We start from the raw sequence: 144,179 nt of genomic DNA on the forward strand, positions 1-144,179 counted from the left end.
TCTTCTCAACTTAGTAGATCTTGTTCTTGTTACCTTTCAAGGTAACTCATATGATATTCAAACTGTGAAATTTCACTGCTAGTATTTGGCATGCCTTTCAGAGTTATCAGATCTTGTGTCTCTGAGCAAGATAAAGGAAGTCTATACAAATGTACCAGAAATCCACATCTCAGGGTTGCATGAAGGAGTAGAAGGAAATTCAAATTCATAAAAATGTTAATGACTCCCAAATAAGTATCAGCTGAGCTTCAGACATTTCTGGTTGACTAGCTCAAAGATTTAACATCTTCAAAGCTTAATTAGTCATATTTATCCTCATACTATTTTCTCTTCCTGTACTCCTATCACTACTGTCGTCAATTTAATTCCTCCATTTTGACTTCTTCCTCCATCAGGCCCTTTTGCCAATGAATCATAAAAACCTATTGATTCCATTCTAAATATTGCAGAAATCCATTTCCACTGACTTGCTCTAGACCACCATCACGTCTTTCCTGGATGCCTGCACAACTTGCTCTTCTTTTACTCTTCTTTACCTTTGGTACATTTCCTGCACTAAGATCACAAAAATTAGCTGGAAAACATACGCCTTATCAGGCCATTCTTTTACTTGGAAATTTTCAGATTAACCTCCCCATCAATTCAAAACTGGTTAATGTGGCATGCAATGTTCTTCATGATCCAATTCTTTTTTTTCTTTTTTTTTTTGAGATGGAATCTCACTCTGTTGCCTAGGGTGTAGTGCAGTGGCACGACCTTGGGTCACCACAATCTCTACCTCCCGGGTTTAAGAGATTCTCCTGCAACAGCCTCCTGAGTAACTGGGACTACAAGCGCACGCCACCAAGCCCGGCTAATTTTTTTTTTTTTTTTTTTTTTTTAGTAGAGACAGGGTTTCTGTATGTTGGCCAGGCTGGTCTCAAACTCCTGACCTCATGATCTGCCTGCCTTGGCCTCCCAAAGTGCTGGGATTACAGGCGTGAGCCACCACACCCGGCCTGATGCAATTCTTGCTCACCTCACCAACTTTAGTTTTTTTCTACTTGAAACTGCTCTCTGTCCCCAACTTCAAAACACTCTAAATTCCATTCCTACCTAAGGACTTGCAGTTCTGTAAACATATTATGCACTTGGTCACGTCTAAGTTGGGATGTCCATTAAGCCGTCAAGGTCACTGTTTCACCATTTTTGTCCTGGGTTAGTAAATGCTGTTTACCCTTTGGTAAATGCCATTTCTCCCCCACCTTGAACCCTTCCCAGAGTAGGATTCCTCTACAAAGACCTTCCATAGCATGTAAGTCTATCACAGGCAGCACTTATATCCTAGAAGCACTCTAATTGTCTTTTTATTTGTCTCTCTTTGAGCTCCTTTGATTTAGGTGGCTTGCCTAAGAAAACAAAGTCAGTAAGCAGCAAAATCAAAATTCAAATCTATTTCTGCTCTCTCTCCATTGGGCCGCACTGTCTGAATTTAATCTCATGGTGTTCAACAATCCAACATGCTTACTTCCTCATAACTTTTATTACAGAATAAGAATGGAGAAATTTTCATGCACGTTCCTTCCACTTACATCAAACATGTTTTCATTACCATGATTACCAAAACGAGTTCAGTAGTTACTCCATGGTATTCTGTTGGTTTCTCCCCATCTGAACTAATACATATATACTTAAAATCTTTAGATTTAAAGGGATGTTAGAACACTGGTTTTCAAACCTGACTGCATACTGAAGTTACCTGGGGAGTTTCAAGAAATATTGATGATTGAATTCCACGCCCCAGAAATTCTGATTTACTTGTTAAAGGGTATTACCTTGGCACTAGGTTTTGTTTTGTTTTGTTTTGTTTTTAAACCTGTAAGATCATTCTACCATGCAGCAATGTTTGAGGACCACTACATCAAAGAAGATCTAGCTCACAGTTTCTTTTCAAAGATGAGACAAGTGAAGTGCAGAAAGATTAGGTGATTTGCCTGAGGTTAAATGATACAGTTCATGTGAGTAATTAGTCACATGTAATTAATTCCCGAATTGGAGACTGGCTGGCTGTGGAGGTGAAAATAGGTAGGGCTTCAGGATTCTATCCTGACTGCAATGCTGCTACAGCAAAATAAAAGAGAAAACCCATTCATTTCCTTCGATATTACAGCTCTCTCCTGCTGCTCAACAAAATAGCAATATTCTCCATTTACATCATGCTTATGGTAAACACTTTCAGGTCTACTTTAATAAGTATGTTTATGAAGTGCTTCTGTTACATACTTTCATATCCATTGTATAATTTTTCTACAATTTTGAAATAGCATATTTATTAATGTAACTTTTTAAAAAGTATAACCTGTAGCAAGTAGTGAGTTAGAATTTTAGGCTGATAAATTCTGTTAAGAAAAATATATAGAAAAATTTAGTGTAGACATGTATATAGTGCATGCTATTAAGAGGAGGGGCTTTGGGCTGGGCACAGTGGCTCACACCTGTAATCCCAGCATTTTTGGAGGCCACGGCAGGTGGATCACCTGAGGTTAGGAGTTTGAGACCAGCCTAGCCAACATGGTGAAACCCCGTCTTTACTAAAAATACAAAAATTAGCCAGGTGTGGTGGCAGGCGCCTGTAATTCTAGCTACTCTGGAGGCTGAGGCAGAAGAATCCCTTGAACGTGGGAGGCGGAGGTTGCAGTGAGTCAAGGTCGTGCCACTGCACTCCAGCCTGGGCAACAAGAGCAAAACTGTCTCAAAAAAACAAACAAAAACAAAAGCCCAAAAAAATAAAAAGGAGAAGGGGCTTTGAATCAGCCAATGTTAAATTTAAGTATTTATCCATTCAAACATGAGCTGTGTGACACTGAGTGTCACTTGAGTTTTCTGAATGTCAGTTTCCATAGAGAGAATAATAGTCATGCTATCTATCCTGATAAATATTAGCCCTTACAAATGTACGATCCATATGCAAATATTGGTGATACAAAGGTAGGAATGGCCATTACTATGTACTTAGAAAATGTTTTTTGGAGGAGGAAAAAAATGTGGGTTGAGTTTTAAGACAGGAACTGATATTCATGGGGTTTGGATTTCCATACTTTTTAAGTGAAGATGAGGTACAGAAAAACTAAGTCTTATGAACAAAATCAACGTATTCACAGTTTCACAGTGGAGCTCTAATTAGACTTAGTCTTCTCTCTGTAATGCCCTTGCTTATTTAGACTTAACACTCAGAATGTGGTGAAGATTTCACATCCAATCTCCCACTAACTTTAAAATTATTAGATAGGCTGGGCACCGTGCCTCATGCCTGAAATCTCAACACTTTGGGAGGCTGAGGCAAGAAGATTGTTTATGGCCAGAAGTTCAAGACCAGCCTGAGCATTGTAGGTAGACTCCCATTACTACAAAAAAAAAAATTATCTGGGCACAGTGGTGCATACCCATAGTCCCAGCTACTCAGGTGGTTGAGGTTGGAAGATTGCTTGTGCCCAGGATCTCATGACTGCTGTGAGCTAGGACACAACACTGCACTCCAGCCTGGGTGACAGAGTGAGACCCTGTCTCTAATATATAATATGTATAATAATATATATAATAATATATATATATAAGAGACATATATTATATATAGCTAATATAATATAATATATATATATTATATTAGCTACAAAATAGTCTTTTTGCATCTGGGTGGAAAATTTTCACGAACCAAAGCGACCACCTCTACCTCCAAATGGTGTCAAGTCTCCTGGTCAAAACTTCCAGCCCAGAAATGGGGCTCCTAGGAATTGGCATCATCTTCTGGAAACAGAGCAGAGATAAGATTTCAATATCATTTAATAAAAGATACACTTCATAATTCCTTCTAGGAAAGGAATCAAGTGCAGTTTACCCTAGGCACTTGCTTTTAAACTCTAAGAAGAAGTCAACCATTGTCCTCTCCAAAGTCTAAGAGAGAGTGTCTGCGGCCTGCATGGTAAAGAGAACGTTGCTAGGTGTGTGTGCTCTCCAGTAGATAACCATGGACAATTCTCATAAATCTTCCAGCCATCATTTTTTTAATTGGCAAAATGGATGAATGTCATTGATTTTGTAGGGCCTACATGAGGAATGAATACAACAAAGCATGGAAAAGTATTTTGCAAACTACATAGTTCTGGGTTAATGTCCGTGATCCTGATCTCAGCCAAAGCACAATGACTGATCATTCCAGGAAAGACTGAGGGCCATAATGTTTCTTCAGGGTGAACATTTCTGCTGCAGTGAAACCCAATGATGTTGCATTCTTTTCCATTTTTCACGCTACCATGGTATTGGAAGTAATGATAAATCCTTAGTTGCATGAGGTGATGGATGATTACCTAATTAAAAATTCATTCTCTTTTTTTCCTTCTAAGCTATCTGAAAAAAAATTATCTGCCTGGTTTTATGAGTAAATTCATTGTTTCAGGTTAAATGGGAAGCTAGAAAAAAAAGAAAAACACAGCAGATGGAAAGCAGTGAGGGGGCCAACCAAAAGCATTTTGGAAATCTTTAAAAAGATCTAGGAAGTAGAAGAGATTTCTAATGGGATCTCAAGCTCCACTTTTCTGTTCTCAATTAGTTAATGCATTTCATTCTTTCATCAATTACAATCCATAAAACGTCTGCTTTTGTTTCCCATCAGGCCTGCTGTTCCTCTCATGACGTAAGATCCCAGAGGGGAGAATAAAACAAACAAACAAAAAAATACTTCTCAGAATCATAGGATAGACGTGCTCTGAGAGAAACTACTGGCAGCAAACCTTCCTTTTCATGAGAGGAAAAAGGATTTTTCCTACATTTTTGGAAGTTGAGAACAACTTATTAATCACATGACAGCTGAAGGCCTCATGGCAGGCCAAGTATCTTCATCATTCGTTGCCATTTTTTTGGTAGTGTCCATCTCACCACACAGCTCATGATTCCTATTCTTATTCTGATTTTTGGAAACAGTTAAGTTTACAAATAAGAAATCAAAATATGCAACTCCATGTGAAAAAAGAGTAAAGCACCAGGGAATGTTTTTTTTGAGAAATGGCCTTTCCTGTCTTTTTTTTTTTTTAAGTCAATACTTCTTAATTTATTTACCTATTTTTTTTTTTGAAAAGTCCATACTTTATTTGAATTTCCTTAGGATTTTCTTTTAAACTTTTATTTTTAGTTCAGGGTTAAAAATGCAGGTTTTTCACATGGTAAACTTGTGTTATGGGGGTTTGTGGTACAGATTATTTTCTCACCCAGGTATTAAGCCTAGTACCCAATAGTTACTTTTCCTGATCCTCTCCCGCTTCCATGAAGAAGATGCCAAAAGCAATTGCAGCAAAAGCAAAAATTGACAAATGGGACCTAATTAAACTACGGAGCTTCTGCACAGCAAAAGTAACTATTAACAGAGTAAACAGACAACCTACAGAATGGGAGAAAATATTTGCAAGCTGTGCATCCGACAAAGGTCTAATATCCGGCCTCTGTAAGAAGCATAAACAAATTCACAAGATAAAAACAAACAGCTCCATAAAAAAGTGGCAAAACGACATGAATAGACACTTTTCAAAAGAAGCCGTATGTATGGCAAACAATCATATAAAAAAAAAGCCCAACATCAATGACCAATAGAGGAATTCAAATCAAAACCAGAATGAGATACCATCTAACACCAGTCAGAATGGCTATTATTAAAAAGTCAGAAAATAAGAGATGTTGGTGAAACTGTAGAATAAAAAAAAGGCTTTTTCTATCTTAATATCCATGTCTTAGGCCAAATACCAGTGGGCAACTAAATATGGACCACTTGAGTCCTTTTATGTTAAGGGCTCACTAGGGAGCTGGGTGTTTTGAGGAATCTAAATGTGTAAATTGTCATAATTTTCCTTGCCTTCATCAATGAAATACACCTCAGAAATTCCTTGCACCTAAATGGAACCAATTCCCTGTGCTGAACAGAAATTCCCTGTGCCTAATAGAACCTAAGAATGCAAAGGATGTTATTATCTTTTTTATTAATAGATGAGAAACCTCAGTTCAAATTAAGTGATCTATCTTGTCTTAAATGACCAGTTAGAGATATTTATTTTGTATTATAGTGATTTTCTTTTGGCTTTTCATCATTTGCATGTCAAATAACTAAAAGATGCTACACTACTTTGTTTTAGTGCTTTAAACCTGATCCGCAAAAATCATTTGGAACAAAAGAAAAGGAAAGTGATTCCCATTATTGACACAATTCAGTATTTCTTAATTAAGATTCAGATTCTAAAAATGCACAGAAGGGAACAATTGGGATATAAAGGAAATAACAGACTCCAAAATGTAATTATAGATGGATTGTTGGAAGGTTTTTGCTTTTCCATCTCCACCATTTTTGATTCTAGACTAAACATATTTATGATCAGGTCACACATGCCCATTGGTAACAATACTTTCTAAACCCAGATGACAGGTATTCTTTTCTATTTCCAGCCCAACTGGAGCCTAACTACTGGCCTAAAAATATTAAAGTTCATTCTCTTGATACATATTTCAAGATAATTAACCTTTGGTCTACCATTTTAAATGGTAAATGGCTTAATTATATTAAATGAATGGGATGAGAGGGAGAGGACCAACTGGGCATTTTTTTCGAGTTGGGCAATGACTCAAGATGAGGGATTCCTTCAAGATATGCCACTTACAAACTTACAACAGATTGTTGTAGATTAGTCAAAAGATCTATTAATAGATTAGTCAAAATATCTATTGAAACATCTCATGTGACTGTGATTAGTTATTTGTCTTTTACATCCAAGGAGGGGACCCAGATCTGTGTATAGAATGTACATAGAAATTTCGAAAAATATTCTTTACAGTACACGTCACCTGCATGGTTTTCAAATCTACAATGCCTGAGCATTATTTCTCCCCCACTGTCTTCTCTGCCCACACTCCACGCCCCAGTAGGTTCTTCTCACCTTTTAAGCTCTCAATCTCATCACACGATGCCTTTTTCAGGAGCCACATAGGGCCTCAAGTTCTAATCCTTTAAGTCTCCACCCGGCCTATTTTCTCCCAGCAGAGACAGGAAGGATGAAAGATTTACGGTTTTTTAAAATTTCACTTTATACCATTGCAAATGTTAAATTTCCCAATTTGTTAATATTTTATGTTTCTAACCACATTTCTTCCTCTCTTCTTCTGGGCACTTGTAGTAGGTTCTATTTCTTCTTACCTCAGATTATAATTAGCAGGGTCCATATTTCTATATAATCTCTTTATGTATTGCTCTGTCTTCTTATAATATAACATTCTATTTTTCAGATTTAATCTTCTAGGCTCTGTCACTTTAATTACTTGGTTTTCTATGTTGTCTGGTTCTGTTATAATTTTGCTAGGAAATTTTAGACAAGTCATTTAACAAGTATGTTTTCATATTGTTTCTTTCATATACAGGTCTTAATGCATATAAAAGTGCTTTACACATATCAGTTTAGCTTTATAAATGCTAGCTCTGAATCTTCTTACACTCTTTTCTTCTCTTTCTAAGGCAATCTTTCTAAGCTCTGGCCCTTTTTGCAGGGCAGATATAAACTGCCATACTTTTATAAATGGCACATCCTTTCTGGCCAGAGGTAAGTGGACTGAAGATAGGACATCTAGGGCTTGACCAGTGGCCTATGAGATGGTCTGGAGAATAAAGCTCTATCAAAACAGTGAAGATTTGGTTCAAAGAGATTCTTCAACTTAGAAAGCAGAATTGGGAAATTGTAAAAAAATCAGGAAGTTGTTTACAGGAAATGAAGCAAAATAATCAATCATAAAGTGAACATAACAGAATTCACCATGAATCATGAGTGAGCCAAATAATTAGTAAACCAAAAGTATGAATACATAGACATTATCAAGAAGTACATGGTAAGAAAGTCAACTAAAATTGAGAACATTTAAAAGACATAAAAATGGATCAAGACAGTAGCTCATTTAAATTCTGGTATTGTGCTGTTAGTTTCTATTTGTCCTTTCAAACACACTTTTCAAACTTAGCTGGTCTGCTTTATCCCCAGGTAAACATCCATGGCTTGCTTCATACAGGCTGCCTTGCCTTGTGGCTACTAATTGAGTTTATGATGGCAGGTGCTGGTAGGAGATGGGAAGAAATGAGGAGAGATATTGCAGCAATTGCTGCAAGGGCCATAACACCAGATGGGTAGCACACTACTCTAGCCCCAGAACTTGCAGGACTTCAGCAGTCACACCCTCCCCTTACCCCTTTAGGCCTAAGCCTGGCCATGGCTTCCTCTCTTCTAACCCTGGGATGTGTTCACTATCCTTTGCCAGTTTTCTTAACTTTGTGTAAATGGCCCCTTCAAAAAAATTCTTAACTTTTCCTTTTAAAGATATCATCACTTCCTCCCTGAAACTTGATTGAACCAATAATGACAGAATAGATTTTCATACTCTTGCTACTAAGGCACCTTGGATCTAGAATGACTATTCAGTTCCAGACTTTGAATACAAATCAAATCTGACTTACCTCCTTTTACAACCACTCATAATTACATGGCAGTGTGGCTTCAGCCTGCACCTCTCCAATGACTAGTGTCTTGTGTAGGTCTCCATGAAAATGTGTTGCCAAGTTCAATGAACAGTTTGCTGTCCTCGTATTATTCAACGTCTCAGCAGGCTCACATACCACCACTTATTTTTTAATTATCTTTCCCACTCCCAGATAGTTCCGTGTTATTACTGTCATCACAACAACAATAGTGACACATGTCAAATGATTTTATAAGGTTTACATATATAGTAGTCTCCTAAAATTATCTTTCCTCTCCCTTAATTCTCATTTTTCTAAAAACGACAGCTTGCACTTCTTTCAAATTGCTCTCCCTGATGCTACACCCTGGTATTTGCCTCTTAATTTCTAAATAATATATCTTACGCTTTTGCATGGCTATTTCAGTTTTGGGGAAATCTACTGATTTCCTATTAAAGGAGCTGAGACTACCATGTCTGTTACATTGTCCCCACATAACTTCACACATAGATTATCTTTTTTCCTTCCTGTTGTTAGAGTTGTATCACAATTTTTAGTAGAACACTATGATGTGTTTCTATTATTGTGATTAGGTAAACACTCATAAGTAATTCATGCACTGTATGGGTTTTTTTGTTATTTTCCTAAACTTTCTTTTTATTCACTTATTTTTCTCTCTGGAACCATCCCTAGTGTACTATCATAAGTAAAATTTTCTCTCACTAATTTTAAGCATTTTTTTATGGTAATACCCTTTTTGAAGATCCGTTGTTTCCTTCGATATGGCTGTTGAAAGGACATTATCTTGGGATATTTCTGTTCCCTTCACCATGGAAATTCTTTTTCTTTCTTCCACATGTGAGATTTTCATTTTCCTAGACCCCATAATTTTTACTTTCTTGGCTTACTTCTCTATGTTAGTGGAGTATATTCTCCTGGAAAAGGGCATAAGTAAGGAAAATTTTCCTAGAACTTTCATATCTGAAAGCATCTTTAGTTATAAAATTCTGGGTTAGAAAGTATTTATTCTGGCCGGGTGCGGTGGCTCACGCCTGTAATCCCAGCACTTTGGGAGGCCGAGGCGGGTGGATCACGAGGTCAGGAGATCGAGACCATCCTGGCTAACACAGTGAAACCCCGTCTCTACTAAAAATACAAAAAATTAGCCGGGCGTGGTGATTGGCGCCTGTAGTCCCAGCTACTCGGGAGGCTGAGGCAGGAGAATGGCTTGAACCCAGGAGGCGGAGCTTGCAGTGAGCTGAGATTGCACCACTGCACTCCGGCCTGGGCAACACAGCAAGACTCCGTCTCAAAAAAAAAAAAAAAAAAAAAGAAAGTATTTATTCTCAGAGTTTTGATAGCCTTCCCCATTGTCTTCCAGCTTCCAGTGCTGCTATTGAGCAGTTTGATACCTTTTCTGATTACTTTGTATACAAGCCATTTCAGTCATCTCTGAAATTATTTAAGATTCTCATCTTGTCCCGTAGGTCTCATGATGGTGTATCATTGGGATGAGTCTTTTATCCACCATACTGGCATTTGGTTAGTAGGGTAACCAACTCTTCCCAGCATTCCTGGACCCCTTGTAATTTTAAAACTGAAAGTCCTTCATCCCAAGAATACCTAACCCCAGTCCCAGGCAAACCAGGGCAGATAGTCACTCTACTGAAGAATCGTGTAAGTTTGAAAAATCATGAACTTTAGTTGTGGGAAGTTTCCTTGAATTGTTTTTTTTTTCTTTATTTTAATTCCTTCTGACACAGTTATTTTTCAGATACTGAGTTGCTGAACAGAGAAGATTAATCATATTTTTAAATTATCATAATTTGATTTCTTTTATAGCTTTTATAAATTGTATTGCCACTACCACTTTTCTATTAAATTTTCATATCTGCTATCTGATTTTTATTTTGCAAGGACTTTTTAAAATCTCTGAATGTTGCATTTTGTAGAGCAACCCATTGCTGTTTAATGAATATGTCATTTTTCTCTCTGTCCATATGATTTTCTAATGCCTTTTGCATGATTTCTCCGGTATTTTAAATACTTACTGTTTGAGACCTTCTGCAAATATTTGGTAACCACTTGATGTTTGTCACATTTAAAAGTGATGCACTGAAAATCCATTAGGAAAGTGCAGGTTCTGCATCAAAGAAAATGATTTGGCTGGACTCTCTTGGAGTTCTCTAATTATTAGTGGCTAAAGGTCTTTTCTTATCAAGTGATTGGTAGTCCCAGAAGAATTTTCCAATATATTTCCCCAGGTAGTGTAAGCCTGGCATTCACATTCTTGAAGATGAGTAGAAAAATCTTAAGATTCTCACCATTTTGTATGTAGAAATTTACCTTAATCCCCTTCTTATGAGTGTAATTTCATCCCCTTTATTTGTGCCCTTGAGTTAGAATCTCTCAGGTTAACAAACCTTGGTAGAGAATAAATCTCTAATATTCTGTGATAGTGAAGGGAGTCCAATTACTTATCTGAGATTAGTGAGAAAGGAGACTTAGTAGTCTAAGTATTCTTATACAAACGTTCAAACATGCTCCTGTCTACACGACTCGCTATACTTTCATTTAAAGTACAAGTATCTTCAAATTTTGAGGATTCGTGGCATCTTTCAATCTAGCTACCTCAACAGCCTTCCACACAATTTCCTTGGTCCAGCTCGATTCAGCATCATTTCTCAAAAAAATGGCCAAAGTTATTTTTTGAATCAAATCACATCATATCTCATCTCAGAATCCTTCAGTGGCTTCCCAGAATAGTTGCAAGAAAATCCAAATTTATTGCATGACATAATAAATCCTTCATGACCTAGCCCTGGCTTAGGGCAAAACCTTACATAACCTCATTGTGTACAACTATTTTTATTACTCAGCCTGACCACATTATCATTTTGCCAAGCCTTCTCCTCATACAGGATCTTTGCATGTGGTATTCGTATTGGTTGGAAAACTCTTCACACACACACACACCACATACATATACACACACCACACATACACACACCCCACACATACCAACACCACACATACACACCACACACACACATATACACACCACACATACACACCGCACGTACACACCACACATACACACACACTACATACACACCCCACACATACACATACATACCCCACACATACACACACACACGCCACAGATACACACCCCCCACACATACACACATCACACATACACACACACCACACTTACACATACACACACCACAATACACACACACACCACACATACACCACACACTACACACACACACACCACACATATACACACACACCACACATACACATACATACACAACACATACACACACCACACATACACACACCACACACACACCCCACACATACACACACACCACATGCACACACACACCCCACACATACACACACACCACACATACACATACCCCACACACACACACACACACACACACACTCTTGCACTTTGCAGGCTGGGTCCTGCTCATCTTTCATGTTTTAGCTTTAGTGTCATCTCTTCAGCAAGACCTTCCCTGACCACTTGCTCTGTGTATTCCCCCATCCCTAATTCCTGCTTTATCCTTTTGTTTATTTCCTCTTTAGCACCAACCACCATTTGTAATTATTTTCTTTATTTCTCTCAGGAACACAGTAGAGGGACATTTGCATGACTAATTTAAATGTGCAATGTAATTTTGCATATCTATGCAAACCACATTTATCTTCCTGACCAATGTGTACACTAGATTATTTTCGGGAAATTGTGTTGGCTCATATTACTCAGATGCCGTTGTTTTCACAGGATATATTGCAGTGCATTTACTGGTTACTGGGAGGCATTTTTATAAATAAAAACTGAACCATACTTGTCAAAATAAAAGAACAAAGTGTGATGAGAGTTGACTGTTTAGATATTCTCTTCACTTGAGCAGTCAGAATCAGAATACTAACCTCAGGGGGTTAAAACTGGCACAGGAAGATAACTGATAGACATGAAACAATGAGAAGCAGGGTGAACAAAGTGCATTTACTGAATTCAAGTAATTTCAGATATATTTTCCATATACAAAATGAGAGAATGAAATTGATCTAAAATAAAAGGCAACATCAATGAACTAGAATAAAATAACATCAGGGTTTTTCTTGCAGAAGAAAGTTTGCACACTACAATTTAGTAATTGTAGTAATACACTGTGTTAGATGCTGTGATATCAACATGCCCAGGATGCTATAGAACTATCCAGGAGGAACACTCAAGCTAGGCTGCAGGTAGAGATGGCTGAGTCAGCAGGACATGAGATCATAGTGTTTTGTAATCTAGATTTACAAAGAAACTTAGAAACGATCATGTCTTTTTTCTTTCTTTTTAAATGAAGCGTATGAAGTGCAAAAAGGTGAAATGAGTTGCTCGATTTTTCGGCAGTTAACAGAATCATAAGTGGAAGGAGGACTTATAGCCTCAGTTATCTAATTTAGGACTCCATGCACCATGGATTAACCCTTCTATTGCAATATGTTGCAGGTTGAATTGTGTGTCCCCAAAACACATATTCAGGAGCTAATCCCTGGTGTCTGTGAATGCAACCTTATTTGGAATGGGGCCTTTGCAGACATAGTCAAGTTAAAAAGAGGTCATACCAGATAAGGGTGGACCCTAAATCCAGTCACTGGTAGCTTCATAAGAGAAAAGCAAGGAAAATTTGCATACAGACACAGAGAAGAAGGCTATGTGAAGAGGAAGGCAGAGATTGGAGTGAAGTTTCTAAAAAACAAGGACCACCTAGGATTGCTGGCAAACATCATTAGCTAGGAAGTGGTAAAAAAGAATTGTCTTCCCCTGGCGTCTTCAGAGAGAGTATGACATTGTGACATCGTGATTTTAGACTTCTAGGCTTTAGAACTGTGTGAGAATAAATTTCTGGGTTTTTTTTAAGCCACCGAGTTTGTTTAAATGTGTTACAGCAGCCCTAGGGGATGAATACACTGTCCATCAATAACAGACATATCTTCCCACCCTATCATGATGGCCTCTCTTACCACTTCCCAACAAGAAAGTGTCAGGTGACCCACTCATGCACGCACCCCCAGCAATCACTGAACTGCGATTTTCTGTTTATTTTTCTGACTATCCAGCCAGTTCATCGGCTCTATAAGAGCAAGAAGTCTGGGGAGTTTTAGTTAGTTTGTTTGTTTGTACCATATTTTTCCTAGATCCTGTTATGTTCATTATAGGCAATCAATAAACATTTGTTCAGTCAAAATAAAAATAAATGAGGGCAAAATATATGGATAGATAATTGAATAAGGAAGATATATATGTCATCAATAAGCCCAAAAAGAAGTGCTAAATATTGCTAGTTATTAGGAAAATTCAAATTAAAACCATACCTCTAATTATCTACCTGAACATGAACATTTAAAGAACCTGGCACCACTAAACATTGGCAAGAATATAGAGCATTTAGAAAGTCCTCTTCTTGGTGGGAGTGTAGAATGGTAAAACCACTTTGCGTGAAAAACGTCTGGCAGTTTCTTTTGAAACTAATTATTGACAATTGTGCTATACAATAATTTTATTTCAAAATATTTACTCCCTCCTCCACACAAAAGAAAACTATGTCTACTAAATGCTTGTACAAGAATCTTCACTGAAGCTTCACTAAGAAAAAAGCCAAAGTCTAGAAATAGACTAGGTGTTCATCAGTAAGAAAATGACAAGCAAACCACAATATATTCATTTATAAAATACTATTCAGCAATGAAAATGAATGAATTTTGAATATACACAAAAACATATATAAATCTCAAAAATATTATATTCAATAAAAGCAATTTAAAACTAAAGCAATACCATTTACATAAAGTTACAGCATAGACCAAACTATTCTGCGTTGAAATAAACCAAAAATATAGTTACTTCTGGGGACATCGGGCAAGAATTGCTAGAAAGGGATATGAGAGAAATTTCTGGGTTCCAAGAGAGAATTGGTTTGTACAAGTGTATATATTTGTTTAAATTCGATAGTGCATTTATGACGTGTGCTTTTCATTGTACATAAATTTTATACGAAGAATAAAGAAACTGTAAGTTGTAAATATTGTTGAAGTATTTAGATGTATAAAAAGTACTGATGTCTTTTTATTTATTTAATTATTTCTGAGATGAAGTCTTACTCTGTTGCCCAGGCTGGAGTGCAGTGGCACAATCTCAGCTCACTGCAACCTCCGTTTCCCAGGTTCAAGTGATTCTCCTCCTTCAAAACTCTGAGTAGCTGGGACTGCAGGCATGCATCACCATGCCTGGTTTATTTTTCCTTTTTTTTTTTTTTTTTTTTTTTGATAGAGACAAGGTTTCACCATGTAGGCCAGGCTGGTCTTGAACCCCTGACCTCAAGTAATCTTCCTGCCTCGGCCTTCCAAAGTGCTGGGACTACAGGTGTGAGCCACCGCACTCAGCCAAACTGTCTGAAACTTAATTTGAAAGATCCCTCCCACCAAAAAAAGAGATTAATTGATTAATGAATAAGAAGATAGGCAGATAGATAAATAATTTAAAATACAAATGTAGCAAATATAAATTGTTGAATTTAGAGAACATATATATGGATGTTCTTAGTTCTTTCAACTTTTCTGTAAATTTAAATATTTTTCATAAAATGTTAGAGAGGAATCCATATAACATGAAGGAGTTAAAAAATGAGTCAATCAATGAATTAAATCTTATTTTGGAGATTGGCAAAATAAAACTAAATATAAGATTTATGAAGTTCATTGATGTAAGAGTCGTAGAATCAGCCTTCTTAACTGGAAAGCCCCAGGCTGAACAAAAACCCAAGACAAACAACAGTTATCCTGGAGCTGCAGTGGTGGGGCTTGGGAGGAAAGATCCATGTAGGCTGACTTAAAAATCTTTGCTGGAACTTGAGCTATCTATCCATATTCCTCAGACAACATTCAAAACCAGCAGACAATAATAGATGGCTTTGCCTTAGCTTTGTTAGGTGAGAACAAATCCAGCCAGCAAACAAGATACATCTCTGCCCTGTTAGGCTTCCCTCAAACTCCTGCTGGGAAGAATTTGGCAGTGGTACAGGGAGAACAGTCCTGTGGTTTAAAAGTGTCTGACTGAATGGAAAGATCCCTCTGCCCTTGAAATGAAAATGCTTACTGCTGCCCCCTGCAACGTTAGAGTGAAAGAGGGGTAAAGGACTACTTTGTAAGGAGACAGAGTCTGTGTGAAAATCTGATCACCAGAGGAAAATTCGTGTTTTCTGAAATGCTGCTCACGTTGTTTTATGTTGGGCCTGCAGAGACAGATTATAGGACTAATGAGGGAGCCCTTATAGAGTCTAAGGTTTTAGCTGTTGAAGTTGGAAACAACAACCTGTTAGGTCACCAAATTATATTTCCTCTCCTACAAAGGGAAATAAGAAAAACAGCCTAATCCCCTACCCCCCAGAAGACACACTTACACACACCACTGCAGACTCACACCCACTCACACTCACACACACCATTACAGACCCACACCCGCTCACACTCACACACCACTGCAGATGCACACCTGCTCACTCACACACACCACTGCAGACGCACACCCGCTCACACTCACACACACCACTGCAGACCCACACCCACTCACACTCACACTGCTGCAGACCCACATCTGCTCACACTCACACACACCACTGCAGACTCACACCCACTCACACACACACACACCACTGCAGACTCACACCGGCTCACTCACACACCGCTGCAGATGCACACCTGCTCACTCACACACACCACTGCAGATGCACACCTGCTCACTCACACACACCGCTGCAGACCCACACCCACTCACACTCACACTGCTGCAGACCCACATCTGCTCACACTCACACACACCACTGCAGACTCACACCCACTCACACACACAACTGCAGACTCCCACTAAAAAAAACAAACAACAACAAAAGAACAAATAAAGATAAAATAGCCTTATCTAGTTGCTGTATTCATCTCTTCCTGGTGGTCAGAAAAATATATAATTTTTTGCAAAATTACTTAGCCACACAATAGAGAAATAACTCATGAACATTTGCAGGAAAAGTATTTTTAAAACAAACAGAAACTTCTCTCCGAGAGTGATAATAAATTTTCACTTTAATTTTTTTTTTAAACTCCAAGTATGCTGAGACAAGCAATCAGCCATGAGAGAGGGGTAATACAGCTTTAGGTTTAGACTCCAGAGTCATAAATAGAATTCCTGACTGTAATGTTTACTATTTTTGCTATCTTAGGCAGGTTGTTTCTACTGATGTCAGATTTTTTTAATTTGAAAAAGGCTCATTTTAAAAATTTTATGTCTGTATCATTTTGGATATTAAATTTGCAAATAATAAAACAACCAATACAAACTGACTTAAAAACAAGAGGAATTACTTTGCTATTAGTATTAAAAAGTCCACAGGGAGGGCTTCATCCAGCAACTCAGGTCATAGAAGACATTATTTTACTCTCTCTTTCTCTCTTACGTCTGCTTTTCCCCTTGGGTTTGGCTTCTTTCTCAGTAAAGTTTTACTATCTTCGTCTCTACTCTCTTGGTTTCTTGACAACATGGTTGTCAAGAAAATAATAGAATGAAAGAAAGAAAAAATGGCAATAATAACAACCATGTTACTATGGTAATGACACAATCAGAAAATCTAGAAGAAAACATGCAGAAAGTGCAATACCAAACATACTGTTCTCCTGGAGCTCTCTCTCTCTCTCTTTTTTTTTCTGAGACAGGGTCTTGCTCTGTCACCGAGGTTGGAGTGCAGTGGCATGATCATGACTCACTGCAGCCTCAACTTCCTGGGCTCAAACGATCCTTCCACCTCAGCCTCCCAAGTAGGTAGGACTACAGATGTATGCCATGAAGCCCTGCTAATTTTTATTTTCTGTAGAGAACACGTTTCACTATGTTGCCCAGGCTAAACTTTGATTTTTCTTTAACCATCTCCAACCTGGAAAAGCATCTCTTCAGGTAGTTCAGGAGAAAAGGAATGAAACTACTTTCCTATAACTCTCAGAAAACTTCTGCACGGATGTCATTGTCCCCCAATGAGCCACATGCAGTGGAGCCACCGGAATGGGACATTTTGACCACTCTGGGGCGTACGGTAGGATTAGCTTCCCCAAAATCAGAGTGACTGAATGTGAGGAGAAGCAATTCAGTACAAGAATTGAAGTATCACTACTAACAGCAAAGGATACCGGTGGCCCCAAAGAGTCAACATCGAGGACAAAGCCAAGTAGTGGTGAAGGTCATGAGATAGTAGGTTTGAACATATTTCATGAAATGAGAGCCATATATAAAGTAATGTGTCTCCAATCTTAAACAATACAACAAAACAATCTTAAACAAAACAAACAACATAATATATTAAGAACAATGGAAATTACTGGGTTCAAAAAACCCAACAGTTAGCTCCACAAACCTTACCACCCAGACCATCTATACTTAAATAACAATAGCAAATACTACAAAGATAGACATCATTTACTGGTTACCTGTTACGTGCGAATCTTGTGCTAGTGGTTTTTAAAGTCTTTATTTTAGAAATGGAGAAATCCATCTCTGGAAGGTGTATTGATTTGCAATGACGTGAGACTTGAGGAGTGAACGGGAATGTAGATACATAAAGTACTAGATACCAGAGATTAAAGAATCTGTGAACAGAACCCTTCTCCAGTAGTATAAAACTTTGAAATGCTTAAAAACACAACAGTGAAGTAAAAAGAAACACCTTAAATTAATGAATCTACGAACAAGTCTTGCTATCGTACAAAAGCAGTGTTCTTGGGGCCCCATTCTTTTTCTAATTAATGATGAAAATATTTAAGGCAATTAGAGCACTTGAGAGTGGATTAATTATGTTTGATCTACTTCAAGAGTGTTTTGCAGTTACGTAATGTTTAAAAAGTGTTCTGAGGTTTAGGTCGTAAATGATTTTCTAATATACATAAATTATAACACTTGCATAGAAAAAGTATTATTCAGACATATATTATTAAGAAGTATACCTTCAAAAATATTACACAGGATGGTAAAATTACCATAACACAGGAATACAGGAAAAATGTGCGTGGATAACAATGCTTTAATTCTGTAAGATTGTGTGAAATTTTCAAAGTTGTCTCTCTAGTTGGAAAAAATGAGTATTAATCTTAAAAATATGTTTAATGTTTACGGCTAGATGTAGGGCCTTTAGTTGGTTTTTACTTATGCTTTTCTGTATTTTATAAATTTTCTATAATGAGCTTATTTTATTATTACAATGAGACAACAAACTATCTTATTTAAAAGAGTTCAAATAATAAAATGAGCTCACGCAGGGTTAGCACAAATCACCATCTTCAAAGCACATCTCTTCCTTTTTGGAGCATTAAAACAGCTCCATATCCACAGCATAGTTTGACAGTAAGGATGGAGGCAGGACTGTAACTCAGAAATACAACTGTCAGCAAGGATGGCCCTTTTCCATGTCCCCATCATTTGATAGCTCTCACTTTGCCAAGCGCAAAGGTCTTAGATCACATGTGCCTTTCAAAGTCTGGAACAAATGTAATTTCCAAATGTTATCCCTCTTTTATCACCTACATCTGTAATGAACTTGAGATTTTTTTCATGTAAAATTAAAAGGAAGTAAAACTAGTGAGTAGACAAAAGCTTTAGATTATTCTGTATGTTAAATAAGTCTAATTTATTAACCTCATACTTCTTATAAGTATAAGGTCTATGAGGGATTCTACGTTGTCCTAAATTCCGCATTTAAAAATTTTCCAAACCCAGATTTCAAATGAATACTATGCTTCTTAAAGTGTGGAATCACACCGTTTTTATTCCTGTCCAAGCGATTTTAGTGCACACATTCTAAGAGTGAAAGCAGTCAATGGATGCTTTTTGAATTGAACAAATGTGTAAACTAATGAATAACATATCTCAATGAAAGTAGCTAAGACCTGTTTAGAGAAAATAAGTTTATTTACTTACTTTGGCTATTTAGTATGCATCATAAAATATTTTCTTTAATTTATGAAAGTTTAAACATAATTATGTTAAAATTATCTATTCAAATTTCTAACATAAAAATATATTTTAGGAAGCTATGCTTTGTATACACTGAGACACTGGAGGGCAGTTCCCCCCTCTCCATTCAAAGATATCTCCATATCAAAAAATGAATAAATAAATGAATAAACAAATCTTCAAATGATTACAAAGAAGCACAAGACATTAAGACATAAATATTAAGCATGTCCAGTAAAATGCCCAAAATAAAGTTAAAGACAATCCCATATCTATTCTTGCCTTTCTTAAAATATTTAGGAACACTTCCTTTGATCCAGTAAATAACACATCATAAGGCAATTGAACTTAACAGATGAACTGGATGTCCAATGAATTGTCTCTTGTATATATTAAATAGTAGGAATTCAATAAATATTTGCTACATTAAGTTGAAGCAGCACTTTTATGAGTTATGCTAATTGCAATAATTACTCCAATTTCTGTGATTAAGCTTAAATTACATTTGTAACAGATCAGTCTATAGTACCTTAAGCTTTACTTTTTAACTTCTTTCAAAGATAGAATTATATATGTAAGAGAAGTACGAGGTTTGTAAAATGTCATGGAAGAAGAGATACACAAGGAAAACAGTCTTCCCTGAAACAGCGTAGGCAGGGCTTGTCAGAATCATCATGGGAATAGTGTAATCATTTGTTTTCCATTGGCTGGCTGTCCACAAGGCAGACAGTGAGAATGCACTCTGTGCTAAAGCCTGGAAGAGAAGCCTGCCCTGACTTCAGAGCTGTCCATGCACTTATGACCCTGAGTGACACAGTTCTGATAAATTCTCCCAAAGCACAATGTCACATCTTCCACAGGCACCTTTGGCAAATCTGTAAAGCAGGCATTGTCTTCTTCGGTCCCTTGCCACCCAACTTAAATATTCTGTTCACTGTATAAAATCCAGCGTCCTTCCTTCTTTTCCCTTTTTCTTTACCTGGAAACAGCAAACTTTCCTTTTTTGAAAAGGCAAACAGTGCTCTTCTAATCCAATATAGAATTTTAAAAAGACAAGAAAAAGCTGGTTTGTCTATCTGGGCCATATAATTTTGGATGGGCTATCGCAAAGAATTTTGCTATGAACATTCTTGCATATGTATCATGCACAAGATCCTCAAATGGATATAACAAGAAGTGAACTTGTTGGATCCTAGGCTATGATGTTGTCCACTGAACTAGATAATGGTAAGCAGTTTTCTGAAGCAGTTTCAACACTTTACACATTATTCACACTGTATGAGAATTCTCATTCTCCATATTCCACCAACACTTGATTCAGGCCTTTTGCTCCACATCTTAAATAACACTCATAGTGTTAGGCTTTATAGTTTTGCCAGGCTGGTAGGTGTGAAATTGTAACACTCTGTAATTTTATGATTAGGTATTCCCTTGGTTGCAATGAGATGGAGCACCCTTTACATGTTTATTGCGCATCTTTATTTCCTCTATTGTAAAATGCTTGGGTAAGCTGTTTTTTGGTCGAATTCCTCGACCAAAAAAATATTTAATATATGTTTATTATGTATATATTTTATAAGATTTATAAATACCATGTGTGAATATATATATGCATACATACATACATACATACATACTGGAGGTAAATTCTTGTATACACACACACACACACATTTACTGATAGTGGTGCAAAAATATTCACATTTGGGCCAACATAATGAATATCAATTTTCTCTTACCTCCATAATTCATTTGCATTATAATGAAAGTTGACATTTTAAACTAGGTGGATAAGCTTCTGTTCAAATCTCCCAACATGAGTATTTTATACATCTTTTCTCAAGTCAATCCCCAAGATGTTGTGATTAACTTTTCTCATACTCTGCCCATTTTCTGAAGTCAATCCAAGATGTTGTGATTGAGTTTTCGAGTATACTTCCCATTCCTGTCTTTCTTTCTTTTTGCACTCAATAATCTTCTTGACAACACTCACTACTTACAAACCACATTGGATGAAGAACAACTTTATTAGAGGTCATAGAAATTACAGAATGTCAGAACTCTTATAGAAGGAAACCTTGACTTGGCCTCCTTCTTTGATTGATAGAAAAAAACCAAAAGCCCTGTGCCTCTGTGTGTGTGTGTGCTTGTGTGTGTGTGTGTGTGTGGTAGTGGAGTGCTCACAGAACTGCCTAGGGTGGCAAAGTGAGTTATTTATGGTCACAGACAGGATAGGTCAGTCTTTTTTGTTTTTTAACCTCATGCTTCTCAGTCACTTGAAAATATTATGTTCCAAAAGGTTTATGGCAGTGGAAAATAAAAGACAGAGAGAGAGAGAGAGAGTGAGAGAGAGAGAGAGAGAGAGAGAGAGAGAAAGGATGAACTGGATAGTTCAGAAACATGGGAGAACATATATTCATATCTACCATGTGCCAGCCTCCCAAAACGCACCAAATCCCATTACTATTTTCCAGAAAAGAGGAAAGGACTCAACTAAATGCTCATTAATATATTTTTTTCTGGTTCTCACTTTGCTAGACAAATCTAAATAATCCCTCTCTGGCTTTTTCTAGTTATAGGCTGAAATCACCTTGATTTTCTGGTATCTTGGCCCTTGCCATTCAGGTCTCCACCAGAGACGGGAGAGCACTGGGGAGAGGAAAGGGAGGGGATGGCAGGGCATTCCACTTCCACTTCCCAATTCACAGTGCAGCCTTGCTGTATCATTGTTTTTTTTTTAATTTTACTCTATGTTCTGGGATACATGTGCAGAAGGCGCAGGTTTGTTACATAGGTATACATGTGCCATGGTGGTTTGCTGCACCTATCAACCCGTCATCTAGGTTTTTATGTTTTTTTTTTTTTTTGGAGACAGAGTCTCCTTCTGTCGCCCAGGCTGGAGTGCGGTGGCGCAATCTCGGCTCACTGCAAGCTCCGCCTCCCGGGTTCACGCCATTCTCCTGCCTCAGCCTCTCCGAGTAGCTGGGACTACAGGCACCCACCACCACGCCTGGCTAATTTTTTTGTATTTTTAGTAGAGACGGGGTTTCACCGTGGTCTCGATCTCCTGACCTCGTGATCCGCCCGCCTCGGCCTCCCAAAGTGCTGGGATTACAAGCCCCGTCATCTAGGTTTTAAGCCCCACATGCATTAGGTATTTCTCCAAATGTTATCTTTCCCCTTGCCCCCCACCCCCTGACAGGCCCCAGTGTGTGATGTTCCCCTCCCTGTGTCCATGTATTTTCATTGTTCAACTCCCACTTACGAGTGAGAACATGCAGTGTTTGGTTTTCTGTTCCTGTGTTATTTTGCTGAGAATGATAGTTTTCAGCTTCATCCATGTCCCTGCAAAGGACATGAACTCATTCTTTTTTATTGCTGCATAATATTCTATGGTGTGTATATGTCACATGCTGTATCATTGTTAATGTCACTCAGAACTACTGCTTTATTTAAAAAAAGTGTTGTCGTATTTGCAGAGTAGAACACTCTTTGAATACAAGCGTAATTTTATAATGTCCAAAAATATTCACACCTCCACAAAGATCCACTTTTCTGTGCCCTATGGAGCCACATGTTTCAGTCCCTGGAGCAATCTTCTTGACTTTCATTGCCTAATGTAAAATTTAAGTAAGTCCTGAGTAGTTGAGGAAATTCTCTGGCCTCTTACCATAGAGCAAACTTCTCTGCTCCAGAATAGTTCACGTGTTTTTGCAGAAATAGATAATGCAACTCAAAGAAATGGAAAGAAATGAGCTGTTTGGTGATTAACTGTGATGACTTACAGCAGAGTCTGAAAGCCTTTCTGAAGAAGGAATCTAAATCAGCTTGGTCATCTTAGAGTAAATTTTGTTAAATTAACGTATTTTAAAATCTATAATTATTTGTTAATATCAATAATAGTTATGTGCCAGGCACTGTTTTAAATTATGCATATATATTATATTTAATTTATTATATAAATGTATATATATAATTTAATCTTTAGACTAACCATATGGTTAGTGTAAAATATGTACCTCATAAAAATATGAGGTACGTATTTTTATGATCACAACTTTACAGCTCAAGAAATAAGGCACAGAGAGGTTAATATACTGCCTAAGGTCACAGAGCGGGTAAATAGAAGCTGACCACAAGGTATGTACTGCGAGTTTCTTCTTTATAATGCCAAACCAATTGGAAATGAAAGGGAAGTATAAAGTCTTTCCCTATGAGGAAATAAGCCTGCACTAGACACTGAATCTGTCAGCATCTTGACCTTGGACAGTCCAGCCTCTAGTACTCTGAGAAGTAATTTCTGTTGTTTATAAGCCACATAGTTTATGGCATTTTGTTATAGCCATCCAAATAGTTGGACTAAAATGGGATAATCTGAGAAAATGGTGTTGGACTTGCATTTTATTCTAAACAAATGTTCAAACTTTTCTTTTGGAACCAAAAGCCTTTAAGAAGATGAGTACCTTAGGTCTTTTTTAAAACATTCATTACAAAGTGTTCATGCTATTCATTCCCAGTAATGCAGTACATATGGCATCTAGGAACTAACAGACTTCATTTGAATTTAGGAGACTAAGATTTAAACTCTGACACAAACTGTGTAATCTAGATCACGTTAGTGGTTTGAAGTATTCAACACTGTAGTCCATAAAAATAAAAGTACTTCCCAGTCCTTGAATTTGGGAATGCCTTCTGTTTATAAGGTACTTGCTGTATGTCAAGCAGAGTGTTAGACACCAGCAGAAAATTTGCAGAAAGTAGACTAAGAAACTCCTTGGTTAATACATTATAACCTCTTTAAAGTTGAATATTTCCTCTCAGAGCTAATTTCACCTTGCTAGTATTGTCTTTGAAGCCACTCAAGACTACTAGATTATTTGGGAATGTGTTGATGCTCATACATTCCTAATAGGAGAAGTGCATACTTGGATGGAACCCTGATTCTGCTTTTCAAAGTCCAGCACTAATTAAAATCCCTGCAGTGGTCTGTGGTTCCTCTCCTACTTACTTGCTGGCTCTATCACTTCATCATCCTCATGTATGCCTTCACTTTGTGCATAAAAGTCAATGAGGCTTGAAAGGGTGACCAGTGGATGTTTCTCTTAATGAACTCTGCTTGTTTCCAGCATGGCAGCTTGGATATTTGGAATAAGACTGCAGGGCATTTTGTTTGCAAATATTGTCACTTTAGTCTCTTTTTACTTCCCAAAAGTGCTTGAAAATTTCAGCAGGAGCTGTGTGCACAGCTGTCATCTCTGAGGCCCCTGCCATGCCCCCCTCAAATGTTCCATTTGGCTTTGCCGTCTTTGTCATAGCAGCCACTTGGCTGTCTGCCACAGCATCTGGATATCTGCCCTGGTGTAGTACCTGGGCATCATAGGACTTACTGCCACTAAGTATCACAGGGCAAGTTGCACAAGAATCACTAAAGTGGATTCACGGATTAATAATGAATGGTCCATGTCCCCAAAAGGCTCTAACCATCCATTAGGAAAGATGGACATAAGCATAAATAACAACAGGAAATTAGTAAGACAGAATGCCTAATGATACGGCAAGCAAACAGAAGCAGCCAACTTCAGTATTTCAAATCGGCTCATTGGAGCTATATAGTGCGACATCCATTGTAAAATCTTAGCATCTTTGGGTTTAGTTTCCTCATCTGTAAAATAAAGATTGGACTTTATGTATCTACATTCCCGTTCACTCCTCAAGTCTCATGTCATTGCAAATCAATACACCTTCCAGAGTTGGATTTCTCCATTTCTAAAATAAAGACTTTAAAAACCACTAGCACAAGATTCGCACATAATAGGTAACCAGTAAATGATGTCTATCTTTGTAGTATTTGCTATTGTTATTTAAGTATAGATGGTCTGGGTGGTAAGATTTGTGGAGCTAACTGTTGGGTTTTTTGAACCCAGTAATTTCCATTGTTCTTAATATATTATGTTGTTTGTTTGTTTTAGAACACCGAGGCTTTTGTTTTTAAGAACTTTTCACTGAAATGCTGGCAAAATGAAGGTTTATATTATTGTTTGATGGGAATAGGGATACCTTAAACCTGTAAGCTAGTACCTCTAGTATCAGATATCATTAGGTAGAAAAAAACAAAGTGAAGAGGGAGGGGGAAGTCTTTGAGCAGCAATACCACTCCATCAAGAAACTGAAGAAAATAGGAGCAAAGTTTCTTGCAAACGATGGAAGCCAAAACCAGACTTTGTTATCGGTGCCCATCCAAGGATCACTTATAATACATACAGTGGACAGGAATAGCCATTTAAGAATGAGAAGTCTACAGCAAGAAGATTCCAGGTGAATCAAGGAGAATGACCCCAAATGGAACAGCATCCCTCAGCTTGGGCAATTGTTTGCTATGTGAGAATGAGTTCCCAGGGCTGTCTGGCATCTGTTCATTTGATTGCTTTTTTATCAAAAGCCAGAAATCAAGATTCTTATGATAAGTTTCTTAAGCTTTAAATACTAGCAAATTATTAAACGATAAAAAAAATCAATGAATACAATCTTAATGAAATGTATATTTGAGTTAATGCTCCCAGAGTGCAGTCAGATAGACATGTCTGAATTTGGCTTTCAGGCGAGTTATGTGGAAGCAACACTCAAGAGAGAGAGAAAAAAAAAAAGTGGTGGGTAGACATAGTAGAATTCTCTTCAAACTAATCTAATCTCTTTATCATGGAAAAATTAATAGCATTCCACTGTCCCTTAGATGCACTTCCTATGTCACCTATTCAAAGGATATTAAACATGCAATTCTATGCGTTTTCAGAGCATAATGGGAGGGAGGCTGATGGTGACTCCCCAAATCGGAGACAAAGGATCATAGGATATTAGAGCTGGAGTTGCCTTCATAATTGTCTCATGCAGTTCACATTTTAACATTGAAACTGAGTTTCAGAGAAGTTTAGAGATTCATCTAAAAATCGCACAACTTGTTAATAGCAAAGCTGGTACAATAATCCGTGTATTTTCATTTTGCTTGGAGAGAGTCCATATCTTCTGAATTTAGATCTTCTTTTACAAACTATCCACTTATCCCAACCAGATATCAAAAAGTCAATCCTCTTTTTGTTATTAAAAATATAAAATCACTTGGGCCTGTCTTCAAGAGTTTCTCCACATAGACAGAGGTTAGGAGTGTGAGGAAAATGGCCTCTGGAGCAACAATGATTTAGAGCTTGAGCTGTAGCCTTTGATCACTAGCACACTTTGCCCTGCTGTGAATTCCACAGATGGAGTTTTCTCGGGGAGCTATATAACTTTCTTGCTTATGTAGTTGAAATAAATCTCCCTCTAAACCCACTTACTTTGCTCTCCTGCCCAGTCTTTATTAACTACAGGTTGTAAGGCAAGTTTGGAAGCATTCGCTCCAGCCAAGTTTTGTGCATGGTACGCCACTGCCCTCTACTGGTGGTACTATTCAAACCCCTCCTGCTGTCTCCCAGTGATGTGATGTTAGTCCCAGAATAACAGGGAAATTGTATGATGCCGACAGTTCTTTTGGCTCCAAGACATGCAAATAAAGGGCAGTAACAAATGATGTATTACATTAAGGAATTTATTTCAGGTAAATGAGTTTCACCATTTTCTGTGTTAATGTTTCTGTATCCCTGGTGAAATCAAGGATAAATGGGGTGTGTGTGTGTGTGTGTCTACATACTGGAGACATCAGGCCTGTGGGTTCATAACTGTGGAAGGAGAAATTAAACCAAAGCAAAGGACCTGTTAACTTATGCCAGTTGGTTTTGTGCGGTGAAGTTGGAGGGAAGTTTTTTGAAATATTCATTGGTTTGTATCAAGCATAGTTTCAAGTATAGTTGAGTTTTAGTCCTAGACCTTACTTAATATGTAGGTAATGGGGTTCATCTGGCTTAAAATATTAAACAGAAACTGCATTTTGCAACTAGTATAATCTATCTTCTTTCTCTCTTTTGAAACAGTGGCTCATAGATTGTCAAATGTACTCTCTTCTGTTTCCCATTAATGCTAAATTGAAGAAGAGTTGAATTGCTTTTTTCTATATTAATACCACATGGAGTCACACAATGAAGAGCCAATGAACAGGAATTTTGCAGGAAAAAAGAAGGATTTCTCTGTCAACATACCCAGGGTCTCAACAGTTTCTAGGTTATTAATGTGCCTCAAAAACCTGTAAGAGCTGCATATGTATTAAGGCAGCTAATCATTTTTCCATCAGCTTTGTGTAATCTTCCAATTCTGGATGCAACCAGTTTTCAACACATTGTGAAAGAAAAGCAAATGCTCTTGCAACTGGTCTCATGCCATGTAGCAAAACACAGACTTGGAACAACTAATTTGAAGCTGAAATTAATGCCTTTTTTAATTCTGGGGAAACAGTGTTCTCTTGAGAAAAGTGTTTTTCCTTTTTTTCACCTATATGTTACATGAGTGTCAGAATTACATGTTTCCTCACAAGATTTTACATAAGCCCAGGTATTTCTATGCTGATAAAAGTGAATCCATATGACAATGGAAATATTTCCTACAGAGCATTTAAAATAAACATATTAAATAAAATTAGAATTCAGAGGGATCTCAAAAATAATACTTTAGGATTGATTACATAGGCACTCCTTTTATTATTTTGGTTGATCTATCTATCTATCTTTCTATCTATCTATCTATCTATCTAACAGTTAAATTGTAAATGCATCCATTTTGAATCCTATGGTATTTAACAGACTTGAGCGGTTGGAATGGTCAAAGTATACTTTTTATTTCCACCTGCCTGAAATATGCAGAGTTAAATGACAGTGGCAATGAAAATAAAATTTCTGTTCCACAGATAAGAAAGTAATTACTTATTATTCAACTTTTAAGTGGTCAAATGTATATTTCTTAATTGGACAACTACACTAAAAGTACTTGTTTGCTTGAAATAAATCTTGTGCCTAATTTCTTCTGTGTATTGATGGCTAACTTAGTCAATTCCATCTTACTCTTTTTCAAAAAACAGCTATATTGAGCTATCATTCACATACTATGCATTTCAGCCATTGAAAATTGCAGAATTCAGTGGTTTTTAGTATATTCACAATGCTGTGCAGCCATCACCAAAATCTAACTTCAGAAAATTTTTGTCACCCCAAAAAGAAACCCCATTTGCATTGGCAACCACTCCCCCATCTTCTCTCCCATCCCCCTCCCACCACCCTTTCCTATCCCTAGGGAACCGTCAATCTACTTTTCTTATCTATAGATGTGCTTTTCTACATATTTAATTTAATAGAATCATATCGTATATAGTCTCTTGTGACTGGCTTCTTTTACTTAGTATAAAGACTTTAAGATTCACCCATGTAGTGGCAGGTATCAGGTACTTCACTGCTTTAATGTCTGAATAAAGTATTTCTTTGTATGTATACACCACATTGTATTTATCCATTCATCAGATAACAGAACAGACATGAGGCTTTTATTTTTATTTTTATTTTATTATTTTTTTCTTTTAGACAAGGTCTTACTCTGTCATCCAGGCCGGAGTGCAGAGGCACGATCATGGCTCACTGCAGCTTCAACCTCCCCAGGCTCAGGTGATCTTCCCAATCAGCCTCCTGAGCAGCTGAGACCACAGGTGCAAGCCACCATGCTTGGATAATTTTTGGATTTTTTGTAGAGATGAGGTTTTGCCATGTTGCCTAGGCTGGTCTTAAACTCTGGGCTCAAGCGATCTCCCACCTCAGCTTCCCAAAGTTCTGAGATTACAGGCATGAGCCACTGTGCCTAGCCTGACATTTGGCTATTTCACTTTTTGGCAACTATCAATAATGCTGCTGTGAGCATTCATAGATACATTTTTCAGTTCTCTTGAGTGTATACCTCAGAGTGAAATAGTTTAGTCATATTATAACTCTTTGTTTAAATTTATGAGAAAATGCCAGCTGTTTTCCAAATAAGCTCCAGTATTTTACATTCCTGCCAGTATTATGTGAGAGTCCTACTTTTTCCATAAAATCTCCAGCATTGTCATTGTCAATCTTTTTCATTATAACCCTCCTACTGGGTGAAATTGGATTATATATCTCTTAGTTATTGAGTTGTAAGAATACTTTATGTATTCTAGATGCTAATCTGTTACCAGACATGTAATTTACAAATATTTTCTCCCATTCTGTGGGTTTATCTTTTCATTTCTTGATGATACAATTTGCAGCACAAAATATTTTAGTTTTGATCAAGTTCTATATATATATATTTAACATGTGCTTTTAAATATATATATATTTAACATGTGCATATATATACGTGTGTATATACACACACACATATATTTTTAACATGTGTTTTTGGTATAGAGAAAACATTACCTGAACCAAGGTCACAAAGATTTACTCCTCTATTTTCTTCTAAGTGTTTTTCGTTTTAGCACTTATATTTAGGTTTATAACCTATTTGAGTTAATTTTTGTATTTAGTGTAAGGAAGAAGTCCAACTCCATTTTTTGTATGTTGTTATCCAGTTGTCCAGTACCATTTGTTTAAAAGACTATATTACCCCCAAATTAATTCTCATGATGTCCTTGTTAAAACTTCATTCACCAAGAAGACAATGGTTCATTTCTGGACTCTCAAGTTTGCTCCATTGACCAATATGTCTACTTTATGTCAGTGCCATACTGTCTTGATTACTGTAGCTTTGTAGTAAGTGTTGAAATTGGGAACTGTGAGTCTTCCAACTATGTTCTTCTTTTTCAAGTATCAATTATATTTTTCTTAATTGGACAACTTCACTGGAAATATCTCTTTGGCTCTAAACTGAATGTTGTAGATGTTTCTTCCTATACATTGGTATCTGCTTCAGTAATTACCATCTTGTTCTTTTTGGTTAAAGCAAATTACTTGGTTTTAATCTTATGTCTGGCAAAATTTACTAAGCAATTTGAAACAAACATGAGGAATTGTAAAAGGATTGTTGCTTTTTAACTCACGTTAATTTTGCTTCTAAAGGTTCTTCCAAGAAAGGTACACACCGTGTGGTCTTCTTTGATGCAACTGGGCAAAGAGCCAGGATTGGAACTATTAGCTTTCACTGGGCCCAGGTCAGTTGCCACATGTTGCAAGTCGGGGGTTCCATAATTGGGAAAAAAGAGTGAAAGAAAGTGTCTAGGAAGAAAAGAAGAGTACCAGTGTAACAGGAAACAGAAACCAGCAAAATGAAGTAAGTTAACTTTATATTTTTGCTCATTTTTCTTTCCAAAGAAGCATTAAGTTTGATTGTTAGAACTGTATGATGAGAAGAAAAAAAGTTTTGGTGAATGACCTTGTTCTCTTTATAGCAAGGAGGTCACTAGAATTCTAATAAAATCTAGAATAATTTCAACATTTTCCAAAAACACTGTTGACTACTCCAAGATTCTAATTTTGAAGATAAGCAAGAACTCTAGATGAGATAAACAAAATTGTCCAGATGGCAGACACCCAAGTCACTACGGAAACTAAGATCCTTTGGCTCCCAGGTCAGATTTAATAAAGGTTTACCTTCAGCAGAAGTTACAACAAATAAGAGTTTTGTTTTAGAGGAAGAGTTGAGAGGAAAATAGAAAGAAACAATAGGAGACAATATAACCTTGTATAAATTTGGCATTCCCAAATTTTATATATATGGCACAGGAAGTCAGGTGTATCAATGAAAACTTGTGTTTATGTCTCCCAGGGAATCATATTGTCTGCCTAATACCCTATTTTAAGACTGTGCTAGAACCCCCATCCCAGACTGATTGCAATGAGCAATTACTGACCTGCATCTCTCTGGGCTGGAGCCCCCAGGAAATAAACAAAAGACCGTTGGCTACAACCACTACTAAGGTCCTTTCTTCTGCTGCCTCAAAATTGAGAAAAAAGCAAACAACTTGGAAAACATATTTTAGGATCTTATCCAGGAACACAGGCTCAGTGTTTTGTGCTTTTCTCTTTTGCACATGCTCCATTCTTATTCCATAGGATGATAAACATAAATCCTAACGTCACTCCAGAGCTGTGGATGGCAGCTCAGGCGTGCCAAGCCGTAATCTACAGCCAGCAGTCAAGTGGGAGAAGAGCCCACACTTGCAGAGCATTGAGAGGGAACATGACTGCAACTGTGAAGAAATATACGAGAGCCACATGGCTGAGTGAGAGCCAACTAACTGGCCACTATGCCTAAGTGCTACTTACTGGATCACACCTCAGAGCTTTAAGTCCAAAAATACCTCACTAACATAACCTCCTGTGAAACCAAAGACAGGAAGTCAGCTATAAATAAAAACACTGCATAAGGGCTCAGCTATGTGAAAACTCCAGAAAAGAAGTCTGTTAACTGTACTGAATCTACATCACAGTTAAAGGAACACCTACATGTAGATACGGAAAAGAACTAACTCAAGAACTCTGGCAACTCCAAGGACCAGAGTGTCTTATGTCCTCCAAATCATTGTACCAGTACTCCAACAAGAGTTCTTAGGTTAAGCTGGCTGAAATGACAAGAACAGAATTCAGAATACGGAATGGAGATCGTTAGGATTCAAGAGAACATCAAAACTCAATCTAAGGAACCTAAGAATCACAATAAAATAATACAGAAGCTGACAGATGAAGTAGCCAGGATGAGAAAAGAACCTAACTGATCTGATAAAGCTGAAAAACACACTACAGGATTTTCACAATGCAATTGCAAGTATTAACAGCAGAATAGGCCAAGCTAAGGTAAGACTCTGATCTTAAAGACCGATTCTCTGAAATAAAACAGTCAGGAAAAAAAAAAAAAAGAAAAGAAAAGAAAAAAGAGAAGGAACAAACATATCCTCTGAGAAATATGGAATCATGTAAAGAGGGAAAATGTACAAATCACTGGCATCTCCAAAAAGGATAGGTAAAAATCAAATGACATGGAAAACAGATTTTAGGATATCATTTATAAAAACTTCTTGAACCTCACTATAGAGGCCAACAGTCAAATTCAGGAAATGCAAGGAACTCCTGCAATATTCTACATAAGATTACCCCAAGACATATGATCATCAGATTTTCCAAGGTTGAAATGAAAAAGAGAATGTTAAAGGCAGCTAGAGAGAAAAGGCAGGTTACCTGAAAAGAAACCCCATCAGGCTAACAAAAAGTCTCTCAGCAGAAACCCTCCAAGTCAAGAGAGATTGGGGACCTATACTCAACATTCTTAGGGAAAAAATTTTCAACTAAGAATTTCATATACAACTAAATGAAGCTTTCTACATGAAAAAAAATAAGATTGTTTTCAGATAAGCAAATTCTTAGGGAACTCATGACAACCAGACTCACTTTACAAAAGATCTTGAAATGAACACTAAATATGGAAAGGAACAACTCTAACTAGCCAATACAAAAAACAGTTAAATACACAGACCAGTGACACTATAAAGCAACTACGCAAACAAGCTTGCATAATGCAATGCAAACCAGCTAACAATGCAATCACAGGATTAAATCCACACATATCAACACTAACGTTGAATGTAAATGAGCTAAATGCTCCATTTAAACAGCGAAGAGTGGCAATCTGAACAAAAAAGAAAGACCCAATGATATGCAGTCATCAAGAGATCCATCTCACATGCAGTGACACCAACACACTCAAAATAAAGGGATGGAGGAAAATCTACCAAGCAAATGAAAAAAAACAGAAAAGAAAACAGGGGTTGCAACCTTAATTTCAGACAAAACAGACTTTAAACCAACTAAGATCAAAAAAGACACAGAAGGGCATTACATAATGGTAAAAGGTTCAATTCAATGAGAAGACCTAACTCTTCTACATATACAGCACTCAACACAGGAGAACCTAGATTTATAAAGCAAGACCTAAAAGGAGACTTAGACTCCCACACAATGACAGTAGGAGACTTCAGTGCTCCACTGACAGTATCAGACAGATCATTGCAGCAGAAAATTAACAAAGATATTCAGGACTTTAACTAAACATTGGACCAAATTGCTCTAATAGACCTCTACTGAACACTCCACTCCCAAAACAACAGAATAGACATTCTTCTCATTGCCACATGGCACATACTGTAAAATCAAGAACGCGGTCAGAAATGAAACAATCCTCAGCAAGTGCAAAAGAACCAAAATCATATCAAACACACTCTCAGACCACAGCACAATAAAAACAGAAGTCAAGACTAGGAAAATCACTCAAAACCATACAACCACATGGATATTAAACAATGCGCTCCTGAATGACTTCTTGGAAAATAATGAAATAAATGCAGAAATCAAGAGGCTATTTGAAACGAATGAGAACAAAGATACAACATACCAATGTATCTGAAACACAGCTAAGGCAGTGCACAGAGGGAAATTTATGGCAGTAAATGCCCACATCAAAAAATTAGAAAGATCACAAATTGGCAGCCCAACATCACAACTGAAAGAATTAGAGAAGCAAGAGCAAATCAACCCCAAATCTAGCAGAAGACAAAAAATAATAAACATCAGAGCTGAACTGAAGGAAATTGAGACACGAGAAACCATTCAAATGATCAACCCATCTTTCACTGGTTTTTTGAAAGAAATTAATGAAATAGTCCCCTAGCTAGACTAATAAAAATATAGAGAGAAGATCCAAACAAACACAGTTTGAAACAACAAAGAAGATGTTTCCACCCACCCCACAGAAACACAAATAACTCTCAGAAACTACTACGTACAACTTTATGCACACAAACTAGAAAGCCTAGAAGAGATGGATAAATTCCTGGACACATATACCCTCCCAAGACTAAACCAGAAAGAAATTGATTCCCGGAGCAGATCAATAATAAGCTCCAAAATTGAACCAGTAATAAGTACCCTACTAACAAAAAAAATCCCAGGACCACATGGATTTACAGCTGAATTCTATCAGATGTACAAAGAAAAGCTAGTACCATTCCCATTGAAACTACTCCAGAAAATTGAGGAGGAGGGACTCCTCCAAAGCTCATTCTTTGAGGCCAGCATCATCTTCATAGTGAAACCTTGCAGAGACACAAGAAAAGAAAAAAAGAAAACTTCAGGCCAATATCTTTGATGTATTTTGATGCAAAAATCCTCAATAAAATATTTGCAAGCCAAATCTGGCAGCATATCAAAAAGTTAATCCACTGTGAAGAAGTAGGCGTTATCTCTGGGATGCAAGGTTGGTTCAACATATGCAAATCAATAAATGTGATTAATCACATAAACAGAACTCAAACCAAAAACCACAGGATTATCTCAATAGATGCAGAAAGGCTTTCAATAAAATTCAATATCACTTCATGTTAAAACTCTCAATGAATTACATATTGAAGGAACTACCTCAAAATAATAAGAGCCATACATGACACACCCACAGCTAACATCATACTGAATGTGTAAAAGATAGAAGTGTTCCCCTTGAAAACTGGCACAAGACAAGGATACCCTCTCTCACTACCTTCATTCAATATAGTATTGGCAGTCCTGGCCAGAGTGACGAGGCAAGAGAAAGATATAAAGGGCACCCAAATTGAAAGAGAGAAAGTCAAACTTTCTCTGTTTGCAGAAGACATGATTCTATATCTAGAAAAATCCATGGCTGGGCGTGGTGGCTCACACCTGTAATCCTAGCACTTTGGGGGGCTGAGGCAGGAGGATCACCTGAGGTCAGGGGTTCAAGACCAGCCTGGCCAACATGGTGAAACCCCATCTCTACTAAAAATACAAAAATTAGGCAGGAGAGTTGCCTGAATCCAGGAGGCGGAGGGTGCAGTGAGCCGAGATTGCGCCACTGCACTCCAGCCTGGGTGACAGAGCAAGACTCTGTCAAAAAAAAAAAAAAAAAAAAAACCCATAGTCTCAGCCCAAAAGCTCCTTCAGCTGATAAACAACTTCAGCAAAGATTCTGGATACAAAATCAACATTAAAAACTCAGTAGCATTCCTATACACCAATAACAGCCAAGCCAAGAGCCAAATCAGGAGTGCAATCCCATTCACATTTGCCACAAAAAGAATAAAATACCTAGGAATACAGCTAACTAGGGAGGTGGAAGATCTTTAGAAGGAGAACCACAAAACAGTGCTCAAGTATATCAGAGAAGACACAAACAAGTGGAAAAACATTCTATGTTCATGGATAGGAGGAATCAATATCATTAAAATTCCCATACTGTCCAAAGCAATTTACACATTCAATGCTATTCTTATCAAACTAACAATGACAGTCTTCACAGAAATAGAAGGAAAACTATACACATATATATACATAACATACATATGAAGCCAAAAAAGAGCCCAAATACACAAGGCAATCCTAAGCAAAAGAATCAAAGTTGGAGGCATCATGCAACCCTACTTCAAACTATACTACAGGGCTACAGTGACTGAAACAGCATGGTACAGGTACAAAAACAGACTTATAGATAGACAATAGAGCAGAAATGAGATCCCAGAAATAAGGCTGCACACTTAACAAGCACCTGATCTTCAACAAAGCTGAGAAAAACCAACAATGGGGAAATACTCCCCTGTAATAGTGCTGGGATAACTGGCTAGCCATATGCAGAAGATTGAAACTGGACCCCTTCCTTACACCATATAAAAAATCAACTAAAGATAAATTAAAAAGTTAAATGTAAAACCCCAAGCTATACAAAAGCTGGAAAACAACCTAGGCAATACCATTCTGGGCTAGAAATGGGCAAAGATTTCAGGATGAAGATGCCAAAAGCAATTGCACCAAAAGCAAAAATTGACAAATGGGATCTGATTAAACTAAAGAGCTTCTGCACAGCAAAAGAAACTATCAACAGAATTACCAGACAGCCTACAGAATGGGAGAAAATATTTGCACACTATGCATCTGACAAACACCTATTATCTACAAGGAAATTAAACAAATTTACAAGAGAAACCCAAAGACCCCTGTAAAAAGTGGGCAAAGAACCTGAGCAGACACTTTGTAAAAGAAAACATACATGCAACTAATAGTCATATAAGAAAACCCTCAATATTACTGATCATTAAAGAAATGCAAATCAAAACCACAGTGAGATATCATCTTACACCAGTCAGAATCGCTATTATTAAAAAGTCAAAATAACAGATGCTGGCAAGCCTGCAGAAAAAAAAGGAATACTTATTCACTGTTGACAGGAGATAAATTAGTACAACCATTGTGGAAGATAGTGTGGTGATTCCTCAAAGACCTACAGGCAAAAATACCATTGACTCAGCAATCCCATTAGTGGGTATATACCCAAAGGAATATAAATTATTCTACCGCAAAGACACATGCAAGTGTATGTTAATTCCAGCAACATTCACAATAGCAGGAACATGAAATAAACGTAAACGTCCATCAGTGGTAGACTGGATAAGGAAAATGTGGTATACATATGCTGTGGAATACTACACAGACATGAAGAATAATAAGATCATGTCCTTTTCAGGGACATAGATGGAGCTGGAAGCCATCATCCTTAGCAAACTAACGCAGAAACAGAAAACCATAATTTCCTGTTATTTTGTGTGGGTATAAATATTCCTTGCCTCCTGGAGATTAGTAGAAAAGAAAAAATAAGAACATAAAGATCTTAATTAAATCTCTTTGACAAACTAGCTCAATAAAAAAGGTTAAACTGATTTTCCTATCATTCAGTCTTTATGCACATTGTTGCATTTTTGAAGGAAAAAGAGAGTACGCATCTTTTATTTTTTTTAAATATCTGAATTTACTGGCTTCCACTTTCCAAGCCTGAAATCTCTGAGATGTTTTGAGAAGGAGAAAATAACAAAGGCCACCATGTTCTTCCTCTCTCAAAATTATCCTCCAAGGAGAGTTTTGCCACTTCACATTTTCTTAAGTATGGCTCATGAAGCAACATCTTAGGAAGAGGGAAAAGATAAGAAATGAAGTTCATTAATAGTATTAAGTTACAACTAGGAAATATGTTTCAGAAAGTCCAATAGCATCAGCCTTAACAGCACCTTTCTCTCAGTGTCTGCCTTTGTACCAGGTTCTCAGATTGCCAAAATGGCACTACAAGGAAGCATAATTACTTGGTGGCATCTGACCAATTTCTTGTTCTTTTTTGAGATTTTAAGTATTTCTCCACATTATATGTCAGCAATTGATCTTGGCCTGAGGATGTTCCTATGTCTGTCCACTGGGTCTTCTCAATTCTCACCCCTACTGCCAGGCGTTTCCCTCCTCATATTACTAGAGATGGTCTGTTTTCTTTCTGTGCACCTACGTCCTTCTATGTCCTTCTCCTGTAATGCACATCTTCCATCTTTCCTAGTGCTTACATACAATTTCTTTTTAATGAGTAAAAATTGCTTCTTTTAGCCAAGACCTTTTCTATGTGTAACCATTACAGAAGAGGGAAAGTCGATGTTAGGGAGGAAGTACAATGCGTGCTATGCTTGTACAATCAAGAGAGAAACATGAAAATTATAGAAAAAGACCCATGACTATAAAAGCAAACAGAAACATGATTGGATGTTTATGTAAAGTTGCAGGCACTGGTGGTAGCTTTTCCTATTTCAAGGATCATTTTCTTCTGATGTAACAAAATATTAATTTTGTTTGGGTTGCCAATGGGCTTTTTACAAGGGTTCAACCCCCAAGACTTGCTTGTAACTATATGTAATCATGTGACACAGATCTGCCTGGTGGGATTTGAAAAAAAAGTAAATCTCTTTGACATTTTACCTTTTGTCTTTCTTATTCTTTCTTTCTTGGAATAAAGATATGATTCCCAAAATGAGAGAAATTATCTTGCGACCTTGAGGAAGAAACCACAGAATGTTGGTGGCTGAGAAAAGATACCTAGACTATCAACCACACACCTCTTGACACATTAGAAAAATTAACTACCTTGCTTGTGTGTGCTGTTGAGTATTTGGAAGCATCTAAGTATAATCCCAATATGTTTGTGCATGAGTATATATGTCTCTGTATGTGTATTATAAATTATAGTACCAACTATACTCCTAAGTCTAGAAATAATCTTTTAAAACACATTATAAGTGTTTCATGAATGAATATACCAACATTTATTTAACTAATGCCCCATTACAAATGTTTAGACTACAGCTTCTCAAACAAGGCTAATATTATTCTCCTAAGGGGATAGAAATATGTGTTGGTGGAGTGTTTCTTGTTGTTACAAAGGTTGACGTAGGCACATTTCTGGAATTTCATGGATGAATGAAAGGAATGTAAAATCTCCTGATACACAGGCCAGGCACAAAAATGAAGAACTTCTCACCTAACGTGCCAATACAGCCTGATTGAGAGCCATCAGTTTACGGGTTTTATACTTTTTTAACATTATAAACAATATAAAAATGTTTTGATTAAAATTTGTGTACAAGCAGCTAATTATTTTCTTAGTGGAAATGACCTAGAGATAAAAATACTAAAAATACTGGGTCCAAATTCAGTTACTTTAAGATTTTAGGATTCTGTACACACGCATGTATGTATATACAGTGTTTTCCAAGTTGTTTTTCAGAAAATCTGTGCTAATAAAAGTTTTGAAATTATTTACATCCTGCCAGTGAAAGGAAATTAGTCTTTTAACAGTAGTAGTTGCTTAAAGCAAGGGTTAACTTAATGGTGGTAGAGATGACAGTAGATAATGATGGTTAACTGATAGTATAGAGTTCATTTCATCTCTGCCATCAGGTTCTATGCCATCGCTGCTGTGTAAACCATTGTGGGGCTTTCAAACTAGGTGTGCGGGCTACATCTGAGGTCTCCTGAACCAGGTGTTCACCTGAATATATCCCTGTTTAATAACCTTGTCTGTTAGTTCTAAATCTGTTATAGCTTCAGTTTGATTTTGGGTGATATGTTCCTGCTTCTCTGAATGTCTAGTATTTTTCTTTAGATGCTAGTCATTTTGAATTTTCTCTTATTGGGAGCTAGATTTTTCTCTTTTTAAATTCCTATTAGTATTTTTTAGCTTTCTTCTAGGGCATAATTCAAGGCTCAAAGCTTTCTTCTGGAGTACAAACTTGGAAAGAGTTTGATTTTGAGGAAGAGAGAGAAGATCTTACTTTTAAGATTTGTTAGGAAGAAACAGGACTGTGCTTCCTTTGGGGCTATTTTTCCCCGCTTCTGAGACAAAAGCCTCTGTATGTTCTACTCAACAAATTCCCCCTAAATAATGAGGCTTTCTAGTCTGGCTGGTTGAATTAGTACAGTTCTAAACTCTATGTCAGTACCACAAACTGTTCCCTCCAATCTTTTTTGAGTGTTTTCCCCCCTCACTTTGGCGTGGTTCCTCACATGCAAGTGTTGAGTAGTATTGGTTGAATAATCAAGTGAAACACTATAAAATTTTAAATTTCTCTCTTGATTAGCTTTGCGTGCTATGGTTGGATACAGGTTTACCAACAGTCAGAGGGTTTTTTTGTGTGTTTTTGTTTTTTAAGTACAGGATGATTCCTACGTAGCAACTTGTTTAGGCATTATTGTATAGTTAGAAAGTAACAACAGTATTTTAAATATGCTACAGCATTTATAGCATTGAAATTATCTCAAAACTTTACAGCAATGGTACGTACCTGGTTCTTCCACGAACTGCGTAGCTCACCTGTCCACCATCATCCTCATGTTTCACCTTAAAAAAAGAAACCAGTTTTCCCCCTTTAATCATTTTGCTCAAATTTTCATGAAAAACTCAAGTAAAGCCAAGCACTAATTTTAGAAACATCTTTAGTACTGTTATCTTTGCACTGTGATCTGTAACAACAATAGCAAAATTCCTGGTAGTCCTGTGATCGAACCTCCCTTCTGCAACCAGATCATTTCTATGTCTAATGAGTACATTTTGATCTGACTACCCAAAATGTGGAGATAGAAACATACAGGTGATACTCCAGTTCTTATCTACTCTGTAAATGTGGTACCTTTGCACTGTTTACAATAGCCAAGATTTGGAAGCAAACTAAGTTGCCGTCAACTGATGAATGGATAAAGAAAATGTTTTACATATATATACATATATATATTTTATATATATATAAATAAAATGAAGTACTATTTGGTCATAAAAGATAATGAGATCCAGTCATTTGTAACAACACGGATGGAACTGGAGATCATTATGTTAAGTGAAATAAGCCAGCCACCGAAAGACAAACATTGCATGTTCTCGCTTGTTTGTGGGATCTAAAAGTCAAAGCAGTTGAACTCATGGACATAGAGCATAAAGGGATGGTTACCAGAAGCTGGGAGGGGTAGTGCGGAGGAGGTGGGGATGAGGTGGGGATGGTTAATGGGTACAACAAAACAGAAAGAATGAATGAGAGCTGCTGTTTGATGATAGTACAAGAGGGTGACTACCGTCAATAATAACTTAAGTGCACATTTAAAAATAATTCAAAGAGTGTAATTAGATTGTTTGTAACTAGGTGGATAAATGCTTGAGGGGGTAGAAACAATGTGGTAGCTTTGGTAAGAAATCCTGCTTTAATTGAGATAAAGAAAATTTTCTCGCAAATGAGCCATTAAAATTCTAGCCATAGATATTTAAAAAAATTGAACTTAATTTAGAAAGCTGTGTTTAAAAATTATAAATATTGCAGAAGGTCTTAAATGGTTTCCATTGTGAGATGTGAAAGGGTTCCCTGGTAATAATTCCTGGGTTAAATGAGAATGAGTGATTCATCAGTGCTTTTTAAGTTTAGAGAAAAAGGTGAATAAGATGAAATGAGAAAAATTTTAGGGAAAAATAAATACAAATTAAATCTCTTCAGATCTATAAACACTCTGTAACTCTGCAGAACATAACATTTTCTTCTTTTTGGTTCTCTGTTCAAGGATAACTGCTATCTCTTTTTACAAATAAAAAGCCACAATGTTCACTGCCTGACTTGAGAATGAAAATTAAGCCCAATGATCTTTTTGCAATAATCTGGGTCTTTCTTGGTGATATTTCCATTTTCAAGAATGTTATTTTTAATATAGCAGCCATCACAAAATAATTCATACCAGGGTGTCTCAAAAATATACTATGTCCCATAAATCATTTATTAAAATGCTTCCTGAAAAAACGAAAGATTTCATTGTCAAAAATGTTTTGGATAATCTAAATATTAGATAATTTTCTTAGAGACTTAAAATGCACATTGTCATATATTGAAGAGTTCTGTAGTAAGTCAACCTATATGATTGTCTAAATTTGCAATTCTTGAGCATATTTAATCAAAATTGTAAATTTCTATAATGTATAAATACTATTATTGAACATTAAGAGAATGTTGACACAAGTTCTCTTCAACAACATCTTTTATTTTTATTGTTTTTCTAACTTTTTTGTTTCCGGTTAAGAGCAAGCTTAGACAGGCGAGAGGCATAGCCCTGGAGATGGTGGCTGGGCTTGAAAGACAATATTGATCACCTTCCTTATTAGACCCAAGGATACCACTGCTTGACTCACCCATGATCCCACTCATAGAGCCTTCTGGCCAGAAAGCCCAGGATTTCAGCCCCTGCAACAGCATTGCCTGAACTCAGTGAAATGTATTCATCTCAATAGCTTGAAAAGTCACTGGCCCTGATTTATCTCATATCTGCCCCATCCAATTTCTGAGTTATAAAGTCAAATATCTCTCTGACAGTAATATTGTGAATTCCTATATGTTTTGTCAGGGAAATTGGAGGAAATTTCATCTTCTCCTTATTTATGTGTATAGCCATAAAAGTTAAAATTTTTTTAATATGATTTTCTGTGGCTTCTAAAATGAGAAAGTATAACCTCATATTTCAAAACATGTAGAGGAGGAGGTAATCTATATTCTTAGATTTGTGATTTTTAAGAAAAAATGCTCTGGAGGGAAAGAGAAATGGGAAAGAAAAAAAGTATTAAAATGTCATACTGAACTTGAACTTTTGGATTTGAATATCTTTACTAGAACTTGCGCAGATTTTATTCAGGTGATTTAGGACTCGGTGTCTTCACTTAGATGTTCCAAAGCAACAAAACCTCAACTTGTTCAAAATTAAAATCATATTCGTCCTGCAGATCCTTTGTCCCAAGCTGGATATTCTCCCTTGAGGAATAGAATCACTATTTAACTAATTGTAAGATAGAATCATAAAGCAGATTCTTGCAACTTCTTCTTCATGCCTTAAGTCTAATCTATTGCAAATGTTTTTCAGTTTGGCCTACTAAATATCTCATGAATCCTTTCATGTTTCAGTTTATCAAGACATGTCTATAGAGGTCCTACTAAGTGTCTGTCATTGTAATAATAGACACAGATCACACAGCTTTGAAGATAACAGAGTTCCTGCAGAAGATAGCAGAGTTTATTCTAGTGGGGCAAGGGTGCAGGGTGTAAACAAATAAATAAATATCTGATACATCAGGTGAAAATAAGTGTTATTACAAACAATAAAGCAGAATAAATCCAATAAATGACGACCATTGGACACATACCATTTTGTATATATAGCAGCCTTTGTTAAACTGAAAATTAGAGTCATATAATCCATTCAGTGAGTGAAGGCCAGCATTTGTAATAAATTGTATAAAAAAGTAGAATCCAGAAAGAAAATTTCAAGTGAGCATTTCACATAGTAAAAATGACACTACACCTTGTTTCGTAGTTTTTTATTGTAATTTATTAGGGTTTATGTATGTATATTTATGTAACTAATTTGTAAGTCTCTCCTAAAATACCTTTTAAATATGTCTTACCATGAAGTATCACTAAAAGAAAACCAAAAATTCAAGAAAAAGAAAGAAAAAAAATACATCATGTTGAACCATTGTTAAGAGAAAAACACAGCTATGTGGTGGAAGAATATTCAGAAAATAAAACAACTTGTATATGGACTCCAAGGTAAGAGGTGTGTTCAAGGAGCATCAAAGATCCCTGCATGGCTGCAGTTCAGTGAGAGAGGGGAAGTGTGATAGGATATGTGGCTAGACCATTTAGGGCCTGGTAGACTAGGGTTAGATCTTTCTAATTTACTCTAAGTAAGATAGAAAATCACTTGAGGGTTTGAACAAAAATGTCATTTTCTCATTCACTTTTTCAGAGATGTTTCTGTCTGATATGTGGAGAAATGTAGGGAGTCAAAGATAGAAGCTAAGAGAACAGTTGGAGGGTATAGCATGTAGAGTCTAGAAAGATATGAGAATTGACTTGAGACTGGGAGGTAATTGTGGAGAAACACAAAAGTCATTCGATTCTGGTCCCATTTTGAAAGTATGGCCTAAATTATTTCCTGGTGAATTGGATGTGGATGGAAGAGATGTAGAGGAATGAAGAGCACCAAGAGGTTTTGGTCTGAAATAGAGGAAATAGAGTTTGCATGTATTGAGAAATTCTATGAGGGGCACTTTGATAATCTGTAGGGATGATAAGTGATCAACTGAGATTCAATTTTGAACAAGCAGTAGGGCATATCGGTTTAGTATTTGGGGATGTGATTTAAATTGGAAGTTAACAAAAAATAAATGATATGTGAAGTCTTGAGAGTTAATGAAAATAGCAAGGAAGTTTATTTAGACAGAGAAGGAATGCAAAAAAAAAAGAAACAGAAAGGAAGGAAAGGGAAAGGAAATGAAGGAAAGTTAAAAAAAAAGAAACAGAAAGGAAGGAAAGGGAAAGGAAATGAAGGAAAGTTAAAAAAAAAAAGAGAGATGTAAGGACTCAGCCTTGGGGCATTCTAATTTTTAAAGGTTTGGATATTGAAGCAGAAAGATCAGCCAATAATATAAAGGAGAAAAGAAGAGGAAGTAGAATCCTACGTAGAAACTAAGAGATAAAAGTGTTTCATGAAGGTGGTAGTGATTAAATATTTCAAATACTGATAGGTCAAATAAGATTGGATTTTTTAATGCAGATGTTATTGGTGACTTTCATAAAAGTGGTTAAATTGGTAGAAATTAAAGCATCACTGGAGTTTTCTACAGAAAACTGGAGAAGTAAAAGTGGTTAGTAAGTAAAGTTAACTTCTAAAGCTTTGATAATAAAGGGAGCAGATAAATGGAAAAGCTGATGTTTGATTGGGTATGTGGGAATGAGATCTAATTAACACATAGTGGAATTAGTCTTAAATAGAAGAATAAACCTTTTTTCCATAGTTTCAAAGAGAGAGGAAGAGAATATAGATGGAGACACAGGCAATTTAATAGAGGTGTGTGAAAGTTTTCAGCTGATTTCTTTCATCTTCTCAGTAAAATATAAAACAAGACCATCAGGCAATGTTAAGAGGAACAAAAAGGTGATGGGGGCTTAAGGATTACTCGTTAGACCCTTGAATCTTCAATAGCCATCTACTTTTGATCCTAATTAAACTCTACTTGTCCAAGTATCTAGAGTATTTCTTCAATTCGATCTGAGAATGGTACTGTCTAGAACCATTTAAAAACTTAAAACTTCAATAGCTCCCCATTGCTCTTTAAATAACACCTAGAATATTTAAGTGGCTTATAAGCACCTCCAAGAACTGGCTCCTTCTGCACGATCACCATCATTTCTCACCTCTTTTCTCTGTCCAACTTTTAAGCAAAACTGACATGAAATATGATTTTTTTGTTGTTGTTGTTATCAAAGCCTTTTTGCATGCTATTTTCAATACTCAGAAAGCCATCTAGCCTCATTCTTGCCTATTTAGCCTATTCATCCTTTGCAGCTTAACTCAAATGTTTCTTCCTCATAGAGTCTGTTTCTGTCAACTCTCACTACCTTCCCACTCACAAGACTAGACAACATCTATTTGTTATATGCCCTGTTGGCTATTTTGATTTCTACCATTAGGTTCTTATCAGTTTATAATTCTTTAATTTTCTCAAGAAATACCTATGCCTCTCTGTAGTTTCTTTGGGAACACTGTCCATGATTGTTCTGATCAATTCTGAGGTCTCTAAGGCAGCCCACTATACAGTATCCCTCTTTCTTGACTGAGTTCTAAAGTGATTAAGAAACAAGACAAAGGGTAAATCTCATGGGGACCAAAATATCACCCTTATGATTGATAAAGTTTAAATAGTAAGATATACCTTATATCTGAAGGCATATGAGCTCTCTAAAACTTGTTCCCCAAACCAGGCAGACTCATATAATTGTGGCAGATCCTCCCTCCCTCTCCAGAAGCAAAGAATGTTAGTTTTCTGGAGCAACTCACTTCCAAACATAATGCAAGAGAAAGGGGTTAAACTATACATGCCCATTATTTTATTTCAAAATCACTAATCATATTAAACCACTGCTCTACTCTTGGGAGGAATGAATGAGAAGAAAGAAAGAGGAAAGAGCTCTTTCATTATAGGAGAAAACATCATGAGTAGGAAATAAATATTCCATGCTAATATGCATGCACTGGAGTTTATTCAAATCAGTGTTTTGTTTATAGCACACAAGCAACGCAATTTGTAAGAATGAGTGAGTTAATAAGAATTAGTCATTGGCTTCTTGGCTTTCAATTATTGCAGCACTATTCACAATAGCAAGGACTTGGAACCAACCGAAATGTCCATCAATGATAGACTGGATTAAGAAAATGTGGCACACATACACCATGGAATACTACATTCTCAGCAAACTATCACAAGGACAAAAAACCAAACACCACATGTTCTCACTCATAGGTGGGAATTGAACAATGAGAACACCTGGACACGGGAAGGAACATCACACACCGGGGCCTGTCATGGGGTGAGGGGAGGGGGGAGGGACAGCATTAGGAGATATACCTAATGTAAATGACGAGTTAATGGGTGCAGCACACCAACATGGCACATGTATACATATGTAACAAATCTGCACATTGTGCACATGTACCCTAGAACTTAAAGTATAATAAAAAATAAAATAAAATTGCTTTAATACCCTGAAACCCTAAGTCCTTTTGGGTAGTCATATCACTCATTTAGATTCTCTTTTTTACCTTATAATGGGGGTTGGCAAACTATGACCCCTGGGCCTAGTCCAAACAACTGCCTGGTTTTGTCAATAAGTCTTTGCTGGAAGAGCATTCATGTGTATATTGCCTATGGCTGCTTTTGTATGATAGTAGCAGAGCTGAATAGTTGCAACCGAGACTGTGTGGGCCACAGAGACTGAAATATTTAACCTCCTACGCTTTACAAAAATAGTTTGCTGACTCTTGCTTTAGAAAGTCAAGAAAAGGACATGGTATGGGATGAGCAAGAGCATAAGCGACCACGTATTCTAGACGTAAACCTGGAGAGGAAAGAGGACATTTAAGAAAATTCAGCAGGATGAGGAAAAGAGAGGTCTTGCTGGACAGTTACACTTTGGCACCGTCTTTTTATTTGATTGATAAATATATGGAGACAGCTGCAAAGAGAACACATTTTAGCAGGAGGCAGTGGTTTGGCTCTGGCTTGGAGAGTGCTTTATGGTTACCCTTATTGACCTCTCCCACCTGGAAGTAAGCTTGAATATCAACTCAACTTCTCCACTTCCACCTGCTTTATTCACTCTCTGGAAAGGATTTCAAGCAGGCAGTTGCTTTTACCTGAGGCTGAAGCAAAATGCTGTCACACTAATGGCATCCTGCCTGCCGATTCCATAAAGCTATAGCTATACATATTTTTAGTCTTCCTTGTTAAGCATCACTGACCATGTAGCTGAGAGATTCAGACAGAGAAGCTGTCTTTTTATAGCTTTGTTCATAATATATTTCTATCCAGCTGTGTTCTTAGCAGCACCTCTGCCAATTTCTGTAAAACTACCTTTTCAAAATAAAATGGAAAATGACAAAACAAGAAAAATGTAGTCTAATGCATCCATTCGTCTAATTATCTCATCCTATAACAGGTAGGGGGGATACCTACAGTTTCTATTAGAATATACATATATTTTTAATAGATTGAGTTTTTTTTTGTTTTGTTTGTTTGTTGGTTGGTTTGTTTGTTTGACTGAGTCTCACTCTGTCGCCCCAGGCTGGAGTGCAGTTGCATGACTTCTGATCACTGCAAGCTCCACCTCCCAGGTTCACGCCATTCTCCTGCCTCAGCCACCCGAGTAGCTGGGACTACGGGCGCCCACCACCACGCCCAGTTAATTTTTTGTATTTTTAGTAGAGACAGGGTTTCACTGTGTTAGACAGGATGGTCTCAATCTCCTGACCTCGTGATCAGCCCGCCTTGGCCTCCCAAAGTGCTGGGAGTACAGGTGTGAGCCACCGAGCCCCACCGATTGAGGGATTTTTTTAAGCCACAAAACATTAGCTGTGATACTAGGTTTCTGAAGTATCTTGGTGCCTTGAAAATATGTGAGGTGGAGTTGAAAACAAAAAATAATAATAATAATAGCTAACATTTATTGAGAGCTTGCTATATACCAGACAATGATCTAAGAATTATTTTACTTAATCCTTATAGAAAACCTTGGGGGTAGATACTATGAGAAGCCCTAATTGATAAAAAATGGCCATGCCCTTGCAATCACTAAGTAATAAAGGAGGGATTTAAAGATCTTATACAAGAGACTCCCTGATTTTCTTGGTTTATGGCATCCTTACCATTCAACTAATTTTTTTACAATGCCCTAGTCCAGAAGAAATACCACACCACACAGTTTCACTCACTAAGTAGTTCTGTCCAAGAATGTTAGTTAGCATTTATGTCCTCCGAACTTAGTAGCCATTTAAAAAAAAATAAATTCAATGAAAAAATATTTTTATTTCATGTTTACACAACCACAATCACATACCGATGAGATGTGTATTCCTGTTGGGCACTACACAGCTTCTCAAAGCCTGGAATCAGATTGGATCCTATCAGCATAATTTTTGTTCCACGTTGATTTTCACATGGTCCTTAATTTGTATCTTAGCAACCTCCACAAATTTTTGCATAGTTACGGCATCACCAAAAGGAAAGCAGTGTGATCTCATTTTGAAACCATAAGCTACTTAGACCTAATAGTTTTTGAGGTGTCCGACAGCTGTTGTTGTACTTCCCTGGGGTATTTAAACTTTCCCATAGTGACCTTATAAATTTATCATGGCATAGTGGAATGAATTTGGTACACAGTTCGGGAACTCCAGCCTTTCACTTTTCATAGCCTTCCATGTTGACTGTCTGCAAGGAATAGTAATTTGCGGTATGGGGAATTCAAAGGACCAAACAAGTAGCTCTTACCTTCTGGTAAGTGAGGAAGATAAGAGAGAGAGACATAAACAGGAACAATGGAGAAATGATGGAACTGGTGTGAGGTGAGGGAGTATGACAGTCCTAAATTACCATTGAGACCCTATACTACTGCTAGTCTAAGCACAGATGTGTGCTAATTCCTGCCACATCTTACAGGCACACAAAAAGATTCTTATTTGGGATAAAGTTAAATGATAAAAATCCAATAAATATTAGAGGCAGAATTTGGTACCCTGCATTTCTACCTCAGTAATAATTCCTAAATTCATTCTGTATTTTGCCTGTCTGCTATGGTTTCTTAACTCAAACATTTGTTACTGTTGTTTATTTGTCAATGAAATTCTGGAGTCCTAGGATCCTAAACATAGTTTTTGCTACAGTGCTACTCAAATGCAGTCTACAAACTATTGTCAGTTTGTGGAAAGTTTGTTATTGTTCTGCAACAATATAAGGGCAGGAATTGATGTAGGAATGTGGAAACTTTGATAGCAATTTGGCAAAGTAATTTAATTTTTGTTGGATCTAACAATAAAAAATTAGATCTTGCATTTTATATGTCACCCTTAAGGTTTCCTTTCTCTAGTAATTAATTTTTATTATATTTTACAGAAGTTTTGTCCACAGCAGATTGGAAATTAAAGGACAAAATAAAACTGGTTCTTCACCACAGACAATTTGAGAAGCCCTGGTCTAGAAGGGGCAGCTGGGTGGGCATGTTTCTTGGCCCTGTAGACTACTGACCCCATGGGGAGGGGCATAGCTTGGAGAAAGAAAGGAGGTCTTTCTCCAAAGCATAGGACTCAGGATAGAGCCCGAGGTGCCCTGATCTAAGTGCCACACCGATTCTGCTCAACACCCCAGCATAATTCTGTAGGATAGAAAGATAACTCATTTTCACCAACTAGCCTTATAGTTGGTGTATTACAGGCACTAAATAAATAATATTTGAATGAGCAGGGGATTCAATATAATAATGATAATGATGATCATGATGATGATGATTTCTAACATTTATTTTAATTGTGCTGTGCCAAGTGCTATGCAGAAAAGTTTATATAAATCATCTCTAATCTTCACCAGAACCGCCATAACACTGAAATAGGTGTTATGCTCTTTACTGAGAGAGGATGTTATAATTTTACAATTTCAAAGAGAGAATGTTCTCTTAAGGTTATGCTTGGGGGAATGGAGTGGTGGTTTTATTGAAAAAAAATGAGATTTTACTGAGTTTTAAAGGTGGAGTGGAGCTGTTGGAGTAGAGATAAAGAAACACCATGGTCTATTTGGGCAGAATTATACAAACCAAAACATTCTAGACAAAAGGCACCTTCAGAACCAGAAGAATAAAAAAAATATGAAGTGTCTAGACATAAGATACTAGTGCCTGGGAAAGATTATCATCTACATTAAGAGGGCATGTTTTAGTTAAAAGTATTCACATTTATTAAAAGCAAAACAACAGAAACAAAATTAAAACATTATGCCACTGAATGCAAAGGATTTTATGGGCCTGACTTGGTGCTGGGTTCCTGATTTATTACATCAGAACGTGTTCTCCTTGCCTTCTTTCTATCTCTTTTACATATCCTGTTTAAATTTCCTGTGCAAAAATGTATCACTACTTGAAATGCTTATTTATGGTGTTTTAGTCCATTTTTTATTTATATATATCCTTATTCTGTATGTTCTAGGCTTTAAGCTCTATGAAATGAGGGTCCTTGTCTATCTCTTGTTAATGAATACCTAGCACTTTGAAATGCTTCTAGCACATGACTGATGCATCAACTACTTTTCCTCGTAAGAAACTACCAGTACTTACCAACAAATACTTCATGGCTTAAAACAACTTTATATTGTTATTGTCATCACAATTTTGGGGGCAGGAGGGGCAGTTTTGCTTCTGGTTTCACCTGGGTTTACTCCTGTGGCTGTGCTTAGGTGGAGAGTCAGCTCATCTGGCAATTGGTACTGGCCATCTGCAAGGATGCTTCATCTGTCCTCCCCGTGGCCATATATATGGGAGTTTATTAAGTATTAACTCACATGATCACAAGGTCCCACAATAGGCCATCTGCAGGCTGAGGAGCAAGGAGAGCCTGCGCAAGTTCCAAGACTGAAGAACTTGGAGTCTGATGTTCGAGGGCAGGAAGCATCCAGCACAGAAGGATGTAGGCTGGGAGGCTAGGCCAGTCTCTCTTTTCACAATTTTCTGCCTGCTTATATTCTAGTCATCATAGCCGCTGATTAGATGGTGCCCACCCAGATTAAGGGTGGGTCTGCCTTTCCTAGCCCACTGACTCAAATGTTAATCTCCTTTGGCAACACCCTCACAGACACACCCAAGATCAATACTTTGCATACTTCAATCTAATCAAGTTGACACTCAGTATTAACCATCACAATTAGTCATATGGATTCTTGAATATAAGGTGACATGATCAAAGTGGAGTTTTAGGAAGATTAATTTGCCTGTAGCTACAAGAGGAAATAAAATAGGGAAGAACCAGATGCAGGAAAGTCGTTTGAAACCTGACTTGATAAACCAAAAGTAATAAAATGAGTTACTGAGAAAGCCATCATAAGTTATATTCCTATTTCCCATTTACTTATTTGGGATTTTACAGCAATGTATGATGGTGGTATATTGCTAAATGATTGTTTGCCTTGGGATAGATATATGGAACCTGCCAGTGTATTGCAGGAGAATAAATAAAAAACATCTGGAAAGGGATTTGGATAATACTCATATCTGAGTGGCTCCAGCCAGTTATCCACATATTTATCAATTTGCTTCAATTTATTGGCAACTCAAGGTAGTTCAAGTAATGCAAGGGAAAATGTGAGAACTGTTATTTTGAAAAAAATAATAACTTCCTTGGGGTATTTTTTTAACTCCCAAAGACATTACATTTAGAGGTAGTACTTTGTGTACTTTAAAGTACTTAAAGTCCCATAGCCAGTTACTAAGAACTGGCTGATACAAAAGAACTAGAAATATTAACACATATAGCATTTCAGTTTTCCCTAGAGATATCCTAATTTCGTGTCTTCCCATGATGCTAAAAACAGAGTCTAATAAATCTCTATGTGTTTTCACTCTGGATGCTTATGCTTGTCAGTTCTTCTCTGGTTCAAAGATAGATTTGAAAAACACCCCATTTTTAGGAATGTTTTCCTCTAGAAAAAACTATTATTTTATTTCTTAGAAAAGCAATAGGAAGACAATTCAAGCTTAACAGGAATCAAGTCATAAATTTATCTGGGGAGTTCTGACGTTTGTGCTTCACCATAAGAAAAAGAAATGGGTGGATATAATCCTTATTCTTATGTATAAAGCCAATCTTTCAGAGTTTGAAACATTAAATCATTGTTAAAAAAATTATCTCGTGAAATTAGTGAAAATTGAAATTTTAACTCTAATGCATGGGGCCTAGACATTAAAATCCTTTATATAATCATAAATTTTTGATGGCTAAAAACAATAACAATGGAAAATTTCAATAAATTTTGGCTAATTGAACTTTTTCAAATTAAAGCCCTTGAATTTGTAGGTATAAGAATGTAAAATTGGCATATCTTTCATGTATTACTCACAATGCAATTCTATTTTAGCTCTTTTTAAAAGGGTTTTTGTTGTAAGTACATTTTGACCTTTTATAATAAAAATAATAATTCAGGTTTCAGATCTTCTTTTCGTCTTTAGACTTCCAACTGCCAATTATACTACTTCACTTGGCTAGATGGAGATTTTTTTGCTTTTTAGTTTCTCTGAGAATTGTAAGCCAGTGAGTCTGTGAGTTTAGTCCATCAAAAATCTACATCAAAATAATCAGAGGCCCCATTTCAAAATACAAAATCAGAATCTCTAGAAATGTAGTTCATTGAAATTTTTTAAAAATTAATTACTTAGGTAATTATTTTGAACAATTACACCTGCTCTGTATTTGACTCCCAAGTAATTTGTCCAATACAGTCGAAAGTAGTAGGAAGTAATCTTCCCTTTAAAAACAAAATTGGAGTAACCTATATATTTTACAAATATGTATTGGGTGCTTTCTTTGTACCAGGAAATTCCCAAAGTAGTGGGGATTTTGGCACTAGTCAGATCAATTGGCTGCCCTCAGGAAGCTCTAGATCCAGTGAGATAATTCAATCACAATACAATCAGAAAAATACCATGAAACATGTCAGTATCCCCAACCCTAAGAACTTCAGGAAAGACTGAACATACAGATGTTAGGAAAGGTTTTCTGGAAGAATAAAAATCACAGCATAGTTTTAAATGCAGATTGTAAGGAATGAGTTTTGCATAAAGTTGAGAGATACCATGGTCTTTTCAATTAATACTATCTGTTCTGTATTACTGGAACAGAAAACATAAGTGGAAAACTAATAAGAGATAAAGAAGTCTCCTGCAGTCATTTGTGAATTTCTTTTCTTATTCTGTTTTCTAAAACATTTTTGAAATTTATTTGGCCAATAGACCCAGTATATGAGGGTATCTGATATCAGCCAACTAGTTTGTACAGACTATTACTAGAGAATATGATTAGTATTATTGTCAAATATTTTGCTGAAGCAAAAATCTCATTCTATAGGAACATATAATATCTTGTTTCTAAGATGAATCTTTTGGTACATAAAAGCAGCTTCCTGCCAAAAAATCTAGTCCTCAACTTGTTCCTATTTCAGAAAACAATCTTTCACAACTCTGATCTTCATCTTCTAACTCACACCCATTCTATCAACAAATTTGTTGGCTCTGCCATCAGAAAGTATACAGAATTTGACTACTTTTCACCGTTTGTATTACGACCACCTGGGCCGAAGCACCCATGTTATTCTCTGTATTTGTATAGTAAACCATTCCAGCTTTCATCCTTGTCTGCGTGTAATTTGTTCTCTACACATAATCTAGGATGAAACTAAAGTGAGTTTTCTATTATATAATGGGGTCAAAGAGAAAATTGGCTTTCAGTGGATCCACCTGAGGGCCTTGTGTCATTCCCTTCCCCAGTTTTGTTGGTAAATGTGCAAATGTAGCAGGCGTGGCCTGAGGAGAACATGGGGTGACAAGGGCTCAGATCATTGTCAGTGAAGCTCTGCATCACCCCCCACTAGGTAAGTCCAGCAGATCAATAGAGGGACAGCACAAAGCTAAATCTAGAAATGGCACTAAAGGAGGAAATACTGAATATCAGTTGTGGCCTTATGAGTAGCTCCATCTTTGGAGTTACAGTTTTTTGCACAAACCTTCCTCTCATATTGTTTTCCCTCAGAAATCACTCAAGAGTCCTGGAGAAACTATTGCTAGAAATTATACAAATATATCTAGGCAACATGAAGGGTGAGCTGTAGTGGGCAATGTGCTGTGTCGTCTAGATCTGCTTTCAGACTGAAAAATTATTCTCCTTGGAAATTGTTGTTGGCTAAAGCCCTCAGCTATCAACATTCTGGGGTTTTATCTTGTCTGAAGACTACCATCTTTCCCAAGGTCATGCTTCCTTTCCATTAATTGTGTGTAACCAATGAATGAAGGATGCAATGATGACAAAACCTGGCTCTCCTGTCCCAATTTCAACGACTCTGAAGTAACACTCTCGCTTCAGAGTGCCCCATACAACTAGCTGAAGCTATAAGTTTTTTGCAGCCCTACTTTGTTCTCTTCTCAGCTGGTTTCTTTCTCCTTATCACATGTGTCCATTCTAAAAGCACTCAAAATAAATACTTTGCAGGTGAATATATCTCATATTCTTATTTCCAATGAATCCCATCTGTAACAATACACTATATAACTGCACAATAATGATCTATTTAGGCATAGATGGAAATGATCCCCCCAGCCTGAAATTACATTTCTCATTTCATCCTCATAGACAACTTCAATAATAGTAATATTCATGATTATCATTACTATAATGGTAATGTTTACTAATGACTTAAGTGCCAACTTTGTTAAATACTTTATATACACTTATTTATCCTCCCACCACCTACCAGTTGAAAATAAGTTTTTTGGGCCGGGCGCGGTGGCTCACGCCTGTAATCCCAGCACTTTGGGAGGCCGAGGCGGGTGGATCACAAGGTCAGGAGATCGAGACCATGGTGAAACCCCGTCTCTACTAAAAATACAAAAAAAAAAAAAAAGTTAGCCGGGCGTGGTGGCAGGCGCCTGTAGTCCCAGCTACTCCGGAGGCTGAGGCAGGAGAATGGCATGAACCTGGGAGGCGGAGCTTGCAGTGAGCCAAGATCGCACCACTGCACTCCAGCCTGGGCAACAGAGCGAGACTCCATCTCAAAAAAAAAAAAAAAAGAAAAGAAGTTTTTTGATGGCTGGAACATATTCTAAATGGCCACCACTGAGTCATCAGCACCTATTAGAGTAAACAGCACAACATAGTTTCTCAATAAACTTACCCTGAGTGAATTATTTTAAAATAAATTAACTTTTGTAACAAATACGTGAGAATGTTTTTATCAGCAGAATTTCATTATATCAAACATATTTAGCATATGCTACCCTCAAATGTATGCATTTATACAAGGCAGATTGTTTCTTCTCTTTTTCTTTTAATACATGATTTTCTCAATATGTATTTAAAAGCCTTAGTGAGTTTTATAAAACAATATCTGGTCTGTTTTCTCATAAGTTTTAGATAATTCCTAGAATGTTGACCATAAAGTATATTGAATAAGGGAACTGGTTTCCATTTTGAATCTCAACTGAATCTCACCAAATACTAATGATCTCAACATTTTTAATTTGCTTACTGCCAGTCAGAAGGGAATATGGAATTAAAGGAGTTTTTAATACAAGCTTAGGTTGTTTTCCTTTGAGAACCCTTAGAAAATGCTTTTGGAGTAGCTTGACAGGTGCTTAGGTCTTAGACATATTAAATTTCTTCCTCTCAGATGAGAGAATCTAGTCTCTGAAAAGAGTAAACAGAATTATCCAGCAGGAAGGAGGAGACACTCACACATTTTTCTACTACTGCTCTTGTCCTTGAAAATATATGTGTATCAGGCAAGCCACTGTTCCCTTCTCTCTATTAATGTGACAATCTTTCCTAAGTCACATGCTTTAAATAAAACATATTTTGTCATGACCTGTACTTCCAAGATGTACTTTTGTTTCTGGCCTGACAAAAAATGGCAATATGCCTCATTTCATTTTCTTGTTTTTTAAGACCACTTCCTTCTGGTTTCAAAAATTCTTAGATAGTTAAAACTCAAAACTGAAGAAAGAATGTCTAAGGCAATAGTCAACCTCATCAACCTCATCAAACCTCATCAAAATACTTCCTATGCAAGAAGATTAATGTCCACCTTTTCTAAAAGCTCCAACTTTCCCATGACATTTTGACTCCACACATATGGACAAACATATGGTTTTTTATTGGATTTTTCCTGAATGTTGTAACACTCTCCTAAGCCAAGGTGAATTTGAAATTATGAGCATAAACATTAAATAAAAGATTTTTTGATTCAGAAAAAATGAAGACTTCATTCTTCACTGATTTGTTTATTTATTGTTTTGATAATTCTTTGGCCACTATTTAATAGTCATTGGACAAATATTAATAGTAAAAACAATATACTTTGAGACTTAGGGGCACCAAATACAGCTGTATTTTGATTTATTGGTTTATATGCTTGCATATTACCTATCTTTTTATATTCTAAATTTGGAATATAAACTCAGAACATTTAGAAAAATTCAAGACATTCAGGTTCACACAGTAAAAATAAGTCACAATATAAAAGTCCTCAGCTTGCACATTCAGAAGATCAACACGTGTTTATGTGATTTTGATTAACTCACTCTTTGGATCTCGTTTTTGTCGTGTGTGAAAATATGTCACTGAACAGAAATTCCAATTTAGGGATTTGGATCTTACGATTATTAAACTTTTTTAAACTAACTCAATAAACATATCTGAAGCATCCCCAAGCAAAATCTGTTCAAATCCAAGGGACTTGAAAAGCAAATAAGATTAGATTAAAGTGAACATTATGGTGCATTCTATTATTTCTTTAGAATTTATAAGTCGCATATCACAGTAAAAATATATTTACCTATTTATTCTCTGATGGAATATTAACAAATATGTCGGATTGTTGTTTGTGCTGGTCACGCTTGTTGATTTTGTTAGATTGTTAGAGAGAAAAATATGGATTGCTGTCACAGGCTTCCAAACGAGACATATTATGGGATAGACAGATAATTGTTTATTCTGCAATGTGCCCTTCTTCTATAATAATAGAATTTAAGACACCTAGAATAATAAACAAATTTGTCAGCCTTCTTTGCAGCAAGATTAAGAGCTTGTCAATAGCACATAAATGGGAATTTTTTATGTCATCCTCTCCAATCATCTTTAAGGTCCTCTTGTTGCTTGTTCTTTGCTGCTGCTTCTTTTCCTCTATCTTTGTTTAGCAGAGTAAGACCCAGATTACACAATCTAGGATAAAATCAATACCTAAGGGATTGTGAAGTGGTCAACTGGAAACTACGTCTCTGAGAACTTCACCATCAGCTCTTACATGCAATAGTGAATTGCTTACTTTCACTGATGTAGGCAATAAATATACTCTTTTTCTGTTTTGGCCACAGCAACTCTGGGTGTCTCTTACACCCCACTGATTGGAATCATAACTAATACATCTATTTTAGAAGTTTAGCAAAGGAGCAAATTTAATTTGCACTTAATGTTTTCTTTCTTTCTTTCTTTCTTTCTTTCTTTCTTTCTTTCTTTCTTTCTTTTTTTTGAGAAGGAGTCTCGCTCTGTCGCCCAGGCTGGAGTGAAGTGGTGCGATCTCGGCTCACTGCAAGCTCCGCCTCCCTGGTTCATGCCATTCTCCTGCCTCAGCCTCCCGAGTAGCTGGGACTACAGGCGCCCGCCACCACGCCCGGCTAATTTTTCTGTATTTTTAGTAGAGACGGAGTTTCACCGTGTTAGCCAGGATGGTCTGGATCTCCTGACCACGTGATCCGCCCGCCTCGGCCTCCCAAAGTGCTGGGATTACAGGCTTGAGCCACCGCGCCCGGCCAATGTTTTCAATATAGTATTTTTATGCAACATTAATGAAAAACAGAATAATGAAAACAATAAAACCCAAAAGAAATAAATAAAGTAAATATCCTGTCCTCTCACTCACATCCAATTTCCTTGTGACTAAACTTTACTTTTTTAAAAATACGGAATTCATTGATAGATTGGGCCCTATTTAAAAATTAATTAACTGAGATAAATAAGCCCTTTGGCCCAACTCCTATTAAGAATATTTATGATAATTTATACCCTCCATTTAACAGATAAATTCATGTGAGTGTTAAGACAGTATTGGCTGAATTAAATCTAAAATCACTAACTGAATGACTTTCTGTGGGGACTGCAGAAAAACTTAATGTTCTTTTTTCTTTTTTTTTTTTCCTGGTACAATGTTATTTTCTACAACTCAGAGAAAGTCTCAAACAGCAATCTTAATCTTTAATTTCTTCCCCAAATATGTGCAAATATAACTTGGGTATTTTGAAAAGAAAAATGGGGAAAGGGTGGTATATATATTTTTCTTAGTCTTGGTAACATTAGTAACTGACTTTCTAAATCAAAAGTAATGTTCCAAATAAGAAAGATCTTGCATGAAGCCAAACCTCTGTCTTAACTCTCAGGAGTTCTTGATAAATGTCCAAAGACTGGCTACACCCAAGGTATTTCCTGCTTCTTTGGTCAGGACTTTCAATAAACAAGTATCTTTCTTCTCACATTAATATTATTTATTAGGGAGCTTGTCAGTGAAAGGAGGCAGCCAAATGCCTTCAGGAAATAAAAGACCAGCATCATCGCTGTCTAAACATTCAATGTCTTTGAGTCCTGACTTTCCCACAGCTGCAACCCCAATTGTATGTTTTATCAAGGTGAATCTTAACAGAAATTCATTTACATTCCAAGTTTTCTCAATTCTTAAATTTTTAGTGTGGCTCATCATGCATATGAATGGAGTTTAGGTGAAGTGGGAAATTAATTCTACCCTACTTCCTATTCTTCTCCCCGACAATATTTTTCCTTTGACCGAGTTCTCATATTTATGACTAAGCTATTTGAGCAATGATGTGGGTTATCTTTCATGAGTATCACCATCCAGACTTTCACATCTTCCATCTTTCTTGGGCCAATGCTCTGCCCTATCACTCTGTTCAAAGCCCTTTGTGTCTACATGTGTTCACACAGGGTTTGTGCACTCAAGCTGAATGATCTGTTTATTCTGGAACCAGTCAGAATACCATATTTGCCAATGTGAGATCATTGGAATAACTTTTGCTGATGTCTTCCACATGTTGGCTAACTATTTGAATTCTAGTTTAACCAATGTGTGCAGTGTCTCATTTCCCACATATGCTGAGCAATGCTCTTATTCAGAAGGTGGAGGAATTGCCAGTTGTCTGATAAAAGTATTCTGTGAAAATGTTGCCTTATCTAAAAGAAAATGTGTCCTTAAACAATCTGAGATCTCCTATTGTTAAGCTAGTCATACGTGAAAGCAACTTGGAACAGTAATATTTTTTCCAGATTTCTTGGATTAATAATAATGAAAATGGAATAGGCAAAAAATTAAATAAATCCCATGATGTAAATGATTGTATCATCCTTTCTTAGAGGGAAAGCTTAATGAGACTCATAAGGCATTGATGGAAATAATTTATACACAGTATCTTGTTTCAAATTTGATTCTATCTTGTCTCTATTTCTTGAAGAACATGGTTATTTTGTGCTGGTAAATGACAAAGAGGTGATAATTCTGATTTTTCATGCATTCTTGCCATTGAATTTACCTAGGTCTTGTATGAAATGTAATTGGTCATGCTATTAAAATGGTCTATTTTTCGCCTATTGTCATATTACTTGCTAATCTACTTCAGGTCTTTGTCATAGCTATAAGGTGATGTATTTCAGAGTAAAATGGTAACAGTATGTACATATTTTTAATAATGTTGAATTGGAATGTTTTGCACTTTTTTGGTTAAGAATAACACTATAGGAATGTAGACATATCATGACTAACTCTAACTTTCTCTTTAGATTTTCACTGAACTTTATTGATTTTTTTACTCATATTCAATTTGTTTCTGCCTTATAATATCTCCTCATAACTCAGCTCATTAAACTTTTTAACCTTTGATCATATCACTGATAAATATATTCTTGTCATATATTCTTGACCTTTATCTATTAAGGTTATGCCAAGTTCCATTTGAATAAATTAATTGGTAGAAAGTCACTATTTGAAGCAATATAATCCTGATATTTGAGAACTGGTATCATTTGTTTGTTGCGACACAACAAACAATAACAATTCCACTAAAAAGACACACAAATTTTGGAACTTCTGGGAACTATCAAGAATAAAAAGGTTGATATAGTTAGGGCTACTGTGATCTTGGGCTGTGAATTTGCCAATTTACTGCCTGTCACTTGAAATAACAATACAGAAATTTTCAGTATATGAGGAAGTAAGGTGAAATTTATACTTTATGTTGAATACAGAAGCTAACTTTGCAGGAACCTTCTGAGAACAGAAATGTCTAAACCTGGAAATCACTGAAAATAAATCCATGATGTACAGTTATTTGTGAGCTTAAAAGAGTCACACGTTTTCCCTGAGTCACTAAAATTAGACTAAAGTATCTTCAGGCCCACAACAGAGAGTCGGTATTTATATCTATTAATATGCCCCTAATTATAAAGATGTCTTTTTACCTTTCTTGTGGTTTCAATAATATTGGTGATGGAATGATGTGATTAAAGGGTATGCAACTTTGGCTGCATAGGTAACAAATCCTGTGCTTTTCCGAGTAATCTTGTGGATAGGTAGCTATTTGGTCTGGTATGCACCTCTTGTTTATCTATTAACCCAATATTAACCCTACTAACATCAAAAAAGTAATCACTATAATACAAAGATAGCAGAATCCATGTCAGTGGGCATCCAGTATTGGAAATGGAAGAGTATTATTGTAAGGAACTAGGAATATTATTGAATTCTTAGTCTAACTCCATAGCATTGTTGATAAAGAAAACAACCAGTTTCTACTAGCTCTGGCTGCAGTACTGAAGCAGAATATGCCACTACGGCAGCCCGTTTGGGAGCATGAGGGAACAGGTATATCTATGTCAGCACATCTGAGTTGACATCAATTTCTGCCAGTAAGAGGTCAATCTACTACAAAGGCAATATACTGAAGATCATCATATGAAAGGTACAATAAAAACAGGGATCTGGATGCCTGGATACTTAAGTCTTATTATTGTTATTTGAAGATGAAAGTAACTTGACCTATAAGTCTATTTCCAGCTTCAAGTTTTATACAGTAATAGCAGATTTAAATGCAAATAGTCTAGATGTCCACTGTAAAATTTTGATGCCCCAGAACACTCCTACTTATCCAAGTAAATATTAAGTATATAGTACAGAATATATAGGAGCCTTAATGGAAATATGATAACATAAAGCTTTCATGGGCTTTTACAAATTATGATACAGACTTGGTGCAATAGTTAATTTCATGCATCAAATTGACTAGGTCATGGGAATCAGACAGCCAATTAAACATTATTTCTGGGTGCACTTGAAGGTGTTTCTGGAAGATACTAGCATTCGAATTGGTGGACTCAATAGATTGCCTTCCCCAATTTGGGTGGTCATCATCCAGTCCATTTAGATCCTGAATAGAATAAACATGTACAGAAAAAGATGATTGGCTGGTTATCTGACTGACTGCTGGATCTGGAATATCAATCTTCTTTTGCCCTTGGAGCTCCTGTTCTCAGGTCTTCACACTTACACTGAAACCTACACCATCAGCTCTCCGGCTCTCAGACCTTAGAACTCTATCACTGGCTTTCCTTCTTCTCCAGCTTGCTGACAACAGATCATGAGACTTAGACTGCAGTATCTATTTATTTTTATTTTTTATTTTTTGAGATGGGGTATCGTTCTATTGCCAGGCTGGGTGCAGTGGCTATCTTGGCTCACCGTAACCTCTGACTCCTGGGTTCAAGTGATTCTCCTGCCTCAGCCTCCCAAGTAGCTGGGATTACAGGCTCGTGCCACCGCGCCCAGCTAATTTTTGTATTTTTTTAGTACAGACAGGGTTTCACCATGTTGGCCAGGATGGTCTTGATCTCCTGACCTCATGATCTGCCCACCTGGGCTTCCCAAAGTGCTGGGATTACAAGCGTGAGCCACCGCGCCTGGACTAGACTGCATTATCACGTGAGCCAATACATTAAAATAACTCTATTTGCATATATATGTGTGAGTGTGTGTGTGTGTGTGTGTGTATAATGTGTCTATATATAAAACATGTATGTGTCTATAAATAAAATAAATATATGGCCAGGTGTGGTGGATAACGCCTGTAATCCCAGCACTTTGGGAGGCTGAGGCAGGCGGATCATGAGTTCAGGAGTTCGAAACCAGCTTGGCCAATTTAGTGAAACCCCGTCTGTACTAAAAAATACAAAAATTAGCCAGGTGTGCTGGCACATGCCTGTAGTCCCAGCTACTTGGGAGGCTGAGGCAGGAGAATCGCTGGAACCTGGGAGGCAGAGATTGCAGCAAGCCGAGATCGCACCACTGCACTCCAGCTTGGGCAACAGAGTGAGACTCCATCTCAAAAAAGAAAAGAAAAGAAAAGAAAAGAAAAGAAAAATATATATATAACGTATATATTATATATGTATCCATTTATCTGTGTGTGTGGATATATATATATATCCTATTGGTTCTGTTTCTCCAGAGAACCCTAGTACACTTGAGAATGTGGAAAGAGGTATGGTATAGGATGAAAAAGCTGAGATGCTGTGGTAAATCTTATTTCTTCCAGGTAATACCCTCTCTCCATCACTATGGTGACACAGGGTTAGTGAAATTTATTTTCCTCTTAATGTCTGTATGCTTACCCTGTACTTTATACAAGAAAACACATAAAATCCAGGTCACGCAACCTCCAGTAAAACATAATGAATTTTGGTGGTTTAGGGAAGTAGTGTGTGGTGGGCTTGGCCTCTGTTTTTTTGTTATTTGCTTATTTTAATACCAACTGCTTTAATTACAGATTTTACAGATAGGGAGGGATAATAAAGAGTTTCAGAATAGACACTCAAGTTTCCTGCCAGTCCCTGATAAACAAAATTATGAATGATGAAAAAGGTTTCAATATTATCAATTAACTCATTTTTATCACACTTATTTTCTGTTGTCTGATACTGTCATATTTACTGTTATCTATTTACAAGGAGAATGGAAAATATGGTGCTGTCTTAAGTTTGTTCCATTATGTGGGATTTATCCATAAACATGATTTAAAATTTACATGGCTTAGGTTGAGGTTTCTTTATTTTCTCTGATAATTAGCTATTGAAAAGAATGCTATCTCTGTGTGATTCTAAAAATGTTATCATTAAAAAGCTAGTAAGTGATTCTTGCGCATGAGTGCCCAACAGAACAAAATGATTTAACTTATAACTTTATTTCTCAGGGTATGCTTAAGTTTGTCTGGCATCCTGTCTGAATTTTAGCAACAAGACAATCCAGGGAAGGACAAGTCATCAAGCTATATGAATGACTGGTTAGAGTATTTATTGAACCTGTAAGAGAGAGAGTTAGAGGCTTTGCTTAGATTCCCTCTGTATTCGAAGTAGCCACTGGGAAAGTCAAATAACATTTCTGAAGAGTGAGCTGTAGGCAAGAAAGAAAATGCATTCCATGTTAGCATTGACAAGTAGGGGTAGTGACAGTGCTAATGGGGGCTGGTTCAATGAGTGGGCTTGTTTCTTCATACGCAGAATAATCAATGACTGTGGATACCAATGACCTTCCTTTGAACGCAGTTATTATCCTGGCAATAACATTTATAATTTTTTCTCTTAACAATTTTTTTTCAGACTGGGGTAAATGTTAGTAATGTATACAGACACACACATACAAACACTGGCGTGCACACATACACTCATACCCATGCCTTTCTAGCACATATATGTTAATCACCTTTCTCTCTAATTCTTTTAAACAGAAAAGGAAAGAAAGTTGGAAAAAGAATGAGAAATGGTGCTAAAGTTCTTCCTCACAGGCTTGACATTAGGTTCCCTGGAATTTCTCCACTCTCCTCGCACCTGTACACACTTCTGGCATAGCACTTATGACACTGCATTCTATTTGCTTATTTATGTATCTATCTCTCTTTTGAAATTATGAGATTTTTGAAAGTCAGGACTGTATGCTGTATAATGGGTTGGTAAAATTCCATAAAATGAATATATTGAAGGTACATGAATGGCTCCACCTACAATAATCCCTCATTCAGAAATGAGGATCATTTCACTACTGAATGACTTATTCCCATACAGTATGGAAAAACACGGTTGGCTTCATTTTTTTTTTCATTTGCCTTATTCATAAAAAAAAAAGCTTTGGCTGAGTTTTCCAAATTATCAGATAAGCAAAAAGAAGATTGATAAAAATTGATTTCACTACCCTAAGTGACTTTGAATATAAGGATTTCTAAGACTATTTTGTTTGATTTTTTACAGAGGACAGGGCAAATGAAAAAAGCAGAAATTTAAAATGAAACTGGAGGGTTGACATGACATCTGGTGGTATAGGTGAAGCTGTTTATCTAATTCAAGTCTTGGGAACTGAGACAAATATTGACTTTCTGCTTTATGGAAACTTCACTGGAAAAGCACTACATACCATTTATTATGGAGGACAATCAATCTCTTTCAACATGATTTAGTTACTAACATACCAAAAACTGTCATTATTAAAGATAGACACCCTTCAAGTGATTGTAGCTGTCTACCAAACCTGAGGATAATTTTCTGATAAGTGCTAGTATGTTTGGGAAAAAAATACTTAATTTACAATTACAGAATAATGATTAATGAACACAGGGTGACCAAGGAGATGAGACAGCATATATATCTATGTCAGCATATCTGAGTTGACATCAATTTCTGCCAGTAAGAGTGTAATCTTAGACAAGATGTTTAACCATTCAGTTCCTCTGTTTCTTTATACCTAAACAAAGAGGTTGGGTTAGATTAGATTTTGTAAATTGTTTTCTGAAAAACATGAGTATGATAGGAGGCTAAAGATTTAATACAATATAGTTTCTCTGGCAAGGAAAGTTAAACACTTGCATTTTCTGCAGGATCATCCACAGCCTTTATATGTTAATGTGCACTGTGGCTCTTTAAGACAGAGAATACAGTAGGTAGCTGCAAAGTTATATGATTCTACCTGGTACTAAGCCAGGCTTGGTCACTTCTCAACCCTAAAGAGATGAATTGTTTTGGATTGTAAAAGTCTTCTGCATAAAGAAGTACTAGGCTTTTAAAGTACCAGACCTTGGAGGCCTCAAAATATTGCATGAATGGAAATCACATTTTACATTCACTTTTAAAACTACTAAAGATAAGGCTATATCTCCATCCATTAATGGTACTCTACAAAGACAAAATACTTTCTCATTAGCTAATGCCCAGCCCATTATTAATTGATATTAATATGTTAGTGATAACATTAGGTGAGGTTATTTCTTGAAAGTACCAAAAATTAGAGTATTGTTTTTGTGTGATACAATTGGATGAGTTTTTTTTCTTTTTGATAGATCTGCAAGACACTCTAATAGATATCAATCATTTTATTATAATATGCAACCAATACCCTTGCTCTCTATCACATTATGAACTATAGGAAGTGAAAAAGGCTACAGTCAGTAATTCAAGCTATGGGAAACATCTAAGAAGAGGCAAACACATTGACAGGTTAGTTTGTGATTTAAGAAGATACAATTTTGCCTAGCCTAATACTCAAAAAGTGTCCTTCTTTCATGCACATATAGCAATAAATAATGGTTGAAAAATGAAATTTAAATTCTGGGTGCGCAGATAAAAGATTCAGAAAAAGCCTCCTAAATTTTATTAGTACAAATATAAATAATACTTTACCTTTTATGCCCTGACTTTAGCGCAGGGGAATATTTTGTAGCCAACAGATTTCAATGATGTTTTACTGGCATTGATTTCATGGAAGACGGAGTGAGGATGGACCAAAAATAGAGACTATTAGTAAATATTTAAAGCCCAGAGAAAACAGTGGCCGTGATATGACCTTGTATATAAGAAGCAACAGTCTAAGGAGGCCATTTGTCATTCTCAGTTTTTAATGTTCCATTTACAACAAATATAGAATAGGTTAAAATTTGTTGTGAAAAAAAATTTTAGACTAAAAACTGAAAGGATTATAGGGCAGGACAATATTTCACTGAAGATACAGAATCATTACTACTAATAAATATTTATTGAATGTTCACAAAATCCATGGCCATCTGACTCAAAATCATAGGGAGAAAAAACTAACTCTGGTCCACTTTACATTTAAAAGAAATATTTAGTTCCCAATCCTTGAATGAGTAACAATCCTCTGGAGCTTGAAGAATGATCTAGATGAATTGTACTTCTTCCCAGTTATGACTCTACCATCCTTTTTCTGTTCAGTGATTGGTGGTGTTAGCCTCCGCTGTACTGTTTTTTTTCCAAGTGGATAAGTCCTTTCTAATAAAAATTCCCCCAGCTCATAGGGCATTTCTTCTCTCCACATTCTCTGATTCTGCTGAGGGGTGTTAAGGATGTTGTTCAGCAGAAGACATTTCTCTCCTACTGCTGACTAATATGACCTCCAGTGTTATGTAGTTTTAGGATTGCATTAGAAACATTAGTTACAATAAATTGTGCCATACAGTAACCACAAGCACAGTTTTGTAGGATGATCCTTTAATAAGAGCATCTCCTCTTGCTCCTGCTTTCCCGTCAGCAAGGACGGTCTTAGTCCTTGCCACTCAGTTTTCCACCTTTGGTTCCATTAAATCCATCCCATCTATCTGTCTCTCACTGCATTGCAAAACATTGCAAACTTACAGATTTGCCTGAAGTGCGAAATTAACTAGATTCTTAAAATATAATAATTCCAAAATTGTTACAAGAAAATTTAATATTAAATTAAGTATTTCCTCATATCCTCAAATTATACATAGTAACCCAGTGTCCTGAAAACAAAATAGAAATCCAGAGTTTCAGTGAAGAAAATTTACTAAACTTCCAGCATATTGACAAGTCATTACGCTTCATAATGATATGGCTTTTTAATGATATATTTTTATTATTTAATTTTTAAAACATTTAAAAAATAACCATAGTACTATCTAGATCCGTTGTAAAATATATAGCATCAAAAGAAAATGGCAATAGCCCAAAACAAAACCATCATCAAAGATGGACATTTTAGCTCATTTCCTTTTCTCTATTTATGGTGCATAATTTTTATAATTGAGATCAATAGTGTATACAAAATGCGTAGCCTCCTTTCTCACTTATAATTATATCATAATATTTTTGTCTATTTGTTTAAAAAATTATAAACATTAGTTTAAAAGCTTCATAGTATTTTATAGTATGCATATGTCCACTTTATTTAAATATTTCCTGTAAAAATGAACATTTATATTGTGTGTAGTTTTAGTTTATCTATGTATAAATCTTTGAAAAGAATAATCAGACCTCTAAGATTTTATTCTTATAAATTGAATTATTAAAATAAAAAATATAAACATTGTGTTCTTTACTCAGTTCTCTTTATTCATAGAGAATGTTTATTACTGAAAGAATGTTAATGGTTTATCTAATTCGTGAAAGTTTACCAACTGAATTATTAAGATGTCCTGCTCTTTCACCAGTTAGTTATTTTATAAAGAAGTATTTCTCAAGAATTGCATATGCAAGATGTTTTCTAAGTTATTTTGTTGCTGTTGATGTCTTTAAACTTTTATGAGTAAAATATTTTTAATATGGTTAGATAATAGCAAATGAGTTCATACTTTTTTTCTGTTGCTGTGGTTTAATGTCGTGCAACAAATGTTATCATGAACCTGAAACATTTAACGTACCTTAAAAGAATGATCTCTTTATTTACTTATTAAACTCAGTTATATAGGTAGATAGTAACACTTTTTTCCTTGGCACATGGAAAGACTAACATCCAAATAGTTAACTTTATTGAATAGATTACACTACTTTAAAAATCTAGTAGATTTTTGGAGATACGCTGTAGGCAAAATATTACCTGAAGCTCATATCAATCAATACCTATCTTTCTCTTTAGTAATATATTTGAAGAAGGCTTTAATGTCAGTGAATATACAAGTACTCTTCCTATTTGCTTTTCATGCTGTAACTGTTTTTTTTAAGTATCAAAAATTTCCAAATTGTAGGAAAGCAAATTCTTCAATTTTGGGATGTTTTTATTTTGAGATAATTTCATATTTTGGTGTTTCATTTTATTCTAGATGTACAGAACTGTAAAGGAATTCAATGGAGTCTTCTATTATTTACAGAAGAATTAATACTTAAAACTTTTCAATTTAATGGGATGGATATTTGAGGAACAGACATCCCTCATACTTTTAAGCATAAATTATCTGTAAATCTCTTAAATTGCCAAGTTCCATTGTGAGGTTTATATTTAAATATTGACAAACTAAACATTAAAACCAAGTCTAATTACTGCTCATATATTCTAAGACTTTTAATTAATCTCTACCACTTTAATACTTTCTACATCTCTATGTAACTTTCAACTGCTTTCTAAACTTTTCAAGTACTGGGTATTCTTTGATCTGAATGATAGATAAAAACACATTACACCAAAACTTTAGTTTCCACTATTGTTAAAATACACAGCAGGGACCTATGAAAGTGCTGTCTACTATATAAATATATGTTGATGTTTCATGTGTAATTGCTTCCACAGGGACACTAAATATATTCCATAGATTGTAAGGCAATCATAAGTCAGAAGAGACATTGAGTGTGTAAATAATGTAAATGCTTGTCTTGAGTCATGGGGGAAAACCCTTGAACCATTTTTCTTACCATATTTCAACAGCTGCTGTCTTTGTCTGAGAGGCAAATAATTGGAGGTACTTACGTATGTCATGGTTATTTCAGAATCCCTGTGTTCCTCTCCAGGCAGAATCCCTATGAAATTTGGCTCTTACTTATGTGTTCTCAGGATACTGAAATTCCAGAGAGCAAGGGGGGACAATGATAGCCCCAGAGAAACATTTCCATCCTTAGAAGTTAGTGCACATTGGGTTATCAGCTTGATTGTATCCTTACTTCAAATTCAATGGTATGGAGCTTATAAATCCTGGATCTCCCTATATAAATGGCGCCATCTGACTCGGTACCTTCCTTCTCAGGCTAGTTTGTTTCTGGGCATATTTAAAGCAAATGTATTTTGTAATGTAGCCAAATAATCCTGAATAAACTCTTACCCACAATTCTTGAAGTAACATTTAGAAAGAGAAATATATTTAAGCAGAGAAAAGCAGAGAAAGTATTTAGAAGCTTAAAATTAGAAAATTCTTTATAGAAATAAGTATCTATTTGTGTCGATAAAAAGCAACAAAATAAAATCAACATTTTTCAGTACACGATTTTTATAGACATTTGCATAAGGGTCAGTAATTATGTATGATATAGTACAAGGAAAATGATGGAGCAAACTAGCTTATTTTGTAACAACTTGCCCAATAAACTGAAATATAAAATAATAACACATCACCAAAAAACTTCTCTTCCAAAGTATCTCATCTAAATATTTACAAGTCATGTATCTTCTTGTAGTTTAGTTATATCATCTGTAAAGTACGGGAGAAAAACTAGATAATATTCTAACGTTGTTTTTCACTTTAACTTTGATTCTAAGATCTCACATTGATAATTTGTTAATATTTTATATCATCCTTGAAAGATTTGACATGCTTCACGAAAGTAAACATAGCAAGATCACGTTTCCTAAGTGAGAGTTGAAAAAGGTAAGGGTAAGTTGAAAATAAGACAAAATAAGAGAGTTAATGCATATACCTACATTTTCTCCTAATACTGTATCTGTTTACCTGCAAGAGTAATTTGCAACCTCAAAATAATTACAATTCACACTAACTACATGATAGGATAACTAATCATTTTAATCACAGAGTCATTGAAAGACTTAACCTAACTTATAGAAAGTATTATGGGAAACGATTTTCCTGCTATTGTTGTTCAATATGGCTGCTGATTGGTTTGATTTTTTCTTATGGTAGGTTACATTAAGGGCCACAACCTTTCACCACTTCCTATAAAGCTGACCTTTGCAATGTGACTTTGTATTACCTGCCACTAAAAAGGTATAGTGGTATTGCCTTATCACGTGAATCTAGCCTTAACCATATAATTTGTTCTATGTAATACAATGTTAGCAGGCATAATATTACTAGGAAAAAAATACTCTTATGGAAAGTACTTGTACAGTCAAACTCACTCTTGTGCTTCTGCCATGGCCAAGAGATAGGCATGCCTAGGCTAGCCTACTGGGCCCAGGAGAAGAATAATGGACATATGACTTAGAGCTGCCTAGTTGTACACAGGTTAGATAAGACAGCCTTGCGGTGAGATGTGTGACAAATCAATTTTGCTATATATCACTGGGATTTGTGGACTATGCAGCATTAGTATTCCAATAATTCTGAGTTCGGCATTATTATCTCCAAGGAGTCATAGTACTGTATGGCTTAGACACACAGATGAGAAGTATGTCTTCCTAAAACAACAGCACAACATGGGAACACTACAGTGTCAAGAATGGCCTGGGTCTCCTACCCAGGACTCACGCTCTGTACTGGAACTGAGTATCTTAGAGATTGAAGGCATGAAGGACTTGCCATTCTAAAATATGCCTAATTAGTATATTGATCCTTTCAAGATGAAAACAGTACAGAAATCGCAGTTTTAGAAAAGGCTATCTAACTTGTTTCTCGCTGTGTGCACAAGCCATAAAGATTTTTCTGGGAGGGATACTATTCCTGTGCCAGGGGAAGAAAGTAGCCTTTATCATCAGAGACTGGGAATTGCAGGCTTCAGAGGACCTGAATAATTATGCTTACCAAAGCAACCCTTATCTTCAACTAGCTTTACAGCCCCCTCCCTTGCATTTATCTACTAGTGACTTTCCTAGAAATTTACTTCTAGGCAGATCACCTTTGTTCTGTCATTTCTTCTTGAATTTATCATTCTTTGTCTAAAAAGTATAAAAACATCAGACTTCATGCTCTTATAAACATCCAAGTGTACATGTAAAACTAATACAACCTGTATGCTTTTCTCTTGTTAGCTTGGCTGGTGTCAATTTGGTTTCTAGATCCAGCTGAAGAGCCCACATGAGAGTTAAAGGGAGGTTGGAGGTGATCTCTGGCTTCCCTGTGGGATCTAGACAGCCAAGCCGACACACAAGCCATTCTGTGAATAAGCTGACTGTGATAGAACCTAGGCTTAAGAGAACACCATAACACCTGCTTGTTTTTATTTCCATGATTCTTGCTAGGATTTGTTACATTCTATTAATGACATTTTTGTTTTTGTAATTCAGTGTATTGCTCTTTTCCTCTATTTTTAAATAACGTGTTTCTTCTTGTAGTATTAATTCATTTTCATCGGCTTCCTTTTCTGCGAAGTTTATTTTTTATTAGATTCTTCATTGGCTTGATTTTTAGCCAGGAAGAGAACATGTTCGTTGGCAGATTTCATCATTCTCCAACACCTTGAGGCAGTATTAATGAAAACGTCTGTTTTTTAAAAAATATTTAGTTTAGTAAGCAATTCATTTTGGTTCCATAGCATTCATATTTGGAATGTGTACCTCACACTAATCACAAAGAACAATGCCATTATCTGTTATAGTGTCAACAAGATAATATCTAGTGATAGACACACTCAAAATTTCATTAATTACATTATTTAAGCTTTTAATTACACTCCAATATACTTCCCCATTTACAAAACAAACTGAAAGGATTCCGCTGCTCACTGTCTCTTGCTGCTATTTGTTTCCCAGGAAGATTTATCAAACGCTATGAAAGCTATGAATTGGAATTACCTTGAGCTTTGTTTTCTTAACTGCTTTTCCTTTCTCTGTTCCACTAATAAAATCTTAATAACAAAATAATTGAATGCATTATTTCCAGCTACCTTTTTTCATTTTCTGGTCTTGTATTGAGACCAGGATGCCACCCAAGGAATTAAAAGCACACAGCTAGCTATCACCTTCTTCCTGATGTCTTAAACAAACAAAGGCAATCTCATTCACAAGAGTTTTCATTTGATATTATAATAATCAGGATCAAATTATTGTGGCACTCCTTCTTCTGTCACTTGGGAAAGAAAGCAGAAACAGTCTTTGCTAGTTAGATTTACATGACTTCCTTTGGAAGCAAGATAATAATTTATATTTAAATGAAATGATGATTAGCATATGGGTTTATCATGGCAGCCAGCCCACAGCAAGCTTTATTTGTACTTACCTGATGCAACAAAGATAAGAAATGTAAGTGCAGTCCTAGCTCCTTCCCCACAATTAAAGCACTTTGAGGCTTTAGTCCCCAAATGACAGGTTAACCAAAATGATTTTAAAATAAATGTTAATCTACAATTTTTGTAATGTTCTTATAGAAAATAATGATGTCATTAAAAACAACACTAGCTAGGAGACTTATGGCAGCTGTTAACCCAAGATTGTATCAATTCTGGATGTCTTTCAATGTCTGGAAAGACAATATAGGTTTCTGGCTTCAAAGTCCTCTTTTATAAAATGGAAATTTCAGAATGTCTTCTTAGGTTTCCTCCAGATCTAAAATTCTAGATTTCTGTAACCACAAAGAGGTGAGTTTTTATCACACCTATTTAACTGACTGAAGAATTTGAATTCTTTCAAGAGATGGTAAAACTTCATTTTACAGAAGAGTCTCACTTTTTATTATCTTTCTCAGCTTTTCCTGTTGACTTGTAATAGGACAAGTTGTGTAAGATAGGTGATATGCTGGGGTGATTAAAAAGCCAGATTCTATGGCCATATAGCCTGATTTTAAATCTCGGCTTTGTCACACATTGCTGTGGACTTCGGATAATATATTTAGCTTGTTTATTTCTTAGCTTTTGTTAAAAAAAAAGAAGAAGATAAACATGGGGCCTGTCTAACAGGGTCTCTTGGTATTTTTGCCTGTACTAATACATCTGTGAGAAGGGTGAATCTTAGCACTGAGCACTTAGCTTCAGTAGAAATACTGTAGTAATATGGAGCTCTCTTTTGAGAGAAAGCCTTTCTTAACTACCCACATATAACTTTGGGAAACTATCCTTGGGTATCCTTCTCAGATTACTAAAACTGAGTCATCCATCACAATAAAAACAGAATAAAATGTATCTTTTTTTCCATCTATGAGAACTTTACCCAAATAAAGTTTGAAATATGCAAAATTTGAGTTGTATTCCTTTATATATTACTTACTTTCCTACCTTCACAGATGCTAGAGGGTAATTCTAAATCCTAAAGTTTATTACTATTAGTTATTATACATTAATCATTGCTTTGGTATTGCTCTATTTTTACAAATTTTTTCTTTAAAATATCTATTAAGACTCTGCTTTTCTAGGCATGTCATAAAATGTTCAATATGATTTATCTTCAGAAAATTGCATATTAAAGCGAAAATGAGCTATTGATATATAAGTATTAGAATGGCTTAAAAAAACTGAATAGGCTATGGGACAGTAGAAACCTTCTTTCATTGCTAATGAGAATTCAAAATGGTGCCATCATTCTGGGAGATATTTTAGCAGTTTTTCACAAACTTAAATACAGTTTTAATATACAATCCAGCAGTTGAGTCCCTGGCTATTTATCCATTTCAGTTAAAATTTTATGCCCACACAAAATCCTGCATATGAATATTTATAGCACTTTCATTCATAATCAAAAAATACTGGAAGCAACCAGGATATCTTCCAATATGAACAGATACACAAACTGGGATTAAAAATGAAATGAGCTATCAAGCCACAAAAAGACATAGAGGAATCTTAAATACATATTGCTAAGTTAAAGAAAAGGCTATATACTATATATTCCCAATTGTATAATGTCTCAAAAAAGGCAAAACTATTGAGACATTAAAATGATTATTGACTCCCAGGCATTAAGGAAGGGGAAGGCATGAATAGGTGAAGCACAGGATTGTTTTAGGGCATTGAAACTATTTTGCCTGATACTATAAAGGTGGACACATGACATTATACATTTGTCAAAACCCATGTAACTTTAAAGCATAAGGGGGTAAACTTTAAAATTAAAAGGTAAGAAAAAAGAAACATTTAGAAGGTCCAGGGATTCCAAATGAATGCATGCGCAACAGGAACATTTAATTGTATGGCAAATAATGGTGAAATTACACCTGTTTTCTCAAGTAGATTATTGAAACAATCTCACTGAAGATGGTGAGGAGAGGAAGATGCTGAGCTGAGTAACTTTGTAAATGAGTAAAGTCTGTAAGAGTAAGGGCAAAAGAAACTGCCCATAAGCACTGCACTCTATTTGGTAAAGTAGCCTCCTGGTGAGCACTAGTTACCAACTTTGAAACTACTGCATATATGCACTGAAACTGAACAATTAAATAAAGGAACAGTGGATGGTGGGAGCCAAACTTCTCACTGCTGGAGTAGGGATTTACAGATAAAGCAATGGAAGGAGATAAGCATTTTCCATGCAATCATAGATTGGATTTGGAGAAATCAGTATAAACTCAAATTTAGCTTAATCTGGATGCGAATGGTTACATATAGAAATTCTCTGTGAATCTGAAACTGCTCTAAAAATAAAGCCTAATATTGAAAACAAAATTTATTTCTATATTACTTTCATATTCCTTCTCAAATTATTTTACTTCTTCTCCTCCTCTTTATTTTGTTCATCCTACTTCTTCTTCTATCTTATACCTGTAGGGAAATATTTTAATTCAGCTTTTCTAAGCATATTAAAAGTTGCTCAATAAAAATAAAATCAATATTATATACACTATGTATTTCACATATTGGGTTAATTTCTATAATTTCCAATGGAAAAGAACATTATTTGTTTGTGTTCCTCACTGCCAATTCCCCAGGACCTTGCATATTGTCAGACAAACAATGTTCATTTTTCAGCATAAATATTTAACAAATATTGCATGGAAAATATTTCATGGGACATACTTATGCTAAAAACAATATTTTTGTCTATCTGAAATTCAAATTTAGCTTAAAGTCATGAATTTTTGTTTGTAATGTGTTTGTTTTAACTAAATCTTTCAACCCTACCTGAAACTTACACAATTTCAGACACCTACTTTATTAAAAATGGAAAATTACAAATTAAAATTATATAGCCCAGAATGGGGTCCATGTAAATGAAGATTCCCAAAACTTAAGCTTCATTAGCTTCATGGAAAAATCCATCTATAGGAAAACAGCTGTAATTTTTTACCCAGATGGGGTTTGCAGAATCATGTCAATAGAGTAGCAGTTTTGCCACACCCACGTGCTGCTGCCATTAGCATTGACAGAAATTCTAAAGATCCTCAGAAAGTCAATATTTGAGTTACTCTTTAGAAGACTCTTTTGCCATGTTATAAATTCAGTTCAGCAGCCCTTACCAGGGAGTCTATTATCTCGTTAACGATCACTTAACTCCATGAACATTAATGTCAAATAATATGCCACGTCCTCCAAAGGACAAACCTTTTTAGAGGTCTGTGAAACATGAAATGAGTGCTGTTTACAGAGCAGAGCCAAATTGTGATCTCATTGGTACCTAACAAGATTTCAAACACTGGGAAACAGCAATACAAACTTTGCAATGGGGAACTTCAAAAGAAACACTCTAAGTAAAGGGATAAAGAGGCAAACCATTAACTTTGCAAAAGGATTAACATCCAGGACGAAACCTCAGTCTTCCTGGGAACAAACAGCAACCCACACATCCTTCAGGAAGAGATAATGGCAGCTCAGAATGGAAAGCAAGTCTCAGGAACAGGCTAACACGGAGGTGAACCCTCGGGGATAAAGATAATGCTTCCCTGGCCCAGTGTCTAAAGAACCTGCCATCTTCAGAGTAAGAGAACTATGTCTTCCTTTTAGTGTTAAGCCCTTCTCTTGGAGCAACTTTTATTCTAATATTAAATCTTGCTTCCATGGCTAACACACATTTTACAGTCCAGAGATTTGCCTAGTAACCCATATAATTCTAACTCCAGTGTGAGTAAAGTTTACCTGAAGAAAATAGAAGACTGCCGGCCGGGCGCGGTGGCTCACGCTTGTAATCCCAGCACTTTGGGAGGCCGAGGCGGGCGGATCACGTGGTCAGGAGATCGAGACCACGGTGAAACCCCATCTCTACTAAAAATACAAAAAATTAGCTGGGCGTGGTGGCGGGCGCCTGTAGTCCCAGCTACTCGGAGAGGCTGAGGCAGGAGAATGGCGTGAACCCGGGAGGCGGAGCTTGCAGTGAGCCGAGATTGCGCCACTGCACTCCAGCCTGGGCGACAGAGCGAGACTCCGTCTCAAAAAAAAAAAAAAAAAAAGAAAATAGAAGACTGCCTCACTGTGTGTGTGTGTGTGTTCATGTATGTATTTTTTGAATTGCTTAATATGGGAGACTATTTAAACTCAAAATAAGGAAGGACAGAAGTAAGTTTAAAGACATCCTTAGGTGTAGAGACATCCATGTGGTCCCCTGCAATGGGCTCACTACAAATGACTACTTGTCTGAAATTCAGAGTTTACGTTCTAGTGTAAATATTCCTGCTTTTTACTAAAGCACTTTTCTCCTTTTTCTCTTTTCCCTCTGTTCACCTCTTCCACCTCTTTCTTTTTTAAGTTAACTTTGAGGAGATGACCTGAAGTCTTGGCATTAAAAATATAAATCATTCAGTTAAAAATGCTTTATCTTTATGTGGAATGCTGGATTGGTTAATAAAAACAAAAGAATGAGTAGTGGTTTAGAAGTCCACTCTGTTTAGTTCTTCAAGATGTTTAAATCATCGTATAGTAAATGATGAAGTTTCACATTTCTTTCACTTGTTCACTCTGCTTTTTGTACTGTCTCTTCCTTCCTCATCCTCCTCCAGCCTCTTTTTTCCACTATTGCTTTGGACTTTTCCTCACCTCCAAGGAGCTATTTACAGTTCCCTTTCTTTATTTCTATTTTAACCAATTAGACTGATAGTGGAAAAGTTAAAGTTTGTAGTTGTGAAAAATGTTTCCATTTGCTGAAGCCTCCTGATTTGGAGCTTATTGGCTGGTTCATCCTCCAGAACTGGTACCAAAAATTTGCGTTTGGGTGACATTTAGAGACATCCATTTCTCAAATTTTAAGAAAAATTAAGATAACAGAACTATAAAGTTCAAATCAGATAAGGAAAAGAATGAGGACAAAGCAAAATACCCAAAAGGAAATGGGGTCTTTTAAAGTTTGCACCCCTAATATTTGTGAATATATGATTATTTTGTCTCTAACTTGGTGTGGTCCTGTGAGGTGCTATGCATTCAAAGGCAGAGGCTGCACCCAAGGCTCCGTATGGTTGAATTGACTTTTAATTGATCAGTGAGTCTGGTGAGTTTTGCAAACTCTCCAGCATGCAAAATTATACTTTGCTTTTCCATGTTTTAGTCTCATCTTTGTCAACTGCACAAGTTTGATTACCTGTGCACATCACAGCAATCTTAGTCCAGGCATCCTCACCTAGATTATCCTCCAGACAACCATGCTAATGACTGAGTACTTTAAGCAGCTGAGATGAAATTAACTGCAGCCAAATATTTACCAACATCACATAAACAGATTCTTACTCATTTCTCCCTCTCTCTCTCTTTTTTTTTTTTTTTTTTTTTTTTTTTTTTTGAGACAGAGTCTTCCTCTGTCACCCAGGCTGCAGTTCAGTGGCGCACTCTCAGCTCACTGCAACCTCCACCTCCTGGGTTCAAGCGATTCTCCTGCCTCAGCCTCCCGAGTAGCTGGGACTATGGATGTGGGCCCCTACACTGGGCTAATTTTTTGTATTTTTAGTTTTTAATAGAGATGGGGTTTCACCGTGTTAGCCAGGATGGTCTTGATCTCCTAACATCGTGATCTAGGCCTCCCAAAGTGCTGGGATTACAGGCGTGAGCCACCACGCCCGGCCTCTCTTTTACATATATTTTTTCCTTCCTCCCACAAATAAAAAATATCACAGTGTATTTAAGCAAAACAAAAACCTATGCATGTACTTTGAAGCAGGTAGCTCTGTGAGCAGTAGCAAATTCATACGAGTCTGTAGTAACCTCAATTCTTGCCTCCTCAGAAGAAAGAATTCCACCAAGGGGCATAAGGCAGAGCAAGAGAGCAAGGCAAGTTTTAGAGCAGGAGTGACAGTTTATTAAAAACCTTTACAACAGGAATAGAAAGAAGTAACGTACACCTGGAAGAGGGCCAAGTGGGTGACTTGAGAGATGAAGTGCCCTGTTTGACCTTTGACTAGGGGTATTACATGTTGGCATACTTCCGAGGGGAGAGGGTTGCATCCCTTCTCCCCTGATTCTTCCCTAGGGGTGGGCGGTTTGCATGCGCAGGGGCTTGCCAGCACTTGGCAGAGGAGTGTGTGCAGTGTGTGTACTGAAATTGTACACATGCTCACTCGAGGTGTTCAAGAATGATCTTATACCTGTTAAATGCCACCATTCTGCCTCTTAGTGAGCATGATTGAGCCCACTCGTCCAACTCCTGAAATCTTATCGAGAAGCAGTTGATCACTAGTTTCAGGTGTTTCTATCCATTGGGAGACTGCCTTTTCCTGGTGCTGGCTGCGACCAATTGTTATTTTAGAGAGATACTGTAACAATCGCCTGAGATATCTTGGTAAGTGGGTAGGGAGTGTTCAGCCCTCCCCTACCCTGCTCATGTCTGACTAGCTACCTACTGTAACAGCTCTGGATTTAACTACTGTTTTCTACAATTTGGTAAGTGGATTTCTGGTAAATCATTTATATCGATAAGCCCCTACTTATCTCCTGCTAAGTGTTTTAAAGTTAAAAGTCCCTAGAACTGAGTTGATGCTTAAAAAAACCAGCTATGATTAATTCTCTTCTAATAACTGCTCCTATGTTATTCTTCCAACCTGCATTATATTTTATTCTTAGCATTCTTATTCCTCAATGGTAAGGGATTAACTTTCTCAAACATTGGATAAATCAGTAAGAATAAAACAGCCATGCTGCAAAACTGTCTGCAATATTGTGACATAATATGAAATATGTATTTTATCTTTTTCCCCAGTTCCTAGCACAAGCCCAAGAGCTTTCTAAAGCTTTAGGAATTTCCTGAGTGAAAGGGGTAAGAGAAGCATCTTTAGTCATTCGTAATAAGCCTCTTCCAACCATACCTGAGTTTATGCCAAGGAAATCACTCTGGTGGCAGCCTTGATAGCTTAAATATACACCTGGTTGCCAGAGAAACAAACCAGATGATTAGAGGCTTGGAAAGTTCCCTTATTCCCTACTTCAGGGGAGACAGGGGAGAGGGGTTAGAGATTGAGTTAAATGCCAATGTCCAGTGATTTAATCAGTCATACCTAAGTAATGGAACCTCCTTAAAACCCTAAATGTCAGGGCCCAGAGAGCTCCTGGGTTGGTGCACCCATCGTAGTGCTGGGTGAGCAGCATACCTGGAGAGCATGTGGAAGCCCTGCCCTCCTGCCCTATACCTTTTTTATGCATTGCTTTCATTTGGCTGTTCCTGAGTTGCATTCTTTATAATAAAGTGATAAATGTAAGGAAAGTGTTTTCTTGACTTCTATGATCTTTTATAGAAAATTATTAAACCTGAGGAGTGGGTTGTGGGACACTTCCGACTTTACGGGCAGTAGGTCAAAAGTAGGAGGGGCCCAGAATTGCCAAGTGAGGGCAGTTTTGTGGGACTGAACCCTTACTTAACATGTGGAGTCTGACACTGACTCTGGGTAGATAGCGTCAGAATTGAATTAAATTGTAGACTCTTGGTTACAGTCTGGAGAATTGGAGAATTGGTTGGTGTAAGAAAAACCATACATTTGGTGTCAGAAGTGTAGTAAGTGAAAACATATAACAGACTTTTGAAGGAGGGCATTAGCACAATGATCAGACTCTCAGGCTCTGTCACTAATCAGCTGTTTTGTTAGCTCTATCACTGTTTATTCACTACACCTTTTTCTAAAGCTTCTCACACATCGTCACCCCCCTGGGGAGCTTGATCTGACAGGGTTGAAACTGAGATGATAAAAGTTTAATTATTATCAGTGATGATGGTATTTAATAATTGCGTTCTCACTGGGAACAATTTCCAGGAGAAATCATCTTGCTTCATTACAACATGTGAATGATGAGTCTAATAAAATCTCGCATGAGAAATTTTAAACTCTAAGATAAAACTTTTCCCAATAAATGTTTATTACATTTACATAAGTCCCAAGAGCCTTTTGTTCAGGTCAAAAGAAGATGGCAGAATTTTTTATTTTCTTTGTTTCTAAAGGTCACAAAATATAATATTGATTTCTAATGAGGGGTGTGTGGGGGGGGGGGTGGGGAGGAAGATAAGGAAGACGAGGGATAGGAAAAATGGAATTCACTTCACCAGGACATGAAGCTTAGAGAGGATGGGCTTGGAGACAAACTAGTCTCGACTTTGGAAAACAAACTGTCTTCAGTCTTTGAATTTTTTACAGATTAAATAGTACTGATCTTTTTTTCTGTACTCATTTGAATGAACTTTAGCAATACATGGTAAGAAGTTGGCTGCTCCAATTTAACATGAAGGTGAAAAGGGTGCCAACCAAGGAGAATGTCAGTGAACCAGGATTTTGAAGTTTACCTTATTTCTCAGTAACAGCATTAATGCTTAAGTCTCCTTTAGGAAGATCCAATTCTATTATCCCAGCTCATTCTAGGTTCCTTGTAACCCAGAAAACTCTAGTATGGACTAGGGATGATTCTAGGAATGTTACTATGGAGTGTGTGTGTGTGTGTGTGTGTGTGTGTGTGTGTGTGTGTGTGATATGAAAGAACATTTGTAAAAAGCAGCATTTCAAATGTTCGTTGCACTCTTTTTATTGTATTATGTATCATCCTTGGTACATTTGGAAACTGCATTATGTTGTGGGACTGAGAAGCAAGAGAGCCTGATGCCAGAATTTTAGTTAAGATTCACTATGTGATGAAAACATTATCTGAGACCATTACACTTAGGCAGATGATAAAAAAAGGATCATACTTTTAGGTATCATTGCATGATTTTTGTTTACTTCTTTTCTCTTCAAACTAAGACAAGTAATAAAACAATGTTGACAGAATGACAAGGGAACAATAAATATTTTCTGATCTTGGGAAATCAAGCTCTGCCCTGCAGTGTCATGCTTGAGAAGTGAAGTGCTCCTTAAGTAGAAAAAAAAAAAAAAGGAACAAACAACAACCCGCAAAACAGAAACCTGGAAATCAAAGTCAAGTCACATTTCTAGATAGATGATGACCTTCACTTCCAAGAAGGTCTTTGTGTGGTTGTGAATTCGATGTTCTTTAAATGACACCCTGTAACTGCTTAGTGACAGCCAAACCATTTTCACTCTCTTTTTGTGCCCAATTGCTACAGCTGGTTTGACAGAAGTATCTAGTGCAGATTTTTCTCAAGAATGCTTTAGCAGTGTTTCAATCAAAGGTCTCACTTTTTTAGGCACACAGTTCTTCACTTTAGATTGGCATGCTTCATTGTTAAACTTTTTTATTTGAGGAGAAAGCTTGAAAGGAATAGTACAACAATTAGAAATGAATATTTAATAAATGACAAAAAATGAAGTAATTGCGTGGCCAGTATTCTCTATTTCCAATGGAGCAAAATTAGAAATTATTAACAGAGCTGGAAACAAAAATAAAAAAGAAAATACTTAAGATGTTATCAACTGGTATTTTAATACTTTTGTTACAAAAAATCAATCATCAGAATCACTGGATTCAAATAAAAATAAAAACCAATTTTCCCAATATGGATAAAATGACAATAATAAAAGACATAATAAATCAGAATATATGGAAAGAATAAACATGGCCAAAAAGAAAATTTAGTCTTAAATTCACATACCAATAAGCTTAAAAGAATGTAAATAAGTTAAGCAGCATACTCCAAGCATTACCAAAAATAACCAACTAAAGAATAAAAAATAAAGAAATCAATACAAATAAAAGCAGAATAAAATGCAAAAAAAAAATTTAGAACTAAAATATCCAAAATTTGGTCCATTGAGGGAAAAGAAACAGATGACTCAATAGTTTAATAATAAAGGGAAAAAAGGGAAGGAAGCATAAATATGTAAAATAAGAAATTGCAATGCGGAATTTACCAAAGATAGGAGAGAAAATAAAAGACCATAAGAAATAATTCTCTCAGTTTTATGTGATTTAATTTTAGAACCTAGATGAAATATATGATTTTTTAGAATGTATTTACCCATGAAATTTACCCCATGAAAGGTGGAAATTTTAAATAGACAAATCATTACCAAAGAAGAAAGAGAAAAAAACAAATAAAATGTTCATTGGCTTACTCAATCATTCTCCAACCTTTTGAGGAACAAATGACTTAAAATGTTGTTAGATTATTTCAAAGAGTAAAAAATGTAGGAAAAAATCCAGCATAACATTGATACTCAAAACCAGCAAAGATAACACAAACCCCACCCCCAAAATATTAGAAACCAATTTTACCTGTGAATCTGACATAGAAATCCTTTATAAATACTAAAACAAGGTCTAGAGGCACATTAAAAGAATAATATACTCTATCTAAGTGCAGCATGTTTCAGTAATGAAAGATATCTGCTGACAAAATATTCATATTCATAGATTTGAAAATCTTTGATTATCTTTATAGATGCAGAAAAGTGACTGATAAAATTCAGTATCTTTTCATTTAAACAATATCTTAAATTTTTAAATATATGTATATTTTCTTAATATGTACATACATTACATATTTACTCGTAGTTTTTATGGCTATATGATTATATATGCACACTCAAGATAAGTAAATATATGTATTTATTTTAAAAATATGCATTATTTAAAAGATTAGCATTCTCTGTATATATATATACAAATATATGTGTATATAACTAAAATATGTTCCTATATCAACCATATTAAGTATAACTGCAATGGGAGAAAATAGTAGAGGCACTCCAGTGAGAATTAAAACCAAAAGTGAATTTTTATTCTTCTATTATCCTGGAGATACCTGTTGACACATGTATAAACAGCAATGGAAGGTAAAAACTTGAAGGAAGATAAAGAAACTATATATATTTGCAAATTATATTGTAGGAAAATCCTGGTTCTTGTCATATGGCCAGAAAAGATTAGACTCACGGACACACAGAAGGGTGGGAAAAATGGAACTTCTTGGGTGAAAAGGGAGAAAGAGAAAAACTTTCAGCAGAGCAAGAAGGAAGTCTGTTTACTGGCTCTGGCCCCATCACACAGGAACTCAAGAGGCTGGGCTCCTCCCCTCTGCAAATGGCGCGAACTTCCGTGGCTCCATCCCATTCTCCCAGTGCGCAGGCCCGTCCGAGGTTCACCGGGAAGCCCTTTTTACTTGGCGGTCTCAGTATGGTTGGAAAAGCAAAGAAAAACAACTGAAAATCTATAAATATAATACATAATTTTGAGAAATGGCTGGGTAAACAATAGTATACAGAAAGAAATTGCTTTCATATAGTCAAATGTTAGGCAGCCAGAAGAAATAATTGAAATTAAAAATCACATTTTCAATAGCAACTTTAAAAGAAAGAGCAGGAGAAATTTGAAAAACTATACAAAATCCCTAGAAAGAAAACTAAAATGACACTGAAGGACAAAAGAAAATTTGAACAAATAAAAAGCAGATCATGTTTTGATATCGAAATCTAAACAGTCTAACTATGCCAATTATCCTGTATAAATGCATCAATTTAGCAAGGTCCTTCCCAAAATTGCCAAAGGAGGATTTCAAACTCTCTAAATGATCTTAAAGGTGATGTCACAAAATAAACATCCGAGAAGAGTCAGGAAAACATTTAAAAGAAGGTTAATGGGAATGAGATGGAGACAAGATAAAATAAATACTAATCCAAATTCTAAATTTTCAATGACTAAAATAATTAAATAATGTCTAAGTGGAAAAGAAGGTAAAATTTAGAGATATACCCAAATGAATACAAAAATGAAGTATAAAAGTTAATTTTAAAATAGAGAGTTTTTTTTTTTGATTGTGGAGACAAATGAGTAGATGTCGGGAAAAATATAAATTAAATTACTACTACTCATCTTGAAGTAATATCTTTGTGTTACAATCTAGGTAGTATTCACACTGATATTCACATAAAATCATTTCAGCTTTTCTTCATATTTGAAAATGTTAAAATACATGGAACCATTTTTTCAGCTTTCATTTGGCAAAACAATAAAAATAATCTGACAACACAGTAAGAGAGGGTATTAGGGAATAGACATATTCATATATCTTTATGGAGAACAACCTGACAATATCAATATTTAAGTCACATTCTCTACTGTGTTTAATTTTTAGTATTTATCCTATAGTCCACCTATTTATCCTATTAGTTGATAAACTATGCATGTGTAATAATACCCATTGGGTCACTGCATAAAATAACCAAACCTTCTAGACATTTACGTTATGGTCAATTGATGAATGCTTAAAAACAAAATCTATGGTAAAACCATACATGAGATATTGTGTAATTATTAAGTAGTATGCTGAATGTGTGTTTTTATGGGCCAAAATCCAAATTGCACAACACTATTCAGGGTATGGCAATGTTTGTTTAAAAAATAAGAATAAGAAGGAACACATGCATATAAACCTATAAGACAGAAAAACACACGTATATAAAATTGTATATGACAAAATATTTCTAAAGTAGCTTTGGAAAATAAAAATTTTTTAAATGGACAAAAGTAGTTTTTCTCTAAGGAACACTTGTGAAGAAATCCCAGGAATTTTACCACAAAATATGGCATCCTGGTATGCTCATTATTTCAAATTTCAGGTACTTGAATGGCAGCAGATTCTGGAAGAGGCTCTACTCTCTTTCCCTTATCTATCTTAAGACCAGATCCACCGGAGAAGACAATTGCTTTTCATTCCCTCTCTGCAATCTTATTATTTATCACAGAAAAGAAGACTGAGAAATGCAACCACACCTGGATAGACTTTTTCATGAGATACTGTCTGCCTCTCTGGCTCATTCAAATTCTAAAATGAAACACTTACAACTTAATTTCTGTCTCCTGAGTTCATTCATTCTCCCTAATAATCATTTACTATTCCTCAAAAGAACTGCCTACTTTTCCCCATCTCCCCCTCCCCTATAAAGAAGGATATGTAAGTATCTCTATCTTATGGGTTATTTGGTAATCGCTCTCTTGTGACTCCCCCTTGCTTATGCATATTAATAAAAATGTATGCCTTTTTTTCCTGTTAATCCGTCTGTCGTTAATTCAATTCAGGGAAAGGTTGAAATTCCTTCATTTAGATGAGAGAGCTGCTGTGCACAACTGCATTAGATAAGTTTATTGTGTGGATTTTAAAGAGACGTTACAGAAAGAGAAAAAAATAGAAATTGAGAGTTTGAGAGTTTATTCCTGTAAATTTTATATAATATACAAAATGTTTGCTTCCCCAAATTATAGTATTAGCCCATACTATTACTTATCAAGATGTTAAATCAAAACAAAAGTTATTTTAGTGTAAATTTCAAACCACTATAATTTAGCTCAACAAGTTAATCCTCATAAATCCTCACATGCAATTTATTATGAGTCTTTTTGAAGGCTCGAAAAGACCTATTGGGAATGTTTCATCATAATTTGACTGGGTAAGAAGACAAAAGATGCCTAACACTCATGTGTAGTTCTAGGTTTTGTACAGACAAGACCACACAGTACACAAGATTATATAATCTGATATCTGTCACTACTTCCTTTCCACTCATGATGACTTTTATTTCTTTCTCTTGCCTACTTGTCTTGGTAGGATCTTTAGTACAATGTTAAATAGAAAAGGTGAGAGTGGAAATCCTTGTCTCCTTCCTCATCTTAAGGGGAAAGAAATGAGTCTTTCACTATTGAGTATGATGTTAGCTGGATTTTTCCCAGATGACTTTTATTGGTTTGTAGGTGTTCTTTTCTATCATTGGCTGGGCATTTTTATTATAAAAGAGTATTTGACCATATTATGTTTTACTACATGTTTCCTCATATTTTGTCCCTTACTTGGCTTAAAATATTGTTATTAGTATTTGATATTTAATGTAATTTTATTTCGCAAAGTTATTACTGTCTTTGCCACTAGAATGTAAGCACTTTGAGAATAGGGACTCTATTTTGTTCTCTATTGCAGGTTCTTAGAATAGTGGCTGGCACACAATAGGTACTCATATATTTCTGAATAATTCAATAAGAGTAGGTAAATATGATTTTTATCCTTTTATGAATTACACTGAGAAATGTTAAGTTTGGAGAAGTTAAATAACTTTTATGAGGAGGACCTATGATTAAATCTGAGGAGTTTGAATCTAAACCCAAATTTGTAAACACTATATTTAATGATTATAATTATAGACACAGATGTGCCTTCTTTATATGCTATTCCTTCATTTTACATGTGAACTTCTCAGGGGTAAAAGGAAATTTTTAAATTAAAGAAAGAAAAAGTTATTTCTTTTATTTATAAAAGAAATGATTAAAATAAAAGGTTGATCAAAGTGTCATTTTTTTTTTTTTACTTTCTCTGTGTATGTATAGGTCGCTTTAAAAACAAATACAGCAATTCTTACTTCCAAACAACAGAAATATGTTTTGGGGTCTAGAGGGCATCCCAAGATTTCTTAAATCCAAGAATGAAGAAGCATTATGGAGACTCTAGTGTGAATAAAAATGCCATCTCATATTTGGACATAGTTGACATTTTGGTACCTACCTCAACTTTAGTCTTACTGACATTCTAATAACCCTCTGAAATCTCCAATGGTTTGGGATACTCACTAATTGAAAAAAATATTGGATGTGATTTTCATGTCTTTTCTAATGAAAAAAATAGATCATTTAGAAACCTTCTAGTGCTCATAAACCTTTTAGTTGAAAGTATACAAAAAGTTACTGTAGAATTTGCTGTGAGATACTGATAGAATTAGCAAGTACAGAGTGACCTGCTTTGCAGACAGAGCTACCATAACTTTTCCAAATATTCTGTTCATGAACATGAAATTTACAAAGATGGCATATTGACATTTTCTTTCAAATTCATTGTAATACTGTGTAGAACTTTGATTTAACCTGACAAAAACCACTTTTGTATAGAGTGAAACTTTCTCTTTTTCCTGATCATAGGACTCATTTGCTTGTTTATGAATATAATATTTAGAAGCACTGATGAGCTAGTTTGCTCTAAGGAAATCAGTAAATAAGCACACATTATGTTAAGGAATAGAAATTTTACTACATCTAATTGAAATAAGATGGTGACATTAAACTCACAAAAATGCTTTGGAATGCAGTTGCTGAATAAATGGAGAATTTCTCCTTTTTTATTTGTGAAAATTTAGGATTGATATCGAATAATGGAAAATGTTATCATAGAGTCAACAGGTGATAGTAATTGAAAATAATGCATTTTCAGATGTAAAAGTTTTAGACTCCTGAAAATTTCTTGCAGAACCTTGCACCAAATTTACCACCATCTGATATTTTACTAAACTTTTTGGCAGCTCGACTTAATAGCTCTTATTCCTTGTCTGTATTGTTGCTTTTCATTTATTTTTCTTTTTTGAGATGGAGTCTCACTCTATCACCCAGGCTGGAGTGCAGTGGCATGATCTCGGCTCATTGCAACCTCCACCTCCTGGGTCCAAGCTATTCTCCTGCCTCAGCCCCCCAAGTAGCTGGGATTACAGGTGCATGGCATCATGCCTGGCTAATTTTGTATTTTTAGTGGAGATGAGATTTCACCATGTCGGCCAGGCTGGTCTCGAACTCCAGACCTCAGATGATCTGACTGCCTCAGCCTCCCAAAGTGCTGGGATTATAGGCATGAGCCACAGCACCCAACCTACTGTGGCTTTTCAATGGAGGTCACGCAAATCACTGATTTCCTCAACACACATTCTTCAGTTGTTCTTTGGCCCACTGTCTCTTTATCTTAAGTGAAATTCTTTAACGGTGTGTTCATCATTGTGGTACCTATGGGCATTTCAAAAAATAGCAAGGAAACAAAACATTTATTTGTGAGAACACATAACAATGCATTTATGCTGCTTTTAGAATTAAAGACTATAAAGGGAAGAAAATGAAAGATGAATCAGAGTAGATGAGGGGTATCTTAGTGTATTCAGATTGATTTAACAAAATACTATACCAGGTAGGTTATAAACCACAGAAATTTATTCTCAGGATTTTGGAGGGTGAGAAATCCCAGATCAAGGCAAATTGTGTGTTTAATGAGGGACCCACTTTCTGACCCATAGGTGGTGGATTCTCAGTGCATACTCACATGGTGGAAACAATGAAATGTCTTCTTGGGCCTTTTCTACAAGAGCTCTGCTCTCATGATCTAATTACCACTTAAAAGCCCTACCTCTTCCTACAGTTACCTGGGGAGTCAGAATTTCAACATGAATTTTGGGGGGACACAAATATGCAGGCCATAGCAAGTGGTATATTAAACTTAGAATCTGATTTCAGAACAAATTGATCAATAAAGAGTTTATCTTTACCTACCTTTAATCTGATACATTTCTTCATTAATGTGAACCATAGAAAGAAGCAGTGCTCCTGATTTATGAGGAAAAGATCAACATTTTTGTTTAGAACAAAATAATTTTCCCCATTTTCAGTACATAATACAGTTATAAAGAACAAGTTTAAGCATGAATTACTGGTGGTCAAGTAAACAGCAAGGAAAAATGTCCCTTTGGTTGTCGTGCATACCCTTTGCTTTCAGCCTCAAAATATGATTGTACATATATCTCTATATCTATCTCTATATATACATCCACCTATATCTCATTCCTCTTTACTCTTCCATCCTTCCCCTTCCTAAATTTCCCAACTTCATGTCAAGAAGGTTACAGCTCCAGAGTCAGGGTTCCTGGCTGAGAACCCTAGCTACACAATATGTAGTACTATGGAAGTCAGGGCTCCAAAAGTAGCCCCCACACACCTTGCCTCCCCAGATTCATACTCTTGCATATTCCCCTCACAAACTGAATTGAGTCTGGCCTCAACGCATTTTAGCTGATAAAATGCAGTAGATGTGAAGCTTTTCCAGTTCTATGCCTAAGCCTTAAGAAAGTCTGACGGCTTCTGCATCTATGCTTTCAAGAGCCCTAAGTTGCCATGAAAAAGATCTAGTTACCCTGCTCAAGAGGCCAGAAGGAAATATCCACCATATGGAGAGTCCACCTAAAGATGAATAAGCCCTGAGGCTGCATGGAGAGTAAGGCCCAGTCTTTCTGCCATCTCCACAAAGGCACCAGGTGTGTCAGTGAGCCATTTTGAATATCCCAACCCATTCATGCCCAAAGAGCTTCTTCCCAGGTGAACCAAGTCATGCCACAGAATTATGAAAAACAATGCTTTTTTGTCACCGAGTTTTAGTTTGGTTTGTTTTATAGCAATAGATTAATAAAACACATACTAACTCTGAAATCTTGGCAGTGACTTGACCTTATCAAGAGTTTGTTTTCTCATATGTAAAATCAGAATTTCAATAATAATACTTAATTCATTGTGTTGGTATAAGTATTAAATGAACAAGACATGGAAAGCTTTTAAATCCATATCTAGCCTACATTAAGCCTCAATAAAAATTTTTTGTGATGGTTATTTCACTGGCTTCTTATAATTCTCTAAATTTCCCAAGCCATTTTATATGAATACTGAGCTTGCCCTTGTTTTCACTTTTTTCTCTTATTCTGTATGGGGGTTAGAAGACAAAGAATATGTATAAAAGCCTGAGTTTACATTCTGACTCAGACATTTATTAATTGTTTAACTTTGCAGAAGTCTCTTTCATCACTATCTGCAGAATGGCCTTAGCAACAACTGTCTCTGCTGGTGGGAGGCTTGAAAATTTTAACAAATGTAAAGAATGTACATATATTCATAAGCTAAGAACAATAGCAATTATTAAATAGGCACATGCTTTGAACAAATAGCAATCTTCCCAGATTACAATATGCAGAATACTTTGCTCCTGTATCTGTCTTCCCAAAGTAATCTATTTATCTGTGAAACATCTTATGATATATATTAAAACACTATGTTTTAATTTGTTGATGTGTCTGTCCAGATTAACTGTCCAAAAGAATTTCTCAAGGACAGACACAGTGGCAACAATCCAGTCATTTCTGTATAATGTGCCTATGCTGTAGACTATTTCCAATACAGTTGGCCCTTCTTATCTATGGGTTCATCATCCCTGGATTAAACCAACTGCAGATCAAAAATATGTGCAAAAAAAATATGTGAAAAGAAAAAAAATACATGATTGTGTTTGTACTGAATATGTACAGACTTTCTTGTCATTGTTCTTTAAAGTATAACAAGTATTTACATAACATCTATGGTGTGGGAGGTATTATGAGTGATCTAGATATGATTTAAAGTATACAGAAGAATGTGTGTAGGGTATATACAAATACTACACCATTTTATGTAAGGGACTTGAGCATCCAAGGATTTTGGGGTCTGTGGGAGTCAGGATACCAATCCCTCATGGTTACAGAGGGATGACTGTTGTAATTTGGATGTGGTTTTTTTTTAATGGAGGTCAGGGATGCTCAGGAGGATATTATACTTTTATGAATCTGGAGAGTCAGCCAAGGTAACGATCTTGGTGGAAGGCAGAACCTCACTTGGAGTTTTAAAAACTACAAATGCCCACTATTTTATCTCCTTGGCCCTTGGCAACAAGATAATGGGCATAGTTTGGCCAGTTAAATACTTACAGTCATGATTTTGACTGTAGAGTAAGTGACCCAAGGAGAAATGGAGAAATCACATCACTACTGGCGACAGTGGTAACCATAGCTGACCAGACACAGAGTTGGTGATGGCAGTGGCATCTAGTGACTTTTGTGTCCAAGCAGAAGTGACAACAATGTCCCAGCTTGACTCTTCATGTAGGATTTTTGTCACTTCCACATCCTGATTCTCCACATTTCCCTTAGTGTATGTGAGATTTTTGTTATTCTTTCCTAAATTCTTTTTCTTCTTAAGATCCCTGGCTTTCACTGTTTACAGTGAATAACCTGGACCAGTATAACATGTTGACAAGAAAATCTGTGGGATACAGGCTGTAATGAGATCCCTAAAGGAGACAGCTAGTGACATTTTGGCTGGTAAGAAAAATTAAGAAAGAAAAAGAATAAAAAAGATAGTTATATTAGGAAAAACAGCCAAGGGCTGTTGCCTGTTACAAATCTTTAAAAAATTAATAAACAAAGGTTTTTATATTAATACATGAGTTTTCTGGAAAACAAGTTATTCAGCTATTTTTTAATGTAGTCTTCAAATTCTTGACATGTGAGTAATGGAACAAATCCAGTATAGATACTAGAAAGGTAATCATAGCAAAGAAGGAAAAGTCTCATGAGTAAAGAACTTTTCTCATCTTCAGATATCATAAAGAAGACCAGGATGATGTCATTAGAAGAACTAGAGAAACAAGCTGGCCAGATTCTTATAGATGATAGATAGATAGATAGATAGATAGATAGATAGATAGATAGATATAGATAGAGTGTGAATGCACTCTTACTGGGGGAACCAGCCCCTGATATTTCAACACAGGTTCCTTTCTGTTTTCCCTAAGTGTTGGCCGGTCTGAGAAATAAAGGGAAAGAGTAGAAAGAGAAATTTTAAAGCTGGGTGTCTGGGGGAGACATCACATGTCAGCAGGTTCCGTGATGCCCCCTGAGCCATAAAACCAGCAAGTTTTTATTAGCAATTTTCAAAAGGGACAGAGTGTACGAACAGGGTGTAGGTCACAGAGATCACATACTTCAAGGGCAACAAAAGATCACAAGGCAGAAGGTCAGGGCGAGATCACAAGGTCAGGGTGAAACTAGAATTACTAATGAAGTTCCACATCCCCCTGTGCATGCATTGTCATTGATAAACATCTTAACAGGGTTCAAGAGCAGAGAACTGGTCTGACCAGAACTCGCCAGGCTGGAATTTCCTAATCCTAGCAAGCCTGGGGGCGTTGCAGGAGGCCAGGGCATGTTTCATCCCTTATCTACAACTGCATAAGGCAGACACCCCCAGAGTGGCCATTTTAGAAGACCCCCTGGGAATGCATTATTTTCCCAGGGCTATTAATTATTAATATTCCTTACTGGGGAAAGAATTCAGCGATATTTCTCTTACCCATTTTTGGCAATAAGAGAAATATGGCTCTGTCCTGCCTGGCTCCCAGGCAGTCAGACCTAATGGTTATCTTCCTTGTTCCCTGAACATCACTGTTATCCTGTTCTTTTTTCAAGGTGCCCAGATTTCATATTGTTCAAACACACGTGCTTTACGAACAATTTGTGCAGTTAACACAATCATCACAGGGTCCTGAGGCGACATACATCCTCAGCTTATGAAGATGACAGGATTAAGAGATTAAAGTAAAGACAGGCATAGGAAATTACATGAGTGTTGCTTGGGGAAGTGATAAATGTCCATGAAATCTTCACAATTTATGTTCTTCTGTCACGGCTTCAGCAGGTACCTCCGTTAGGGGTCCCTGACTTCCTGCAACACACACTCTATCAGTAAGTGCTTTCATTGCTTCTCTACTAATGATCTGGAATAGACAATAGAGAAACGAAGACAATTAGCTGTTGGGGAGATCTTGGTTTGTAGCTTTGAAGCACAGCTTACAGGAGCTGTCACATTTTTAGCTGTATTTTAAGAGAATCATGTGAATGAGATTTAATAAAAGTTATGGGAGTAAATAATAACAACTCATGATTTTTCAAAGTGGAGTGTTCGGATCCACTGAGTGGGAAAAAATGACATATAAGAACTGTGCTCAAATATTCCACTTTTTTTTCCTCCAAGACTCGGTGTTCCCAGGGGATTGGGTGAGTGGGCAATGAGGACCAATGATACTGAGCAACACACATCTGGTTCTCATAACATCAGGGAGGACCTTCTTTACTCTGATTAGATTATCCGGCATAATATCCTTCTCTTCTAACTTCCTGGAGCCCATGTTACCCTTATTAATACAGAAGACAACATTTGCTGTTATGGCTGTTTGTTTGTGTTTTATATCTCCAATTAACCTTAAGGGGAAGGACTTGAGTTAAAATGATTTTATCACCCAATAACAGAGGTAATGACAAAAATTACATGATAAAGGTGCTATTTTATTAATTGATCAATTTCCCAAGTCAGAAACATTGTTTTTAAACTCAAGTTATATACTCACATCTCAGAGTTTGAAAGTTCTTGAAAAATAATAGGCAATTTGGAGAGAAAAAATAAAATCAAAAGTAAAATTGTTGCTTTTACTTGAAATATTTAGAAATGCCTCTACCATGTTTAAATTTTATTTCAAGAACTCCAATTAACAGCAGGAATTATCTGTCCACACGGTCTTTCTTTAGTTTAATAAAAGATCATTTGGCCTCATTTGTTTCTCCTTGCCTTTAAAGCAGTGTCTGTATTACTTGTGATGTACTGCTTAACATTGACATTACAGAGTACAAAAAAATTGAAACAATCTTGAGCTGAGATCTTTCAGCTTTGGTATTCCAGGGCCAAGTACATCAATTTGAACACAGTAGGAACTCAATAAATACTTGTTAGTTTGATTTATAGCAAATATTACTTTAGACACAGGCTATATACACTGTTTCTAAAAATAAAAAGAATGTATAAACATAAAGACAGAAAAAGCAATGAATTACCTCACTCTTTTTAAGTGACGCCCTTTTTTTCCCAAATAACATTATAGTCCAATATTATTAATAAGCAATTTTTGCACTTAATTGAATTTTAGTAAATGAGAACATTCTCCTGGCAACAGGATGTCTCCAACTTATTCTTAATTTGATCCCTGTCTGTTTCATCCCGATGTAAAAGACAAATGGAGATTGTGCAGAACCCTGGGTTCTCTACTGCTTTTTGCTGTAAAAATCGTTCTCATGCCCAAAGTTTGAAAAGCGATGGTGCATAACCACACTTTCATTTTTTTTAGAGGTCAAACTTAGTCCTTTTTAGTATGGCTCAGATTAAACAGAGTAACTTCTTTTTACATTATTTCTTCAAGTTAAATGATCCAGGCACCATCTCACTTCAAGGACTTATTATTTCTCAGAAACATAAATGAGAACTGTGTTACCTTAACTCTGCTGAGAAACAGTTGGGTGTTAGCGAGCAGTAATTCCCTTAAGTGTCATATCACTGTCCGTGCTAAACCTTTTGTGTACCAGGCTGAAATAAGTGGAGACTTTGCTGATCTTACCAAGGACAGAGGGCTATGGAGGCTGATATAGCAGGCACCTCATGGAAACAGGTATAAATTCTTTTTCAACTGTACTTTGAGGGATAGCCTTTTTACCACTGTGAGAGATTAGTGTGTATGCAGAAAAAAGTCATCATGGCCATTTTGGACAAGGAGTTTCCAAGACTAGCAAAAATAGAAAACGTAGGCCTGTCCTGGTCTGCAGTGATAGTATCTGTCACAAGACTGGATGAAGGTTTGTGCTTTCCCACATTTTCCTTCTACCAAAGGGCAATCTTAGCACTTTTACTGCAGTCATGGAGAACATTTGCTCTTCCCTTTATATGTTATGCATTGAATTGTGTTCACAAAAAACAATGTTAAAGTCCTAACTCTCAGTATCCCAGAACGTGACTTTTTTTGAAAATAGGGTTTTTATAGAAGTAATCAAGTTAATCTGAGGTCATTAAGGTGGGCCATAATCCGGTATGGCTGATGTTCTTATGAAAAGGGGAAATTTGGACATAGAGACAGACATGCACACAGAGAAGACAATATGAAGATGGAAGCACAAACTGAACTGGCTCAGATGAAGGCCAAGGAATGGTCAAGGATTGCTGGCTACCACAAGAAGCTAGGAAAAGGCAAGAAAGGATTTTACCCAGAGTGTTACAGAAAGTATGGTCCTGCAGACACCTTGATTTTTGACTTCCAGCCTCCAGAACTGTAAGATAATAAAATGCTGTTATTTTAAGCCAACCAGTTTACAGTAATTAGTTATGGAAGCCCTAGAAAATGAATATTGTCTTAGATAGTCTAGGCTGCTATTACAAAATATCATAAACAGGGTAGTTTATAAATAACAAAAATGTATTCTTCATAGTTCTGGAGACTGGGAAGTCCAAGATCAAGGTACTGGCAGAATCAGTGTCTGGTGAGAACCTGTTTTCTCATGGATGGCACCTTCCCACTGTGTTCTCACATGGAAGAAGAGTAGGTGAGCTCCCTCGGCCAGTTTTATAGAGGAGCTAGTTCCATTAATGAGAGTTGCACTCTCAACAATTAATTGCCTCTTAAAATGCTCCATCTTCTAACGTCATTGCCTTGGGGGTTAGGTTTTCAACAGGAGTTTTGGGAAGCCACAAACATTTGGACCATAGCAAATACAGAATGCTCAGCTCTAACTTAGTGTTCTCTTTATGCCAGGACAGTAGATTAGAGAAAAGAGGTTATTATGTGGATACTTGAGAGTGAAGTAATAATTCTAGTAAATAACTGCATATGTCATATTTTATCAGCATGAGGCTTTCCAGTTTGTTTTTAAGTCATTACTATTACTCGATTCATGGAGCAAAGACTTTTTCTCCTTTGTTGTGGTTTATCAATGCTTTGTGGAAACACTGTCATGTAGTTGTATTTAGTTTCTGATATGAGGATACTATTCTTGACTTAAAGTGTCTGTTTGAATATATAATGTTGAGTTCATGTTACTGTGGATATTAAGCTATTCACATATAATGTTATGCTGTTTTGTGCATTGTTATTAAAAATGTCCTATTCTGCCATCTTTGAAGAAAGTAAAAAACAAAATGTCAAGTAAGTTCTAAATATTTGTTAATAGGGAAGAGCCAGTATAGAATATTACATTTCATATTCCAAGAAAAATTATAGCATGGAATAAACCCATAATAGAGACTTTTAAAGTTGGTGAGGTAATGGTGGGGACCCTTTAGTTGTTTTTGTGAAACCATGGAGAAATGAGTTGAATGTAAACTTATGTTGCCATGTTTTAGATTAAAAAATAAAGATTTCTCTATTGACATTTTACCAGCTTCTCATAATTACTTTTTTATTTGCTCCATTCCTTTATCATTCTGAAGCTTCAAATTAGTTTAAAGCTTGCATTTACTGTTCTTCCCAGACATAAAATAGTGTGCTTAAGATATCTCAATATTCAACCTTTAAGAATAAAAAACTGACATTTATATTCATCAGGTGCAGATAAAGCCATGCAGCAGTTACCAGACTGGGCTTTGAGGAAGAGAAAGCAGGACTAGATGATCTTACTTTCTAGCTGTGTCCACTTTGGTAACTCAATTATCTTTATGATGCCTCAATTTCTTCATCTGTCACTAAGAAATTAAAATTTAAGTTATAGAAATTTTAATACAGATTTTAATAAAAAGTAAATCATTTAATAGTCATGTAACAATCATCATTATTTAATGGTTAAAAGCTCTTGTTCCCACTTTTAAAACTTCTTCTCCAACACCCTTGGCAGGCATTTGTAGTTCTGCAAAAGAAAACAACATGTTTTATGAGTTTTGGTGTGAAGCTCATCCATAGAATACTACAAATTCCTAAAGTCACAAATTTGAGTTAAAGAAAAACTTTTTCGAAACTATACTTTTGGGTGCACCTAATAGAACTCCTTGATTTATCTTCTACAGATGTTGTCTGGGTGATGTTTATGGATAAGAGCTAATAAGGTTGGGATAACGATACATGTTTAATGATATATAACTGTGTGGACCCCTGAAAACATTCCTATTATATAATCCATATTTTCTTTTCTCATAAAAGCTTCTATTACATCATGCTCTTTCATTCTTTGGAAAGTTCTAGGTCAAACCTGCTCAGTTTACAAGTCAAATGATTTCCCCACCTGCCACAGGCATAAACACTGACCTTCATTTTAAAAAGGGATCAGGTTATCATTATTTTGTCTTTGAAACTCCATGATTTTTGTAGTAGGAATTAATTTTTTCTTTCTATCAGTACTAAAGATTCTTGTTGTCAGAGCTCCTCTGACATGGTTTTGATGTTGTACAAAGTGGAAGGGAACCAGTTCACACCCCTGTGGCTATTTGTCTCTGCTTTGACATCTGGGGATAAACATGGCTCTGTCAGTGCCACAATCAGAGAGCTCTCACAGGGAACACCTGCAAAAACAGTCTGAAGCTGTTTTGTCATCATTACTAGGGCAAATAATAGTCTCCTCTTGCACCTCAGCACCTCAAATCTTTCAGAAAAGATTTGTCAGCGATTCCATATTTTGCAACAAAAATTTTTAGCATCCCTCAGTGTAGTGGGGGAGGATTGCATACTGGCCATGGGAGAAACTCTGGGGACTTCAGGCAGCTATCCTGCAGGCTGTAATATTGCAGGAAGAAAGAAGAGGCAAATGCCAGCCTGTCAACTTCTTGAAGAAGATGGATGGAACTATCAATAAACCAATAAAGCAAAGACAGACTGATGCAAAGCAGTGATGCCTGTGACAAGGAGCTAGCTGCAAGAGTGACAAGGCAGAAGTCAATAAGGCAGCTTATTACACCCGAAGCTGATAAGTGATATCATCATCAATAAGTAGAGACTCAGCCACCTGGGAGAATTCATGTCCCTTCAATCAAGAAAGTCAGAGTGGGTGGGAGAGGGAGTTCTGTATCTCCATTCTAGGGAGAGCATAAACTCAGTCTCCACTCACTGCAGACCACCTTGGTCCAAGGACAGGAGGGTGAAATACACACGCCTGGACCAATGACTCACCACCCCAATGCTGCAAGGCAGGTCTTAAAGGGAGAAATGTTGAGTACAATTTTAACTTCATCTCATGTTTACTCATATTAGCTTATTACAAAGCAATGATGTTTTATTTTTGAAGATTAATTATTTTTCCAGAAATTTTTACCTATGTCCAAACTAGGTTAAGACACAGTTATTCTGCATATCTTGTATCACCTACGTGCACTTGTCAAAAAATCATTAGCCTATCAGTGAATATTGGATGATTCTTCATCATCAGGATGTACAAAATTATTTCACACAAGACTGTATGTGTGTGTTTTCCGTGCACTAAAGAATGAAAATAATATCAGCAGTGAGTGGAGAAAAGCTTGTAGGGACTATGAAAATTTAAAACTACTATGATCTAGACATGATATTTATCTAGAGATTCCCATTGTTTCTAATCCAGGGGGAACCTCAGATGATTTCGATCATTTTCAACTACCTAATGTCTCCAACAGTGCATATTTTTTCTAGATACAGTCTTTCTACTGTATCATACCATTGAGGACTGAGATGAGATAGACTAGGGAAGAAACCCATGTCAATATGGTTTTTCATCATTATTACGAATATTTTAATAAAGCAGAAGTGGTTAAGTCAGGCTCACTGATATGTATGATGAAAACTTTTTCTATAATCAGAGGACTCTGATAAATTTGCAAGTTTCCTAAGAGAAGTTCATGTTCTGCAACTGCACTGAATCTTTTAGTCTACTTGCTCTAGCTAGCATCAACAGACTCCCTTTCATCAGAATTGGAAAAGTCTCAAGAGATTCGGGGTGACCCAGACCACCCCAGATTATTAACCTAAAAAGCGTGGATTAATAGGGAAGTAGGAGTTGGTTTGGATTATATTTACCAGACATAAGACTCATAGTTAATTTTGAATTTCAGATTAATAACAAATACTTCCTTAATGTAAGTGTGTGTCATGCTATATTTGGGACATATTTAGACTAAAACATTATTCATTGTTTATCTGAAATTCACATACAGGGTGTCCTGTATTTTTATTTGCTAAATCTGACAATCCCAAAGGCAGCTCGCTGAAATTTTCATGCTAAGGTGAGGCAGAAACTTTATTTTCCTGATTTGGGCTTCCTGTACTTGCCTTTCACAGACCACTTTAGAATTCTTTAATTCCCAGCCCTCCTGACCCACTGCAGATAGACATCTGTGCAGCTCCAATTGCCTCCGTCAATCTTGACTCTGTCCAGCTTTAATTTAAGCCTGAGGCTACATTGCAGCATTTGTTCAATTGTTCTTCCGCATATAAGTCATTCTTTGGCACATTGCTTGGTGGAATTCCAGGTAAAGCTATACATGAATATAACCCAGGATTAGGCCAGTTATTCTCAGAGCTAGTTACTTCCTTATTTTCTTCTTGCTTAGAATCTACTGCAATGTGAATACAATACTAAAATCCCCAGCATCATGTGAGACCAGCCCAGCAATAAAAAGGAAACCATCCATCTAATAAACTGTCCCATTACAATAATGGGATGAGATCAGCCAAACTGTAACTTTTAATGGGATGTTTCAACACTCAGCAGCTAACACCCTCATTGCACTGTCTGCCAGAATCCAATGTTATTTTCCACCTGTGGTTCAATTGATTTCACCCTCCTCCCTTTTGTCTTATTGCCCTGACCTGCCAAAGCTTAGTCCAGCACCCAAAGCTTCTGCCTGTGGCAATAACTGAAAATCTAAATTGCTCCAGGAAACAAAAGGCAATACTGAAGCTCATCCCATGAAGACTAAAGCTGCTTTATCCCCTCTAAGTTTAAAAGAGATTTGTTGCTTATTGTCTAACACTCTGCAAATACAGTTTGGAGAGGTTCAATCCTGTGCTTGTGACTCAGGCCAGTCAGGAGGCAGGTGAAAGAATGTTTTAGTACAATTGGTTAATATTTAGGGAGAAGGTAAGTTCAATTACTTTCATAGAGCTCTCTAAGTTAGAAAATTGTCTGTGGTCATGATTTAATTGTTTGCATTTTTTTCTCCCATGAAATGCTCATGAAATTTGTTGCTGTACTATTTCATTGATGGCTTGAGATTTGTAAAAGGAGAGTTGGAGATGAGGTTCGAAAAACATATTTTCTAATGAATGTGATTTTAATATATTACAATATCCTGGTCTTTAGTCAACTGGATTGATTCTTCTTCCCAAGAAAAATACTGCCCTCCACCCCTGCACTATTAATTTCCCTTCTTAGGAAATCACATTATATCACTTTCAGAAATAAAGAGTACTATTTTAGTTCTGCCTTTCTCAAATTTCTGAACCACCGAAGTAAGCAAGATGCTGCAAAGTACTAATAAGAATTTGAGTGATGATTTTTACACTGCAAAAAGATTTATCAAAAAAAGCACACATTCAGCCCAACACATGACTGTCTAGAGTAGACCAAATTCTTAACTTTTGACTAGAATATTATCAACTCAAAACAGCTGTAATTTAATTACAAGCCTCAGAAGCTTCCTAACAAATATTTATATGTATGTTTTGACTACTAAATGGCTATACTTATAAATGGCTATAGCTAATCAGAAAAAAAAGTTTTCAAAATTTTTGTTTTTTATTATACTTTAAGTTCTAGGGTACATGTGCACAACGTGCAGGTTTGTTACATATGTATACATGTGTCATGTTGGTGTGCTGCACCCATTAACTCGATCATTCTCAAAATTTTTGAATTAAAAAGAAATAAAAATTAAATATTTATCTCTCATACTACATCAAATAAAATTTGGGTACCAAAAGAACTAGAAAAATCTATATGTAAATTCTATGTAAATAAGAGGCAGTAAAGAGCTTTCTAAGTGTGACATCAAGGTAGAAATCTAATATAAGAAATTTTCAATAGAGTGACTATACTAAAAGTAAAAAATTTTACCAGACAAAAAAAGGCATTTGAAAAAAATAAAAAGGCAAACAATAGCAATTGAATTAAAAGTGGCAAACTGTTAAGATCTATAATATAATGTTAAACGTTGTTGTAAATCAGGCCAGGTGCAGTGTAAACCCAGCACTCTGGGAGCCTGAGACAGAGGATTTTTTGAGCCCAGGAGTTTGAGACCAGCCTGGGAAACATAGTGAGATCTTGCCTACACACACACACACACATACACACACACACACACACATTAGCTAGGTATAGTGGTGTACACCTGCAGGCAGGAGGATTGTTCGAGCCCAGGAGTTTGAGGCTGCAATGAGCTATGATTATGCCTGTGAATAGCCATTGCACTCCAGCCTGGGCGAGACAGCGAGACTCCCTCTCAAAAAAAAAAAAAATTTTAAAAATTAACTGTATGAGATGGGGCATGCCTCTGGTCCCAGCTACTTGGGAAGCTGAGGAGGGAGAATCTCTTGAGCCTGGGAGTTTGAGGCTGTAGTAAACTATCACTGTGCTGCCTCACTCCATTCTGGGCAACAAGCAAGACTCTCTATTTTTTTTTTTTTTTTTTTTTTTAGATGCTGTTTCACTCTTGTTGCTGAGGTTGGGGTGCAATGGCGCCATCTCAGCTCATTGCAACCTCTGCCTCCCGGGTTCAAGTGATTCTCCTGCCTCAGCCTCCCAAGTAGCTAGGATTACAGGTGCCTGCCACCACACCCAGCTAATTTTTTTTTTATTTTTAGTAGAGACGTGGTTTCACCATGTTGGTCAGGCTGCTCTCGAACTCCTGACTTCATGATCCACTTGCCTTGGCCTCCCAAAGTGCTGGGATTACAGGTGTGAGCCACCAAGAAGAAAATTAAAAAGAATTTTTAAGAATTAGTGTAAATTAAATAGAATTTAATCCTGTAGGTCATGGTGTAAATTAAATAGAATCAATAAGGCAGAAAAGTCAAAAGTTATTAGCTATAGTTTAAAAATATAACCCACCACTACCAGAAACTACAAATTAAAAAAATAACAAAACTTTTTTTTTCTACTTATCAGTATAGATATTATTTTAAAAAGTGATTATGCCCAGTGCTGTTCAGAGTAGGAAATGGAGGCACTTTCTGTATCAGTGGTTGGATTTTGTTTTAGAGAGAAATATGGCAAGACTTATCAGATTTCTAAAATCTCACTATAACCTTGCCCTAGTAGCTTCACTTTGAAAATTCTCTTAATAATTAGAAAGGTGAACAAATATGGAGGCTGGCTATTAGGGATTTGTATATAAAATGCCCATCACAGTAATAGAAAAATTTATATAAATCTCAATGTCTAACAACATGGCAACATACAAGTGATATAAAACTCATTTGCAAATTTTCTAGTGCCAGCCGAGATGGAGTAGATCCTGTTGGGGCTCAGAAAACAATGCCCCAAAATGAAGGCCTCGGAAACAAAAGTGCTTCTCTGACCTTCTCCTGCCCTCCTTCTCTCAGTCCCATTCTCTCTTGAGGCTAGCCATAAAAACTCCCATCCCTCTTACCCAAGGCAGGTCATAGAAACCAGAATGCATTTTCCACCAAAGCCAGCCATAATACCCAAAGATGTTACTCTAATTTTTCCTCCACTTTTATGGGTAAAGAAAAATGTCCACAAAGAAATTATCTCACTTACCTTGTTTGGCTGTAGATCATAAGACTGATCCCAGAGAGGGTCCTGCCTCATACGTAGAAGGGAGAAATGCTGCACAGAGGGGCCATAAAGAGTCTAGGCAGACAGGACTTGCTGGGTTTCCTCACTCTGTCTGTTAGCATTGGATCAGACCCTTATGTCTAATGATATTTTACCTTGTTGTCTATACTTTGTTGAACATAAGCATAAAAAAGGACAATTTCTCATATATACAAGTTAAATAAATTTGTATGTCTTTTCTGCTATTCTGATTTTTCAGCAAACTTTCCGAGGCCCAAACAGTACATTACAGCCTCAATCTGTCATATATTAATCTCAAATCTCTGAATGAAATACAAAAAACAACTTCTTTAAGATTCTGAAAAGTTAATAGTAGGCAGAATGGAGATAGGAGCCAAGCTTGAAGAATGTTCTTTAAGCATGGGTCCTCCTCCTCCCCCCTCCTCTTCCTCCTCCCTCCTCCTCCCTCCTCCTCCTCCTCCTCCTCCTCCTCCTCCTCCTCCTCCTCCTCCTCCTCCTCTTTCATATGTGAGGGGGACAGGAAAGTGCTGGGAAGGGAAGGGCATAGTCCCTGACTCTGGCTTCACTCCCAGGCCTGTGTCCACGGACCTAGGTGAGGACAGGCATTTCTGTTTTTATGGCCAAATGTTGCGTTTTCCAAGAACACTTTGGTCCACCACGCCCCCATCCTATGCCTATAAAAACCCTTACTGGGCAGAGACACAGCGGCTGGACAACCAGAGGAACACAGCAGCAAAAGAACACACAAGTGGCTGGACATCGAGAGGACGTCGAAAGGAGCACGCGACAGAAGAGCACATCGGCAGACACCAGCAGATTGCGGCAGACCCACCAGGGGAACAATGCAGTTTGGTCAGGGAAGCCGAAGAGCCGAGTGAAGAGCCGTGAGGCCCCCAGGGGAAAACCACCTTCCCACTCCATCCCCCTTTCGGCCTCCCCATCCACCTCGCTGAGAGTTACCACTCAATAAAAAACCTTGCACGCCTTCTTCCAAGCCCACGTGTGATCCGATTTTTCCGGTTCACTAGGGCAAGAGCCCCAGGATACAGAAAGCCTTCTGTCCTTGTGATAAGGCAGAGGGTCTAATTGAGCTGCTAAACACAAGCAGACCATGGATGGCTAAACTGTAAGAGCACACTGTAACACACTCCTGCTGGAGCTTCAGCTGTAAACATTCACCCCTAGACAGCGCCCTGAGGTCGGAACCCCATGCTCCCCGTAGAGGTTTGAGCGGAGGGGCACCTAAGAAGCGAACCACACCCCCATCATATGCCCTGCAGCGAGTGGGTAAGGGGGGGCAAGAGAACGTTTCCCATTTTTTTATTATTATTATTATTATTATTATTATTATTATTTTGTCATCCAGATTTGTCCTTAATGCAGCCCTTCTGCCATGCTATGCAGTGAGTTGAGGTATGACAGTATTAATCTATTTCTGGTTAGGACATCCGGAAAAGGAACCTCTGGAATGAAGGTGATTCTTCTTTTTTTTTTTTTTTGAGACGGAGTCTGGCTCTGTCGCTCAGGCTGGAGTGCAGTAGCATGATCTCGGCTCACTGCAAGCTCCACCTCCCGGGTTCACACCATTCTCCTACCTCAGCCTCCCGAGCAGCTGGGACTGCAGGCACGTGCCACAATGCCAGGCTAATTTTTTGTATTTTTAGTAGCGACAGGGTTTCACTGTGCTAGCCAGGATGGTCTCGATCTCCTGACCTCGTGATCCACCTGCCTCGGCCTCCCAAAGTGCTGAGATTACAGGCATAAGCCACAATGCCCGGCCTTTTTTCTTTCTTCTACTGCTGAAGGTGGCCTCAGTTGCAGAACTTCATTTGCAGGAACAAGAGCCATAGTGCATGCATGTAAATCCTTGAGGCAGACTGCAATATTTCTGTACAGAGAAAGTGAAAAAAGAATCTTTCATGGGTCAAAGAGCATAGGGGAATCTCTATTATTTCTTTCTGCCTCTCTTTCCTTGAACCGTAATGTCCAGATGCCTGTTGCAGTCACAAAGACTATGAGATAGTGCTGAGGGATAAAATTCTGAGAAAAACCCTGGCATTATAGGCAGAGTACCAGAAAAAGATAACTCTGGAAGCCAGAAATTGTGAAGTAAATCCTGGAAGCAAAAGATCTGGAAAGGTGGTCCCTTGATATTGTATGAAGCAACCTCGCTAAGCCTTAGGCTGCTATGTCTCACCTACAGATGTATGGGTAAGGCCATGTGCACATAGAAATGCCCTAAAAATTAAACTGACATTGGAATGACCACGCACAAAATGCAAGGTACGAATTACAGCCTAAACCCAACTGAGTCGATGCTTTTCTAAAAGAAAAATAAAATCAACATTCTACAAAGGATTATAAAGAGACCTAGATTCTTTACATTGTAAAGAAAAGAATACATATCTAGGATGGAATCCAAAATTGCTCAAAATACAAAGAAAAAGGAATCCATGGCAAATTCTCAAGGAAAAAGATAATTATCAGAGACTAAGCCAACTCTGAAATGACCCATATATTGACATTATTAGTCAAAGACTTTATCATAGTTATAACAACTATGCTCCATGAAGTAATAATGAACATTCTTGAAATAAATGGAAAGGTCACATTCCTTGGCAGATCAATAAAAACTATTAAAAAAGAACAAATGGAAATATTACAAAGAAGAATTATAATATCTGAAAACAACAGCAACAAAACAAAACAGAATGGTCTCAATTACAGAATACAGAAGACAGAGAGAACAAAATTATTTTAAAAAGAATAGAGACTTATACACATAATATGTATACATATAAACACAAATTTCAAAAGCTTATATGGCTATGTTAGTATCTGACAAAATAGACTTTAGAACAAAAAAAATCACCCAGAAAAAAAAAGAGCTGTTAAAAAATGATAAAAATGTTGATTCACCAAGAAGAATGACAATATAAAATGTGCATCAACCTTTTAACTTCATGGCTTCAAAATAATTAAAGCAAAAATTTATTAAATTTGAAGGAGAAAAAGGCAAATTCATAATTACTTATGGATCTTTGAATATTTATTTCTGGGTAATTTTTAGAATAGGGAAACATCAAGATTACACAAAATCTGAGCTATACTATCCAGCAACATTATTTAATTAATATTTATTGAACACTCCATATAACTGCAGAATTATTTTCAGGTGAACATAAATTATTACCAAGACATACTATAATCTGGGCCATAAAAGAAACCTTAACAAATTTAACAGGATATAAATTGTACAAAGTATTTTTGTTTACTATAACATAATTACATAAGAAGCTAATAACAGACATATAACAGAAAATATTTTAATCACTTAGAATTAAATAATGCACTTATAAACAACACATCAATACAAAAAGAACTCTCTGAAAAATTAGAAAACATTTTAAACTGAATAAACATAAAATAGTAACATATCAAAAGTCGTTTCAGTAACATTCACAGCATTAGAAATTTAACTTGGAATGGAAGAAGGGTTGCAAGTCAATTTTAAGCTTTTACCAGAAGAAATGTGAAAATCAAGAACAAGTTAAATGAAAGCAACTAAAAATGAAGATAAGTTCGTTTAATAACACAAAACAGAAATAAAAATAGAATCAGAAATGCTGTAGAAAAAATACCTGAAACTAAAAGCTGTTTTTCTTTGGAAAGATCACTACATTGGTTAACCTTTAGTCAAATGCAACTTACCACTCTCAGAATTAAAAAAGGGTAATCATTAAAGAGTCTGCAATTATTAAGAAGATAAGAAGAAAGACTGATAGCCACTCTTTGCTCATTATAAAATTTAGATGAAATGGATCAGGTTATTGAAAGATATATCCTATCAAAATTTACTGAAGAAGAAAAATAAGTTGTCCTCTGGTTGTTAAATACATTGAATTCATAGTTGAAAGAAAACCTCAGGCTTATATTGTTTCGCTGGTCAATTCTATAGATCATTTAAAAATGAAATAATACCAAGTATACAAAATCTCTTCCAGAAAATAGAACAGCATGTGACTCTTCTCAACTTATGTTATTGGGCCAGTATTGCTATGATACCAAAACTAAATAAAGACATAATTAATAGAAAAAGCACAGACCATTATACTTCATGAACATAGAAACAAGTATATTTGATAAATCCACTATTTTATAAAAAAGATATTACATCATGACCAAATCAAGTCTACACTGTGAATACTAGGGTAATTCACCACTCAAAATCAACCAATATATTTCATAAGAAACTAAAGAGAAAATATACGGTCAACGCAACAGATAGAGAACAAATCGTTTGCCTAATTCAATACTTCGTCGAGATAAAAACTCCCAGCAATAAAAGGATACATATTTAATCTTGTAAAGAACATTTGTAACACACTCTAAATAATCTCAGACACAATGATGAAAATTAAATGCTTTAATTCCCAGATTGGTAATAAGGCAAAGATATCCATAATCACCACCCTTATTCACCATCATGCTGTTAATTCTAGCCAGGTCAATAAGGAAAGATAAAAAAGTAAAAGCACGTAGATTTGAAGGGAATAAATAAATTTGTCTCAACTTGCAGATAGTATGATTGACTATACAGAAAATCCCAAGGAAAATAAGAAAAGAATGTTGAAACTTCTAAGTGAGTTTAGCAAGGGTACTAGATACAAGATCACTGTGTGAAAATCAACTTTCATTCCTGCATGCTAGCAATGAACAACTGGAATTTGAATTTAAATAAACAACACCATTAATAGTAGCATCAACAAATAAAACTGTTAAATATAAACTTTAAAAATATATCTCATTTTTATGCTGAAAACCACTTAAAAAGATCAATTAAGACCAAAATAAATTTAGAGATATATCATGTTCGAATAGGGAAGGCTCAATTTTCCCTAAATTAATTTATAGACTCATCACAATTGCAATCAAAATTTCATTAAGAATATGTAAATATTGACAAGCTAATTCTAAAATGTCTTTGAGAAAAATAATTGCAATAGCTAAAATAAAAATTGAAAAATGCAGAATGCAGCTGGGAGATGTACTCCCTATTTTTAAGTTTACTGTAAAGCTATAGTAATAAAGACAATGTAGTATCCACAAAAAATAGATACGCAGATAGATAGATAGATAGATAGATAGATAGATAGATAGATAAAACAGACAATAGAGTGCAAAATAGACCTACAAAAATTTTGTCAACGTGATACATTTTGACAACACAATGAAGAAACAACAGCCTTTTGAGGAAACTGTGCTGAAATTTTTGGTTATCAATGTATAGGAAAATAAACCTTGATGGCTGCCTCATACTTTATTAAGAAAAAAATAGATCATAGAATATAAAATTGAAAATTATAAACTTTTGATAAATAGAAAAATATATATGACTCAGAGTTAGGCATAGAGTTCTTAGATACAATACCAAAAGCATGATCCATAGAAGAAAAAACTTGAAAACTATATCTCACCTAAATTAAAAATATTTTCACATGAAAGTCACTGTTAAGATTATGCAAAAGCAAGTCATAAAATGGGAGAATATGTTTGTAAATCATTTATCTGTCAAAGGACTTATATCCAAAATATATAAAGAACTCTCAAAATACAACAAAAACAAAAATCTCAATTTAAAAGTAGAGGAGTTGAACAGATATTTTATCAAATCAGATACACAGATAGCAAATAAACACATACACAGATGATCAGCATCTGAAGTCAAGAAAATGTAGATTAAAACTACAATGTGATCTCAATATGCACATTACCACTACTATGATTAGAATGACTAAAAACTAACCAACCAATCAACAAACTGATAATAACATGTGCTGATGAGGGTGCAGAGAAACTAGAATTTTCACACATTGCTGATGGGTGTACACATTTAAAAATCCTTATTGAAAGCAGTTTGTCATTTTCTAATAAATGTAATACAGAATTAGCATATGATCCAGTAATCCACTTCTAGGCACTTACCTTAAAAATGAAAATTTGTGTATATAAATGTTGATCTCAGCTTTATTCATAATTGCCAAAAAATGACAATAGCTGCATTGTCACTACCTATTGAATGGATAACCAAACATATCAATGCAATGGAATACTACTCAACAATATAAAAGAATTGACTTCTGATATATTCAATAACATGGATCGATCTTAAATGCATTGTGCTAAGTGCAAGAAACCAAACTCAAAAGGCTCCATACGGTACATAAAATTCTGAAAAACGCAAAATCAAAAGGAAAAAATCATAGAGTTGAGAAAAATTCAGTGGCTCTTTATGTGTGGGCATGAGGAAAGTGGTTGACTGCTAAAGGGCAGCATGAAAGAATTGTTCTTTACGTAACTCGATGGTAGAGGTGTTTATGCTTCCTCATGCTATTTTGAAAATTCACAGGATTGTACAACAGATAGGATGGTTTTACTATATAAGAAATTTCTAGTGGACTAAATTTTCTTCTTCCTTACACTTTGGATCACTTTTATATAGTGATTATATATTACTTATCACATGATATTGTGGATATTTATAATAAAACATTCAGATAATGAAAACATAGTTCACTTTTGTTAATACAATATTTGAAAACAACCAAATCTAGTACATTGAAGCAGTAACTCAGTTCATCAACAAGGTTAGAATTGATGTTAGGATAAAGGAGATACTATTTCTAAGTTTGCTTCATACATTTTAATTGTTTGGTTACACTCTAAGACTTTGGGAATATTAATTGGACAGTAGCACTTCAGACAAGTGAAATAATTGCTGAAGATTTTAACTTGTATTAAAAATATACTGCTGTGTTCTATGATCAATTAAGTTGCTAGCGAAAGGAGACACAGGATAAAGACGTTAAAAACTACCATCACAAAAAACAGAGGCGGTACTTCCTCCTTCAGTGAAATTATACTGTATCGACACAATTTTATGTAGGTTAAATATTGCCATTACTTTTTAACATTTTTAATATGAATATTTTTAGATGAGTAATATATTATATTTCTGGTATTGAGTTTTGGATAAGAGGTTAGAATACACTGTGAAAGTGAGTCCTAAAAATTAAATTAATGAGAAGAGGAGAGTATCTTAGTAATGGGCACTGAACCAAAACATCCATTGCCTCGCTGCCTTAGGGCTCCTGTGTATCTCTCATATATCTTCACGCAAAGCTTAAGCCAAAAGGGGAATTTCTTTCTCTGGTATCTCTCTCTTTTTCTCTCTCTCAGTCTCATGCACACACACAGACGCACACACACCCACACCCACACACACACAGTATTCAAGATCTGCTTGAACATAATAGGTTAATTTGAGAAAAAAATCTAAGAACTGATCATTTGTTATATCGCTGTCAGGGTTTAAAACAAGCAAGAACTAGAGCTTTGGACAGTAGAAAATACATATTTTCCTGTAATATAAAACATATTATATGAAATCAATTTTATATGCATACTTCCACAATGCTTATCATTTGTATAGAATACAAATTAAATAGGTGAATAAAGTAAAGAATTTAAATTTGGTAATTATAAATTATTAGAAGTCAGACAAAATATTATTAAGTCAGGAGGCTGAGGGAAAATAATACATTCATAGGAAATGAAACAACCTTGAAGTAACATCTTTACACTTATGAGAAACAGAAACTGAGGTAAGGTGTCAAATCAAGGAAATACATATTCTTCAGGAAAAGAAAAAAATTGCAAAAAATATGAACTAATGATTAAACTAACAGTATTTCCTAGTAAAGATTTTTTAAAAAGGAGAAAATAGTATGGATACTTAAACTGCAAACTTCTCTTTATATCACATAAGAAGGCAGTTAACATAGCAATTTGTGTCACAGGTAAGTAAAGATTTGATACGTTTATATGAGATGGTAAAGGTTTCATTCAAATAGAATAGTAATACAAAACTACTTAAAACAAGGAATTTTGCTGACTGAATCCTCTACCATCTCATAAACAGGAAAAATGTTCTTATAAATAAATATAAATACATGTATAAAGCACATCTCATGGCACCTTGCAGACAGTGTAGAATAAAATGAAAAAATTGTAGATTTAAGCAAGGTAAAATAAACAATCTGACTAACTCCAGAGCCTAACATTTAAAAATTATGGGATGAAAAACTTTTAAGGCTTGATTTTATAAGTGAACCCAGATGGATGGGTGACAAACTATATGAATCTATTTTTTCTGAGGACAGACATTACTGGTGACTTTTAATTTATACCTTATTGTATTCTTTATGTATAGCAAAGAGGAGAAACAAACCTTAATGAAATAAGTTTACATTTGTTGTCTCATAATATTTTGAAGATGCTATGGTTTGAATGTGTCCCCTTCAAAATTCAGCTCTGGAAACTTAATTTTCAAAGGGATGGTAATGGGCCCTTTAAGAGGTGATTAGGTGATGAGGTCTCCTCTCCCATGAATGAGATTAGGTGCTCTTATAAAAGGGCTTGATGGAGGAAGTTTATCCCTTTTTGCCCTAACCCTCTGCCTTGTGAGGACACAACATTTCTCTCCTCTAAAGCACACAGCCCTTACCAGTCAACTGAACCTGCTGGCAACTTGATTTTGAACTCCCCAGCCTCCACAACTGTGAGAAAATAAACTTCCATTACATATACATTACTCAAACTTTTATGCTGCTATTTTTTTTGCAGCAGCGCAAAATGGACTAAAAATAAGAATATGAGATCCCTATTATGCCAAAACCTTATTGTGTAGGGAATGTTTTAGGAAAAATAATGTGTCAAATTCATGATGATATTAAGTCTATTCAATAAGTTTTACTGATTGTCAAGTCTAATCTGTGTAACACCCTGGGGAATTGTATCCTAGGAAATTATGATTTACAGGAGAACAAGGCATAAATTTGTCCCTATGAGTCTCAAATGCTTGTGTGGTAGGTAGAGAGATGCAAACACAAATTTGCCAGTTTGCATACAGATGCTTCTTGATTTACGATGGGGTTACATCCTGAAAAACCTATTGTAAGTTGAAATATTATAAGTTGAAAAAGCATTTACTACACCTAACTTACCAAAAATCATAGCTTAGCCAAGTCTACCTCAAATGTGCTCAGAACACTTACATTAGCCTACTGTTGTACAAAGTCATCTAACACAAAGCCTATTTTACAGTAAAATTATTTAATCTCATGCAATTTATTGAATACTGTAATGAAAGTGAAAAACAGAATGGTTGTATGAGTACTCAAAGTACAGTTTCTACTGAATGCATATTGCATGTATGCCATCATAAAGTAAAAAATTTGTTAAGTCAAACCATTGTAAGTCAGGTATTACCTGTATTTTTAAAAAATTGAAACATCAGCTGCTGATTTATAGGTTTAGATAAATAAATTCTAAGTTGTGGGAAATACGTTGTCAATATGCATTGAGCCAGTTGTGCTTACCATCTACATTTTTTTGTAGTTATTAAGACGGATTTATTTATTTATTTTAAATGTCTGTTTTCTTGCATCTATTATGCTTACTTAGTATGTCTTCATTATTATCTGGGGATGGATAAAGTACCTTTAAATTGAAAAGAATTTTTTTCTTTCTTCTTCGTTCTGTTAATACTTAAAATTCTGAATCCAATACAAATAGAAAAAAAACCTCTTATTCTTAATTCTTACAAATCACATTCCATTAAAGTGCTAGAACAGTTAGAACGAATCGAAGTCTTTGTATAATAGTTTTCTAAAGCCTCAGCAAATGGCTTTCTTCTTTGATTAAATGCATTCAATACAGTAAAATTTCAGAAGAAAGAAACTTACTTAATGTTTATGAAACATCCATATAACTTGAAATTCTCTTAGAAAACACAATAGACTTTCACTAAGTTGTAATTTAATTGAATACTATTTGATAGCGATAGCGATGAAATATATTCAGTTTTGTACATTTCTCAAGGCTGCATACAATGATGAGTGTTTAGTACTCGTGTAAATACCGTAATGGCTTTATTTCATAATGTTTCACAATGTAGCCTGAAATCACTGCAGATTCTTGTCATTTGTGCCAAGACTATCTGGAGGTGAACATAAATGTCCATAAGGTCTGGTAGTATGTTATTTTGCTAATGTTCCTCGAACGACCTGCTTGACAATGGGAGGCTATTAGCTCCATTGTCAAGGAGCTAAGCAACACCTCTAGGTGACTCTCCTGCTGCAGCTCAGGAACATTTGAAAGGCAATATACTCCTCTTTTCAATCTGCAGAGAATGGATTCACTAAAGATCACCCAGGTGAGCAGGCTTTTTCATCAGACTACACAATTAATTAAACATTGGGACCCTCCCAGTGGCCAAGGCTACTGGAAACTGGGAACATCTCCGTGTTGTTCAGGATACAAGTGTCACTTCACAAACATGTTGATGCTAGTGACATATCAACTGCTCTCAAGCTAGGTAAGCAAAAAATAGACTTGCGTTGTAATTACTTTTGATAATGTTCTTCTTAAATGTGTCATTACATTCTGTTTGGTTTTAACAAGAGGTTACGCTATCATTTTTTTTTTACCACAAACCTAAGAATCAATTGGTACTATTATCTAATTGCTATTTGAGAAACAAGATAACTGAGACTTGCTTAGAGAGTTTGAAAATAATTCCCATAGCTACCCAGCTAGTAATTAATAAAGCTGAGATTTAAACCCAAATCTGTCAAACATAAAATCCTATGCTCTGTTTCCACTCCTGACTGAACATTATGTAGCCAAACTTGTAGTAACATAGGGGCCATGTTGCTCAATAGATGACTCTCAATAGAGATACGGCTGAGTAGAATGAAGGGCTAGCTAACTATGTTCATCTTTATGAAATTCGATAGAATTCATAATTCTATCTATTTTAGAATTGAATTTCTAAAAGAATTCAATTTCTTTTAGAAATTGAAGAACACAGAATATTTAAATATCAGAAATCTCCTGGAGCCTCTTTCTTCCCAAATTTCTTTGGAAACTCTTAATCTGTTTTGTTAAAATTCGGATGTCTGCATACTGGCTATAAAAACTGTTTTACAATATTTTAAATGTAATTACATGAGGCTTGGCCTTCCTATGAGTGTATAATCATAGCATGTATTAACGTGATGTGTAACATGCAGAATTTGTTATATATTAGTTTGAAATAGTGAGCCCTTTCACATGCTCTCACCAACTTGCTCATCTAGGCAAGAGTAAAATCAACATTTTGTGTACATGTCTAGGAGTGTACATCAAATTTTTTGTGTGTCCAGGCCTAAACTTTCTTCCATTTCAAATATTTTCTCCTCCTGCGTCTTCCCTTTTAGTAAAGAGCATGATTATCCACCAGGTAATCTAGGCTGGGATCAGACATTGCCTTCAGCTCTTCCATCTTCCTCATCCTTTATATCCACTCATCAGTCTAATTGATTCTACCTCTTAAAAACCTTGAAGTCTCCTCTTCACAAGTGTTAAGATCTAAGTTAAGTACAAAAAGTAGAAATTACATATGAAAAAAATTATTTATTTAGACAAGCAGAGACTGATATTGACTTAATGAACAAAAGGTTTATATCTCCCATTGCACTCTCTGTTTGGAACACACATATTTACTTTATTTATTGTTTGAAATGGCAGTGGAAGTTGCCCAATGTTTAAATTGTTCTTTCTGTAGTGTTCATGCTCTCTCTTGCTCTCTCTCCCTCTCCTACTTATTCTTTTACTTTTGGCTAAGTATATGTATTTGAATGTGTGTAGGTTAAATATGTCTATACATATGTCTGTTTCTCTTTATCTTCCTGGCCCCTTACTCAATCTATGCCACCATCATTTCTGAACGCATCAGTTGCCTAAATGGACTCCTTCCCTTCCTGATTTTGCTCCTCATACTTATTCTCTATACTGTTACCAGAGTGAATTTTCTACAGTACAAATACATTCATATTGCTTCCTGCGCTCAACACCCTTCAAAGTCTCTGTCTTATTCCTTGGATAAAATATACTTTTGCATGATTAAAAAGTTTGAAAATAATCTGGCAACAGCTTGATTTTCTAACCTCCATTCCAACTATCTCCCAAAGCATCAAACAATCGCAGGTACCACCCCGTCCTCAAGCATATTCTATGCTTAGGTTTACTGGGTCTCTTTCATGCCCTTCAATTTTCAGCATTCAGACATTCTGCTTTCGCTGCCTGAAATGACTCGTCTATGTCCTGTGCTACTTGCTGCCTTCATCGTTCTCACTGCTGAGTGCCAGCAGAGCATGCCCTGTGGAGATTACTTGGACACATCTGGCACCCTCTGGCATGCAGCTGGCTTGGTAAATGGGGAGCAATGACAGGCAACTGGAGGAAGAATATTGATGACCCAGCCCTTATTCCTCTGGCACTCTTCATAAAATACTCCCTCCCTTTGGTTTTTCACACCTTGGGACATCACAGAGCCCCACTGTTCCCAGACCCTGGATCCTACACTCTTCTTGAAGTTTCCTCATAGCACGCTGACACTTTATAAATATGCTTTTATTAAACTAGCTTTAAATTATCCTATTTTGTGGATATCATCCATTTCAGTTTTGGCCCTAACCAAGGCAATCATTATTCCTCCTCGCCGATGACTAGTTTGTCGGCCAACCCTGCTCATCCTTTGGTTCTTGGTATAAATGCTGCTTCCTCTTAGTAGTTTCCTTTAACTCTTAAGCCTGGGTGAGGCGTCCCTCTGTTTTTTCTCATAATAATATGTACTTTTCTCTGTCATATCACTTACAATTTTCTAACTTTTTCTATTTTTCGCTTTCCTAAACACAGCCTTGTAAGGGTAAGTGTTACTCTAAATGGTTCAAGCTTTGATGTCCAAATGTAACATGGGCCTGGCACACAGAGAGGCATAATAGCACCTGAGTACCAACCACTCAGATTCAAATCCCATCTCTATGACATCCTTACTGTGGGAATGTTGAGTAAACTATTTAGCATGCCTGAGCCTTCACTTCGTCATCTTTAGCATAAAGATTATCTACTTATGATGAAATTGGCAGATACCACAAGCCAATGCTTAGAAAATGGTTAGTACTCTGGCTGACAATTAAATACTTAATATATATTTGGTATTATTATTCTTATTTTTTTCTTTTATGTTTTTGTAGAGAATGGATCTCACTACTTGCCTAACTCTTGAACTCCTGGCCTCAAGCAATCCTCCTGCCTCAACCTTCCAAAGTGCTGGGATTACAGGAGTGAGCCACTATGCCCAACATGGTATTATTAGTATTGTTATTAATAATACATTGCACTTCATAAATAATTGCTAAATATACAGCAATATGTTTGTTTCATTTCATGTTATCTGAAAAGTAAGATTCCCTCAAAAAATCATGAAGACAACAAATTATTTGACTTGCTATGATCTCCACTCAATTAGTTGAGATAGCACATATATTTTTGAAGTCACGTATTGTATTTATTTCATGAGACCAATCTTGTGATACCTTAAATAATACAATTATAAAATATAAATTAATTTATTTTATCCATCATTTCCCATGAATTCAAAAGGATATGAAAAAGACTTCACATTCCCTCTGACAGTAAATGATATTTAAATGAATAAATATATAATTTAAGCACAATTTGTTTTCCATAAATTTCAGTAAGTTGAGTAAAGGTGTGTGTCTTGAAATACTACATTCTTTAAAAGGGACACTTTTTTCAAAGAAGAAATCAAAGCTTCAAAGACTGAGAAGTTCAATTAGCTGGCAACTGCTATCAGAAAACTTTAACCCAGTACAATGCACTAGAACATCCAAGAACCCACAATAGGATAAATATCCAACAGAAATAACCTGGGAGTCCAGTAACCAATTTATAAGCAATAGCTCATGAAGAAGAAATATTGGATAGAATTTCTGAAGGGAAAACTTAGTGAAGCTCAATGCAATTGTCTCTTTTAAATTTTCCCAGTATGTTGACCCCAGGGTAAAAATCTCCTACACACTTTCCACCTACTCTCTCAATCCAGGTGACTAGTTTATCTCAGTCCATTTGAGCTGATTTTTCAAGTCCATTTCAAGAGAAAAGAATCAAATAACTTCCCCCACAGCTCAGATGGCAACTACAGAAGAAGAGAAGAAAAATCTTTGAAATGAAAAATGAAAGAAAAAATAGTAAAAGTGATATCCATATGGCATTACTGATAAAAAATTATCTTAAGCCAAAGAACTGGTCAGGATCCTGAGTTTCATTTATTAAATAGCTGTTTCAAGAGAAATGAAAATGGATGCAGAATTATTTTGCTGTCTTCAGTTTGCACAGCAGAAAACAGTACTCAGTGGAAAAAGATCCCCAGCATCAATCACTGTAACTGACAGCTGTAACCTAAATCTTACTCTAATTAATTAGTCTTAAAATATTAAATATGACCAAACTTTTCTGGAATTATTTTATGTGGAAATACAAGCCTCCAGATGGATCCTTACTGAGTGGAGACAGAGTCACTGGAATCTTTGTTATTTTGGAAGAAATTGTCAAGTGAGAATAATCTCAAATAATGTTGCAGCTATTTCTCATTCTGTAGGGTCACAGTTACAGGCAAACTACGAAAAGTTTAAAATCATCTTTAAGTTTTTCTTTCAACAGCTGAAAGGCAAGTAATGAGATAAGTCTTGGTGACAAAACAAAAACCACAGCCTTCTCCAACACTTGCTTCTGTCCTTTTTAACCCGAGATATTAAATGTAAGATTGCTCCTAACTTAAGAAGTGCAATGTAACAGCCCTTCATTAGATCCTGGAAATACAGCTGGAGTTTCTGTCAAGGTGGGTCAGCTGGATCATAAGAGACACTGACGGATGTGTCAGTTAAGTGAAATTGCAAAGATGAATTCTAATTCTTTTTTCTACCCAGAGAACTCTTTTCGTATTAAGGTCACTGGGCAGTTTTATCTTTGGATGAGAACTGCCAGATTCATTATATTTCCTCACATCCAGCTCCCTAAGAAAAGATTCGGCTTTAAAATATTTGATATTAATATTGTCTGTCTTTCTGAAGTTTGCATTCCATTGAACTCGGACTTGAAGCCCACTTGATTTACAGTAACTCTGATTCTGATGACAAAAAATGAATACATTTAAGATATCAGCAAAAGGCTGGTTTGTTCATTTTAAACTGATTTAAAGAATTTTTCGGGAAAATTCACGCAGACACTGATACACAGAGGCACACACACATGCACGCGCAAACAGCACTTGTGCTTATCAACAACTCAACAATCAGTCCATCCTTCCATAAAAGGAGAGGCTAATTTTCCCTTCAGTCTTTTCTGTCACAGACTGTTGTTGTCAGAATGAAATATATTGCACCTGGGTATGATTAATTATTTTCCGAAGTAATTGTACGTTGAAAAGTAACTTGAATAGCTTAATTCTCTCTCAACATATTTTACTAGCTTGGTGTTTAAGCTTCTACCTGGACAGTTTAATGACATGAGGCATTTGTGTTGTTCTCTTGGAAGAGATAGTGATTTCATCTCTGGGCCTCAGTTCATGCTTTTTGCAGTGATTTCTGACTGTAGGCGTTTTGTTTTTGGATAAGTTTGTGTTTAATTTTGAATAGTCAACTAGAATCATTTTCTTATTTTTGTAATTCTGACCTCTCTCATGTTTTCATTGCATTGAATCCATCTCATTAGTTCCTAATCAAGCACGGAAAAGTGAAATTTATTTATACAGAAAAGCATAATTATTACATTTTTTCATTAATTTGTCTACCACTACACTGCATAGTTAGCAACTTATATGTACTGGAGAGATAGCTTCTGCTGTGTTGAATGTCTCCATAAGAAAATTAACATAGCACAATAGAAATACAGGATCAGGCATGAAGGAAACTAAGACATGAAAGAAATGTTCACCCAATAGTAACACTATTGAACTCTGGGTAATAATATCTCTCATAGGAACCAGTGTAAATACCAGGGTAAATTATATACTTTTTTCCTCAATGTCCATAGAATATCTTAGAATACCTCAATATCATGAAATTTAGATAACTTCTAGCCTATGCCATTTTAAATCTTGCATATTTAAGAGATACTTATAAGACAAACGACTTTTCATTGAGGAAACAAGCAAGATAAATTTCTTGTTTAAGAATTTACATTTGGCCGGTAGCGGTGGCTCACGCCTGTAATCCCATCACTTTGGGAGGCGGAGGTGGGCGGATCACAAGGTCAGGAGATCTAGACCATCCTGGCTAACACGGTGAAACCCCGTCTCTAATAAAAATACAAAAAATTAGCTGGGCATGGTGGCGGGCGCCTGTTGTCCCAGCTACTAGGGAGGCTGAGGCAGGAGAATGGAGTGAACCGGGGAGGCAGAGCTTGCAGTGAGCTGAGATCGCGCCACTGCACTGGGCGACAGAGCCAGACTCTGTCGCAAAACAAAGAATTTACAATTAACTAGTAGCAGAGTTGTTATTAGAGTAAGTTTCTCATAATAGAACTCTTTCACCACAAACCAGTATTATTGAATTGTGTTTTTATATACAATTATGCACTGCATAATAATGTTTCAGTGAGCAATGACCTGCATTATGACACTGGTATCATAAGATTATCATGGAACTGAAAAATTTTTATCTCCTGGTGATAGCCATCATAATGTTAGAGTACAACTTATTATATGCTTGTTTGTGGTGATGCTGCTATAAACAAATCTAGTGTGCAGCCAGTAGTATAAAAGTATAGCACGTACAATTATATAGAGTACATGATACTTGATTATGATAATAAAGACTATGGTACTGGTTATGTACTTACTATACTATACTTTTAATTGTTATTTTAGCATGTATTCCTTCTACTTGTAAAAAAAACTTAGCTGTAAAACAGTCTCAGGTATGTCCTTCAGCAGATATTCCAGAAGAAGACATTGTTATAATAGTTGACAGCTCCATGCGTATTATTGCCCCTAAAGACTTTCCAGTGGGATAAGATGTGGAGGTGTAGACAGTGGTATGGATGATCCTAGACCTGTGTAGGCTTAATGTGTGTGTTTGTGTGTTAGTTTTTAATAAAAAATTTAAAAGTAAAAATAAAATAAAATTTAAAATAGAATAAAGCTTTTAAAATAAAGGTATAAAAAGATAAAGAGGCCAGTGGCTCATGTCTATAATCCCAGCACTTTGGGAGGCCAAAGCTGGTGGATCACCTGAGCCCAAAAGTTCAAGACTAGCCTGAGCAACATGGCAAAACCCCACCTCTACAAAAAATAAAAAAAATTAGCTGGGTGTGGTGGCACCCAACTCTAGTCTCAGCTACTCAAGGGGCTGAGGTGGGAGGATCACTTGAGCCTAGGAAGTGAAGGCTGCAGTCACCTGTGATTGCACCACTGCATTTCAATCACTCCAGCCTGGGCAACAGAGCAAGATCCTGTCTCAAAAAAATAAAGAAAAAAGAAAAAATATTTGTACAGCTGTATTAATCCATTCTCACACTGCTAATAAGACATACCCAAGATGGAGTAATTTATAAAGGAAAGAGATTTAATTGACTCACAGTTCAGCATGGCTGGGGAGGCCTCAGGAAACTGATAATCGTGATGGAAGGGAAAGCAAACATGTCCTTCTTCACATGGTGGCAGGAAGGACAAGTGCCAAGCAAAAGGGGGAAGAGCCCCTTATGAAACCATCAGATCTTGTGAGAACTCATTCACTGTCAGGAGAACAGCATGAGGGTAACTGCCCCCATGATTAAATTACCTCCCACTGTTTCCCTCTCACAGCATGTGGGGATTATGGGAACTACAATTCAAAATGAGATTTGGGTGGGGACACAGCCAAACCATATCCACAGCTATACAATGCGTTTGCATTTTAAGCTGTGTTATTATACAAGAGTCAACTTTTTTTTTAAAAAAAGAAAAAGCCCATAAAGTTAAAAGCTTATGGTAAACTAGGTTAATTTTTTATCAAAATAAACATTTGTTATAAATTTAGTGTAGCCTAAGTGTATAGTGTTTATAAAGTACAGTAATGTACAATAGTAATGCCCTAGGCCATCCCATTAACTCACTACTCACTGACTCACCCACAGCAACTTCCAGTCCTACAAGCGCCATTCATGGTAAGTGCCCTACACAAGTGTACCATTTTTTATCTTTTATACTATATTTTTACCGTATGTTTTCTATGTTTAGATATGATTAGACACACAAATACTTATTATTCTGTTACAATTGCTTACAGTATTAAGTACAGCAACATTCTGTATAAATTTGTAGCCTAGGAGCAAAAGACTATACCACATGGCCTAGATGTGTAGGCTGTACAACCTAAGTTTGTGTAAGTACACTGTATGAGGTTTATATAAAGACAAAATGGCCCAAGGACACATTTCTCTGAACTTATCCCCGTTGTTAAGTAACACATGACTGTACTAATTTGTATTATTTTCCCTGTGTAAGCAAGGATAAAATAGAAATAGTGTCTTCATAGTCTCTAAATACCCTGTAAATCCAGTTCTGTGTTTTTTTTAATATATTAGGTGTTTTTAATCACTAAATATGAATGACTGACTTAGTGGATTAAAGCTGGGCATTCTACCAATGAATTGAAGTAATTCTGTTATTCTGTTTACATATTTTAAACAGCTGCTAAATAAGGATATCTTTCTGTCTACCAAAGTAAATCTAAAAAACACTATGGATACTTATCAGGCTAGTAGTACTATTTGGGTAAGCTCGTAGACAGAATAGTATTGGAAACTAAACGTAAACCTTCTTTTTTCAAAATTTTTCTGTGCTGAAATAATCAAAATTAAAAAACAAAATAAAAATTACCTGAAATACTACATTTGAGATAATTTGAAAAGCTGCATATTAACAGTTTATGTGGAGTTAGATATATTTAGACTGTGTATCAAATTATGATTTTAATTGCATTGACTGGTCTATAAACTGCTTTTCTGCAAAGTGCTTATAGGTTATAGATGAAAGATGAAGAACTAAGAATGGTAACTCACTTGAACTGAAACCTAATCTAATTTATGATGTACCTTACCACTGACTGCAGTACAAACAGGGATCCAATTAAATTTGGAAATTCTGATCACAATTTGGGAATCATGAAAACTATAGTGAGTGGATGACAGTAAATAACCACATAGCTTTTAGAGAAAGAAAAATTGGCAAAGATACCCTAAATTGCACATATTAGCTATGTTTTTACTAAAGGGAAATGGTCTTAGAGGTGGATAATTGGGGCACATGGCTTCATGAGTGGGCCTTGGTGCAAGCTGTTACCCTCTGACACAAAGTATCTAACATACAGTCAAGATTATGCAGCCTCGTGTGTGTGGAAATTGGCTTGAGATCAACTTCTGTGGATCTTTCAAGTTTCCTTTATGGTATTCCTCTTAGTGGAGGATTAGTTTTGCACTGTATTTTCATTCTCATTTGCATTTCTGGAGCTATGTTCAAGGCAAGTGGTGGAGTTAAAATTGGTTAGCGCTTATAGTTGTCACAGAAAGACAAACAGTATAATGACTTGAAGATATACTTGGATTATTTTATTTTTTATAAAATAAGAAAAATCAGAAGAAAGGTGTTAACATTGATGTAAGTCCTATAATAGAAAACCTTAATCCTACAAAGTATGAATGGAGTAGGAAAGCTTTCCCATATGCATTACAGAGAATTAAAATACACAATACACGTAACCTAGAGAGATCACAATTGCAAATGAGGTATTGTTACTCTTATTGGTGTGCTCCATTTTTATTACTTCACCTCAGAAAATGATTCTTATTATCTTCCTACTTTCTTTAGAATAGTGAAGAAGTTTACAAGTTGTGCCTACTAATAGAGCAAATAATCGTTTTGTCCTTAAAAAAAAAGAAGCCCATTCTTCAAGGTTTCTTCAACCATTGGCCTCTGTGGGGACACAGAAGGGAATACTAATGTCAAGAATGTGATACAGATGCATGGATTTTTTGGAATCTGACAAAACCAGTCTATTTGTCAAGCCATAATCACCAAACAGTAATTGACTTTTAAATATGTGTAGCTTTGATGTTAACTACTGAGAGAGGATAAGGCCTTGACATTGATTGATGTCAATGTCAATTTCATTTTCTCAGAAGTCTTTATATGTTGAACATTAAAAATTTTAAAAATACCACTGTGACTTCATAGTGTCTCTATCAGCAATCTGCCATTGCTGTAAGTCTTCATTTTATATGAAAGAAAATTCTGACAGTAAATTAATAAAGAAGTGCCATACCAAAAAGATGGACAGCTTTCCAGTGACCTTCCCATGTAAATTATTTCACATACTGGCCTAGCCATGATTATTTATCATTTCTACTATCATCATCATGAAATGACTTAACACATTACAGTGAGTAAATGATCTTTCCTCAGAAGTATCTAGTGAATTTTGTGTTCTGCATTTTTCAGGCAGGTGGACAGAAAGCATAATCTGTATTAGAATTAGCATAGGAAAAAAACAATTTAGTGGCTACAATTGACATAACCTGAAAGGTGCAAATACATTGCTTGAAAATGAATATCACTGTAGTAAGATTCTTTGACTGAAAAGATTACAGGTTAAGGATGAAGTGGAAGAGAATTAGCCAAAAATTTTAGATGACTGAAGAGAAAAGAAAAGCAGAGGCATGACCAATTGAATGGCAAATTGTAAGATCATAGGTTCTGTCACATATTTTCATCCTATAATCTGAATGAGATAATTTTGGTATCATAGTTGAATGTTTCAGTTGGATATTGCCATAGGAAGCACTCAGTACTTTTTTCATGGTCATATTTTGAAAAGTAAGAGAATATACATGAAAAGTAGAAAAGAAAAAAATAGTTTTTAGCTTAAACAAATTATAGAATCTCAATTTGATAAAAATCAGATATCAAAGAGAGGATCAGAAGCAAATGACACTGTTGGGTACATTGGTTTAGAAAAGAATTGAAAAGTTTGCTTTTATTAAAAACATACTAACAATTTCTTGCATATCTCTCCTAAAATAAAATGTGGAAGCATATTGCCATAGAACTAACAAGTACTCAATAACTATTTTTTCCTAGTACTTAAAGATACTGGTAACCCTATTATATCAATATACATTGAGGCCAACAAACCACTGTAAAACTTGTGGCTTAAAACAATTTGTGCTCGTGGCCTGGTGCAGTGGCTCAGGCCTGTAAAGTGTAATAAAGCACTTTGGGAGGAGGTCAGGAGATTGAAACCATACTGACTAACATGGTGAAACCCTGTCTCTACTAAAAAAAAAAGGAAAATACAAAACATTAGCCAGGCATGGTGGCACACGCCTATAGTCCCAGGTACTCCAGAGGCTGAGGCAGGAGAATTGCTTGAACCCAAGAGGCGGAGGTTGCCGTGAGTCGAGATTGCGCCACTGCACTCCAGCCTGGGTGACAGACTGAGACTCCGTCTCAAAACAAAGAAATAAACTACAAAAACAACAACAACAACAACAAACAATTAACACTCTCATTGCTCTGATATCTCTAAGTAAGCTGGTCAAGTCTGCTGATCTGAGCCAGCCTTGGTTGATCTTGGTTGGACTTGTTCATATAGGGGTCAGCTGGGCCAAAATTTGCTAGACTAGAATGGCCTAACATATCTGGGAATTGTTGTCTCTCAATGGGAAAGATGAGGTAAATAGGCAATATGTCTTTCATTGTACAATAGACTTGTTCTGATTTATTTAGGCTGGGTTCCAAGAGATAAAAAGAGTGGAGGCATAGGCTTGGAATTGCCAAAACATCATTTCTGCTTCATTCTTTTAGCTAAAGGTGAAGAATTAGGGTTGAATTTTTACATAAGAACAAAAATGTATGAATTGGTGTTTGATGAATATGAGGAAATGTTTATATTTTTATTAGGAAGTAAGCTTATCTGCTTATTCTCAGGGAGGAGTTCCATAAACATAATTATTTTTTCTGTAGGAATTTGGCCAGAATACTAGAACCAGATGCGGTGTGGGGAGATTAGCAGATAAAGTAATTTTAACCAGAATTACTGAAATTAATTATTGCTTCTCAACAAAAGCTGCACAGAAATTCTGACCAAATATGAAATGGTTATCTGACATTTTCATAAAACCAGCTAACATTATTTGAAATACTCTCACAATTTCTGGTTAGAAATTTTTTGATCTTTTGACAAATGTATCCCAACTGCTACATTTGGATGCTGAGCCTAGCCCTTCTTGTGTATATCCTTGCTCAATTAAAAATTTGTTATACACAATCAGGCTATGGGGATCTCAAGCATTCAGATTTTTCTTTAAAGTAATTAACTATGTAGAAAAATTCCATATATATTTATATAAATTTATATATATATAAATTCCATATATATATACACACACACATATATGTATATACATATATATATATAATTGCTATTCCAAATGTAACTTCATCTGTATACCATCCATGAGAATTGTGGTGGGTTGCATAGTGCCCTCCCTGTCTCCTCAAATTTATGTGCACCTGCAACATCAGAACCTGACTTTATTTGGATATTAGGTCCCTATAGACATAATTAGTTATTGGATTAGGCCCTAAATCCTATAACTGGTTTCCTCATAAGAAGAGGAAAGGACACGCAGAGACATAGAGAGTAAAGTCATCTGAAGATGGAGGCAAGGATTGGAGTTATGCTGCCACAAGCAAAAAATAAAATTAAATTAAAAAAAATTAACAACAACAAAAAAAACCAGCTGGGGACATTAGAAGCTGAAGGAAGAGATGATTTATGGATGCCAGATGCATGGGAATATTCTTCCTTAGAGCCTTCAAAGGCAGCATGGCCTGGCTAACATCTACCTTGATTTCAGATTTCTAGCCTCCAGAATGGTAAGAATAAATATCCATTATTTTAAGTCATCAAGTTTGTGGCAGTTTATTACAAAAACTCAGGTAAGCAAACATAAGGAAGGATACAGTAACTTGTAAGTATATTAATTCTTCTTTTCCATCAGTCATAAGTATCAGATTTTCTATGAATCTGTGCATGTTTTGGTGAGGTATAATTTACGTAAAGTAAATTACAGTTCCATGAGTTACACACATAGAGTCGTGTAACCAACACATATTCAAGATACAGGATGATTTCATTATCCAAACTTATTCTCTTATCCTATTTGTAGTAATCCTTTCTCAAATACTGGAAATCATTGATTTATTTTCTGCCCTTAACGTCTTGCCTATTGCATAATTTCAAACAAATGGAATCATACAGTATGTAAAACTCTGGCTTCTTTCACTTAGTGTATTGCCTTTAAGATTCATCCACGTTATTGCATGTATCAGAAATGCATTCATTTTTATTGCTGTGCAGTTCCATTGTATGGTTGTACAGCAGTTTGTTTATCTGTTCACAAGTTGAAGAACATTTGCTTTGTTTCCTGTATGAGGAGATTATAAATAAAGCTACTATAAGCATTTGTATACATGTTGCTACATGAACATAAGTTTTAATTTCACTTGAGTTAATACATACAGCTGGGATTGCTGGACCATATGTTAAACAGTTGCTTAACTTTCTAAGAAAGCGTCAAGCTGTTTGACATATAGTCTATACTACTTTGCAATTCTCATTTTAGTGTAAAAGAGTTCCAGTTCCTCCATTTCCTCAGCAGAACTATTTAGTACTGTCAAATTCTCCCTGCTTTTTTTTCTTTTTCTTTCTTTTCTCAAGGATAAGTGATAAAAGTATCTAACTTAAGTCTTAATTTGGATGTACCTAATGACTACTGATTTTGGACGTTGTATAGTGTATTTATTTGGCATCCATGTGTCTTTGTAAAAGTATCTATTGAAATATTTAGCTCATTTCTTAATGTTTTGAAAATTTAAAAAATTATTCTGAATGCAAACCTTTGATCAAACGTGTAATTTACAAATATTTTCTCCTAATTTATGGCCTGTCTTATCATTCTCCTAGTAGTGTCCTTTTTAAAACAGATGTGTTGATACATAACTGTCATGCAATTAACTACACCTATTAAAATATATAATTTGATATGTTTTGACATATGCATACACCTGTGAAATCATAATGACTATCAAGATGATGAACTATCCATCACCCTCAAATATATCCTCATGCTCATTTATTATTTGTCCCTACTGGCCCTTCCCCTTATACTCCCTCTGTCCTTAGGCAACCACTGATACCCTATGAGTGTAGATTCAAATGTCCCAGCTATATAACTATATGATTAAAAAAATTTACTCCTAGTAAGCCCTGCACCTAGTATTTCTTAATTCTAAGGAATGTTCATATCTCAGTTTTAGAAAACATGCCTTCATATGTCAGGGTGAGTCAGATTAAGACACATTTCTGGCCTACATTCCAGTAAAAGTCATTCAGACATAGTATTTATAGCACAGGTGTGGAATCAGACAGAATTAAGGTGTGGAATCAGACAGATTACAGGACAGAAAACTTTCTTATTTCTTGTAAGCTAGATTAGCATAAATACCTATTGATAAATATATTTCAGATGGCAGGCCAAAGAAACAAAATTGAGCTTGTGTGAGCAAGACATTTAACATTCCTAGACCTTTGTTTAGAATCTCTTGAATGGGGATAGTACCTACTTACTGAAGGTGTGATAAAAATTAAATCATCTGCTTTATGTACATCTCTGAATTATGAAAGGCAAAGTTGACCTTTAACAAGCATTTGCTGTGGTACTGCTTTATGGAAGGCACCAACAATTAAAGGCACGGTAGTTCTGAAATGATTGCAGTGAAATCTTTCCCTTCAAAAATCCAACACTTGGATGAGGGATATTGGAACTACAAATATATCTTGAGCTTCCCTAATTGTTTTAAAACTTATGTGATAATGGACACAAGCATTCCAACGGCTTAATCAGAAAATATCTGCAGTAGGCAGTAATGGTTAGGGTTGTTCATTCTATTTATTTAGGATAAATCGAGTCTCCACTTTCTGTGATCCAATGAATGTAAAATTTAATGAATTTCCAACCCTTAAGTTTGTACAGAATTTTATTTCAAATTCTGAGCACTATAAACCTATTTGTCTACTTTTAATGATAAACTCATTTACTTCTTTCCTCTGTCCTTCTTCCTCCTCATAGCAAATAGCATCTGTTGCAAGCCTAAAGACTAATATCATTATCAGAACTTATCCTGTTACCCAAAACCATGTGTAGTACATAGAATAAGCTGAAGATGACTCTAGTTTAGCAAAGACTAGATTTTTTATCTGAAGCTACCCATGGTGAACAGTTATGGAATTTCAGATTATTTGGTCAAATTGGATTGGCAAATAGGCACCCAGGAATGTTCAAAGATTTATGAAGTGTTTTTTAAAGAAATATCTTTGTATATCAAACTATATTTATTTTATTTCTCGACTTCACCCTGCTGAGTATATATTTGACACATTTCTTGGCAAAATCTCCTAGTAGGAGTCTACTGTGCCAATTAGTGAATAAACATTTTGGGAAAAGAAGAGTATCAGAATCTATGGAGTCATTAATTTTTCTCATTAAATTGTAAATACGTTTTTCTTGTTTACTGCTAAGTGTGGAGCATATGCTTAAAACTTTCCTTTCTTTTTTGTCATTTGTTAATCTCTTGGGATATATTATTTAAAAGCAAGATGTAAATAAAGACATCAAAGAAATAGAATTAAATGAGGACCATTGTTTGGCCCATAAGGTGCATTGAAATTAAACGGTGCTAGACTTTGAGACAACTATATTAGATAATTTGTGAAACGTACTTCTTGAGGTATATTACAGGAGAGAAAACTTTCTTATTTCTTGTAAGCTAGATTAACATAAATACCTATTGATAAATATGTTTCAGATGGCAGACCAAAGAAACAAAATGAACAATTAAATGTGGATAAAGATGACCTTTAACCAACAAAACACATTGAAAGGCACACTATCCTGCTTCTTAGGCTCAATTTCTGCCTCTAAAATGGAGTTACTAATAGTTATTACATGACAATTAAATCATATAAACATAAGGCATCTATACATAACATGAAATAAATGTGAGTCTTTTTTTGTTTTATGTAATTTTGGATGACTAGAAAAGAATACATATTTCAGAAAAACATAAGAAAATGTTTAAAATATTGATTGATGCAATGTTACAAAGGTTTTATTTTATCTTGAGGAGTCGTGAAGTATTAGCATATATCATGGTTTTATACTATAATGCAGCTGAATTAAATCCATAAATACTAGTAACTTTGAATCTCTCTCTAGAAATTAATTACCCCTTCCAGAAATTAATTACCCCTTCCAAGTTTACCCTGTCAACAGTCATTGTGGAATCATTTTATAAATTTGGGATTTAAAGACGGCCATAGCAGTGAGGTCATACTTTAAATATAGATAGATAGATAGATAGATAGATAGATAGATAGATAGATAATAGATATTAATTCAATTATTTATGATAGATAAAGAGGATAAAAACAAAATTGCAGTAACAATCATGGTTCAAGGCATACGTTGGCATACTTTAAAGTATGTCTTTACAGGCAAAAATCACCTTTAGTAATAAAAATAGAGTGAACACATGCCATATACGGTCAAAAAATGGGGTAAAATTTAAAAAAATGATTTGAAATTGGTTTTAGAGTCTCAGTTTTTAAAAGGCGTTACTTTTCAAAATGTCTGAACATCTCTCATGGAATATAATGGATATATCATAAAAGAGATTTTCAAAACCTTTCCATAGTTTTCATCTGTCATCTGTAGAATAATTGTTGTTTTGACCACCAAGACTTTTCGAGGTGATACCCACTCTAAATAATTGTCATGAATTTTCTCTACCCTAATGAAAGCTTCTTCAGAGAAACTCTTACTTTAAGGTTTATGAAACACTTCTACTTCTTGCTTTTTTTTGTACCCAGGAAGCTCTTTTTCTATATATGGCATGTCTTAAGAATGAACTAAATTTCTACTAAAAAGATATGAATATCTTGGGAAACTTGCTGTTACAGAATTTGATTAGAAACCACTTCTCCGGATGTGCTCCCTCTTTCCTAGTCATGCAGTGGTATTCCATTTCCTCCATTTTTTACCAGATATTTTTGCTTCATCGTTTCTACCTTAGCTTTATAATAATTGTATACATGTGTGTGTTTGGTTATTTTTAATTGCTATTTTTAACAGCTGTATCTCCATAGGCCAAGTAAATAATGCAGAAACTATTTTTCACTGTTTTCTGGATTGTTTTACAAAACACTCTTTAAACAGTCTTCAGAAGATAAAAGCTGTTTAATAGACAGCTGAGTATATTGAAACAATCTCTTCTTAGTAAGCCACTTTATGCTAAACAGAAAGATAGCTACTGCAATTTCTTTTTACATAAGAGCTTTCTACAAGACATTTATCCATGTCTGGAACACCATAAGTTGTCTGCCTAGATTCTTATATTCATTTAAGCCAGACCTTGAATGCCATGTAAATATCATGATGGTATTAATAATCACACTATAAAATCCTTTGGAAGCCAGAGTGCTCATTAGACATGAGCGGCAACTTACACTTTGCCAGGAACCCCATACGTATGGGCATATCTTACTTATGTATTTTGGCTTAACCTGTGTAGAAAGCATCATATCATCAATTTTAAAAGGTGCCACATGCAATATTGTTATTTTTTTCTCCAAATAGGTGTGCTTTTAGAAATTTCTCCCTTTCCTCATAGCTAATCTCTGACTTTGTCAGAAAGTGATAAATGAATTGTAATTATGCATATCTTCAAAATTCTTTAATAGAAGATATGTTTTAATATGTAGAGCTCCATAAAAATAATTAAAATGATAACAGCAACAATAAACTATCTAGTTTCAACTATTTTCAAAACACTGTACTTGACATCTTGCATATACTGTCTCTAACCCAACAAATAACTAAACAGTCTCTAAACAGAAGATAAAAGCTGTTTAATAGACAGCTGGCTATATTGAAACAATCTCTTCTTAGTAAGCCACATTATGCTAAACAGAAAGATAGGCACTGTAATTTCTTTTTACATAAGAGCTTCCTACAACAGTAATAGAGTAAGGAACACAAGGCTATGTTATAACTATAAGATAAATTGCATCCAAAACTCATTTGTATGCATATATATCATTAGAGATAATTGGCAATTTTGATGAATTATTATATATAATTAAATAATTTCAGCACTCCTACTGCCATTTAAATTACAGAGTGAGCGGAGCTAGTAGAGCTGAGTATTGTTCACGTTTTCCAAATCTTTTTACACAGGATTCCAAATTTCTATATGGAAGGGGAAAAAAATCTAGGAATATTTTGCTTTATTTCAATGTCTGACTGTAGTATGAGAATTTACTTTAGAGTTGATATAATTAAGAACATTAAAAAATAATGACAGTACTAGCTAAAATAAACAGTGTGGGCACCACCGATCTTTTAAATTAAGAGAAGCAATCTCTGAGTAATGTACCACCCACACACATTTTAGTGCCGTGTACTTCTTATTGGAGAGTACCACAGAGGGAAATGAATACATCTTATAACTTTTCTATTGTCTTTAGTTTTCACTACCAACCTTTTGTCTTTTCAATTTCAACCCAGTTAAACCCTGCATTTTAAACGTTTTGGAGGGAAGGTCTCCTTTGTTTCTGTGAGTGACGGGGGAGCAATCTTTGGGAATCCCTGGTTAAAGACATAAGAAAGATCTGTTATCTTCATTGGAATTGCCCCTTCCAGATATTCACATCAACAAGCCCCAGGTATGCACTGATTCTGGGCTGGCTTTAGTACCCCACTGTTACGTGTGAGCAGACCTCTGAGGATTCACAAAACTGACACTATATGAAAAGCAGAAACAAAGGCAAGCAAACAGAAAAGAAAAAGTAGAGGAAACAGAGAGAGAAGAAAAGAGACAGGGAAAATCTCTGGACAAAAGGTGGAATTCTCTGTGCAAGAAAGCCATCAGTTAATTATGAAGATGGTCAAAAGACATGATCACGCTTGTACAAGTGCCCTTCCTCAAGAATCTACCTGAGAATGGGCTCACCTAAAAAAAAAAAAAAAGAAAGAAAGAAAGAAAAAGAAAATTACACAGTGATAGGTACCAGTCCCCCTCACAGCCGGTCAGTGGATCTCAGAAAGAGGGCTACAAGAAGATAGAATTGATCAAGAACTTGAGAGAATCTTACTAATCCACAGAGAGAATCTTAAGAAAATTAAGGAATAGCATAGTAATACTTACTGGTTAAAAAAATAAGCAAAATACAATTTTAAGAGAAAAATAAGTAATTAAAATGTGATATATGGCTCATTTATGTACGTCACTTATTTAGCCATGGTAATATGGCAATATAAATACTGAATATTGATCTAAACCAAAGTTATTATATATATATATGGAATTCAGGAATATTTGTGTTATGGTAGAAGTGTAAGAAAAACTCAATCCTCATCTGATGTAGTAGTTATTTGATAATATCTTAAATTTAAAAAACGTAAGAAGCACCACCATAAACACTTTATTTAGATAGTACAATGCTAAATTTGATAGGATGGGGGGAATAATGAAGGAGACTGATGCTTTGTTTAATATGTCTTACAGTACTCACTGATGCTTTGATATGTCTGCATCAGAAATAATGGTTGAATGCTTAAAATGTGTACATTATCCCATCTGAGGTTAAATTTTTCCTCACTCTAATAATATTAAACTTCATTGAAGGGCAGGATTTTGCAATGCTCTTTGGGGCCTTGTTAAACATCTAAACTACTTTAAGAGTTGCTTAAAGAGGTCTGGATTTACACAAATCTTCTGACCCTCGACTGAACTATAAATCCTCTCTCTTTTTTTCTAATATTCTACCATTTGAGAAAACAATGAACAAATCAGTGAGAAGAAGCAAGCAGCTTATATTCTTTGATAGTCTCTGCTATTCCGTTTTTTGGGGGAAATATTTCGTAATCAGTCCTCCAAAATTGAAGTGATGTGAAAAAATTGGCAGATATTTAAATAAAGGACCCTTAAGTATAAAATAAATGGAAACTGTAGTAATGAGGCTATGAAATATATAAGATGGTTTATTCATAGATAATACAGACCTTCCAGAGAAAAGTTTATACGCCTCACAGAAAGGACGGGGACTTTGAAATTAACAATGAACTTCTTTAGAAATTCTGACTTTAATAGTTAACATTTGTAAGACTTAAAACAAGATATCTTGTTTAATAAACTCCACAAACCTCAATTTTTTTACAAGATGGGGACAATAATAGCTACCTTAGATGAGTATTGTGGGGATTAAAGTAAATAGATATAAAATATCTAAAAGAATGCCTGGGGCTTTGTTAAGTGTTATAATAATTTAGTTTCATAAAGCTCCAATAAATAGTCATGTACATATTATTTTATACAAGTATGAAGTTCAGAAATATTTGTGATCCTTTTTCTTATTTGCAGTCTTCGCAGTACTAAATGAAATGACTAAGAGTATCTTTAATCATTAAACAACTCCTAACCTGAAAACAAATGGATTACGTTGGTGGCTGACTCACAGAGAAAGTTTATGCGGATAGAATTTACATGGCCAATTCAAAAAAAGGATACATTTTTAGAAACGATATCCAGGATGTCACAACACCTTGTCTACACTCATCAATTTTATTGTCACCTTGCCACTATTGAGCTTAGTGTTGACACTTCCCAGAGCCCAGAAGTTGCCCCTAAAAATTATGAATTCCACTCTGGGAAAGCAAAGTAAAGTAATTCTTTTGTTGGGTTATTGATACTTTGGAAGGGACATAGAGATATGGATGCATACATAGCTCAAAATAAAAGAGAATTTATTCTGGAACATGGCCAAGATAAGAATGCCACCGAAGTTCACCAGGCCATCATTTGAGAGTAGCTTCAGCAGACTAATACATCAAAAAAGCCAATAAAACAAAACATTGAAATGTAATTATTTATTAAATACTTGAAGGAATTATAGTAGTTGAGTTGAATCATATTTTTAAAAAAAGATGAAGAAGAAAAACACAGTCTTTAAAATTTCTCTTTGGATCCCCTTTTTCTCTCTTCCTAAAATTCTAAACCTCAAGGAAGTTGACTTATAAGATGTTCCTTTTTTAAAATCAACCCACTCTCAAAATTCCTCTATCAGAGCAATCTAACTTTAATGCTGTCTTCATAAGCTATGTGTTTATTTTTTTATTTGCATAAATTTAGGGGTACAAATGTAGTTGTGTTACACGGGTATATTGTGCAGTGGTGAAGTCTGGGCTTTTAGTGTTAACTATCACCCTAATAGTGCACATTGTCCTTGTAAAATATGATTTATCCCTCACATCCCCTCAACCTCCCACCCTTCCAAGCCTCCAGTGTCTGTTAGTTCACATTTTATTTCCATGTGTACACATGATTTAGCTCCCACTTATAATGGAGTATTTGAATTTCTGTTTCTGAGTTATTTCACTTAAGATAATGATCCCTACTTCCATCCATGTTTTTGCAAAAGACATGATTTCCTTATGTTTTATGGCTGATTAGTATTCCAGGGTATATGTGTATATCACCTTTTTTAATCCAATCATCCATTCATGGACAAATAGGTTGATTCCTAAATTGTCACTCTGACTTCTAATCTTTTACTCAAGGTGATACATTTCTTGAGTACAGGAATAGTATCCTGTGTTTCAAAATCACCAGTTTTTAATTATCTCATAGATTAGGCAATAAATTATGTTTACCTTAGTTCATTCTGTGCTGATAGAGTATCACAGGTTGAGTAATTTATAAAGAACAGAAACCTATTTCTCATAGTTCTGGAAGCTGGCAAGTCCAAGATTAAGGTGCTGGCAGGTTTGGTTATCTGGTGAGGGCTGCAACCTTCAGAGGAAAGAAAATCTGGGCTGTTACTGGCAGAAGGTGGAAAGGCAACAGAGTCAAATGTGTATGAAGTTTCTTTTAAAATGACCTTAATCTCAGTCATGAAGGAGGTGCCCTCATGACCTAATCACCTCTTAAATGCTCTACTTCTTGATACTACCACATTGGCAACATCTGGATTTTGGAGGGGGCACATTCAAACCATAACATTCAGCCCCTGTCCCCACCCAAATTTATGTCCCTCTCAGACACAAAATACATTTATTTCATCCCAATACCCCCCCCTCAAAGTCTTAACTTATTCCAGCATCAACTGACTCTCATCTAAACATCATATGGGTGAGACACGAGAGTGTGTTTTATCCAGAAGCAAATTGTTTTCTAGCTGTAAACCTGTGAAATCAAGCAAGTTATGTGCTTTCAAACCTGTGAAATCAAGCCAGTTATGTGCAATGGTGGGACAGGCAAAGGACAGACATGTCTATTCCAAAAGACAGAAATATAAATGAAGAAAGGCTAACACGTCCTAAGTAAATCCAAAATCCAACAGGACAAAGAACATCAAATTTTACAGCTGGAGATGACATCTTCTTTGACCCTATGTCCACCTTCCAGACACACTGGGATGAGGTTTGGGTCACCAAATCTCCTGGAGGCCCCACCCACTTGGTTTTGCTAGGCACAGCCCATGCCACAGCTCTCATGCGTTGGAATCAGGTGCCTGCAGCTCTCCAGTTTGGCCTTGCACACTGGTGGCTCTACAGGACTGGGGTTTGGGGGAGTAGCCCTGCTTCCATGCCTCCACTAAGCACTGCCCTAGTAGGGGCTCACTACAGTGGACTTGACCCCATGGCTCCACTGGGCATTGCCTTAGTGGAGACTCTGTTGTGTCTCTATCCTTGAGGCAGGGACCTGCCTGAGCGATGAAGCTCTCTGAGGCATCACTTAAAATCTAGGTGGAGGAAGTTATGACTCCATAGCTGTTGTGTGCATGTGAAATTAGCACTATGTGAATGCTTCCAAGGCTCACTGAGAGTGCCCTCCAGATCAGCAACCCCAGCCGTACCCAGGCCCACCTGAGTAATAGCTGGTGCAGATGAGGAGTGTTTTGCCAAAATGTGGGGAGCAGAGACTTGAGGTGGCCTGGCCAGTAAGGCCCAACATCCACATATGCCCTGGGCCCCTCTCTTTAAACCATTCTGCCCTCAAGGTCCTGGCTCCCTGGGCCTATGGCAGTCTCAAATATCTATAAAAGTCCTTGGAGTTATTTTTAAAATTTTTTTAATAAATGGCACCTGGCATCAATCTATTCATAGTAATGCCCTTATCAAATGATTGCTTAGCCACATCCTTGGCTTTCTCTCCTAAACATTTTTTTACACATATATTTTTTACATAGGCAGGCTAAGAATTTTCCAAATATTCATGTTTTGCTTCCCTTTTAATTATACATTCCATCTTTAATATTTTCTCTTCTTTCATTTTACTATAAGCAGTTAAGAGAAATCATGTAGCACCCTGAACATATTGCTGCTTAGCGATTTCTCCTGCCAAATATTTTAATTCTAAACTCTTAAATTCTTCCACAAAGCTGTGGATCATGAACATAATTCAGCCAAGTTCTTTGCCACTTTGTAACACAGATGACCTTTCTTTCAGTTTCCAATACCTTGCTTCTCCTTTCTGTCTGAGACCTCATCAGAAGAATCTTCACTGTCCCAACTATCTTAATAATCTCTAAGAAGAATGAGGCTGTTCCAACTCTGCTGTTTTTCTCAGCTCCTACAAGAATCACCCTTTTCAATCCAGTTATGGCGATATAGACTTTGTCCAGCATTTGCTTAAAAGCTGTTCCAGCCTCTACCTGTTACTCAGTTCCAGAGCTGCTTCCACATTTCTAGGTATGTGTTATATAGAAACTCTACCCCCAGTACCGATTTCGGTCTTAGTTAATTTTGTGCTGTTATAACAGAAAACCACATACTGGGTCATTTATTTCCAGTTTATTATTATTCTCATTTATTTATTGAGAACAGAAATTTATTTCTGACAATTATGGAGGCTGGACAGTCTAATTTCCAGGTGGTAGCAGGTTTAGTTTTCTTATGGAAGCTGCATGCATTCTCCAGAGAAGAAGAATGCTGTGCCCTCATATGGTAGAAGGAAGAAGAGCAAGAGAGCCAAATGCTGCATGAAGCCTCTTTGAGACGGATCTTAATCCTCTTCACAAGAGAGTAGCCCTTATGGTCTAATCTCTTAGAGGTCCCATCTCTTAAAACTATAACATTGACAGCACCTGATTTGGAAGACACACATTCAAACCATAGCACTGTTAAGTGAATGATAATCTAAATTTGTGAATAGCACGGGACTTATATCTCAAGAATTGAGAAAACTTGGAAATATGAAGACTTTGTATTTGATTAACGTGAATTTTTTCTGATAGCTTGATGAAAATATAAATGTTAATGAATTAGATTTTATAATTATTTAAATGTTCTAGATGGAAAATATTTAGAGTGGTGGCCCACTTTTATTTGGGAAATGTGTCCTCTTCAACAGAACGTAATGCATTATGAGAAACAGATGTAAAGCTGTGATGAAGAAAGAAGCTTTCTCCTTGGCCAGCTCTGTCAAAGGCACAATAGCAATCAGGGACATGCCATGATGCCATGAGATCTCCTCAGAACTACAGACCATTTTAAGAAATTGTCTTATCAGAGCAGATAAATAAACAAATGTTGCTATTTGGATGATTTTACAACTGACTAAATGGTTTTATCCAAAGTATATGGAATATATATAGAATTATAAATAATTCTGTTTAAAACTGTGCTCTCTTGAACAATTCTAAATTAAGGATTTACATAAGGGTACTGCTAAAACACTTACTAAACTCTAGGATCATATGAACCTGAAAGAAGGACTCAATTAGAATCCAACAGGATATCAACAGAGTAAAACAATGGATTGAATTAAGAAGATAAAATATATTAAACATAATATTTGCATTTAATCAGTTCTGGATCTATCCTTTATTGCCATCCACTAATGCTGACCTTAACATCTCACAAACTTCTCAATTTAAAATGATAGAAATATGACTTAAAAACAATATGTAAAACAAATTTAGATGTTTTAATAATATTTACATAAGTGAACAATTTTTATATGCTCATCTGTACATTTTTGTTTTTGCTAAAGTATTAATGCAAAATTAGCTCACTTTGAAGATTGTCTAGTGTCAATAAAGAAGGCATGTTTCTCATGAATAGCTTAAAACTACATCTGCAATATTTATCTTTGCCACAAATTACAGTGTATAGAGAAGATGGTGTCAATTGACAAGTGAATCAAAACCTAATGTATAAGAAATTGATTAGAGAATTGGAGTATAAGCCAGGAAGACAAGTCACAAGGGAGATTGAAGAATGGCCCTAAATACTGGTACAGGTATCATTGCAAGAAAGTTTTAACCTGTGCTGTTTGGTCCTGAAGGTACAATTAGGACCACAGTAACCATTTCCTGAAGCAAGATTTTACTTCAACGTTGAGAGAATTATACTTTTTGAGAGCACTCTGGAAATTTTCAACTCTTGGCTCAGATTTTAGACAACATTCAAGCGATGAATTGGTCGTTAAGTTTAGATGACCTCTAGGGTTTCATTCTATCATGAGACTCTATTGTCCTACATTTATATTTTCTACTTCCAAAGCCCTGAAATAGAGAGATATTTTCTGAGCATGTGATTAATGAATTACTGTTTGGGATAGTTTCAGGTTTATGTGCTTATGATTTAAAACTTCTTACCCTTGGGAGATGGCTAGAATAGAGAACATCTTGAATTAATATTCTAGACCAAAACTGATTGCAAGTAAAATTAACCTCCAACTTATGTAAAGAGCATTGGTTAAATTATTCTTAGAATTGTATAGTGGAAGAAGGAATATATGTGATTATAATTCATCCATATTTCTGCACACACATATATATATAATGATTTATAAACCATCCATAAACTGAGCTACAAAAATATATCAAGGGAAATATGCAAGTCTACATTTTATGATAGGTTTCAGAAAGCTGTAAAACCTCAAGTGGCTCCAGAGATCAACATTTGACTGCATTTTGTTTATAATACAATTATTAAAAAGTCAGCCACTAGCGAGAGGCTTAGGGTGATATCAAGCAAACATTACCATTTGTACTTAACAATTGACATTCTTCTCTGGCTGTCCAAATACATATGATCTTATAAACATTTTTGCTTGTCATTGTATAAGTCAAATAGGTACAAGGTGCAGCTTGAAATACCGCTTCTTTCAATATTGCACAAATTCAGTATTTGTCTCTAAAAAGAGCAAATCATTCTAATGGGAACTAAATAAATTAATAAGCATAAAATGTTACTGCTTCTTCTCCGCACTAAATAAAAATAAAAATTTTAGGCCATTTGAAAGAAATGCAGAACACAGACTGTGTTCGAGAGAGGGGGCAGGTTTGTCAGTGTAACCACCATGCTGAAAGAAATATTGCTCTAAGAAACATCAATAGCTTACTACAGTTAAATGGAAAGATTAGCGTGGTTCTTTTACTTGTGAATAAGGGTGGCACTTGAATTCTAGAATTAAAGCCTTGTGAAGAGGGTTGAAAACATTTCCTCAAGATAGGAAGACTCTGGCTTACAGTTACCTGTTGACCTCACTGTAGAGGTTGACATTGTCCCAGTGTAATTGTGCTTAGTCTGCCTAAGCCAAAAACTAACTTAATATAGACTAAGATCTCTATGACCCTAAAACTGAAGAGTACACGTAAGCAAGGGAGTTTGGGGCCATCTTCCAGGTGCCTCAGCAGAGTCATGGTCATTCTGTCAACAGCCCATATGGAGAGAGAACATCTCCTTTTCCACTTCTTTAGTTCCTGCCACTTAGGGAACTTTAATAAGACTTGAGTCCTAATATGTTGGCAAAAAATAATAACAACCCATTAAAAAATCTCAACAGCAATAAATCAGATTCATCAGAAATAACAGAAAATACACTGTCTTAAGAGGCACTTCAAGGAAGAATAGAAATTAAATTGAATTACAAATAATAAGAATATTTAATATTCATTTTTTACACTGATCATAAGAATAAAAATTAATGCAACCACAATAGAAAAGTGGTGCTATCTTCTAATGGTGAAAATACCTATCCAAAATGGTCTAGCAATTTTACTCCAGAATTCCGACAGTAATGAGAATCATGTTTTCCACAAACCATGTACAAAATGTTCGCAGTGCATAATAACCAAAAACTTGAAGCAACCTAACTCTCCATCAACAATAGAATATATGGATGTTTTATTAATGTATGTACGTATGTTTTCTTTTTATAGTGTAGTAAAACACAGCAATGGTAAATTACTGCTATGTAGAACAATGTGGATGAATACTGTAAACATAATTCTATAAGCCAGATACAGTCTACTATATGATTCCACTTATAGGAAATCAAAAAGAGGCAAAACTATTCAATGATGGCTGATGTCAGAATGGTAGTTTTGGAGGGAAGAACCATGTAAGGAATAAAAGAAGCTTCTTGGTTGATTATTCTATATTTTCTTCTGTGTGTTGATTACAATTTGTGTATATATATGTTATATATATACATATATGTAAAATAAATTTGGTTGTTCACTTACCAGTGTGCATTTTATATATGTTACACTCTTTATATACAAAGTTAAAAAGGAAAACTCATAAGAGATTGAGAGATTTTAAATTATAGATTCAAATATAGTCCTCTCTTGTCCTAAAGTATACCTCTTTGAGCTAAAAACATGATTTTTCATTAAAGCAATTAAGCACATAAATAGAAGCATATGGTTAACATAAATATAAAGAGATAAAAATCATAAAGAAAGCGATGACACTTGGGTATATCTAGAAATGTAATATCCCTAATAGACGTTATGGAAGTAGAAAGGAAGGATAAGGAAGAAATAATTTTTAAAAAGACACATTCCCTGAACTGAAGAAAGCCCTGTGTATGTAGATTAAAAGAGTATATGGAATTTTAGAGTCCTAGCAGTGTTTGAACTCTAAAGATAAAGAGAAGCATGTCCAACCAGAAAAAGTAATTTGCCTACAACAGAGAAATGAATTAGTTCATGATACTGAAAACTTAAAGACAAGATTTATGTCTAAAACTTATTTGAGCAAAAAAAGAATCTATCTCCAGGCTTTCTAACCAACATATCATCCATCTGCTGGACAAAAGGAAAATGTTGAAGTCATTCTGGCTATATAACTGAATAATATAGTCAGGTGCTTGCAACTGCTTTTCAAGCATAATGTACTGGGAAGAACTGGATACTCATAAATACTGAAAATCTACCATCTTCGAAGAATTGGCTAGAATTTTCACATGCACTGTCTAGTCATTACAACAAGCCTTACTGAGGCATAGTTATTTCTTACATATACATGGAGATCAAGTTACGAAGCAGAAACAAAGTCCAGATATGTATAATAATCAGTTTTCTTCCTATACTCTGACCTTAAGGGAATTTCAGCTTATGTCCTTCCCCACCAAAATGTTATGCTTTGCTGCTGATATTTTATTTCCCTGATTATTTTAATGTAGGCTTTATCTCTTGGTGAAATGCTGAAATGCAACTATCTTTAAAAAAGATCATACTTTAAACTACCAGACATTTTTACCTAAGGAATAAAAAAAGAAGGAGGGCTAATAAAATAATAGATTTTGATAGAAGGGTATGGAAAAAGAGTATTCAGTGGTCAATAAGTCTAGTAAAACTCCACACTGTCATTTTAGTTGAGTAAGATTCCCATAGACGGGAAAACAAAATAGGTTGATTTTGTCTAAAGGCTCTAAGTTTAGACAAATTATTGGTGTGATTTCTGGGTAATTTCGTGTCTTAAAATGCAGACATTGTTATTACACTGGATCTAATGTTGAAAACATACACAAATTGGTTGCTGTACTAAGAATAAAAGAAAAGCTAGGTGAGGTTGAATTCTTCTTACTGAATAGAATGTTCCTAGTGAATTTATGTAGGCTGTGCCCATGTAAAAATATATTTGAGGTAATGCACTGGGAGTTTTCAATTATGCATCCACAGTTGGATTATTCTCTAATAATATTAAATTAGGTAACAAATACATAATTTTCTGTGCAAGAAAAGTTATGAATGTTTAGAAAATTGTTGAGATTAAAAAAAACTTGCTATTGACTAGTTCAACTCATGTAAGAACACAGCTATAATCATATTGTCATCATCATTACCACCCCCATCAGCATCATTTTCCTTTTCCTCATCCTCTTCATCATTTTTGCCTGAAAACTCATGGGAGAAAAACCTCCAAAGGTAAGATAATGTGAAAAACTATTCTAGTAATAATTTCACAGGATTTCTCTAGTTTCCAATATTCTATCTAAATTGTGCTGCATTATCTTGGATTATAGTTAGAGACATTTGCCTGTAAAAATATTATCACCAAATGTGGTTAGTTTCAAGATTGTTTGGCAGGGCAACAATTTATTTTTATGCCCCAAAATGAAATCTTGCATGTAAATTCAACACTTTCAACATGTAATATGTGATGCTCTCATATTGCATGGGTAGAGGATTCAATCTTACCCTCAGTTTTTCTTAGCTGTAATACCATGCGGTTTACATACAAGCTTTTCTTCAGACTTCATTTCCAAATTAAATACCCCACTCCTCTAGCACCTCAGAGAACCATCGTCTTCCCCGAGCTCTTTCTGAAACTTGTGCATCTTCAAATTCAACCCACGTTTTACATGACTCTGATATCCTGCCTTCCACAGGCCAATTTTAATCATTAAATTCCAGGAGCGAATCCAAAATAATTTTAGTAAAAGACAAATCTCTTTTTCTGGTTGCTTCTGTAGAATGTGCCCTGTTTTCTGTCAGATTTGGTGCAAAACAGTACTTGAAAATACCTGAATTTTATAGCTGCCTTCTCAAAGGCAATTTGTTCCAAGCATATTATACTATGAATTTAAAAACTCAATCTGTATTTCAAGGGAAATTTTACCTCTACGTCTGTGATTAATTCATATTAAAGTCATCAAAAGACAGTCAAGTGAGAGTCATTTGATGTCCAAGTGCCCTTTTATGAGACATTTCAATTCTTTACTTTTTAACCAAGATTTTTTTTTAAGTCCAGCCATAAATAGAATTCAACCTCTAAAAATGCCTTGAGTTTGCATTGAAATGTAAAGCCTTTTGGAATCAGGGAGATTTCAAGTATGTTCTTTTCTATCAATAATTCTGATTATTTTCTGAAATATAATTCAGTGCTCTTAAGATTATAAAATTGGTTCATTTATCTTGAGGGTAAGAGAATTAATGCGGTGCTACCTGGCCAAGCAATTTCGATTCAGAGGCAGACTCTAACAGTGTGATTCATATTTGTCATTATTGCTGGTTGTATTTACTTTTATAGGTATGATGAATCTGGTTTTAATTTATTATAGTTGCTTTGACTGTATTGCCATACTGAATCATTGGGACAGATATTGCCATATGATCCACATATCTCTGAAATTCTGCCTTTTTATTGACGAAAGCGTGGTAAATCTCCAGATTTTTTTAACGTGCATGTGGGATTACTCCATAATTAATTTTTATTAGTTACAATTATTGAGAGCTATGTGCCAGCCACTGTATTAAGTGCTTAAAAAACACATTTTCTTTTACATTTAAAACAACCCTGTAAGCTAGGTATTATGCCCAGTAAACCATTAGTTAGTGACAGCACTTGAATTTAAACCTGGAACAATTTTGACTTCCTCTCTACTAGTTGTCATGACTTGCTCCAGGCAGGTCAAAGAGAGTAAAAGTATCCCTCCTTTCATTCTGACAGCTATATACTAGCTGTTTCTCAATTTCTTTAATTTCTATGTTAATTCTATAGTCTTAGTGACCTGTTTTACCCTCTCTCCCTATCTAATATATTTTTGATAATAATATTTGAAAATTGGAAAGTTTCGCATAAATACAAAATATTTTTCTATCTACTTTTTTATTTGAATATTTCAAGAAGCCTTTTCAGAAGTCCAGAAAGGATATTACTAATTCTATTTTTTTCTGGAGAAGAAGTTGAGGCTTACAGAAGGAAAATCACTTGCCTAAATCATAAAATTAACAAATAATAAAGCTGAAGTGGAAATCAAGACTTCAGATAAATGTGTAGTGCTCTTGCTACTATATTTCACAGTTTGAAGAAATGAACTTTTTATTCATTATATTTAAAAGCATAATAGATCTCTCTAATAAACATGCTATAGAATAGCATATACTGTATCTACTAATATACACATACATGTGTTATATATATGTATATACACACATATACAGTATACTACATTGATTTACTATTTTTCTATATTTGAGTTAATTATACTATCTAATAATATTATTGGCTACAAAAGTAAATATAATAGTTATTTAGTTATATTTAGTTATTCATTGTCTACCTGGCTCTTTGCTACGTGCTTATGTAATTCTAATATTTAATTCTAATATTAAATATCAGTAGATACTACTAAATACATAAGGACACTAAGGGACCAGAGAAGTTATCTGTCCAACGTGACCAGGAGAGTAAGACATATTTTAACATAGATATTTATTTCCTAATTCAAGAAACATTTAATATTTTATGAAATTCTATTCTATGTAATTTCTATCTTTTTGTAGAAATTGTGTGAAAATATTCCATTTTAAATTGAAGCTTTGCTAGATATAGTAAAGGTGAATTAATTTATTTAATAGATTTCCATTACTTAAATTTGCAGAGGTCATCAG

Source organism: Nomascus leucogenys, chromosome 22a, assembly GCF_006542625.1.
Source record: "Nomascus leucogenys isolate Asia chromosome 22a, Asia_NLE_v1, whole genome shotgun sequence".
NCBI lineage: Eukaryota > Metazoa > Chordata > Mammalia > Primates > Hylobatidae > Nomascus > Nomascus leucogenys.